Source organism: Labeo rohita, chromosome 8 (assembly GCF_022985175.1).
Source record: "Labeo rohita strain BAU-BD-2019 chromosome 8, IGBB_LRoh.1.0, whole genome shotgun sequence".
NCBI classification, from domain to species: domain Eukaryota; kingdom Metazoa; phylum Chordata; class Actinopteri; order Cypriniformes; family Cyprinidae; genus Labeo; species Labeo rohita.
In genome coordinates this window covers 8,465,894-8,610,072 of record NC_066876.1, presented here as the reverse complement: position 1 = coordinate 8,610,072, position 144,179 = coordinate 8,465,894, and the positions used below count along the sequence as shown (strand labels likewise).

At 35.4% G+C, this 144,179-nt stretch overlaps 6 protein-coding genes and 1 long non-coding RNA gene across 15 annotated transcripts in view; 1 reads left to right on the top strand and 6 right to left on the bottom strand.

Annotated features, from left to right (window-relative positions):
- sorbs3 (sorbin and SH3 domain containing 3) overlaps positions 1-33,591 on the bottom strand; it is a 78,937-nt gene extending 45,346 nt beyond the window's left edge. For 2 of the 6 annotated variants that reach the window (XM_051117079.1, XM_051117080.1), the window contains exon 1: positions 27,364-27,505. The gene's annotated coding sequence lies outside the window, so the exon portion shown is untranslated. Of the gene's footprint in view, positions 1-4,606; positions 4,627-18,786; positions 19,208-27,363; positions 27,506-33,461 lie in introns of those variants that run through there. The other 4 variants (XM_051117074.1, XM_051117073.1, XM_051117075.1 and 1 more) reach the window with 4 other exon arrangements.
- A 2,076-nt stretch (positions 33,592-35,667) lies between these two features.
- Positions 35,668-39,363, bottom strand: LOC127169593 (E3 ubiquitin-protein ligase NEURL3). Its single transcript, XM_051117088.1, has 4 exons — positions 39,195-39,363; positions 37,738-38,238; positions 36,338-36,481; positions 35,668-36,252 (listed from the first exon to the last, which is right to left on the bottom strand). Exons 1-4 carry the CDS (start codon positions 39,211-39,213, stop codon positions 36,074-36,076), a joined length of 843 nt encoding a protein of 280 aa, XP_050973045.1. The 5' UTR covers positions 39,214-39,363; the 3' UTR covers positions 35,668-36,073.
- Positions 39,364-45,619: 6,256 nt separating this feature from the next.
- On the bottom strand, positions 45,620-46,101 carry LOC127169596 (uncharacterized). Its single transcript, XR_007828258.1, has 3 exons — positions 45,960-46,101; positions 45,827-45,874; positions 45,620-45,712 (listed from the first exon to the last, which is right to left on the bottom strand). It is a non-coding gene; the product is annotated as an uncharacterized LOC127169596 (long non-coding RNA).
- A 1,917-nt stretch (positions 46,102-48,018) lies between these two features.
- On the bottom strand, positions 48,019-53,580 carry LOC127169586 (uncharacterized). Its single transcript, XM_051117072.1, has 11 exons — positions 53,196-53,580; positions 52,614-53,111; positions 52,398-52,526; positions 52,161-52,283; positions 51,800-52,038; positions 50,976-51,119; positions 49,771-49,985; positions 49,394-49,661; positions 49,149-49,309; positions 48,806-49,044; positions 48,019-48,722 (listed from the first exon to the last, which is right to left on the bottom strand). Exons 1-11 carry the CDS (start codon positions 53,197-53,199, stop codon positions 48,457-48,459), a joined length of 2,286 nt encoding a protein of 761 aa, XP_050973029.1. The 5' UTR covers positions 53,200-53,580; the 3' UTR covers positions 48,019-48,456.
- An 8,945-nt stretch (positions 53,581-62,525) lies between these two features.
- nkx6.3 (NK6 homeobox 3) lies at positions 62,526-65,539 on the top strand. Its single transcript, XM_051117089.1, has 3 exons — positions 62,526-62,940; positions 64,602-64,771; positions 65,309-65,539. The coding sequence occupies exons 1-3, from the start codon at positions 62,526-62,528 to the stop codon at positions 65,537-65,539; spliced, it is 816 nt and encodes a 271-aa protein (XP_050973046.1).
- Positions 65,540-69,385: 3,846 nt separating this feature from the next.
- On the bottom strand, positions 69,386-106,764 carry inpp5l (inositol polyphosphate-5-phosphatase L). 2 transcript variants are annotated; one of them, XM_051117085.1, is made up of 16 exons: positions 106,281-106,764; positions 94,666-94,707; positions 89,009-89,109; positions 88,194-88,281; positions 83,802-83,865; positions 81,353-81,456; positions 81,125-81,177; positions 80,681-80,800; positions 77,461-77,545; positions 77,273-77,368; positions 76,514-76,588; positions 76,366-76,439; positions 75,997-76,108; positions 75,807-75,872; positions 75,641-75,707; positions 69,386-71,999 (listed from the first exon to the last, which is right to left on the bottom strand). In XM_051117085.1, exons 1-15 carry the CDS (start codon positions 106,338-106,340, stop codon positions 75,666-75,668), a joined length of 1,182 nt encoding a protein of 393 aa, XP_050973042.1. In that variant the 5' UTR covers positions 106,341-106,764; the 3' UTR covers positions 69,386-71,999; positions 75,641-75,665. The 2 variants fall into 2 exon arrangements, with proteins under 2 accessions (XP_050973042.1, XP_050973041.1); XM_051117084.1 differs by having other exon boundaries at positions 75,807-75,875; positions 106,281-106,755.
- Positions 106,765-111,584: 4,820 nt separating this feature from the next.
- On the bottom strand, positions 111,585-143,744 carry LOC127169588 (glycerol-3-phosphate acyltransferase 4). 3 transcript variants are annotated; one of them, XM_051117082.1, is made up of 14 exons: positions 143,580-143,744; positions 141,238-141,732; positions 134,135-134,207; positions 132,571-132,904; positions 131,396-131,470; positions 131,183-131,272; positions 127,869-127,962; positions 127,659-127,774; positions 127,451-127,506; positions 125,615-125,700; positions 123,271-123,399; positions 119,572-119,651; positions 117,878-118,005; positions 111,585-112,262 (listed from the first exon to the last, which is right to left on the bottom strand). In XM_051117082.1, the coding sequence occupies exons 2-13, from the start codon at positions 141,403-141,405 to the stop codon at positions 117,897-117,899; spliced, it is 1,410 nt and encodes a 469-aa protein (XP_050973039.1). In that variant the 5' UTR covers positions 141,406-141,732; positions 143,580-143,744; the 3' UTR covers positions 111,585-112,262; positions 117,878-117,896. The 3 variants fall into 3 exon arrangements, with proteins under 3 accessions (XP_050973039.1, XP_050973040.1, XP_050973038.1); XM_051117083.1 differs by lacking the exon at positions 111,585-112,262 and having other exon boundaries at positions 112,314-118,005; positions 143,514-143,739; XM_051117081.1 differs by lacking the exons at positions 111,585-112,262; positions 143,580-143,744 and adding an exon at positions 143,370-143,573 and having other exon boundaries at positions 112,314-118,005.
- Between the last annotated feature and the right edge of the window lie 435 nt (positions 143,745-144,179).

The window sequence follows — 144,179 nt, the reverse complement described above, 5'->3', positions numbered from 1 at the left end:
TATAATTTAACATTTCAAGTTGAATAAACTTTTTCTGAGTTGACTGAACGTAAAATTAAGGCAGCCAGGTTACAAATTATTTTAAGTTGACTCAACAAATAGTTTTTTACAGTGTACAAATCTGTATGACCTAACTCGTGCAAATTCGTCTGAAGGACCACACCTAAGCCTATGCCTCACACAAATCTTACAAAATCGTACGAGTAAGGTTGTAAGAATTTGTACAAATTAGTGACCTCGTAAAATACGTACAAATTGGTCATGAGATAGCATTGTATTTTCAGGATTTTCTGATAAATACAATGTTCAAAAGAAAACTATAAAAAACAATTTGTTGAGTCAACTTAAAATAATTTGTAACCTGGCTGCTTTAAAATGAGGTTCGGTCAACTCAAAAAAAGTTTATTCAACTTGAAATGTTAAATTATACTAAGTGACAACATAGATATTTGAGTTGAATCAACTTAAAATTTTAAGGCAGCTGGGTTACTTACCCATCTGTTAAGTTTAGCAAACACAAATATCTAAGTTGTTACTTAGTACAACTTAACATTTCAAGTTGACTAAACTTATTTTAGTTAACTGAACTTAACATTTTAAGGCTGCAGAGTAACAAATTATTTTAAGCTGACTCAACAAATTGTGTTTTTTATTTTTTACAGTAAACAGCATTTGAAATAGAAATCTTTTTAACGTTACAAATGCATTTACTGTCAATTTAATTAATTCTTGCTGAATAAAGTATTGATTACTTTCAAAACAATAAATAAATACACTAACAGTCAAAAGTTTTTGAACATTAAGATTTTTTTTATACCAAAGTACACCAAAAACAGTAAAATTTAGATTTTTTTTTACTTTTTAAAATAACCGTTTTCTATTTGAATATATTTTAAAATGTAATTTATTCCTGTGATCAGAGCTAAATTTTCAGTCTTCAGTGTTACATGATTCTTCTATGATCCTAATCATAGAAATCATAGAAATTAATACTTTTATTCAGCAGGGATGATGATCAAAATTGACCAAAAATGATGATAAAGGCATTTATAATGGTACAAAAGATTTCTATTTCAGATAAATGCTGTTCATCTGAACTTTCTATTCATCCCAAAAAACCTAAAAAAAATATATATATACTAATAATAATAATAAATGTTTTTCAAACAGCAAATCAGAATATTAGAATGATTTCTGAAGGATCATGTGACACTGGAGTAATGATGCTAAAAATTCAGCTTTAAAATCACAGGAATAAATCATTTTAAAATATATAAAAATATATATATTTTTTTTTTTTTTTTTTTTTTGCAAATTTTTTGCTGTACTTTAGATCAAATAAATGCAGGGGTGGTGAGCAGAAAAGCCTTCTTTAAAAAACATTAAAAATCTTATTAGTGTAATTAGTGTAAATAAATACATAAATAAATAAACAAACTGACCCAAAGTTTTGAATTCTAGTGCATATTTAACCATTTTAAGACTATTGGGGCTCCCCTGCGGGGAAAGTTTTCACAGGTTGAGAAACACTGGTCTAGTTGTTTTTCAACCAAGAATGTGTCTAATGTAATTTCCGATTAGGTGAAGCCAAAACCCATCTAATTATACAGGGCTTCCTAAAGACTAATTAATCGACTAGCTGTTCAGTCAACCACTGAACAGTCAATTTTGAGACCATACCGTCTTAAAAGGTGTCATTCTGAAACAACTATCCTGAAACAGCAATTCTCTAAACCAAAACAGTTTATGCCCTGACGTGCAAGAGAAGAGATTGTAGACTGGACAACAATGCTGTTGGCTGCTTAGACCATTATTACCTAAATGAGCACTATGTGTGTGTGTGTGTGTGAGTGAGAGAGAGAGAGAGAGAGAGAGAGAGAACAGCACCCAAAAACATTCTCTCAGCAATTGGAAGAGGACTCCTGAAACACAACCTAATACGGTCACGTCTCCCTCAAATATCCTTTGGTGAAATATGCTCAGATTCCTTCTCAGAAAACGTAGAGCATTACTGCTGTTTGTTTTGAGCGCTCCAAGCAATTTTTGCAATTACAAAACTCAAACAAGCATCTGCGATGCATAAATGTTGCATTCTTCCGACAGCAGGCTAGCAGACCAGATTTGTCCATTGTTTTTATCTGGGACATACAGTACTGCGCATTAGATGCAAGTCCATATCTACTTAAATCACAGACTTTAGTGTCACATGGACTTTCAAAAATCAGTCTAATATGCTGATTTGCTGCTCAAAGTTCTATCAATGTGTATATTTGCATACAACACAGTTATGAAATGTATTCGCTTAAAGAGCCAGTATGAACTGATAAAGGAGGACGTATTGGGAAGATGTGGACGGGTGGGATGAGGAACATCCCTGCGGAGGACTCTGTAAACTTGGCAATGACATCAGACACGCTTCCCACAGCTCTAAGGTCACTGGCACAAGACGGGACGGCTGGCCTGTCCTGCAATATCTGAGAATGTCCATATTGTGCCATGTGTTTGTCACCTGCAGAGTATTATTGGGGATGGTCAGACAGAGTTTTGGCATTCAGAGTCTAAAAACCTTTATCCATTTAAGACAGATAAAACAGCCATAAATCAAACAGTTCAGAGCGGACCGCCATATCACAATACAGAGTAAAGTGGATCCTAGTACCACATAAACACCACTGCATCCTGACTTCCAGGAAAACTACATACCAGCCAATCATAATGAAGCAGTCTTTGAACAGTTTGTAAATGTCTATTTAAAAGGCATAGCTTACCCAAAAATGAAATTCTGCCATGATTTACTCACCCTGAAGTTGTTCCAAACTTTGTTTTTTGGAACACAAAAGATGTCTTTTTTTGTTCACCAAATTAAAGTCACCGGAGTTCAGTTGTGGTTTGGGCCCCATTCACTTTCATATAAACAAAAACATTCTTTGAAATATCTTCTTTTGTGTTCTGCATCAGAAAGAACAGATTTGGAACAACATGGGGGGACGTAAATATGTCTTTTGGGCTGCGATTACACATACAGTGTGATGCAAAAGTTTGAGAACCTCTTGCAGAATCTGTGAAAATGTGAATAATTTGAAAAAAATAAGAGAGATTGTACAAAATGCATGTCATTTTTTCACTGTCCTGAGTAAGATATTTTACAATAAAAAGATGTTTACATATAGTCCACAAGACAAAAACCAGACAAAAAAATAAGAGAGTTGAAAACAATTTAGTAAGTAATGTTAACATACTATTAAAAAAAAGATTCAAACATTCACTGATGCTCCAGAAAGAAAACTTGGGGGGTGAAAACTTTTTGAATTTGAAGATCAAGGTAAACTGTACTTAATTTGTCTTCCGGGAAACATGCAAGTATCTTCTGTTGTTTCCGAAGGGCAGTACTAAATGGGAAAAAAAATTATATTTCAACAAAATAAGTAAAATTTTGACATCCTGTTCAAAAGTTTTCACCCCACGGCTCTTAATGCATCATGTTTCCTTCTTGAGCATTAGGAAGCATTTGAACTTTTTAATAGTTATGTTTCAGTCCCTCAGTTGTCCTCAGTGCAAAAAGATGTATCTCAAAATATACAGTCACTGCTGGAAAGGGTTAGAATATGCAAAAGATGCTGGAAAACTGAGGAATCTACATGATATGGAGGATTTTTCGGAAGAACAGTGCTGAGTTTAACTGTTCAGAACAAACAAGGGACTCATGAACAACTATCACTAAACAAAAAAACAGCCATAGATTATCCAGGTAACCACACAGTATATAGAACCAAGGGTTCTCAAACTTTTGAAGGTGGTTATTTTAATAATTTCAGCCATTTTTTTGTCCTTTGGACTATATTTTCACAGATTCTGCAATGGCTTCCCAAACTTTCACATGCCACTGTATTCAGAACAAAACTCTGCTCTCAGGTTAAATGTTTGGCCTGCTTTGTTGTAAAAGTGCAATCTAAAATGTGAAAACACTGTTTCTCTGCTCTCATTCTAGCTCTTATCTGCGTTTCATCTCATTTTATAAGAACAGGCATGCAGGAAATCTGTAAGACGTAAATGAAAAATCATTAACATTTAATCAGGGTTCTGCTTTTTATGAGCCACTAAGAGTTCCGGCACCAACATAATTAAGCATTAAGGCCTTTAGCTTCAAGCAGAGAACACGAATACCATCTGTGAGGAGTAACCAGTTTGATTAGGACACAAACTCAGCTTAATGAATGTCTGGTAGACTGCAGGGGTCACTAAGTTAATTACTGCGGTCAAATCACTTGCACATGTTGATGATAAATGAAGCTGCAGTGATGCTCTGTGCAGGCTTGTGTTGCTTGAGTCTGATTTTTAATAAAACCCTATAAACCACAAACTTCATTGTGTAATTGCATTCTAACTGGTTTCATCAATAACAGGGTGTATTTAAACCCACAGTCTGCAATAGCTCTGAAGTACAATGTTATACTGATTAATATACATTGTGTAATACTAACAAAGAACTAATGTAGGTTCATACTGACCCCTGGCAAGCTCTGACACAAAAGTGTCCATTCATATCCTATTCAACATTTGACACACTTAAAAGATTAGTTCACTTCCAGAATAAAAATTTCCTCACCCCCATGTCATCCAAGATGTTCGTGTCTTTATTTTTTCAGTCGCAAAGAAATTAAGGTTCCTGAGGAAAACATTCCAGAATTTTTCTCCATAATGGACTTCAGTGGGGATCAACAGGTTGAAGGTCCAAACTGCAGTTTCAGTGCAGCTTCAAGATGAGCATCTGTGATTAAAAAGTATAGAAAGTAGTATTTTTCTTTGAAAAAAACTGATTGTTTCGCTAGATGAAACTCTTATTCCTTGGCTGGAATTGTGTAGAGCCCTTTGAAGCTCCAATGAAACTGCAGTTTGGATCTTTAACCCGTTGATCCCCCTTGAAGTCCACTATATGGAGAAAAATCCTGGAATGAAGGAAAAAAAAATTTCTTTTTGACTGAAGAAAGCAAGACATGAACATCTTAAAAGGAGAACTCCACTTCCAGAGCAACAATTTACAAATAATGAACTCACCCCCTTGTCATCCAAGAAGTTCAAGATGTCTTTCTGTCTTCAATCGTAAAGAAATTATGGCTTTTGAGGAAAGCATTTCGTGATTTTTCTCCATATAATAGACTGATATGGTGCCCCGATTTTAAACTTCCAAAATGTAGTTTAAATGCAGTTTCAAAGGGCTCTAAACGATCCCAGCCGAGAAAGAAGGGTCTTATCTAACGAAATATCAGTCTTTTTTTTTTTATAAAAATTTGTATACATTTTAAGTACAAAAGCTTGTGTAGCGCTAGCTCTGGGATGCACGTCCATAACACTACGAATCACGTCTAAGTTCATCGTCTGTGTACTCCGGCTCAAAAAGGTAGAATGTGTCAATTTGCGGAATTACATTTAAATTCGCTCACATTGCATCAGATTGCTTTACGCGCTGTTTTGTGCAGCGTGGAGACTTATAACCAATCAAACGCATTTCAAACGTAGAAATGCATTTGCTAATCAGAGGCACTTTGTCAGTGCTGAAAACGCACCAATCAAAGGCGCTTAGACTAGTCAGCACAGAAAACACCAAAGCTTTTTGTCTGTAAACAGTGTTGACTTACTTGCACTTTCTTAGTCTTTGCACGTTCACTTTGTAAACACTGGACGTAATTCAACAGTACGTAGCGTCATGGACGCGCATCCCAGAGCCTGTGCTACATAAGCTTTTGTGCTTAAAAAGTATATTTCTAAAAAAATGACCCATCGTTTTGCTAGATAAGACCCTTCTTTCTCGGCTGGGATCGTTTAGAGCACTTTGAAGCTGCATTAATCTACATTTTGGAAGTTCAAAATCAGGGCCCCAATGAAGTCCATTACATGGAGAAAAATCCTGAAATGCTTTCCTCAAAAAACACGATTTCTTTACGATCTTGTCATCCAAGATGTTCAAGACATGAATGATGATGACAAGGGCGTGAGTAAATTATTTGTAAATTGTTGTTCTGGAAGTGGACTTCTCCTTTAAATGACATAGGGGTGAGTAAATGATGAGGAAATGTTCTTTCTGGAAGTGAACTTCTCATTTAAAGAGCTTTTTCTACTTCACTAAACCCATAAAATTTAGTTTTGTTGGCATAAATGTGTACATTTAGGTTGATTTAGCCATAATAAGTAATATTTCTGACTTTAATAAAACTAGTTAACTCAGATGTTACCTTTTTTTATTTTTTCTAGCACACACTCCCAATGACATCATCACTGAAACGTTTCCTGTGTCACATCCACTGATGTTTCCATCCGCCTTTAGGTGGTTTTATTTTAGAGATAACAACCAAATCACAGTATTACGTCTTTTATAGCCTTTCTTTTATATTCTTTTTAAATAGCATTGAAAACTATCCACATGCTTAAACTCTGTGGGAATCCAAGACTATTAGTGAAGTGACATCATGTTTTCCACAGGAAACTTTATAGGAATAGTTCACACAAAAGTTATGTCATCGTTTATTTAGCCACATACCATTCCAAACCATATGATTTTCTTTTTCTGTGAAACACAAAAAGTGACTTTTTGACAAAACCTTGGTCACTTTTTTTCAACATAATAAAAGTGAATGAGAATGGGGCAGTCACGCTCCAAAATGATCATAAAATAATCTATAAAAGTAGTTGATATGGCTTATGCACTGCATATAAGGTTTACTGATGGAATATGATTCCACCACAAGCTCAAATTATTCTTCTGAGTTGGATCATTTCGAAGTTAACAGCTCACTAAGGGCAACATTTTCAATGCATGACACATAAAACTATAGTTTGACTTGAATTATATGGACCACATTTATGGTGCTTTTGAAAACGTAAAAACTTCAGTCCCCATTAATTGTAACTCAGGGTGGGAAATTAACAAGAGCTTGTGGCAAAAATGCTCCTGCACAATTAAACAATGTGTTACGGCTGTCCCAATTAAGATGAAATGTGAAAATGAATGAAGTGTGTCAATTCGCGGAATTCCATTTAGATTTGCTTGCATGGCATTAGATTGCTTTACACGCCGTTTTGTTCAACGTTGAGCCTTATAACCAATCAAAAGCGTTTCAAACTTAGAGGCGCTTAGATTAGTCAGCGCTGAAAACACACCAAAGCACAGAAAACACCAAAGCTGAGCGTGCACACTCGCATCCCAGCATGCAAATAGTCTATGAAGCTAGAATGTGACTTTCCCAAAACAAAACAGAACCATTTTATATTGTTTTCTATGATGATATTAGGGCTGGGCGAGAAGGAAAAAAAATTTAATCCCAATTTTTTCAAAACGTTTGACCTGATCTCTTTTTTTTTTTTTTTTATGATTTTTAACTAGTCAACTTGAAAATGTAACTACAACATGATTCAAGTAACTTTACTTTATTAACCCTCTAGTTAAAGAAAATTCTATTCCAAGTGCAACACACATGAACACTTGTATTATACATATTGCATGTTAAGAAACAATATGAGGAAAAAGTTTAAAAAAAAAAAACACTCAAAAGTCAAGGTAATTCAAATTCAAAATGTATAACACCAGTAGACTATTATGAACTATAAATGTTGTGTAAAAACTATGAACAGCAGTTTTCAGCCTGTTACTGTGATACAAACATGAAATATTAGACACACAGTAATTCTTCACAGGTTTTTATTCGATTGCACTGCTTTTCCATTGTTTTTTCTATGCAAACACGCATTTGACTGTTGCACTCACCCCTCTTGCAACGTTTCATGCATGAAACGGCTTTCAAAAAATGCGGCTCTCAAGTTAAAAGAAATTCACGCCCATCTTCTTGCATGTTTTTCCAATTCCACTGCCCACGTTGCATCTTGTCAAAACAAAAGCGCATTCTATGTGAATGGCGTCTAGTGATATGAGCGAATCACATGTGAGCGGTTAATCACATCCGCCAGCATGCGAGTGGATCATTCTTTTCTCTTTACTGTTATCACTGACATTGTCAAACTGTCTAATTCTAACATTTGGTAATATTTCTATTCAAAATATCACGATTCCTCGATTTCTAAAAAATAAAATCGTGTCAAAACATTAAATTCAAATTAAACCATAAAATTGGAAAAATCACCCACTCCTAGTCCATATAAAGCAATAATTTACAATTATGATTTTTGTCATAATATTGCAGTCCTATGAGCTCCTGTAGATACAATTTTAAACAGTCTATTATTACTGACAACAGTTTAAAATACTGATTAAAGCAACTGGTTAAATTTAAGTATTTGACTTCAAACACAACATATGGTTTTTATAATAATAGAGTGAATATAAAAAGTGCCCTCACAAATGTAAAAAGGTCAAAATATTGCGTTAGTGGAAAAGGTAATTTCTGACCCTGTTGTAACTACCTGTTAAAGTTCATTACCCTTTTGTGTCTGACAGAAGAAACCCATGTACTGCAGATTTGGAACAACATTAGGATAAGTAAATGATGACATTTCTGCTTGAACTAATTCCTTTAGGGCAACGTCACCAGTTACATAGTCCGAGTTTTGGCATGAATGATTGACTTGTGGAACATTAGTGAACGAGCTCCACCCGTCCACTCAGCAGATCCAGTGACTTCAGTAGGTAGGAGTGCACTACAATTCAAACAAAAATGAACAGCTCTTACATAATATTGTGTCACATGTCTTATGCTGGGTATGATAAGTTTTTACAGATGCTCTTTGGCCACAAGTTGGCCTAAGTGTTTAAATACACCAATTTAATCAGTTATAAAGACATGCGATTGAGAGCGTGAACTGGAAATATTGTAGGAGACACATCAGTCCTCAAAGACAATGACTGCTAACGCAAGGGTGCGTGTGGCAGCTGTGAAGTGACCGTTTGTTTTAGCATGACAGCTGTGAAGTGACAGCTTGTTTTAGCACACATGAACACGTACACATGATTGCATTTGATAAGAAAGACAATCGCTAATTTGTTTATAGTGACCAAGGCCTGCGTGCTTCAAGCTACTTGTTTCAAAACCAGAGAATACTTCAGTGATTTTAACTGTAGTGTGTTATTTGATGTTACGAGTTCATTAGCATGCTATTTAAATTATAAATGTGACCCTGGACCACAAAACCAGTCATAAGTAGCATGGGTATATTTGTAGCAATAGCCAACAATACGGGTCAAAATGATCACTTTTTTTTTTTATGCCAAAAATCATTAGGATATAAAGTAAAGATTGTGTCCCATGAAGATATTTTGTACATTTCCTACCGTAAATGTATCTATTTTTTTTGCACCCGCAGATTTCAGATTTTCAAATATTTGAAAAAAAATGTACCCTTATGACTGGTTTTGTGACCTTGAGTCACAAATTAACAAGCAATTAAGTATCTTACAACAGTACATATTGTTTGCACTATACGTATTTCTTTTTTTAAATATATTTTTAAAAAATCAGAAAAAAGATACTGGGAAAATACTGATGAAAAAAGATGATTTGCAGTGAAGCCTGTTGAACATGCATGCCACTAGCATTATTATCAGTGAAGGAGTGGAATGGTGATTCATTTGTCTTGTTGACAGCAGTTTAAATCGTGACATCATTGTCCAAAGATCAAAGGTCAAAAGAGGCACAGGTCAGTTTGAGGCTAAACGCTTCTGCTTTTCAGAATGAGTTTAACTACGCACAGAGCTTTTATCAATAGAACTGTACTGACAAGATTTCATTGTTCCCGTGTCAAAATCCAGAGACAAAAACTTGTCAAATTTGTCCGTTTGACCTTTATAACAATAGCAAGTTCATTCTTTGTTGTGAGAAAACCCTAAACTGAATCAAATGACGTACTCATGCATACAAAAAATGACTAAACATAGATTTGATCCATGATGTGACTATAAGATTTCTGAAATCATATTCTCTCTTTGGTCATATTTTCACCTTGGTGACTATAACTAAACATTGACCATTTTTTATTTTTCCACTGGGAGAGACACCAAAGTGAATATGCAGACATTTATAACTTCTTTAGGAATCTTTAAAAGTGTCTGTTTAATCATTAACAGGCTTGTTGAATAACCGTGAGTCATTAAAACCATTTGTAGACCTTTGCTAAGAATTGTGTCTCAGACTCAGGACATTTTTGACCATATTGGTGATTCTCAGCTGTCCAATGAGAGCGCTTGCACACTGTTCCCTAGCGGGTGATCAAATGAACTCTATCCTGCATCTCCATTCATTTTCACGAAAGCATTTGGAAAATGTCCTGAGCGTGGGCTGGTTTGTTTATTGCTCTGGAGCAGTTGACCATTCCATCATGTAGTTTATATAAATATATCAGCAGATACAGTAAATAGTATGCTTTCAAGACGAGTAATTAACTGTGCCTCTCTATTCAGGATATGTTTACACTAGATTCGCATCCATTATATAATTAGTATTTTGTACACACATTTAGTGGTCCCAAAAACTATTTGGACATCTAAGACAAACTTAAATATCAATCAGTGTCTTTGCATTATATAGGAGTCATTTGCAGATATGATATTTTATACACAATTAAATTAAATTCATACACTTTAGGACGTTTGGTAACGGATGTATTTCACTGAATTATGTATTTCATTCTGTAAGTCATAAATGCAAATTAGAATATTTTGTATTAATCCTCATACATAGTTGATCAGCAGTCCTCTCTATTGCCTGATATCATCTGAGTGAGTCACATGAATCTTTTGCCACTTTGTTTATCAAATGAATGTGGATGGCTAAGAGAGCTTTACTTTCTCTGTACTGTTAAAACATAGAGATGCTGTAAATGTGTGTGTGCGTGTCTACCTGGTATTTATCACGTTATGGGGACCAAATGTCCCCACAAGGATAGTAATATCAGTAAATTTTGACCTTTAGTGGACATTTTTTAGGTCCCCATGAGGAAACAGGCTTATAAATCATGCAGAATGAGTTTTTTTCCAGAAAGTAAAAGTGTGCACAGTCTCCTGTGAGGGCTAGGTTTAGGTGTAGGGTGATAGAAAATACGGTTAGTACAGTATAAAAACAATTATGCCTACGGAATGTCCCCATAAAACATGAAAACACAACGCGTGTGTGTGTGTGTGTTCGAGAGATAAAAGAGAGTAGATAGACAAAGCATAGTATGAGATAAGATTGAGCCAAAAGATCTGACATCATGTTGAGATCATATCACTTACTCCAGGGCCACACTGTATGATTTTTACAGTCCTTTTTTCCCCATGTTTTGCTTGTCTGACTGGGCGATATGATCCCAGTAAGTTCTTGGGTAAAAAACAAAGGCACACTGTGTGACATCAACCACCGTTTAGGTCAAAGTGTACACATCCCAATCAAGACTTTGGTCCCAAATGTCAGATTTTTCTAACCATGTATAGTTTGTATACTCAGCTTGCACTGATTAGTTTGTCTACAAGGTGGCAACACTGGCCTGGCCTGTTGTTTCACACTCAAAAAAGAAACATATGAGACAGAACAACACCTTCAATATACTACTGGAGACACAACAATAACAGAGGCCACATTGTGTGAGGAGGTTAAAAGAGACCTGCAATTTCAAACAAGTACAAAGATATTTCATCAGTCATAACGTCTGGAAATAGCACAGACACTGGACAAAAATGAATCCTTCTTGTACATGTCAAGTGTCTGTGTTTATGCACGCTATCAAATTTTATTTTGAATTGCTATGCGTTTATCTATATGCATTCACTGAAGAATAACAAAGACAAGAACATGGTCAGAAACAGAGAGAGAAAAGTAACACAAACATTAAAACAGAAAAGTATCATTGCTTGGCGACACATAATTGCAAAAATAATGGTTGTTTTCTAATAGGTTTCCTAAACGCTCACTCCTCCTGCCATTGGTTGAACAAACATGTAGCTACGCCCCTAATGCACTCCACTGGTTGAACTGTTGCTATGCCAGGCTGGTTGGATGCTCAAACAAATAATGTTTAGATGACACAAAAATGTCCAAACAAACAGTCTCTGCGGAAACAAACTGAGACATCCCACGCCACAGATGGATGGCAAACACCTGGACATCAAACACTGAGATGATATTGTGGGAAATATAGTTATTATAGTTGTCTCTGCATGTCATAATAGAATAAGAGAAAATATTTTTTTTCTTTGACTACAGAGAAAAAAGAAACCACCAAATTCAAATGTGTTCACAAATGCAATCAAATTAAAAGCTATACATTCAGCTATATACATTCGCTGGCATTTGCGTTAAAACTTTAGAAACACAGAGAGAAAGAAATTATGAAGACAAATAATTAAAGTAGAGAAGTTTCATTTTTGTGTGAAACCTAATTCCCCACTTTGACCAATTGTTTTCACATACGCTTTCAAATGAAAGACTGTTTGAAAGGCTATACATTCAGCAAAACGCATTTGCTGACGTTCATGTCAAAACTCAAGTAGTACTTTGGGCTTTACAAACAGAGAGAAAATTATAAAGACAAATAATTAAAGCGAAGGGGTGTCATTTTTGTGTAAAATAATTTCAAAAATAATGATTGTTTTCAAACAGGTTTCCTGAACACTCCCCCCTTCTGCCATTGGTTGAACAAACAGGTAGCCCCACCCCAAGCTCAATCCATTGGTCGAGCTGTTGCTGCGCAAGGCTGGTCAGATGCTCAAACAAACAGCAATAATTTCTGTGTGAAACAATTACAAAAATAATGACTGTTTTCAAACAGGTTTGCTAAACACTCTCCCCTTCTGCCATTGGGTGAACAAACAAGTAGGCCCGCCCCAAACTCACTCCATCGGTCAAGCTGTTGCTATGCCAGGCTGGTCGGATGCTCAAATAAACTGAATTTTTTTGAAAATACAGAAAAGTCGAAATAAACATTCTCTTCTGAAACAAACTAAGAGTACAAACACCTGATGGAGGACAAACACCTGGACATCAAACACTGAGGCGATATTGTGGGACGAATTCATAAGTTACACTTTTCAGGGGAATTATGCAACAAATAATGTTCTTATAAGTGTCTCTGCATATTATAATGGAATAAAAGAAGGTGTTTTATTAAAGAAAGTAAAATTATAAATAACAAAAGCTACAGAAAAAAGCAAACATCCAATAAGTCGTTCAAAATCCCCTTACATCGACCAGTTGTGTTCACATACGCTTTTAAATTAAAGGTATAGTTTAAAAGTTTATACATTCAGCTACACATTTGCTGGCATTCACGTCAGAACTAAAGTATGACTTACACTGTGGGCTTTAGCACAGAGAAAAAATTATGAAGACAAATAATTAAAGTGTAATTTCTGTGTGAAACATAATTACAAAAATAATGGTTGTTTTCAAACCCTTCTGCCATTGGGAGAACAAACAAGTAGCCCCGCCCCAAACTCACTCCATTGGTCGAGCTGTTGTTATGCCAGGCTGGTCGGACGCTCAAACAAACAGCAATATTTAGAAAATACAGATATATCCAAATAAGCAGTCTCTGCTAAAACAAACTCAGACAACCCACGTCACAGATGGAGACCAAACACCTGGACATCAAACACTGAGGCAATATTGTGAGAAAGATTTCATAAGTTACACTATTTGTTATATAATTCCCCTGAATAGTGTTCTTATAAGTGTCTCTGCATTTTACAGTGGAATAAAGAAAGTGTTTTATTAAATATTAAATAATATTAAAAATAACAAAAACTACAGAACAATGCAAACATCCAATAAGTCCTTCAAAATCCCCTACATCGACCAATTGCGTTCATAAATGCTGTTAAATTAAAAGTATAATTGGAAAGGCTATACATTCAGCTGTACATATTCGCTGCCATTTGCATCAAAACTGAAGCAGGACCTATACATTGGGCTTTAGAAACACAGAGAGAATACAAATAATTAAATTGGAAAAGTGTCATTTCTGTGTGAAACATAAATTACAAAAATAATGATCATTTTCAGACAGGTTTCCTAAACACTCCCCCCTTCTGCCACTGGTTGAACAAAAAGGTAGCCCTGCCCCAAACTCACTCCATTGGTTCAGCTGTTGCTATGCCAGACTGGTTGGATGCTCAAACAAACAGCAATGTTTAGAAAATACAGATATGTCCAAACAAACCATCCCTGCTGAAACAAACTGAGACAACCCACGCCACAGATGGAGGACAAACACCTGGACATCAAACACGGAGACGATATTGCGAGAAAGATTTCATAAGTTACACTTCTCAGGGGAATCACTCGACAAATGGCTTTTTAATGGTTGGTTCTGCATGTACGTAATAGTGCAATAAGAGAAAATATTTTAAAATTAAAAATAACAAAAACAGCAGAACAAATCAAAGTCCATTAAGTCCTTCAAAATCCCTCTCATCTGTTTCACTGCTTACTTCTCCCATCTCTCTCTTTTACAGGTCTGTTACACTCGACCTTTTGATAAATGCGAGAGGATGCCATACAAGGCCCTGCTGTGCGTCTGTTTACAATTTCCCGTTAATACATGATACACACATTAATCAGCAGCAGGTCCATCTGATCACCATGTATGGTCGTCCATCGCTCGACTCGGGGGGATGAATCTCACAAACAATTTGATAGCCATGAGCCAAAATGGACTCCTTCACATGGACCATCCAAAAATCAACAACACTCTACAAAGCGTGGAAGCCGTGAAATACTTGTATGAACCTGTTGAAGGTGATTCCAATCCGCAAGACGTCTCGATGTAAAGACAATTACCTTTTTTGTACCCTTATGTATATGCACTATAGATCAGAGCCTGGGAAATGCCCCATACCATGAGGGCCCCCATAACATGTCATGCTTATGTAATGGGTACTAAAGCACTCGTGCACACACACGTAGCATATGAGAATATTCTCAGAGAGATCAGTGTGTGCTGCTGAAGGCTTTCTGATGGACCTGACAGAAGAGCCTTTGGTCTGTCACACAGGGACTCACTCCATGCTTTTGTCACTGGAACACACACTATTGGAGCTGACACTGAAGTCTGCTCTCATTTGCCTTACAAAGGTGGGAAACACCCAGACAGACGTGTAAAAATGCAGTTCATAGTCAATGAGATTAAGCTGTCAGTCAATGACTCTGGGAAAACCTCTAACCCTAACTATAGCATAAACTATAGTTCAATCATGAAAACTATGTGGTAATGGATATGACAGTGTATTTCGTTATTGCTGTTGTTGTAGATTATTGCTACTGCTGCAAATCAACAGTAACTTGCTACTACTAATATATACGCCTATACTGCTGCACAAATAGCATATATAATAAGCCGTAGCAGATCTATACAGGTGGAGCTGGGGTGGTGGAGGGTGGTGAAATTCTCTAGTGAATGCTAACCATCAAATTTAAATGTAAAGCAGCAAGCTCACTGGCTGCGCATGCAACATGAACCAATCATCTTGTGCAAAGTATTTTAATGCTGTGAATATCATCAGTTTGCATTAAAGGATTAGTTCACTTCCAGAATAAAAAATTATTGATAATTTACTCACCACCATCTCATCCAAGATGTTCATGTCTTTAGTCAAAAAGAAATACAGGTTTTTGAGGAAAACATTCCAGGATTTTTCCCCATATGGACTTTAATGGGGATCAACGGTCCAAATTGCAGTTTCAATGAAACTTCAAAGGGCTCTACGATCCCAGCTGAGGAATAAGGGTCTTATCTAGTGAAACAATCTGTCATTTTCTAAAAAAAATAAAAATGTATATAGTTTTTAACAACAAATGCTTGTCACGCATCTTCTTCGGTGTACTTCAGTTCTAAAAGGTAGGGTAGGGTGAAAAACTCCATCTCATTCAAAATCGACTGATATCGTTGTTTTACCTTTTTGTAAAGGGCGTTTGACTTTCTTTGCATGCTTGCTTTGTAAATACTGGGTCAGTACTAGGGATGTCACAATACTTAACATAATATTGAACCGTTCTGTACGACATCCACGGTTCAATACGCACTTGTGAATTGCAGTTTTTCAGTTTTGCATTTAAATAACTTCCTTGTTTTATTTCTCTCGGAATTTGCTGTATATGTGCCCGCGATTTCACATGGCAACACACGCAGAGCATCTTCCATTCTAATGACATGCAATGATAAGCCTTTCTAAACCTGTTGTCCAACAAAAGAGTTATAAAAACAAAACTTATAAAAACCATTATAACTTGTTTTTAATTCACAGCATCAGTCGAGTGTCTGAAATAACTTCCTTATGTGACTGATGTGGATTCTTATCACAGAATGAGGCAGACAATAAATTGTATACTCATATTCTCTGTATGTCGATTAGCAATGTCTTATGAAAATACACGAGTGGCTTGAAGAACACAGATAAACTATATATTATTGCCGATGAGTGTTTACTGTCCTTACATTTCGTCATTCAAAACATTTAACGTTATATCTTGGTTTTAATCAGTTACAGCAATAGCCATGCCTTTATCCATATTAGAGAAGCTGGAATGGAACGTCATCAGCGCTACTTCTTGACGCATATGTGGATTTTCTGCATGAGGGCGCCCTCTGGCATCCAGTATGAATGAAAAAATTAAGCAGACATATACTAAACCACACTTTTTCCAGTGTACAGAGGTTTACGTGAGTATTTTGTTAATTTGTTGCAAAAAAAAAAAAAACACTGAAGTGGCAAGATTTCAGAACCAAACCGAACCAAAAACCATGGTTAAAACCCGAGGTACGTATTGAACCATGGACTAACTCTATTGTTGCATCCCATTAAGTACTTCCGCCTACGTCACATGCGTGATTACGTAATGCATGATGTTAAGCTAGTGCAAGATGTGCATTTGTGGTTAAAAAGTATATTGTTTTTTTTGTTTTTTTTTTAAATGACAGATCGTGTCGCTATATAAGACCCTCAACTCGTTGGCCACCACTGAAGTCCACTATATGGAAAAAAAAATCCTGGAATGTTTTCCTCAAAAACCTTAATTTCTTTTAGACTGAAGAAAGACAGACATTACAATCTTGGATGACATAGGGTTAGTAAATTATCAGGAAATTTTTATTCTGGAAGTGAACTAATCCTTCAACGATCTATCATTCTCCACTATCTAGAGTTTCATGACAGAACTTGGCATGAATATGCGAGCAGTCTGACATCTTTCATACATATTCATTTTCAGTCTTAATATTAGCTTGATATCTTGATATCATATCATATTGCGTATGTGACCCTGGACCACAAAAGCAGTCATAACGGTCATTTTTTTAAAAAATTGAGATCTATACATTATCTAAACTCTGAATGAATAAGCTTTTCATTGATGTATGGTTTGTTAGGATAGGACAATATTTGAAAATCTGGAATCTGAGGGTGCAAAAAAAAAAAATAAATAAATAAATAATTAAAATATTGAGAAAATTACCTTTAAAGTTCTTAGCAATGAATAACACTAATCAAAAAATATGTTTTTATATATTTACAGTAGGAAATTTAAAAAATATCTTCATGGAACATGATCTTTACTTAATATCCTAATGATTTTTGGCATAAAAGAAAAATCTATAATTTTGACCCATACAATGTATTGTTCGTCACATATATACAAATATATTCAGGGTCACATATATCTAAGGGATACAAAGTATGTTGGCACCACAAAAATCTCAGTTGTGTAATATTTTTTTAAGTTATCATATATCATATAGCCAATATTCCATATTGTGACATGTAGCAGATTATCGGAAAAAAACAAAAAAAAAAAAAAAAAAAAAAAGGGTGTCGACTCGGTTCTATGCATCGGATGTTAATTAAATGGAGATCTGAATGCGGGCGATTGTAAGAAAAGGGAAGTCTGTTGTTACACCGGAAGATCTGGTTATGACCTTTAAAATTATAAATGTTATTAAACACCCACTAATGAACCTGTCACAATAAGATGCATTTAGAAAACATAGTGAATTTCCATTTCATGTTGCTTTAGGGTTATTATTATTATTATTTTTTAACACAAATAATTAATACATAAAAACACTATTAAATGTAATTTTGAGAAGATCTAAGAATGATAATCCCATTTTTAGACTTTTATTATAAAAATACAATGCCTAAATTAATTTAATACTTATTTTTCCTTAGCTTAAACAAAATAATCTAGCAATTTCAGCCAGTTTTATTGATGTATCCCTAGTCAACATCACTTAAAATGAATGATGACTTCTTTAAATCATAGTTTTAATTACATAAACCACTTTTTTAATTTTGTACATTTAAAAAGTACAATTAAAACATTAAATCATGATATCAAAGAGTTCAAATATTTGTTTTTGTCCTGTGGATCTTAAATCACAAAGGAACACCCTCTGTACAGAACCAAATGATTTTGAGGTCAAACTATAACAATCAAATGTCAAACAAATCACACCACTCTAAAAAGGCAAATTCAGTACAGGCAAAACAACATTAACTGTCTCAATGAAGTCCAGCCACTCAAAATCAAATTACTTTAAACACACATACAACCATGAAGGCAGAACAGCATATGGGACTCCAGACTTTGGCTTGTCTGCAGCATTTATGCTCTTTCCTGCTGCTTTGAAAACTTCCCAAATCCCACCAAAGACCCTTAATCCTTCAAAGAGAGTTAAGAATCAACTTCAGACGTAATGCGGACTACCGCGTCAACACAACCCCGCCAAACAGAATAACTGCATGAATAAATGAGTCGCTTTACGTGATCATTTGACTGTTTTACAGGCTGTCAGATGGAAGAGAAATCAACTCACCGGCTCGTGTGGGTGTGCAAGTGTGTGACAGCGCAGCCACGCACAGATTTCCCAGGATGCCACACACAATTCCCAAAGTGCTGCTTGGTCTGCTTTGTGTAAAATAACCTTTCAGGTCCAACCTGCTCTTTCTGTACTTTTCTTCTCTCTCTGTGTCTGCTTTCAGTCAGTTCTTTCCTCTCTCACTGGTTTTTTTCTCCAGTCTACTTCACCTCTGTTAAGTCCCTCTCACATACTGACACATATATGCACTCTCACTTACTCTCTCACTCGCTCTACCACTACAGGACTTCCTGGTTGACAAGGGTTGCTATGGTGACGTACAGACTGTGTGCAGAGGCCCGGCTCACTTTTGGCTGCCTTCACTAAAGAGCGTTTGAATAGGCAGTCAGCCTTTTGTGGCCATAAGGTGATATTTCACAGCACGGGGTTAAAGACTGGCGAATTCAAAGACTAAACCATATCCACCTCCTGACGTTCCTCCTCTCATTTCACTCTGTCCTCCCTGCGCTCCCGCCCCGCTGTTTTTTGACGAGCCACTGCTTATGCGTGTCTGGCCATACATGGCCAACTAGAGGAAGACAGCAGTGACTCAGTGAGAATGTGACTTTAGACTTGAGAAATTCTTTGATAACAGATCACTGACAAATAAACTAAGGCGGAGGACTTGAACTGAGAAACATGGCCTATTCTGAGATCTGTCATGAAAGTGTAAGATTTAGAGCAAGGGTCTCAAACTACTGGCCCTTGAGATTTCACAAAGCCCCTTAAGTGTTTATCCTTAAAGGGACAGAACACCCAAAAATTTAAATTCAGATATCACAGGTGAATTGTGTCCCTGGACCACAAATATATATTTGTAGCAATAGCCAAAAATTCATTGTATGGGTCAAATTGAATGATTTTTCTCTTTCATGCCAAAAATCATTAGGATATTAAGTAAAGATCATGTTCCATAAAGATATTTTGTAGATTTCCTACCATAAATATTAAAGCAGATTTTCTCAATATTTCCAATATTGGAAGGCTTATTTATTCAGCTTCCTGATGATGTATAAATCTTAATTTAAAAAAAATAAATAAAATAAAAAATTACCCTTATGACTGGTTTTGTGGTCTAGGGACACAATTTTGTAGACAACCTATGTAAAAGAGTGACTAAGTAAAGTAAAAAATAAATAAATAAATAAATAAACAGATAAAATAAATCAATAATACAAAAAAATACCATAAAGCTTAAACTTTGTGATTTTAGGGTATATTCATATATAATATACACTACTGTTCAAAAGTTTAGGGTAAGATTTTTATGTTTTTGAAGTAAGTCACCAAGATGCTCACCAAGGCTGCATTTATTTGATCAAAAATACAGTAAAAACAGTAATATTGTGAAATAATATTACAATTTAAAATAACTGTTTTCTATTTGAATATATATTAAAATTAAATATATTTCTGTGATGCAAAGCTGAATTTTCAGCATCATTCCTTCAGTCTCCAGTGTCACATGATCCTTCAGAAATCATTCTAATATGCCGATTTGCTGCTAAAAAAACAATTATTTATAGTAGTAGCAGTAGTAGTAGTAGTATTTTAAATGTTGAAAACAAATGAGGTGCTTAATATTTTTGTGAAAACCATGTTACACTTCTTTCAGAATTCTTCGGTGAATTAAAAGTTTGTGACTTTTTTTTTAATCTCAATTCTGTCTTTTTTCTAAGAATTGCATGATATAAACAAAGTCAGAATTGCGAGAAAAACTCACAAATGTATTTTTCCCCCTCAAATTTTTGTATATTTCTCACAATTCTGACTTTTTCAGTGAATTGTGAGTTATGCAGTCTAATTTTAAAGGGAAAAAATGACTGATGTTCTCAGAATTGCAAGTTTATGTCTCAAAATTCTGATAATAAATCACAATTGCCTCTCAATTTCGCAATTCTGAAAAAAAAAAAAAGACAGAAAGTTTATATCTTGCAATTCTGACTTTATAGCTCACAATTTTATATTTACTTTATATTTCACAAGTCTGAGAAAATAAAAATGTCAGAATTGTGAGATAAAAAGTTAATTGTTATTAAAAATAACTTATTAATTGGATTATTATAATTATAAATTAAACAAATTGATTATAAATTACATATGAATATACTTTGCGAATAAGTTAGCTGTGATAAAGGCTATATACAAATCTGTATAATACAAAACACAATATAACAGCAATAAAATCATTAAGAACATATAAAATTATGTTGTTGACCATGACCTAAATTTTACAGCCATTAACCTTTTTGATTTATAATTTACTCAGATGTTGCATCCAGTGTCTTCTCAAGAACTGTGCTACAGGATACTGACAATTACAGATCATCACTGTACAGTACAAAGTACTGATGCTCTGATTTATTAGACTTAAGATGTGCAAGCCAGGATTTGGCATGAACAACAAGACAATAAAACAATTTGGCATTCATTTTGAGCTGACATTGATACACATGATTTATGATTCAATTTTGTTGCAGTTTATGAGTATCAGGAATACATATTTTTTCTATTTATTTGTATAGATTTTTATCATATTTAATCATTTATGCATTCATAACTAGTTTATGCTTTAATCTATAATCATACTGGAGCAACTTGACGTTTAAAGAGCACAACAGTGATTATTTTTCAATCCACCATTGTGCGGTTTAAACCTATAGTACATCCAGGTCTTTAACCACCAGGCCACACCACCATCATAAAAGCAACAAAATGCTAATAACTTTATCGGGTACAACCGCCCGAGTGTGTATGAATTTTAAAGAGTGAATTCTAATTACCTGAACTCTTTTATGCATACGTGCCGTTTTCCAGAAGTGTCTATTTTCCACTGGATCTTGGAGAGCCAGTTTCGTTCTTAATAATTCAGTGGTTTGGCTCAGTAGGGCAAACCAGTCTTAAACGGTATAGTCTTACAGTGTGTGTGTGAGAGTGTACGATGAGGCATTTTTGCCAAACACCAACCAGACTATTTCAAAACAGAGGAGGAGTGAAGAAAACACATTCACAACTGACAGTTTAAACAGCAGAAAGCATGAGGTGAGACCAGACGAGGACAAGTCTTGTGCTGCTATGAAAATGAAGTGTGTAAGATTGAGAAAAGAGAAATAAATCATTGAGAGTGAGTGATGAACTAGGAGAAGAGGCATGCACGTCTCTGTTATTAATGGACGGTCTCCAGCAGAGAGCAGATATTTGTGTCTGCCAGTATGATGATTAGTGGACTGGAAGAACCTTCTTTAAACATTATGCCACTTTCTTTATTATTTCAGTCCTTCTCTTTTTATTCTGTTAAGACAAGGTTCAGTTCTGTTGTAAAGATACAGATAAACCAAAAACAGAGTGAGGAAGCACATAAAATGCACAGATTTCTTTAAACCAGGGGTCTTTACTGCCAGTTTTGTGCTCTTTAACACATTTTTGTGAAAACGCTTCAATACTGCATTAACTTCAACTTAAGCTATGAAGCTAAAATTCTGATTTAAATGTATTAAGTAAAATTTAATTTGTGTTACAATAAAGTTCATGGCTTTGTACATCAGTAATGATTATATAAACACCTTAGCAATGTTAAACCAAACACTACTAATCAAAAGTTCTGGGGTCTGTTTTCAACATTGATAATCAGAAATGTTTCTTAAGCAGTGATTGAGCATATCAGAATGATTTCTGAAAGATCATGTGACACTGAAGACTGTAGTAATGATGCTAAGAATTCAGCTTTGCATCACAGGAATAAATTACATTTTAAAATATATTCAGATAGAAAACAGCTATTTTAAATTGTAAAAATATTTTACAATATTACAGTAATTACTGCATTTCTAAGCAACCAAATTAGGTTCTTGGCATGAAAAACATTGTAAAGCCCTGCTTTAAATCCATCGCTCTAATGAAAACAGTTTGAAATAGCTGTGATTTGTCAAAGTAATTATACAGTAAATTATCACGTAAACATGTTGCTCCAGTCCTGACAAAATGTAACCAGCGGCTCAAGGGATACTGTGAATGACAGCTAACCACTCCTGAATAACAGCATGACTGGCATGACTCAGTGTTGCGTAAGAGGAAACTAGGTTCACCACAGTGGTAAATATTTACTCTTGACAAGACACAGACCACACTGCTATATATCTAAAATATATAACACTCAATAAAAATGGATTTTATATCCAGAGTTTGTGACCTCAACATTTGAATGTTCTGGAACACAGCTACTGTGAATAAAAAATGTGCAAGATACAATACACAAGAGCAAGAATTTCAACCTGTATATCTTTTAGATTCAGGCAGCAAACAGTCAAACAAACAGTCGACAATGAAACAACAACATTGCGCGCATCCGATTCTAGTTACCCCTTCATTTCTATGGGGAAAACAATGAGAAATCTGAAAAATGTTGTCTGACATGACATCTTACAAGGTTGTGCCTCAGAATCCCAATTCTGGTCCTTTCCAATCCCATTACTCTCTTTCCCACTTCAAAATCTGTCTATAATAAAGACAAAAATGCAAGTAAAAAAGCAAAAATGCAGTAAAACATTTGGCACTATCAGAGGTTGCGTTAACCGAAAATTGCCCAGAATTTTTTTTATCAGTGACAGAAAAATCTGAAGGCCGTCCATCATTTTGGCAGATTACACTGAGGGGGATCTATTGTAAAATTGTAGCTGTAATTCCCACTCCTGTCCAGTTGGTGGTGAGTGCACTCCGGTCTGGCAGCAGAGCAGGGATACAGAACAAAAACGAATCTGTCATGAATGTTTTCCTATGGGTTTCATTACGCACAGACGAGTATCCAGAAGCCACAACAATCTATCAGGCCACATTCAAGAGTGCCAAAATGGTGTTATTGCTTGAATTTTCTAATGAAACTAAACAAAAGTAACACAAAGCCTAGCCTATTGCTATATATTGGAAAGAAAGACGCACTATGTACTATCCATTCTTCAACTCAAAACAGCATAAACCAAAAGATTGACTGGGATTTATGAATTGACATTGGTTCATTAAAATGAGAATCTATTAAAATCTAGAAATCGTTTTTGTTTTTTTGTTTTTTACCCAGCCCTAGCGTATTTTGTTGTTTTTAAAACACTGCACTGTCGTCCTGTAGGTTCATGATTAAAAATGAAAATGTGAACAAAAATAAAAGCAATTAAATACATTATTATAATTAAACATGAAAATTAAAATGACGGGTATGACGGACAATGTTAAAGTCTAGCGCAACCTCTGATACATATATATTAGCACTTCCAATAAACCAAAATAAAATGCATTTTTTAGCAGATTAATTATAAACGGTAATTATATCATGAATTATGTTCATAAAACACCACAGTCATCTCTGGCAAAGTTAAAATGCTGCATTTTTGTTCAGTGTTGTTTTGATATTATTTATGTACTATTATAGTATTAAATAATATTTTAATTTTGCTTGTGTTTTTATGTTTCTAGTTTTCATTTAAATTTTATGTAAATATTACTATTTTTATTTTAAAATGATTTGGCATTTATTTTTGTAAATCTTTTTACACTCTAAAATGTAATGTAAATGTAAAAAAATCTATAAAAAATAGGGCACAATGTACTGTATGAATGTGAAGAATTTTTCCATATTTACTTTTGTTAATTATTTTTGGGAGAGTTGATGGAAATGTCTGTAAAACTATATTATATTATATTATATTATATTATATTATATTATATTATATTATATATATACACACACACACACACAGGTGCATCTCAAATTAGAATGTCATGGAAAGTTCATTTATTTCAGTAATTCAACTCAAATACTTGTATATTAAATAAATTCAGTGCACACAGACTGAAGTAGTTTAAGTCTTTGGTTCTTTTAATTGTGATGTTTTGTTAAATGTGAGCCAAAATCAGTTCACCATCTCAACAAATTGTAGATGTAAAGGTTTCCTGAGCCTTCAGAATGGTCTCTCAGTTTGGTTCACTAGGCTACACAATCATGGGGAAGACTGCTGATCTGACAGTTGTCCAGAAGACAATCATTGACACCCTTCACAAGGAGGGTAAGCCTCAAACATTCATTGCCAAAGAAGCTGGCTGTTCACAGAGTGCTGTATCCAAGCATGTTACCAGAAAGTTGAGTGGAAGGAAAAAGTGTGGAAGAAAAACATTCACAACCAACCGAGAGAACCGCAGCCTTAAGAGGCTTGTCAAGCAAAATCGATTCAAGAATTTGGGTGAACTTCACAAGGAATGGACTGAGGCTGAGGTCAAGGCATCAAGAGCCACCACACACAGACGTGTCAAGGAATTTGGTTACAGTTGTCATAGTCCTCTTGTTAAGTCACTCCTGAACCACAGACAATGTCAGAGGCGTCTTACTTGGTCTAAGGAGAAATGGACTGTTGCCCAGTGGTCCAAAGTCCTCTTTTCAGACGAGAACAAGTTTTGTATTTCATTTGGAAACCAAGGTCCTAGAGTCTGGAGGAAGGGTGGAGAAGCTCATAGCCCAAGTTGCTTGAAGTCCAGTTTAAAGTTTCCACAGTCGTGATGATTTGGGGTGCAATGTCATCTGCTGGTGTTGGTTTCTTGAAAACCAAAATCACTGCACCCATTTACCAAGAAATATTAGAGCACTTCATGCTTCCTTCTGCTGACCAGCTTTGTAAAGATGCCAATTTCATTTTCCAGCAGGATTTGGCACCTGCCCACACTGCCAAAAGCACCAAAGTTGGTTAAATGACCATGGTGTTGGTGTGCTTGACTGGTCAGCAAACTTACCAGACCTGAACCCCATAGAGAATCTATGGGGTATTGTCAAGAGGAAAATGAGAAACAAGAGACCAAAAAATGCAGATGAGCTGAAGGCCACTGTTAAAGAAACCCGGGCGTCCATATCACCTCAGCAGTGCCACAGACTGATCACCTCCATGCCACGCCGAATTGAGGCAGTAATTAAAGCAAAAGGAGCCCCTACCAAGTATTGAGTACATATATAGTAAATTAACATACTTTCCAGAAGGCCAACAATTCACTAAAAATGTTTTTTTATTGGTCTTATGAAGTATTCTAATTGGTTGAGATGAATTAATTAATTAAGTTAAAAGAATCAAAGACTTCAACTACTTCAGTCTGTGTGCATTGAATTTATTTAATACACAAGTTTCACAGTTTAAATTACTGAAATAAACTTGAACTTGAACTTTTCCACAATATTCTAATTGATTGAGATGCACACACACACACACACATACATATATATATGTATGAAGAGTTCAGATGCAAAACCAGCTAAATCCATCTGACGTCTTTCTTTAAAAAATACATTTTTATCAGGCTCAGATGTATAGGTTTCTATGCAAGTACTGGTACTTCTGATTGGGCTGAGGCTGGTATTTTAGCGAGTTTGAAGAAAAAGTATTTGATAGATGTATAATATGTGTCGAGAGCATTCACTCAGCATCATTATCTCATTTTTTAGACCGGCCAAACCGGCTTTTAGCTGGTTTTGTGTCTGAACTCATATATATATATATATATGTGTGTGTGTGTGTGTGTGTGTGTGTGTGTGTTTTGGTATACATTTTAAATTTTATCTTTTTATTTATAAGTCAGTTCAGCTTCTGACATGCCTATGTAAAGATGTGTGCATTCTACCTACCAGTCGCTGACTATCTTGAATTGTTAAAAAAAAAATAATAATAATAATAATAATAATAAAGCTTTAAATAAATAAATAAATAAATATCCCACACAAACAATAAAATTTAAAAATTAAAAAAAATATATATATATTTCTTGTTATTTTTCCTAAAATAAATTCGTAGATTTTTCCCCTATTACTAGCTGACTGCATCTACTGTATGAATAAATGACTGTTGTCAACGTGCTACATGGGAAACTGTTTGACAGGAATCTAAGCAGATCAGGCTCGGCAGCTACTATTGGTGCAACGTTTCAAACCACAACCTTTGACAGCAAATGATAACATTACAACTGGAAAAGCACTGCATGTTTACTTCAGTTACTCTGAATGAAAAAGGTGAGCAAACACCAGATTTTGTATTAAACAGCATTATTACTTTCAGTTTCAAACAGCAATATATTTATTACATGGGTGAAAATGCAAAGACGAACAGAACCAGAGCCCTACTGGACACATAAATAAATCCCAGTTCTCATTGTATTCACACTGTCACTGATTGTGAAAGTGGATCTGATTTTGGTCCACTTCAGCATCAGTCTAAGATGTCTTAAAGGTTACCAACAACAACATCTGACAAAAAAAGTGAAAATACCAGCTACTGCACACAAAGTACCTTCCTTTTTTACTTCACACCCTGAAAGTAAACAAACAAATCCTCACAGTCTAAGCCCCAGCATGCATCTCCACAAATGTTATAGCAAGATAGAAAATGTGATGTTTAACTTTCAAAATCACCTTCAAAAACCAACAAGAAAAAGTCCAGCAGTGAAGAACAGAAGCATACAGTTGAGTAAAAGACAGTCATGAAGTTTGAAGAGAACTGCAAGACGGGTATTTACCGTGAGGAGACGTTTCCCTGGAATGAGCAGCACAGAATAAAGCAGAGAGAGGGAAAGGATTACAGCCAGTTCTGTTTTTGCTGGGAGGGCGTTTGCAATTTACTGTGATTCTGTGACTCAGCCTTTGTGCGTATGTGTGTGTGTGTTACTCTGGCTGTGTGTAATACGCCATTCTGTGCAAGCCAAGATCATACATGAAACTCTCTGCGCCTAACGAGTCCAAAGCTCTGTAATAGTTTCCATCCCATACTCACACACACACACATGCACAGCTGGAAATAATAGACAGTCACATGCAGGCTGAGGAGAAACACCCTCTTGTGTGTTAAAATCAAAAGAACAAATGAGTGCATTCCCTTCCCACACACACAGACGGACTGTTTGATCTGTAAATACATTAGTTCATTGTTCATTGAAGGTTAGATGCTCTCTTTAAGTCTCTCTGACATACTATGATGGCCTACAAGCAAACAAGACTTGCAACCAGAGCTTCCTTCAGTCTAGTCATACTGTCACATGTCAGTTGAATTGGAGATATGCCCTCTTCTGGAGCATCTGATGTCAATCAATCATCCCTGTGTCCTTCTAGTTTAGCCACACAGCACACATTCTGACTATACTTCCATAGGCAATGAGGTTTAGAGGCCATTGAAGTCCATTAAATTAGAGGATACTCAAACTGCTGGGCTGACCGGCTGAGATGAGGCACTCAAACATAAATCTAAAAAGGACACTTCAAATTACTAAGGTTGCAAAAAAAGAGAATATTTTGACATCCGCCTGTTTTCCTTTAAGTGGTGATGTTTGACTTTAAACTACATTAAACAATCAATCAAAGTAAATGTAGCCTACACCTGTGTGAAATTACGCTGTATTTACATCGAACCAGCTGTTTGGAAAACAGATGGATGGATGATTCAGCTGCAGGCGCCATCTTTAGGCAAAATGCGGGAATTCAGTCTAGCCTTTGAGTCTATATGGGCCATTCCACAGAATTGGTTCAAAGTCCGAGTTGGAAACGTCTTGAAAAAAAATTGTCTTTTTCCACAATTTTTGTATGTATGCCCATTTTAAAATATATCCAAGGTATACATTTCTAGTAATTGTGCAGTTAATTCTCATATTGTGTTTTGGAATATTTGTCCTCTCCCCAAATCGGTCACTACCAAAACACAGTAATATATATAAGAAGAGTTATATTGACCTATTAAGATTTTGCTTACATTTAAATTTTAATTTATTTTTTTCTATTTTATTAAAATGTTTTCAGAGGCAACTCAATAACATTTACATTTTTAACAATATTTCAAGTGTGATTTGTGAGATGTGTCACGTTCGGTGTACGGAAAAAGTGAGGTCAGGGTCCAAAATGCAGGGAAGGGAATTTAATATAACAAAACACAAAAGAACGTAAACCAAAAGGCCAACACGGCACAACAAAACTGGAAACAAGGATCAAAACCAAACCGAACCGAAAAACACACGAAGACAATAGACAATGCAGACCTGAACAGGAGTGAGAAGTGAGAGTTCTTATACAATAGTCCAGAGTGTGAACAGCTGTGAGCGTAATCAGTGCAAATGACAAGACAGACGTGAACAATCAGGGGAGTGCAGTGCAAGGGGAACAGCGACCTCGAGAGGCTGAGGGAAGACCCACAGCCCCGATCATGACAGTACCCCCTCCCTACGGAACGGCTTCCAGACGTTCCCAAAGTCTGGAGGGAGGAGGTACGGAGGAAGGCAACTCAGGGGGAGGGACGGCGGGCCAGGCCCGTGCAGCGCAGTCACCGCCGCGTCAGGAACAGAGAGAGCGGTCACCGCCGCGTCCGGAACAGAAGGCACGGTGAGGGCCGCGTCTGGAACAGAGAGCGCGGTCACCGCCGCGTCCGGAACAGAGAGAGCGGTCGCCGCCGCGTCCGGAACAGAAGGCACGGTGAGGGCCGCGTCCGGAACAGAGAGCGCGGTCGCCGCCGCGTCCGGAACAGAGAGCGCGGTCACCGCCGCGTCCGGAACAGAAGGCACGGTGAGGGCCACGTCAGGAACAGCGAGCGCAGCCGCCTCCGCATCAGGAACGGAGATAGCGGTCGCCGCCGCATCCGGAACGGAGATAGCGGTCGCCGCCGCGTCCGGAACGGAGATAGCGGTCGCCGCCGCGTCCGGAACGGAGAGAGCGGTCGCCGCCGCGTCCGGAACAGAGAGCGCGGTCGCCGCCGCGTCCAGAACAGAGAGAGCGGTCACCGCCGCGTCCGGAACAGAGAGAGCGGTCACCGCCGCGTCTGGAACAGAGAGAGCGGTCGCCGCCGCGTCCGGAACAGAGAGCGCGGTCACCGCCGCGTCCGGAACAGAAGGCACGGTGAGGGCCACGTCAGGAACAGCGAGCGCAGCCGCCTCCGCATCAGGAACGGAGATAGCGGTCGCCGCCGCATCCGGAACGGAGATAGCGGTCGCCGCCGCGTCCGGAACGGAGATAGCGGTCGCCGCCGCGTCCGGAACGGGAGATAGCGGTCGCCGCCGCGTCCGGAACGGGAGAGAGCGGTCGCCGCCGCCGCGTCCGGAACGGAGAGAGCGCGGTCGCCGCCGCGTCCGGAACAGAGAGAGCGGTCACCGCCGCGTCCGGAACAGAGAGAGCGGTCACCGCCGCGTCTGGAACAGAGAGCGCGGTCGCCGCCGCGTCCAGAACAGAGAGCGCGCGGTCGCCGCCGCGTCCGGAACAGAGAGAGCGCGGTCGCCGCCGCGTCCGGAACAGAGAGAGCGCGGTCACCGCCGCGTCCGGAACAGAGAGAGCGGTCGCCGCCGCGTCCGGAACAGAGAGAGCGGTCACCGCCGCGTCAGGAACAGAGATAGCGGTCGCCGCCGCGTCAGGAACAGAGATAGCGGTCGCCGCCGCGTCTGGAACAGAGAGAGCGGTCGCCGCCGCGTCAGGAACAGAGATAGCGGTCGCCGCCGCGTCTGGAACAGAGAGAGCGGTCGCCGCCGCCTGCCCGAGGAAGAGCGTCTCCGCCCCCGCCAGAAAGCAGGGCCGCATCTGCGCAACCTCGGCCCTACAGGCGTCCATCCCCGCCAGACAGGCGTAGATGAGCTCGAAACGGGCGGCCGACGCCGCCTCAAAGGACATTCCCGCCGTGTCGGGAAAAGAGCGGGTGGTCGCCGCCCCCCAAACGCGCGTCCGCCGTCGCCAAACGGGGAAGCTTCGCCTCCCCGAAAAAAATCCTCCCCGCTGGACCCATCTTGGAGGTCTGCATTCTGTCACGTTCGGTGTACGGAAAAAATGAGGTCAGGGTCCAAAATGCAGGGAAGGGAATTTAATATAACAAAACACAAAAGAACGTAAACCAAAAGGCCAACACGGCACAACAAAACTGGAAACAAGGATCAAAACCAAACCGAACCGAAAAACACACGAAGACAATAGACAATGCAGACCTGAACAGGAGTGAGAAGTGAGAGTTCTTATACAATAGTCCAGAGTGTGAACAGCTGTGAGCGTAATCAGTGCAAATGACAAGACAGACGTGAACAATCAGGGGAGTGCAGTGCAAGGGGAACAGCGACCTCGAGAGGCTGAGGGAAGACCCACAGCCCCGATCATGACAATTTGTTGTATTTTGAATCCAGTTTTTCTTTGTAATAGGCAAAACGATCATACTGATTTCAAACTTAAGGATTCATTCGTTTGAATTTATGTTTTTGACAAAACATCCCATGTTTTGGTAGTGACCGCACATTTCAGTAGTGACAGTAATGTTTTGGTAGCGACCACATCACAGAATTTTAACTCACTAACACGTACTAAAAATTAGCATAATTGTACTAAAATTTAGTCTATTTGCCCCAAATAAAGGATTATATGTTCCCTTTTGACACTATACCGAAACAATGATGACATGTTTCCATCATGACTATTACGGTAGTGAGAATTTTATGGAATAACACCCAAAAAAAAACAATGATGTCACTACCAACACTTTACAAAATGTTTTGGTAGTGACAATTTTCAGTCTCAGCCAATGGACTTAAAACATACGGTAGTGACATGAAAATGTAGGACACATTTTTTTTTTTTTTTTTTTTTTTTTACAAAGCGTTTCACAATTTACAAAGAAAATATAAAATAAATATGTTTTTTTTTGTTTGTTTGTTTGTTTTTTTAACTTCGCTTTTGTTTTTTGTTTTCAAATCAAAAGATATTTAAAAAACAACAACAATGGAGTAAAATGCAAAAAGTGCATATGTTAAAATTCAGGGGTTAGGGTTTGGGACAGCCACCTCCCAACTGCAAGTACCTAATAACAGATGTTTTTATATATATTAAGCTTACTGATATTTTAAAGGGGTCATCGGATGCCCATTTTCCACAAGTTCATATGATTTTTTAGGGTCTTAATGAAAAGTCTCTAATATACTTTGATTAAAAATTCTCAATGGTTTTGTAAAACAACACTCTTTTTACCTTGTCAAAATGAGCTCTGCAAAAATCATCTCATTCTAAGGTGTTGTTCCTTTAAATGCAAATGAGCTCTGCTCACCCCGCCCCTCTCTTCTCGCTGTGGAATGACAATCTTGTTTACTTTAGCCACGTTTAGCCATATTGTTGTGCGTTTTAATACATAAAAAGGATCTTAGAAGACATCTAAGAATTGAATACTTAAATGCTTTTTAAATGTGTTTTTTGGTTGTGGGTCAGCAGTTCTGTACCAGTTACCAGTTGTAGAATGGCCCATATAGGTTGTACATTCATTTTTGTGATGCATTATGGGATTTAATAAGTGCACTCGATAACATAACGAATGGATGTCCCCTCAAATAGTGCCCTTTTTAAGGGTATAGAGGGCAATTTCAGACACAGCCAATATCTCCAGACTGACTAGAAACTTCCAGACAAGTGCTTCTGAGCTAATTGAAGCTAAATTTTGGAGGAAATTGGCCTTCCAGGAGCAGGATTGGACACACCTGGTGTTTACTGTTTAGACCAACACTGATATACAGAAGCAATCTAAGTTATTAGCATATGGTGATGTTAAAACAAGCCTTTTGAAAAAGACAAGGACAGAGCTGAGGTTAACTGTAAAATTAAGGTTAAAATGCAAAAACTTCTTCAAGTAATTTTCACACCAAGTGATCCATTAGATCAGGGGTGCTCAACCCTGGTCCTGGAGATTGACTTTCCTGCAGAGTTCAGCTCCAACCCTGACCAAACACACCTGAACCAGCGAATTAGGATCTGAGGAAGCACTTGATAATTACAGACAGGTGTGTTTGATTAGGGTTGGAACTAAACTCTGCAGGAAGGTCAATCTCCAGGAACAGGGTTGGGCACCCTATATTATTATAGCATGTACTACACACTTCTAAAGAAACCTTTATCACAGTTTTATTCCAGGTAAAGGTGGTTTGACATAGATGATACTATTCATCCATATTTACCTACACCACCTACGTTTCCTCTTATCTCGCATTGAGTGGTTAGATGGGTTACAAAAAACTGTCATTCAAATAAATGAAGAGCCATTCCAAATAGGGAATTACTACATTGCCATTTAAAAGTTTGTAATTAGCATCTTACATTCATTTATTTTTACTTTTTACAAAGCAGTTACATGATCCTTAAAAAAAATGAAAATGAAAAATGAAATGTGGAAATCTCAAAACAATTTTTTTTTTCAGGTGATGAAGTTTTGACTTGCATTTCCTAAAGGTCAGATTTAGTTTTTTTGAAAATGACCAAACAATAATCTTTTCATCTGTTCTTTTGAAAGATGAAGACTGTCTATACACGACTGACGCAAACTCAATCTAACCAGCGTATAGACGACTCAGATGCACAAGATGATGATCGGGGTCTTTACTTTGAGGACCAGACTCCTGACAGGTGCTGGAAGCTTCACTGAACAATACAAACCAAACACCAGCTTCATTTGCAACAGTGAAGAAAAGACTCTCAGTCAGATGCTACTCAATTTTATGCATGCATGTTGAATGAAACTATCAATTTCTATCAAAGAAACAAACATGTCTTTGTGATTCCAAACTTTTGAAAGGTATAAACTATTGTAAGACATACAACCATATAAAAGTAGTGACCCAAGGACACTTACCGTGCTGCACGTCTGCTATTAAAGAGGATGTTTGATTTCTTCATCAAACTGAGCAGCAATCCTCAGCTCACTATGTGTGTTATTCTCGCTCCCTTTACTGAGGCTCTCTGCTTCTCCCTCACTTCTTTTCACCCACCTCAGACTCTATCCTGCTATCCAAAATAAATATTTAACAGTCAGACAACGTGATCAACAACCAAAGGTCATGTCCCACTCACTCTGCCTCTCTCCTCCCCCTATTTTTATGATTTTCCCACCCTTACAACTTAGTTTCTGGGGTTTAACTGCTACTATGATTTAATGCTGATGCCCGACTCAGTGGGCTTGTTGTCCACTGCAAATACAAGAAATTAAAACACTAAAGATCTGCATTAGGCTTAGAATAAGTCAGTATTTCACATCATCTAATCACTGCACTGACAGACTTTTGAGCATTTAATATTTAATCATTTAACCTGTTCCAAGCTGAACTCAACAAAATGAATCAAGGTGTAGTTTATTATTAAACAATCTGCATTAATTTGATTGAACATATTTTATAAACGCATTTATTCAAATACCTAGAATCAGGAAAAATCTGTTTTGTTTGTTAAAATGTTTGGTTTAACAAATAGATTGCATGATAAATATACAATCCTGGTTTTGTGCATTTAAAAAGGACAAATATGCATCATTGTTTATTAGTTTAGGCTAAAGCTGTGTAATCCAAATTAATGGAAAGTTTATTTGCAATTAAAATACATAAACATTTAAAAGGCATAAACATTTGTTGAAAACTACTTATAAGCTCTAATGTAGACTTTTTTTTTTTTTCAGTTAAACATATGTAGTTCACTGTTGTCTGAGTGTTTTCATGACGCCTCATCAATCTGCCATAACAATGCCACTGAACCAAACTGAACTTGCATATTTTGAGATTATTGCTGCTGAAAATGGTCAATTATTATCATGGTTTGGGCTGTACTAATCAGTCGGACCAGGAAAAAATTTGGAGAACTATAGACTGCCAAAAGTTATAACAAATCAATGAGTAAAGTGCAAAAGACTGTCTGGGGAACAAAAGCTGTTTGTGGTTGGCCAAACTGAACCAGGATTTCCAGGGCAAGAATCTTGGCAACATCTGTGATTTTTCTTATAATTTCCGGTTGAGTAGGTGAAATATTAGACTAATATTTTAATTAATACTGCTTGTACGTATCTTTACCACTGACTAACTTTAATGTTAGTTAAAATATTGCACCCTTTCCTGATTACTAAGTCCTTCTCTATATGATTTAGCAGCTTCCACACGTTTTTTTTTCCGTGGTTTAGACAGCATAAATTAGCAAAACAACATATTCAGTCATACATTAATTGTGCAATCCATGCTGTTGTTTACATCTGAGTATGGCCATAATGGCAGCGCATCCGGATAACTGAACAAATCATGGCCTAAGTGCAAACTCTCTATTAAATTCACTTGTAACAATGCAGCTAAAGGAAAAATATAATACTGCAATTTTAGTTTGGAGGGCTGATTTAAGAGGATTTTCAACTAGATGTTTGAAATTAATATACAAAATCACTGTTACAGAAACATACATTTGTAAAATGTTGTCTTTTCACTCAAAAAACGGTGCTATTTTGACCATTTCACAAAAGTAGATAATATAAACATCATCCTGAAATACATAATTTCTATGTTTCCCTGAAACCATAAGTAAACTAAGGTATTAACAACAATCAGTCAACAACTACGCAAACAAAGTAAACCAAATATAGCACTTTCACTTATTAGTGCACACTGCATTTCTCACGCCCAAATCCGTGATTCCTCTTCTCCACCCTTCCTGACTATTTTCACCTAACCTTACTATTTTAAAGAAAGAAGCTCACTCACTTTTAAAATTAGACATTCTCTATATTACACATTAACACATTAAGGTCATAAAACTATTTAGATTAGAATAACTATTAATGATGTGTAATCAACCTTTCGTAAACCTTTCTTCTGGGTTATGGGAGTTTATTTTCCTATACAATACTGACACCTGGTGGAAATGTGCAGTAGTACAAAACCTTAACCTTTGGCAACTAATAAATGAGCATAAAAACAGTCAAACTGTTTATATAAAATGTATTTAATACAAAATGTAAAAAAATATTTATATACATACATATTTACATTATATAAATATACATTTAAAAATATACAATTAATATCACTCAGAATAGAAATATATCAACCATCTGTGTAAAAACACCATCTGCGCAATGCAGTGATACAGTTGTATGTTACAGCAGCACTTATGAAATTAAAATACATTCAATATTAAGGGTGTAGAATTTAGTAGGGAAGCTAGGGACATCCCTACCAATATCCAGCAATTACTAAATTGTCCCTAGCAATCATTCTGATCAAACAATTAAACATATACATATGCATACATATGTTGTTGTAATTTCAGACACATTTGAAATAGGTCATACAGAACCACTGATATTACCTGAGAAGCTGAAATGAATATGCTTGAAAACTGTGCACTTTATATCTCCAACGTCAGAAACAAACCAACGGCCCTGTTTGATATAAATTCAACAAACAATAGACACTACATGAACTGGGATGCAAACTAGTGGTGATATGGATGGAAGGAACCCAAGGGCTGACGACACAGAGGACAGGTCCCAAACGTCATGTGAACCCTCATGGCGCAAGGAGTACACACACATTTATGACCGCAGCTCAGACGACTGTTTGGCACATTACTGAAACACACTACACACTCCTCAATGTCTGAAGCTTTGTGATCTATAGGAAGAAAAGGGAAGAGATTAGATGGTGAAATTATGTATTAGACCAGAAAATAGCTGCCTTGCACTTGTCTGATTCTTACCTGTGTTGTCAAGGTGATTGTTCATTAGGTTTCTCTCTTCCAGCATGCTCGTTTGTTTCTGTCTTTCCTGCATTTCTTTATTTTCAGTGTGTTTGATAGCAGGACACGACCGACTGGTGAAGATCCAACGCTTCATTTTGGTACCTATAACACAAATACACAGACCACAGAGACTGTTAGCCAAATACAACAAAAAAAAATAACAAAGCTTATATTTATGGTGCTTGTTTGTATATTAGGCCAGGGGGTTGCAAACTTGGGGCCGCAGGGAACGTATAAACAAAAAAAAAAAGAAAAAAAAAAAAAAAAAAATATATATATATATATATATATATATATATATATATATATATATATATATGTGACCCTGGACCACAAAACCAGTCATAAGTGTCAATTTTTCGAAATTGAGCTTTATACATCATCTAAAAGCTGACTAATTAAGCTTTCCATTAATATATGGTTTGTTAGGATAGAACAATATTTGGCCAAGATAAAACTATTTCAGTATATGGAATCTGAGGGTGCAGAAAAATCAAAATATTGAGAAAATCGCCTTTAAAGTTGTCCAAATTAAGTTCTGCGCAATGCATATTACTAATCAAAAATTAAGTTTCGATACATTTACAGTAGGAAATATCACAAAATATCTTCATGAAACTTGATCTTTACCTAATTTCCTAATGATTTTTGGCATAAAAGAAAAAGAAAAATGTATAATTTTGACCCATACAATGTATTTTTGGCTATTGCTACAAATATACCCAGACGACTTAAGACTGGTTTTGTGGTCCAGGGTCGTATATATATATATATATATATATATATATATATATTATAATTTTGTATATTGTATATTTATGGACAAAAAAATTATATATATTGATATATAAATATTATTAATATTAATATTTTTTAACAAAATATGTATTATTTTAGAATGACATTCACAAGAATTGATATTATTATATTTTAGAATATTAGCTGTTAATGATTACTGATAACTTTATCTTTATTTCTTTTAATTCAATACTATTATTATCATATTATGCTATAAAAATGTTCATATAAAATATGATGTCAATTTAATAAAAAGTACAATTTTCTAGATAACATTTTAACAAATTTGTACAATGACAATATAAAAAAATATTCGGAAATTAATTTGAATTAATCCTGAATAAATTAGTTGTCTATAATGTTCGATTAATATTTTTTGCACACTGCATAGATGGGTTTTTCATGCATATTATGCATTTATATTTTAGGAAAGAATTTGAAAAAAAACCCATCATACTTAAAAATCTCGCACTAGCTGTATTTTTTTTTTTTTTTTTTTTTTTTTTTTTTTTTTCATCAAACTGCAGTCAGAACACAAAACGACCGATCAGAAGCCTTACCGAGCATTGTGACTGCAGTGGTCTGTCCATAGACGTCAATCAGCGCCCAGACGGTCCACTTGGGGTTCAGCGTGGTCGGTTCCGTGTATGTTGTGCCATCAGAACTTCGTATCGTCAGACTGCCATTCTTCTGCAACCAGAACTCAATCTCTGAGCCAGGGCGACAGATGTGCTCAGGTACTACTACTGCCGCGTACAGTGGAGAGTTTGTCAAATCTGGGATGGCCAAAGGGGGTAAAGTCGTCTGATCAGGTGAAACATGAGCAAATCCGAGCCGCAGCGCTCCGTGCCAAACTCCATCACTGCGCTCGACCCGCAGTCGCACCTTCTCCTCCGTCTTCACCGGTCGCCCGCTAAACGTCAGCCCGTGGCAGAATGACGACTCGTCCCTGGTCACCCGACGATCGCCGTCACTCAGCGTTATCAGACGACCCTTCACTTCTGAGTGGAAAGACATCGCTTTCAGGCTCCAGGGCGTGTGACACACGCACTTTACATTGTCTGGAGAAGAAATAAAGACAAGTCTGGCATTACAGATTCATCCAAGCGACGTGTCTCTCTCTGCTTTCCTTTTTCATTCATCTGTCTCTTTTGCAACTTTTGTTTACACGGGACTTTCCATTGCGTCTGATTCGCGAATCATTCTTTTGAGTTGAATCAATCAGTTAAGAAACGCAGTTCAAACGACTCAAGAATCGAACTAAATGATTCTAATCGTCTCGAGTCAATCCTCAGTGAACTGAGAAACAAATACGACGTATTTAAAATATATTTACGACGTGACCATTTTATCAACACACATAGGAAACAAAGCTGCATTTAACCTCAGCTAAAAGTTAAAAATTCGTTTAGTAGCCTAGTGTTTAATGTAAATGCAAACTACATTCAGGTTCTGACACAAAAGTCAAAATTCTGTCATGTCACGAACCATTGACAAAAACTGAACTAGTACACATGAAATGACAATAAACACCCTTACTAATAAAAAGTTCAAACGTCATAACAGTATATTTAATTTTATAAACTAAGCCGATTCTTTGAATCAGACTGTTCGAACGAACCGATTCGTGGAACTTTGTCATTACTGCTGTTCAACTCACTAGATTTATAGCCAGTAGAGGCCGCTGCACACTGTCAAAATCACTATGTTTCTTAAAGTTTGCGTGTGCATCACATCACACATAGGTTAACCACATGGTATATATATATATATATATATATATAATTACATATTCTAAACACATATAAAATGTTATCTAACTATTAAGTGACGATTAAATGGTATGCATTACTGTAAATGCATTGGTTGGTTAACGTTGTTTAAAACATTAAATTAATGTACAACTTGCAATTTAATTGCTTAAATACCAACATAATTCTGTTTAAACTTAGCCTTACATTTTCTTTTTCATTGCGAGATTTTGTGTAAAAGTTATAGTTTGCTTCTTTCAACTTACCTTTCTTTTTCTCTGTCATTCTGTTTCCTTATCCAGGTCTTAGTATTATCTTCAGTACTTCTGTTGCTGTATCTCAGTGGATGGTGAATCTGTTGCTTTATAAATGCACGTGTTTTGGTTTATAGCTAAACATTTCTCCTCATAGGATGAGAATAGAGGAGGGATTATTTGGGGGCGGAACCTGGAAAGTTACCTTGTGGATGACTCCGTTTCCTTTGCAGTACAATTGACAGCAGCGGAGAGTTACTACGTATTAAGTCATGCATGTTGTAATCTCTAGTAGTTTTTGTCGTATTTTTACTCAGTTACAGCTTGATAGGAAATGTATATTCAATAAAGTGATATTTACCTTGATTTGTTTTCTCCACCCATCTTTCATTGAAATGTTTCATTCATTTTCTATTCAGTATTATAATACGGTTTATGTCTTTGTTCAGTTAGTTTTAATGTAATCTCTTCGTTTCTGTTCATCTGTTCGTTTTAATGAATGTTCGTTTAAATAAATGCTGTGAGACGAAGAACATTTTGTAATGACTGCATGAACTGTTCTGTACCCTATCGTTAATTTAGTCAAAAAGTATATAAAAATGTACGACGGATGAAAGAGAGATTGATACATCAAAGCATCAAAAGTGCTTCGCATTTACTATTTGCTACCAAATTTCCCATTATCAGTATGTTGCTGACTGTTGTGCACAAGTGTACTTTCACTTTTCCTCCTTTTTTTTTTTTTTAATTTTCTTGTTTTTGTTTTTGCTTGACCCTTGTCCTACATCTTTGCCATTTAAGAAACCACCGTGATTTCTTTACTGTCATTGCAGAAATGCTGTCATTTATTAAAATTTAGGGAAACTCAGACAACATATTTGAAGAGCAATGTGTACATTTTTAAATTCAGTGTCAGTGTACTTCTGTACATGCAGCACAGATTTCAATCTGTCCAGCCATCAAGCTGTTTTCTAAATATAGGCATATTTGCTAGATCAAGGGTACTTTGGTTTGCGTTTATTCTGTTTAGTGTGTTTAATGCTCTTCACTGTTTGGCTAAGCAGTTTACATATTCAGAAAACATATTATTTCTCTTTCAGTTAGAGTGTTTCTGTCAAGGTTGCTATTAAACGATATAATATGCTTATTCAGTCAGTCATTCACTTGTTATGACAGCTTACAGCCATCTGTTATGTAATTATTTCATAGGGTGAATCTAGAGGTGGGTACATAGCATTGCACATATAAAATCTGTGCAGTCAATACCACAAATAGTGACTGTATATGCAAAAAAAAGAAACATGTTTAATATAAAGCATGAATAACTGTCTTGTTTTATACAACGGATTAAAGTGCATGGTGCATTATCGTATATTCAGCAGGTAACTTTAGCAGGTAACATAAAAACTAGTCAAAAAAGAAACAAAAACATGGTGTTGAGAATTAGGGCTCATAACATGCATGAGTGTTTAGTATATAATGTAATAATAAACTGTGATTTTGTATAGTATGCTATTTTTCATATATTTAATGCCTTTCTACTTTAAGGTTTTAAGCTCCTTCTCAGATGTTTGCCATTTTTTACTCTTGCCAAATCAACTTTACCAGAAAACATGAGTCAATTTCCTCAGGCAGGCGCTTTTAAACCGCCACGCGTTAATTAAATGCTCAAAACTATGTAGAAATACAGTTCTAATGAACATTCCAGCTACACCCTTTTCTAACAGGTGCACAAAGCCAAGCGTACTTTCACGCACAATGAAAATATGAAACAAACACCACCCACCGAATCTAAAAGAAACATGATTCATCTGGCCAGGTAACCTTCTTCCACATCTCTCTGGCCAAGTTCTGATGCTCAAGTGCCTATTGTAGACGTTTTTTTTAGTGGTGAACAGGGGTCATCACGCAGAAAACTACGAGCATAATGTTTTTAGCTATTTGAGCTACAATAACTCTTCTGTGCGATTGAAGCAGACAGGTTAGTTCACCCAGAAATGAAAATTCTGTCATTCATTACTCATCGTCATGTCGTTCCAAACCCGTTAGACCTTCATTCATTTTCTGAACACAAATGAAGATATTTTTGATGAAATCCAAGAGCTTTCTGACCCTGCACAGACGGCAATGCAACTGACACGTTCAAGGCCCAGAAAGGTAGTAAGGACATTGATAAAATAGTCCATGTGACAGTAGTTCAACATTAATTTTATAAAGCTACGAATTTTCTGAAGCTTTCCCTCTTTTGTTTTTTTTCTTCTACATTAGAATGGCAACACTTTGCATGCGCTGTGGTACTAACATGAATGAGCAATGAAGACTGAATAAAGTGGTTATTTTTGTTTTCTTTTCATACAAAACATATTCTTAATGCTTCATAAAATGAAGGTTGAACCTTGTCACGTGGATTATTTTAACAACGTCTTTACTACCTTTCTGGGCCTTAAACGTGTCAGTTGTGTTGCTGTCTATGCAGGGTCAGAAAGCTGTTGGATTTAATCAAAAATATCTTCATTTGTGTTTCGAGGACGGATGAAGGTCTTGATAATGGTTTACCAGTTGGGCTTCTGGTAGCAGGTTTGGTAGATACTAACCACTGTAAACACCCTACAAGAGCTGGTTTCTTTGGGAAGCTCTAAACATGGCCAAAAATATCAGCACCCTTGCAATTCTGTCTGAAAATTGTTGCAGTTGCAAATGATTTGGTACTCACGTGTTTATTTATTTTATTTTATTTTTTTGTTTCCATTGGAACAACACAAAAAAACAGAGAAGAAAAGACAAATCTGATACAATTCCACACAGAATCCAAAAAATGCACTAGACAAAATTATTATTACTCTTCTTTTGCAAACTGCTCCAGGTCATTCAGATTTGAAGATCTTCTCCCAACTGCTGTTTTGAGGTCTCTCCACAGGTGTTCTATGGGATTCAGATCTGGACTCATTCCTGGCAATTTCAGCACTTTGTTTGTAACCATTTCTGAGTGCATTTGAAGTGTGTTTCGGCTCATTGTCCTGCTGGAAGACCCATGACCTCTAGTGGAGACGCAGCTTTCTGACACTGGCCACTACGTTCTTTGGTAATCATCAGATTTCATGATACCGTTTCATGATTTCATCCAGTGCCAGAAGCAGCAAAGCAACCCCAAAACATCTTTGAACCTCAACCATGTTTGACTGTAGGGACTGTGTTCTTTTCTTTAAAGGCCTCATTTCTTTTTCTGTAAACAGTGCCATGATGTCCTTTACCAAAAAGCTCTACTTTTGTCTCATCTGTCCACAGTACGTTCTCCCAGAAGGATTGTGGTTTTGTCACGAACACCAGTCCTGCTTTTTTATGCCTTTGTGTCAGCAGTGGTGTTCTTCTGGGTCTCCTACCATAGCGTCCACTTTCTTTCAGACGGATAATGCGAGCTGACGCTGTTGTACCCTGTGTCTGCAGATGAGCTTGAATTTGTTTAGAAGTTAATCTGGGTTCTTTATCCACCAATCAAACAATCCTTAATTGTAATATTTCATTAATTTTGCTTCTGTCCACGTCCAAGGAGGTTAGCTACAGTGCCATGAGCTGTAAACCTCTTGATGATATTGCACACAGTGGACACAGGAACATTAAGATCTCTGGAGGTGGACTTGTAGCCTTGCGATTGTCCATGTTTTTCCACAATTTTTTCTCTCAAATCCACAGACAACTCTTTACACCTCTTTCTTTTTTTCCATACTCAATGTGACACACAACGGTTGAGTGTGGAGTGTTTCTCCATTTTAACTGGTTGCAAGTGTGATTACTATATTGCCCACACCTGTTACTTGCCACAGATGTGTCTAAATACAAATTACAGGAGCATCACATGCTTGAAAAGCAATTATTTCTTACAATACAATAATTTTGTCCAGTCCATTTTTGAGTTCTGTGTGAAATTTTATCAAGTTTGACTTTTCTTCTCTGTTTTTTTGTGTTGTTGCAGTGCAAACACAAACAATAAGCACGTGAATACCAAAACATTTGCAATTAGAACAATTTTCTGACAGAACTGCAAGAGTGCCAATATTTTTGGCCATGACTATTTGGCCAAACAGATAAGTAACTACAAAGACCAAGGGATGAAAATGAGTCATTTTGGCTAAATCTGATATGTTTTACATGTTATTATGTATTATTAATGTGTATTGTCTCTCATTAAATAAATACATTTCTGATTTAGCTCATTGTGAACTTAACTGACAGCTTACTAATCAAGTGCAGTTACTGCAGATAAAGGACACGCCTGTCAATAAAGTTACTGTGGAGGTGTGAGTCAACAGAATACATGCTTACTAATTTATCATTATAATGCAATAATGTTTTCATTTTCACTTCCTATAAGATGTGAATGATGTTGTGAAAGGGAGCTATTAAAATTTATTGATACTGCCCATAAAAGATACAGGCTTTCCTGTAAAGCTTATCATAGATAAGGTTCATAAATGAAGAGCACAAAGTAAATAAACAAAAATAATACTAACAAAAGCTCAGAGCAAAAACATGAGTTGAATATTCTGCAGCTGGATAAGACATTGTTTAATTTACAAACTAATTGTCATATATTGTCAGAATATGATTATTGAATATTGAAATATCAACATGACTAAACATTCTTAAACAGTCTCGAACTGGGGGTCAGAGATCAGTTATAAATGCTTTGGTTTAATATATGTTGCCAGGAAGTAAATCTAATTGTTTTATTTCCATTAACACTTTTTGTAGATAAGGTCTGCTAGGAAGCCAACATCCTTCCAGAGACATTGTTTTTTCCTATTACACATGTTTCTTTCCTGTCATGGCATTAAAAGTTCAGCCTGGAATACTACAAGAAACAGGTGAACACAACAAATCTTTCTTGCTCACATGATCATCCTGAATGCTATAAAAGCCTTCAATGCTCGTAGATGTGTAATAGCCATAAAAAAATTGATAAAAGATATTTATATATATTTGCATGTCCATGTTGTTTGTTGTTCGACAAAATCAGTACACTACCTAATATAAACATATTTAAAATATAGTAATTTGTTTTATCTATAACCCTTTTTATTAAGCATATATAATTGCAATAGTTTGAATAGTTTCAAACTTTTTTGAACTTTTGTGCTAAGTATGTCCACAATTAAACATGACTGTATGGATTTCAAGTGAACAGATTCGGAAATTACTCATCTGTAACATTCTGGGAATTTCACAGGATATAATTACAAAATAGGTTATAGATGGATCTTTCATCCTGTTATTTAGTACTGACCTGAATAAGATATTTAAAATATGTTTACATATAGTCCACAAGAGAAAATAATAACTTAATTTATAAAAATGACCCTGTTTAAAACACTTAACTTGATTCATAATACTGTGTTGTTACCTGAATGATCCACAGCTGTTTTTTTGATAGTTGTTCATTCAGAAAAATCCCTCAGGTCCCACAAATTCTTTGGTTTTCCAGCATTTTTGTGTATTTGAACCCTTTCCAACAATGACTGTATGATTTTGAGATTCATCTTTTCACACTGAGGACAACTGAGGGACTCATATACGACTATTACAGAAGGTTCAAACGCTCACTGATGCTCCAGAAGGAAATAACATGCATTAAGAGCCGGGGTGAAAGCTTTTGAACAGAATGAAGATGTGTACATTTTTCTTATTTTGCAGAAATATCATATTTTTGCATTTAGTACTGCCCTTCAGAGGCTACAGAAGATACTTATATGTTTCCTAGAAGACAAAATAAACCTTTATCTTCTAATTAAAAATTTTTAGAGTTGTTTTTCCTTCTGGAGCATCAATGGGCATTTGAACCTTCTGTAATAGTTGCATATGAGTCCCTCAGTTGTCCTCAGTGTGAAAAAATGGATCTCAGAATCATAGGGTTCAAATACACAAAAATGCTAAAAACAAACAAACAAACAAACAAACAAAGAATTTGTGGGACCTGAAGGATTTTTCTGAAGAACTGTTCAGGACAAACAAGGGACTCATGAACAACCATCACTAAACACACAAACACAGCTGTGGATGATTCAGGTAACAACACAGTATTAAGAACAAGGGGGTGTAAACTTTTAAACCGGGTCATTTGTATAAGTCTCTTGTGGACTATATGTAAACATCTTTCATGTGAAATATATTATTCAGGTCAGTACTAAATAAACAATAACATGAATTTTGTATTATCCCTCTTATTTAACATATAACAATTTTAATGATTCTGAAAGAGGGATGTAAACATTTGACCTCAACTATACACTAAAAAAACCATTTCTGGGTTGTTTTGACCCAGCATGTTGGGTTTTATACATTGACCCATTTGCTGGGTTGTTTTGTAATGTAGTTGCCCCCAATGTCGCCCATGTACATACATATACATAGGACAAGAACAGTTCAAATACAATAATTTTTTATTCAAGTCAGTCTTTTACAATCATAAAATCTTCAAAAACATTCAGTAAAGGTTTTAGGGCCTGACAGAAACAGCAAGAGCAGCCAATGGAAATCTGTGGAAAGAAAACTACTATCAGTAGGCTGTTCCAGTTCATTAAATGACTTATATTCATGACTTATTTTACTGTATATTCATTTTTAAAAAATTACACCAAAAACACCTTTACCTCATGACATTTAGGTTTCAACCCATCAAACCCACAGCGCGACCACAGCTGCAACAATGACGCACCAGATCAATGACACATGTTTTCCTCTTTGCACAGTAATAATTTGATAGGAATACAATGTAATACATACCTTAATTTCGTTCAGGATGTTTCCTGCCAGTCAAGTCTTCTCTCAGGGCAGAACACAAAATCCACTGATAAATGTATCCAGTTTTGACCGGTTTGGCACAGACTACCCAACACTGGGTTACACTGACTCAGCGCTAGATAGGTATGTGAGGGGGTTAATAATTTGTATTAAAAAGTAAGAATAACTAGCAGCTGAGCTACAAAAAAATTACCCAGCACCCGTGTAAAAAAATATTAAAGATAACCCAATAAAATGATGCAACAAGCTGGACCCAGCATTTGGGTAAAAAAAAAAAAAAAAAAAAGAAAGAAAAGAGAAGCATTTTTTAAAGTGCAGAAAAACTACCCAGCACCTGGGTAATTTTATTTTACAAATAACCCAATAAAACGACCCAACAGGCTGAACCCAGCATTTCTGTGTTAAAAATAAATAACCCAGCATTTTCTAGAGTGTACATCCCCAAATATTATGGATTCTAAATTTGCTTTTGGGAAAAGGAAATGTAATTCTCTTTCAAAATGTGTTTAGTATGGTAAATCTTTACTTCTTATGTTATGCTTTTTTGTTTGTTTGTTTTTTTATGTTTATCCTATATATTTATATGTGACCCTCGACAACAAAACTAGCACGAAAGTAGCACGAGTGTATTTGTAGCAATAGCCAACAATACATTGTATGGGTCAAAATTATTGATTTTTCTTTTATGCCAAAAATCATTAGGATATTAAGTAAAGATCCTGTTTCTTTAAGATATTTTGTAAATTTCCTACCATAAATATATCAAAACTTAATTTTTATTAATTCTTAATATCCATTGCTAAGAACTTCATTTGGACAACTTTAAAGGCGATTTTCTCAATATTTTTTATTTTTTTATTTTATTTTTTTGCACACTCAGATTCCAGATTTTCAAATAGTTGTATGTCGGCCAAATATATCCTTACAAACCATACGTCAATGGAAAGCTTATTTATTCAGATTTCATATTATTATCTGAATTTCATATTATCTACTTTTAAAAAACTGACCCTTATGACTGGTTTTGTGGTCCAGGGTCACTTTTTATTTTTTATTTGAATGAATCGCTGTCAAAAAAGTCCGTGACAAACGAGGTAACCATCCTATTTACATTTCTGTGGATTTACAATGGAAGTTTACAACGAGATGTCCTCTCTCTTTAGACATTTCGAAGAAATCATGTGAGAGTTTATCTAATATATTAGGTTACCTTATCACGTGAAACCGTTTGAAAGAGCGGAAAAGGCCTTCAGTGAGTCACTCGTTTGCAATCCAGTAATTTTCCTAAGGCATGAGCTACAGTTGTAGGGCTGCCGTTACTGAAGCGGCTGTGAATGGCATTGGACACGAGAAACCAACCTCCGCGCCTCTACCATTGGATAACGGTTATCTTGGATCACGTGTTCCACGTAAACCAATGACATTACAGCCTTGAGTGTCAATCGCGGTTTGCGGATACCAAAGAAATGAATAGTGCTGAAATTCTATCCATATAAAAATTGTGCGACTTGTATGACAAAACGGGTTGTAACCTCCACATATAGGTCACTTGAAAAAAACACTTTTTAATGGAAAACACGTTGCAGATTAGTGGACAATAAAGCCGTTTCCTCACAAAAGTACTTTATTGTGCCCAGTGAAGCCTCTCCTCATTTGACATGGTAAACAACAAAGCGAAACTAAACTGATATGGTAGATCGTGTTACTGCGTAGGTTTGTAAAGTAAAACTAGTTAACTAAATTATGATTCATAGATAGTATTCTCGTAAATCTGAAAACAGTCGTAAATGTAACACGTGACTAGTATGCAGGAGCTAAAAAAAAATTATCAGGAACATAAAACGTATATTAATAAGGAAGGACATAAAGAAAAACGTGTTTTGATGTTGGGTGTTTTGCACTTTGAAGGAAGATTGTTTTGTTTTGTTTTACTTTACTATTTTATAGACCTATGATTATTTTATTATACCTATTTTTACATTGTATGAAGTCATTGTTGATTTGCCAAACCAGAGAAACACTCAGTTTGTTTCCTTCAGTTTATTCGAGGCAGACTGACAGTTGTATGAAAATAATAATTTTTACAAATATAAAAAATGCATGGGGCATACAATGCAAAACATCTTTATGTCAAAAATACACAGAATATACAAATAACTAAGTGCATAAGTGCTTTCTTCTTAAGTAGTGAAATAAATAATGAAATATATGAAGAGTTCAGATGCAAAACCAGCTAAAAGCCATCTCGGTCAAAAATGAGATAATGATACTGAGTGAATGCTCCTGACACGTAGTATACTTCCATCAAATACTTTTATTTTAAACTCGCTAAATTCCAGCCTTAGCCTATTCAGAAGTACCAGTACTTACATAGAAACCTATACAAAATAGCCAGAAAGAAATCCGAATTTTAAAGAAAATCGTCAGATGGATTTAGAGACTTTTGCATCTGAACATTATAATAAAGAATTATACACGTTTACGTTCTTCCAAAAACATCTGAGTCTCTGATTGCTCTTAGGAGCATCCTGTAAAGTTCCACTTCGTCTTTTACAACCCTCGGGAGGAACAATCCCATCATGCACGTGTTGGCATATGGTAGACGGCTTCCACGCTGCTCCGGCTGGTAGAAGTCAATGCTGGGCTTCGGGGAAAACCCAAGCGGTGGGACTTCATCTGCTCCAGTTACGAAAGCCAAAATCTCCTCAAAATGCAACTCATCTTGTGAAGCTTTCGGTTTTTTATCTGTTGAGGGAACATGACATTCTTAAAAATTGCCAATTACAAGCATAATTATTTACAGTTCATTTACTAACTAGGAAACTCACCTTCAATCATTTTAAGCACCAGTTCCCAATAGTGTATAGTCTCCTCCTCATCTTCCCTCTTCTTGGTCCCTAATTTACTCCAGTGGATTTGGAAGAGGTCTCTGAATGTGCTTCTGGAAAGGGGCTCGTGCATGTTGGTAAAGATGGGAAGAAACTCAACCCAGTGAGTTCTTACCATTTCCCAGAATTGTCCATAAGCATTCAGTCCCTTTGTGAACTGATGGATCATATTTGACGTTCTGTGGAAATTAACACAGGCTGTTAAATGTCCATTCTTATACTTAAAACAACACATTGCCAAATATTAAATAATGCACAGATTTTTGCACATTTTCAGTTATACCTAAGATATATGTAGTGTCGAACTGCATAGGAGTAAATCTTCGGTACATCTCGGATAGAAATTTCACGTCTGTATATTCCAGGGAAACCACATTCACAGATCCAATCTCCTTGCTCTGTCTGCAGCCTCTGGAGATCTGCTGTCGTCTTGCATGATGAAATCTAAAAGCAAGATAACGTGATTAGAGATCTTGCAGGTAAACAAAGAGCAAAGATGAATGGATTGAGGAAGACTTGAATAAGAACCTTTTGCAGTTTGTCCTGAATGTCAGCATCTGTTATTAGGCTCCAGTCAAAGTCTACCAGTTGACATTCCTGTGTGCACATCAGCTGGTACAGGCATGGGTCAAGAGATTTGAGTCCTGGTCCGCCATGAGCCACAGACCATGCAATCAGCTTCCCCGCCAGCTCATACTTGTGTTGCTCCAAGGCCATCTGGTCATAGGTGAAGAACAAGTGTCCAGGCTGCCCCTCAAAGATGCCCAGGGAGCTCTGTACCTCCATCATCAGGATTCTGAGGCAGGGGTAAAGGAGAAACATTTCTATTGCATGGTCTCATGGTTTGAGAATTGGTCTTTTACTTCTTGTGAAAGAGTATGTATTGTTTTTCGTAGGAGGAATACCTGAAAAACTCTCTCCGTGGACCTCCACAGTCAATTGCTTCCTCACCAACAAATGTGACAAAAGGGATTTTGGTCCAAGAGAAATTAGAGTTGGAAACAGAATCTTTAGCATTCTGCAGCACCTTGTTACGAGAAGCCAATACTGAAACGTGCTCGCTGCCACTGAGATGCATGTGCTGAAACTCTCTGAGCAAAGAACTGCAGTCCATGTCCTCCTGTTGAAGAGATGTAAATAATACTTTATGCTGGCTTTCTTCAATGTCAATACTATCCACCAGTTTAAAGGCTTAGTTTATTCACCCATATCATCCAAGATGCTCATGTCTTTCTTTCTTCAGTCGAAATTAAGGTTTTAAAGGAAAACATTCCAGGATTATTCTCCATATAGTGGACTTCATTGGGGATCAAAATTGCAGCTTCAAAGGGCACTACACGTTCCTAGCCGAGGAATAAGGGTCTTATTTAGCAAACAATTTGTAAATTTCTTTTAAAAATAAAATAAAATGTCTATACTTTTTAACCACAAATGCTCATCTTGCACTAGCTATGCGTCCACAACTTCAAGCATTATGTAATCATGTTGGAAAGGGCACGCATGATGTCACGCATGAGCGAACGTGCAAAGAAAGTCAAATACCCTTTACAAAAAAAGGTAAAACAACAATGTCGGACGACTTTGAAGTTGGAGGAGAAAATGAGATTAAGTTTTTGAACTGAAGTACACAGACAAAGAACTAACTATGCGTGACCTTTTCAACATAATTACATAATGCGTCATTCATACACATCGCAGAGCTAGTGCAAGATGATCATTTGTGGTTAAAAAGTATACAAATTAAAAATTTTATTAGAAAATGGCCAATCATTTTGCTAGATAAGACTCTTATTCCTCGGCTGGGATTGTGTAGAGCCTTTTGAAGCTGCACTGAAACTGCAATTTCGACCGTCAACTTGCTGATCCCCATTAAAGTCCACTATATGGAGAAAAATCCTGAAATGTTCTCCTCAAAAACCTTAATTTCTTTTCGACTGAAGACAGAAGGACATGAACATCTTGACGGACAACATGCGGGTCAGAAAATTATTAGGGAATTTTAATTTAGGAGTGAAATAATCCTTTAAGTTTTATGCAAATTTGTGTGTATTTCTTACATGTAATAAGCATGTCAAATAATATGTAAGATAATCATAATAAATATTATTACCACTGAAGAGTTTCGACTTGAATCTGAAAGAAAACTGCTGGATGAAGTCAGCCGGTGCCTCTGTTGTGCAGGAACAGGTGGAGGAGAACATGGTGGTGAGAAAGTATTTGCATTCATGACTGATGATAGTGTGTGTGTGGCAATCTGTCAAAAAAAGCACAATTTAATTGTTTGGTACTGTCAAGTGAATGTCAACTAGCAGGTTGAGTTGCAAAAAGAGCTTTCAAAGAACAGCAGTGCTTAAAGTGATAGTTCACCCAAAAATTAATTAACCCGCCATTAATTACTCACCATCATATCGTTCCAAATTCATAAGACCTTTGTTCATCTTCAGAACACAAATTAAAATATTTTCAATGAAATCCGAGAGCTTTCTGATCCTGCATAGACAGCAACACAACTGACACGTTCAAGGCCCAGAAATGTAGTAAGGACATCTTTCAAATTGCTGAATAAAGTCATTATTATTGTTTCCTTTGCACATAAAGAGTATTCTCATAGCGTTAAAGAATTACAGTTGAACCACTGATGTCACAAGGACTATTTTAATGATGTCCTTACTACTTTTCTGGGCCTTGAACGTGTTAGTTGTGTCGCTGTCTGTGCAGGGTCAGAAAGCTCTTGGATTTCATCAAAAATATCTTTGTGTTCCGAAGATGAACGAAGGTACTTACGGGTTTGGAACGACACAAGGGTGAGAAATTAATAACAGAATTTTCATTTTTGGGTGAACTATCCCTTTCAACATTCATCTTAGTTTTTTGCACTTCCACAGTATTTTAGAACTGATTAAATTAATAAATACATGAGATTTCCTACTATACCTCGTTTAGAACAATGTCTGTCTGAGGAACTATATAAAGAATGTTGCCAGCCAGCTCCTTTTTTATTTTCTTCAGAGTGTCTGAATGTAATCTCAAAAATCGTCCATATTTATCAGCCTTTGCATAATGGAAACCAATCAAGGCCAGGTCGACCAATGGATATCTGGAGCAAATGAAGCGATTCAGCTCTCGCAAAGTCCAGTGTACATCTACCCCTCTTGAATCCTGAGCAGGTGCGCCTAGAAAGCAAACACGGAAAACATAAGATTCTTAATCTGTCAAATAGTGTTAATGGTAACATAAGTTATGCGTATTAATGCTGACTGATGTATTTTAAGATAAAAGGAGCCAGATAATGTACCTAAACCAGCTCTTGTGAGTTCTGAACATTCTCTAGGGCTTGGGATGGTAGTCTGGTTAGCGTACTGTACAAGAAAGAGACTCGGTTTCCAGTAAGATGATGTTTTCTGGAAAATTCTGGTATCTAGATATAAAGGAATCGAGGTCAGTGTTATCAGTACACCGGGTACTAAAACTACAAAAATGAAAGTTGTTTAATGGGTGATTCATTTTCAGTGCCTTATGAAAACATCATCACCTGTTTTATGGTCATAGCTATTCTCTTCTTCTGATGTTTGTCGCTCAACTGCTCTTGCTACCCAGTTGGTGGCAGATGTACCGTCTGCAGGACAAACCGGGCATGATGATCGACTGCCCCTCCTTGATTCTACATTGAACATTTTTTACAAAAGATTATATTTATTTAAGCAGATTCAAGTAATTCTGACAACTTAAGTCATTTTCTCACACTTACTCAGTAGGCGGACGGCGCTTGTGCTTCCGTACAGATCAATGAAAACCCACAGTGGATTATTCAGGTTCAGTCCTTCTGCTTTGAGGTAATATTTCTCCCCACCTATCTTTTGAACAATCACCATGCCTGCATAGTTTATCCAGAACTGAAGCTCTGCACCACACCTACACACGTCCTCAGGCACAGGCACAACACAGTATCCTCGTGTGTCCCTGAGGTCTGGTATTGAGGCAGGTGGTAAACTGTTTCTCTGAGGGCAGATGTTGGTGAAACCCACACGAAGAGCTCCATCCCACAACGAGTTGTGGTCCTCGATACGTATACACAGCTTTTCATCAACCTTCACAGTGCGGCTGAGAAATGCCAAACCGTTCATATAGGACGAGGTGTCTCTGGACGCTAGTTGTCCTCCTTGACTCAGAGTCACGTTTTTTCCTGTCAGGTCCATGTTGAAAATCATCGGACCCAGACATCGACTGCCACACATGCGATCGTGCTCTAAGATAGTATAAAGAAATCTTAAAGTGATGCTGTCAAACCAATGAACCTATAGTATATAGAGACACTTTGTGTTATACTCACTCATTGTTGGTTTGTCTTTGCCTCATTAAATAGTCCAGATGCTCGAGATGGTAGACGCAAATAAAACCAAACTGTGGCTCCTGCTTTTAACGTCCAAGAAGTTGCGAGTGCCGCAGAGCACAAAAGCTTGTTTGACTAGTTTCCCCTGGCTGTATAAAGTTAAGCGAAGAAAAATGGGACGAGCTTATGCGCAGGTGGAGCAGAGAGAGGGAAACTACTGGCTGACTGATGTTTCTGGTTTTTCCACACAATGAATTAAATTACAAGAGTTTAATGGTAAGCCAATCTTATTTCAAATGCTGTATGTCATTGTACTCTAGTTTCTTTTTTATAGAAATGTGTTACCTGAGTAATTAGGTGAAGTATGAGAATCTCATAAAACGTATTGACATCATCACATCTTACTCCCATTTTACTCCCAAATTAAATATGTACATTAATCTAACATGTTAACTTTAATTATAAATTGTATATTTAAATCTCAAACACAAATTTTTTGCATGTTTATGTGCCCGATAACCAATATCCATAACCGATATTTATTTACTGTTATAAAGTAAATAAATGACTAAGGAGTTCCACTATTTGAAAGATTAAGAATCTTATGTTTTCCGTGTTTGCTTTCTAGGCGCACCTGCTCAGGATTCAAGAGGGGTAGATGTACACTGGACTTTGCGAGAGCTGAATCGCTTCATTTGCTCCAGATATCCATTGGTCGACCTGGCCTTGATTGGTTTCCATTATGCAAAGGCTGATAAATATGGACGATTTTTGAGATTACATTCAGACACTCTGAAGAAAATAAAAAAGGAGCTGGCTGGCAACATTCTTTATATAGTTCCTCAGACAGACATTGTTCTAAACGAGGTATAGTAGGAAATCTCATTTATTTATTAATTTAATCAGTTCTTAAATACTGTGGAAGTGCAAAAAACTAAGATGAATGTTGAAAGGGATAGTTCACCCAAAAATGAAAATTCTGTTATTAATTTCTCACCCTTGTGTCGTTCCAAACCCGTAAGTACCTTCGTTCATCTTCGGAACACAAAGATATTTTTGATGAAATCCAAGAGCTTTCTGACCCTGCACAGACAGCGACACAACTAACACGTTCAAGGCCCAGAAAAGTAGTAAGGACATCATTAAAATAGTCCTTGTGACATCAGTGGTTCAACTGTAATTCTTTAACGCTATGAGAATACTCTTTATGTGCAAAGGAAACAATAATAATGACTTTATTCAGCAATTTGAAAGATGTCCTTACTACATTTCTGGGCCTTGAACGTGTCAGTTGTGTTGCTGTCTATGCAGGATCAGAAAGCTCTCGGATAAGATTTTTGACGAAAATGTTTCAGGATTTTTCTCATGTAGTGGACTTCAGTGGTGGACAATGGGTTGAAGGTCCAAATAGCAGTATGAACGCAGCTCTACACGATCCCAGCCAAGGAAGAAGGGTCTTATCTAGCGAAATGATCGGACATTTTCTAAAAAAAAAAAAGTAAAAACCATAGACTTTTTAACTACAAATGTTTTCCTTAAAAACCATTTCTTTTTAACTGAAAAAAGAAAGACATGAACATCTTGGATGACATTGGGGTGAGTAAATTGTCGGGAAATTTTAACTCTGGAGTGAACAACTCCTTTAACACAATAATAAAAACTCTCAGAATAAATATGACAAATAAATGATGTGAACTCATCCTTTAAATGCTTTACTCATGAATGTTATTGTCTAAAGATAATGAAAGAAAAGAAGTCAAGTTCTATAGAGATGTCACGTGAGATCAGCTGGACTCACTCTACTTTTGGTTTCGTTATGATCCTTGCCAAATACCTGTATGTACAGAAAAGGAAACTGGGATGGGCTCTGGATCTCAGGAGTTTATGAAATGACAACCTGCTCGTTCTAGGTTTGTTATGATTTCAGAGAAATGTACTGCAGCAAAATGGAAATTCGACAATATTCTACAATACAATCATAGGTCATTGTCGCAGCATTCAGTTTTGACAGGAGATCTTATATCTCAGCATTAAATCTGTTTGCTTGCTTGAAACTCTTAAACATCATAAGAATAATACAATGTTTGAGCTGTTTGTTTTCTTAAAAAACAGTCATGGCACTATTCAGTACATGCCATGTCTCACCATTATTGCAGAGTTATTCTTTCTGAAAGTTTTTTTTTTGCTCAATTTAGAAACTTGTTTGCCTCTTGTTCAGACACAACACAAATGATCTCACTGGTTAATCAAAAGCTGACTATCTTTGCTGTTCTCAAGCACATGTCTGAAAGTAGAACATTTTCCAAACAACTCAACTCTTTTACACTTTTGCTCAATATGTGAAAGTTTAAACTGTATCGTAAACAAACATCATATTGTTTTATTAACTTATGCAGTTGAAATAAGTTTTACTGCTATAAGAAATACATTTACCAATAAATGACTGTGTTAATTATATTGTTGTGTTATAGACATACATTTCATCATCCCTGAGGTTATGAATTGTTGCATTTTTGTCTTAACATTCAACTTGAAACAAGGTGCTTTCCAGCCACAGGCAGATATGGAGGTTTCTTCTAAAAGGGTGGGGATTTTAACATTTGCTTGTGCATGTCTTTGTGCATGTCTGTCTTCATTTCACAGACAAATACAAAGTTGAATCAGACGTTGATCTTAGTTGTTTCAGCTCCCATTTAAAGTATAAGTATAAATGTAGCATTTAAATTTACTTTTTAAATTTGTATTTATTATTCATAAATAATTTATTTATGAGTATGTGAGCAAGCATTTGTTATAAAAGGCAGCCTTTTCAACAAGTAAGTAGATGCATGCAACATCACCAGAATGTAAAATATGTAATGATGTACTCTGAATAATTCTCTTTTTAGCTCCAAAGGAGAAACATTTCTTTTGACGAAGGAGAAACACCAGTCCCCAGGTTTAAGCCGTTTCATCAAGTGAATCAATATGAACATAAAAGCCTGGCTTCTCATCCAGCCATGTTCCTAAATTTTTATAAGCTGTTACTCTTTCTATAGGCAGACCAGGAATTTTGTTTTGTTTGCATTTAAAGCCTATTTAAATTTTAATAACGTAAAACTGAAAGGTATAAAAACTATTACAGTGTATTTTAAGGGAACTTCAGGTATTAAGACTTGTATGCTTGCATAATATAACATAAATTATGTCTCTTACTGAAATATGTAGTAGGAAACCCCTGAAAGATTTGCATTGTATATACATATTTTGGACTATGGGGGGCGCCATTATTTTGGTGACGTCAAATGGTTGCACTCTATGAGCTACTGGCGCTACCTATTGCTATTTGCTATTTTTACTGCAACACGACTCAAAAAATAAAATACTGATATGATGACCACAGCTGAAAGAGCTTATAGGTAGTGTTGGACATAAGTGTAGGCTTAAACCAAATGCCATACTTATGCCAAATGCATTTCTTATAGCAGTAAAACTTATTTCAACTGCATGTTAATAAAACAATATGATGTTTGTTTACGATACAGTTTAAACTTTCACATATTGAGCAAAAGTGTAAAAGAGTTGAGTTGTTTGGAAAATGTTCTACTTTCAGACATGTGCTTGAGAACAGCAAAGATAGTCAGCTTTTGATTAACCAGTGAGATCATTTGTGTTGTGTCTGAACAAGAGGCAAACAAGTTTCTAAATCGAGCAAAAAAAAAACTTTCAGAAAGAATAACTCTGCAATAATGGTGAGACATGGCATGTACTGAATAGTGCCATGACTGGTTTTTAAGAAAACAAACAGCTCAAACATTGTATTATTCTTATGATGTTTAAGAGTTTCAAGCAAGCAAACAGATTTAATGCTGAGATATAAGATCTCCTGTCAAAACTGAATGCTGCGACAATGACCTATGATTGTATTGTAGAATACTGCAGAATTTCCATTTTGCTGCAGTACATTTCTCTGAAATCATAACAAACCTAGAACGAGCAGGTTGTCATTTCAAAAACTCCTGAGATCCAGAGCCCATCCCAGTTTCCTTTTCTGTACATACAGGTATTTGGCAAGGATCATAACGAAACCAAAAGTAGAGTGAGTCCAGCTGATCCCACGTGACATCTCTATAGAACTTGACTTGTTTTCTTTCATTATCTTTAGACAATAACATTCATGAGTAAAGCATTTAAAGGATGAGTTCACATCATTTATTTGTCATATTTATTCTGAGAGTTTTTATTATTGTGTTAAAGGAGTTGTTCACTCCAGAGTTAAAATTTCCTGACAATTTACTCACCCCAATGTCATCCAAGATGTTCATGTCTTTCTTTTTTCAGTTGAAAAGAAATGGTTTTTAAGGAAAACATTTGTGGTTAAAAAGACTATGGTTTTTACTTATCAGAATAAATATGAAAAACGAACAAAAGCTAATAAAACCTCAAGTGAAAAAATGAAACCGAAATTAATCAGAAACTATGTTCTGAAGCATAGCTTTTGTAGAATGTTTTCATTGTTGTCGCATCATCTTATCTTTCATCATTGTGCGAAACAATGCAATGTTTCAAAAGGACAGATGAAACATGCAGAAAACAAACAAGTAAACAAAGATGAAACACGTCTGACATGAAGAAGCAGATCTACCTGTGAGGTTTAATGTACACTGCCCTCCAAAAGTTTGGAAACGCCCTAAAAAAGTGGGGTTTTGGACAATACTGGCATGAATCCTTTTTAATTTGTGATAATTTTGCACTGATAAGGGACAACACAAACTACGAAAACATATTTTATTACATAAACAGTTTATACATAGAAAAAACGTAAATTTTCAATTAATCAAAATATCCACCACTAGCAGCTATTACAGCTCTGCATAATCTGGGCCTAAATTCAGCTATGAAGCTATGAAGGTGTGGTGACTCAAAAATCTTTTTAAACCAGTTTAAACCAGTAACCAGGCATCACAGCTGGCAAAGGGGCATGTCTGACTTTGACATGTATATATTGCCATTATTATGTAATCAAAATGAAAGTCATTATTGCTGGTCTTCAATGATAATGTCAAGTTACTTTAATGTGTTTGCACCAAAAAATGAAAACGATTTATGCTGATATTGTCCAAAACCACACTTTGCCAGGGGTGTTTCCAAACTTTTGGAGGGCAGTGTATAAATAACTGCTGTGGACTATAGATTACAGATGTGAACACAAGTTCACTGCCCTTACCTGATTTGTATTTTAACATTTGTATTTTGTATCTGTCCTTAATTACTCACCCTCATGTCGTTCCAAACCTGTAAGACCTTTGTTCATCTTCAGAACACAAAGCCGAGGAAGAAGGGTCTTATTTAGCAAGTAAGTAAATTATTTTCATAAAAATAATACAATTTATATACTTTTTAATCTCAAATGCTCATCTTGTCTTACTCTGCCTGAACTGTTTTTTCCGGTTCGTGACAGTTAGGGTATGTCGAAAAAATCCCATCTCATGTTCTCCCTCAGCTTTTAAATCCTGTTATATATTGCTGTTCTACTTTTTTGTTAAGGGTGTTTGATCTTCTTTGCATGTTTTTGAAGTTGAGGGAGAAAATATGATTGGAGTTTTTCGACATACCCTAACTGTCTTGAGTCAGAATACACAGTTCAGGGAGAGCAAGACAAGACCAGCATTTGATATTAAAGATTATTTAAATAGTTTGTTCGATCGTTTCGTTAGACCCTTCCTCCTTGGCTGGGATTGTTTACAACCACATTTGGGATCGTTTGAAGCCGCATTTAAACTGCATTTTGGAAGTTCAAACTCAGGGCACCATATCCGTTTATTATATGAAGAAAAATCGTGAAATGTTTTCCTCAAATAACATAATTTCTTTACGACTGAAGAAAGAAAGACATGAACATCTTGGATGACAAGGGGGTGAGTACATTATCTGTCAGTTATTGTTCTGGAAGTGGACTTCTCCTTTAACTTGTGTTCTGAAAATAAACAAAGGAACGACGTGAGGGTGAGTAACTAATGACAGAATTGTAATTTTTGGGTGAACTATCCCTTTAAAACACTTTTTCACAAAACTGCATTACAATGTAAAATAACCAGGTGCCACCAGAATATTGCCATTTTTGCAGAAAGCTTTATCACTGCATATTTTATTGTGCAGTATGCAGTGATCAGCTGTCAGATTACACAGAAATTATGACTGCAGTAATCGGCAGAAAACAGAAACTGAATTCTTGCCTTGCCTTCTACACCTCCACCAAAGGGTGTCAAAAGAGTGTAATTAACAGCTACATGTAACACATTTAATTCCTTTCTTCTGAATAATGGAAGTTTTCACACTCAATCTGTGAAAATCCATGTTCTCCTGGAACATTTCTTCTGTCATTCAGTTTCTTCTGTCATTCAGTCTAATGAAGAACTTGCAACACTTTTATGCAAATGTTTGGCAGTGTTTTTGCGGTAGCAAAAAAATCTAGAACCTTCCAAAACCAGAAACTATAAAAAGCCCAGATGATCAGATAGTGCTTACATGAAGAAGCATGCTGATCAGATGAAACAAGACACTGTGTCACATGTAAACAAGAATTTAATTGTTTGAACAAAGTCCCTTTTCTCCGAAGTTAATACAATACTACAAAATATTATCATATAAAGCCTCAAAGTGAACGAAGAGTCTGGTTTCAGTTGATTGGATTACATCTCTTTCTAGTAAATGTCTTAATACAAAGACAAGTTCAAGTTGAGACAAGTTCAGCAGCCTGATTTGCCTGCTGATGACAGATTGGCAGTTGTTTTTAAGCATTGACAATGATAGAGTCATCTTGTGTATGGCATTTGCCAGTGATGAATCAGTACAGCAAGACATGAAATAAAAGCACTTATTGGCTATACTGGCATTACTTTACACCTGCAATGGTTTATTTATTCTACACTTTCATTACTTATGCTTGGTCCTCTTGTCTTCATGCACTGACTGAGGGATTGTCAACAGGTTTGTGATAGAGAGATTGTTGATCTCTGTCATCATGATGATCATCTATCGCCCTCTACAGAGGAAACCAGGTTAAAGCAGGCCAAAGCCTGCTCAGATAGGGAATTTTGTCATTTAAACTCTTAAAAATAAAGGGTCCGTAAGGGCGTTTTTGCAGTGATGCCACAGAAGAATCATTTTGGGTTCCCCAAGAAACCTTTCAGTGAATAGTTTAAAAAAAAAATCTAAAGTTTTCCACTATAACGAACCTTTTCTGCATTTGAAAGGTTCCATGGATGTTCAGGGTTCTTCATGAAACCACTGACGCCAATTGTGAACCTTTATTTTTAAGAGTGTAATGCCAATTTCCTTTATAAAACCTAAAATTCGCTGGAAGAGGTTTCCCATTTTTTATGGAATATCAGTGCAATATAGCAAGATTTCCCCAACTTGGACTTGTGAGGGAACTGCAAGGGATTTGTGAGCTGATGAAAAGCTAATTAATTAAATTATTAAAATGTAAAATTAAAATCATTTAAAAAAAAAATGTAAATAAAATGCTTACCAAAAAAACACAATCAGGTCCATATATATTTGGAGACATGCGCAATTTTTTATTATATTACCTGCTGACCAAAACATATTCAAGTTACATTTTACATAGATTATATGTATTTGTCCAATTGCATTTGAGCTTCTGAAAATGAAAGGAATGTGTATAAAAATGGTTGTAATTCCTATGCATTTCATGTTATATTTTTGTTCAACTTAAAGCTTAAAGTCTGCACTTCAATTTCATGTTGATTGAAAATTGTGTATTTAAATATATATGGACCTGACTGTACATATTTGTTCTCCTGCAAGTGCAAGATTATTAATAATTAAATTATAATTAATTATTCATTGTTATATTGATATAAAATCTCAGTGGAGTGTGTCAAATATTTTACGTCAATGGGATTTGGCTAAATAAAGAAACCATCAAATAAGGTGACCAAACTTTGAGTATAAAAGACTGGGGTGTTTGTTTGTTTGCTTTTGTTCTTTTTTGTATTATTATATTATATTATATTATATTGTATCATATATATATATTTTTATTTCAATTATTATAATTATTATAATTATTCAATTATTAATTAATTAATTTTAAATAAGTTAATATTATACAAATATAGAAGTTTAATTCAGATATTTAAATACATTTTATATAAATTATAAATTTAGATACATTTTAATTTTATATAAATTAACTTTATATATTTTATATAAACATTTTTTATACCTCATAGACACCTATGGTGAATGCCTGTGTCAAGAAATTTAAGAATTTATGCATGAACCTAGACATAATCAATAGCTCTGTACAAACTGTAATTGTAAAACCCATCTTGTGCTGACAGAATATCAAACAGTCTAAGACCAGAAAGTCAAGGACAATATCTAAGGTCAGACAGAATAACTTTTGCTCTCAGAAAATGATCCTTTACATTTATTACATGACATATTATATCCTGCTGTCATTATTTTGTGCACTTTTAAAAGTACATATGTAATAAATAGCCTCAACCACCTCTACTATTGAAATTAAATTGACCATATGATCTTTTTCCAGACCTCTGTTGACATTTTTGAGGAATTATGCATAAAAAAAAGAGGGAGATTTTGCACTTGTTCTTCTGGTTTTAGTAAATGGTCAAGAAAAAAATCTGTCAGATATGGTCACCAAAGTTGATAATGAAGGAAAGACGGCGTAAATACATTCCCAGTGACCATACAAGATGACAAAAATCCCATTTCCTTATGTGACGCTTGCTAGCTGCTCCTCCACAGCCAAGGCAGACGCCCCATTAAAAAGCAACTTATTCTCACCCAGACTTTTTAAAAAACTATTAATCTGTCGGCAACCAATCAAAGGCTGTCCTGCTGCAAACAGACCAATGAGGAGACCGGGCACGTTGAGCGCTCAACCAATCAAGGCAGGCCATTCTAATTCTGTCCATCATTATGAAGAAAGTGCCACAGCGGTCTAAGGTGCATCTTATTTATGACCTGCAACCAGAGAGCCAGTGGTGGGACATTTGTCTGTGAAAGTGAGACCGGCGCTTGGTGTTCACTTTGGAGATCTAGCATCCATTATGGACTAGTTAAAGAGTTGAGAAGAGGAAGTAAAAACACAGACTCTTACCTTATCGTTGAGACATTTCGGGGGTGATGTGAGGACCACACTGAGGCCTGGAAATACTGCAGATTATCCAACAGAAAGTTGTCAGGTTGTGTTGAACTCGGAGTGGACTCTTTGGAGTACTTGATGTCAGGACTTTGGTCTTGAATCACCGTCGTCGCCATCTTTGGAAGCAGAAGAATTGCACAGTGGTGTCCATGGAGTCCAATATTTCAGGGTCCTTCCTCTTCAACAACAGCTTGAACCAATTCCCTTCAGACCTCAAGGCCCCGGTGTGCCAGTACTCCATTCCCAACTCTTTCTACAAGCTTGGTCCCGCCAACATCAACTCTCAGCTCCAGGCTGGCACTCCGCATGGCATCAGCGACATCCTGAGTCGATCCATGGTGGGCGGCCCGGGAACCCCTGCGCTGCTGTCCGGGTACCCCTCCATGGGTGGCTTTGGGACAGCCGTGCCCAGTCCGGGGGTGTATTATAACCGGGATTACGCTCCATCAGGACTGAGCAGCTTCCCTAAACCCGGTGTCGAATGTTCAGGTATGAAGGGTAAAAGCAGCTGCTGGGTGGATGGAGGGTACGAGTGGAGAGGAGCCAGACAGCAGTGTCCCAACAGTAAGTCTGTGCAATATGTGTGTTTGATTTGAAGCACTACGTGTGATGCGATACCAACATGTTGACATTCACCATACTAATTTAGTACATTTATGTACTATCAGTGAGAATGTAAAACAGAAAAAAAAAGTTTTCCAATTACAATTGTATTTATTATTATTATTATTAAGATTTTATTATCATTATTAAGATAATATTAAGAAAATTGACTATATGTGATGTACAGTTAAATGAAGGTTTACTATTTTCAGTAAACAATATATAATTTCAGCATTTAATGAAACATAATAATTTAATAAAAAAAAACTCTTCATCCTAATAAACAGTTGAAGCTTTAGTGGAAATGTTAAAACAGTAAATACAAATAAATAATAAAAAAATATAGTGGAGAAAATATTTTAAAAAATTAAGATTTAACAAATCAGTGTGATATTATGTGATATTATTTGATGCAAATTAAATTTAAATGAATGCTTGTGGAGAATATTTCTAATTAATTTTTTTACAGTAAACCAAAAAAAATTAAATATATTAAAATAACATTCATAACATAATAAAATTAAGGAATTTGACATTTTCTATCAAAATCTGTTGACTACTTAAATTTGTGGATACTTAAGTAACCCCTGATGTTTATTTTATTTTTATTAAAAAATGTTTCTAAATTAAAATGTAGGCCTAAATGTCAATGTAAATGCTAATTAAAATATTATTTTACTCATTTGTTTCCAATTTACCAATTTATTTTAACATCTGATGCTTTAAAGTTATAAGGTGAGATAAAACAAAGACTCCAGAAGCAAAAATCTCTAAGTCCTTTGATATTTTGTCTTTTAAATAAGCATTTTTATCAGTTATGTTTCTTCAGTAATTTCACTTTGAAAAGGTTATTAGTCATTTATTGAATGTTTTTGTCAAATGTTATTTTCATAGGAGCCTGACTAAAATGTAAAAAATAAAATTTAATTTAAAAGATAAACCTCAGAGGACTTTTTAGAGGTTTTTGCATCTCAAGCCATTGTTTTATCTCACCTTATAACTTCAAAGAATCAGTCATGAGGGTTTAAAACAAAAAAAAAAGAGGTTTATACATCAACTGAAAGCTGAATAAATAAGCTTATGGTTTAGTAGGATAGGACAATATTTGGCCGAGATACAACTATTTGAAAATGTGTAATCTGAGGGTGCAAAAAATATTAAAATATTAAGAAAATCGCCTTTAAATTGTCCAAATGAAGTTCTGAGCAATGCATATTACTAATCAAAAATTAAGTGTTGATGTATTTACAGTAGTAAACATACAAAATATTTTCACTAAACATGATCTACTTAATACGCTGAAGATTTTCGGCAAAAATCTTTGGGATCATTTTGACCCATACAATGCATTGTTGGCTATTGCTACAAATATAGCCATGCAACTTGCGACTGGTTTTGTGGTCAAGAGTCACAAATGTTAAAAGTGATGAATCATAAATTGGTAAATTGGAAACAAATAAATAAATTAAATGAATAAATTAAAATAAAGTAATTAAATTAACATTTACACTGACATTTAGGCCTATACTACACAAACGTAAAGTTTTTTTCACCTTAAGTCCTCAAATGTCTCTGAAGATGGAGGTGTAGTTGTGATACACAGTCTTGTGTTTTCTCTGTAGATGGCGGGCATCACACTGAAACTGTGGGGAAAAAAAAGCACACAAGACCCACGTTCAGTGGGCACCAGATCTTCGCTCTGGAGAAAACCTTCGAGCAGACCAAGTACCTGGCAGGACCAGAAAGAGCCAGACTAGCGTATTCACTAGGCATGACTGAGTCACAAGTTAAAGTAAGATAATATACTAATAATTTGAAGTGTTTTAAACTATTTACACTTCTCATAGCCTAATTTTGCATTTGTGCATTTTTCAGTAGTGAATCTTGTAAAACAATTGAACAATCACAAAAAATTCTAATGGTTTCCACTACAAATACCATTACAAACTATCAACTTTTAACTTTTAAAGCCATTAAAAAATGGTTTTCTGTAGTGTGTTTTGGGACATATTCCATTAGGATTGATTGTTTCAACAAGCCACCAATAGAAGCTGACCAATTACCAGCAGACACCAACAGGGCCCATTACAGTTTCCATTAAAACCAATACAAGTCCCAATATAACAAGTAAAACCATTACAAATTTTGTTTTTTTCAGCAGGGTGGTTTGGAATTAAAGTTGCTAAAGTTGTTGGTAAGCGAAACATAAATAGGTTCTGTTTAATAACATTTACAAACTTTAAGTGCGATAACATGTTATTTTAATCACCTGTAATGTGTTTTAACAGCACCTCCGTGTTTCTGACGCTATTTTTATGATTCCTCTCAGGTATGGTTCCAGAACCGGCGCACAAAATGGCGGAAGAAGAGCGCGACGGAGCCCAGCTCCACACAGGCCTCGCGGGGGGAGAGCGGAGGTGACGGATCAGAAAACGAGGTGGAGGACGAGGAGTACAACAAACCGCTGGATCCCGACACGGACGACGAGAAGATCCGACAGCTGCTGCGCAAACACCGCAGAGCTTTCTCAGTACTGCGCCTGGGACCGCATCACATCTGAAGCGAAATCACGTTCAATACACACTAATTCAGACCATACACGATATAGACAAGAGGTCTCAAATTATACAAATACACAATATATAACCGTTCTCGGTAACACTTTCTATTAAGTACATTGAACGTTTTCACCATTTTTTGTCAAAGAAAAAAAATATACAGAAACTGTAATGTTATCAAAACCCTAAAAAGCCCATTTGGTTTTCACTAGTACAAATGTAAACAGTAAAAAAAAAAAAATGATGCATTTCAAAAAATGGCAAAGTAAAAGGTAACAGACTACAAAATGTTTGGGGCAGTGGATATTAATACATTTATGCAAATAATAAATTCTAAGCTATAATTTTTTTGTTATAAATTGCCCCTAAAAGAAAAGAGAAAACATTCTATAAATTACACTCATTTTAATACCTTTTAGCCTAATATTGAACTATTGGTGATGGTTCATTTGGAAAAGTATTATAACATTTAATAAATTACTCTTTATTTACTAACTATGTGTTACAAATATATGAATAAACCTTTATTATTTATTACAGTGAAACCGGTGACATTTACAATTGACAGTTGTAGGAGTAGTATGTTTTCAATTAAGAAAACATTTGTTGCATTATTTGAAAGCTTCATAGAAAGTGTTACCCATTTAGTACTCTTTAAAATTATTTTAAGGTAAAATGCATTATGAAACTGCAGGAATAACAAACGGATACAGTACATGCAAGCAGATATGTAAATTAATACTGAACAAACTGCATTATCACTTATTATGTAAATTTTATGTCACTGTAGATGTACATTCGTCCTTCTTCTTTTATTCCAAAGTTTTCTATGATGATGAAAAGAATTGTGATTATGTCAGTCCTTAAAATGGCACAATTCGTCCAGCAATATCAGAGTTCAAAGACGGGCATGTCATTTGTCATTTACAAGCATTTCATGTTGTGCAAGTAAAGCTTAACTAACCTGCAACTCTCTCAGTTCATAAATCGAGTAGGCGTTCGGTATCAGATCGGGTTTAGTGATAAAACAGCATGTTTTTAATTATGCCGTGCAAGCACTGCAAAGAGATACTATTATTTATTGATTTTTAAAAACTCTCAATGACAGGGTAGATTAATGTTCCACCAATAATTAAACATCTGAAAGGCATATAATCTAATGTATATGATCTGTAAATGAATTATGATGAAAATGCACAATAAATCTCTGTTTTGAACGTTGAGTGTGTCCTGTTATGTTAAAAATCTCTTTTCAACAACAAAAAGCTAAGTTGTAATGAAAAACATTTTTAATAGATGTTCGCTAGATTATTAACACTCTGAAACAAATTAAAATTTAAGACTATGAAGTCACATTTTAAGTTAATGCTTAACCTGTTGAAAATGATGTTTGAACTGATAATTCTACAGCAAATCAGCAGGTGCTCCATAAAAAGTGGTCATTGTCAGTTTGATGAATATCATTTGACTAATGGCTCCTTTGAGATCGGATGTCTACAGGCTGACATTAGTCAGATCTCAGATCCTTTCATCTAAATCAGAGAGCAGATGGTGGGAGGGAGTGTGTGTTTAGCATCTGTTTGTTATGGACACTGCATTGGATCTTAACTGCACACCTCAATTAAATAGACTCATAATGATAATGACTTTGGATTGATCAATTAATGTGAACTGAGTCAATGTAAAACAATTGACCAAACAGTCATCAATGGATCTTCTCAGTGATGCTAATTTTAACATCTGTTGCAATGTTTAAAATATCAAGTGATACTCAATATATCAGGATTCAGTGGTGAAATTAATACTTTAATTCAGAAAGGATGCATTCAATTGATCAGATGTGTCAGTAAAGACATTTATAATGTTAAAACAATTTCTATTTCAAATAAATGCTGTACTTTTTGCTCATTAAAGAATCATGAAACAATAATACATTTGTTATGCTGAAGACTGGAGTAATGATGCTGAAAATTCAGCTTTGAGTCACAAGAATAAATTACATTTTAAAATATATTAAAATAGAAAACAGTTATTTTAAACTGTAATAATATTTACAATTTTTTACTGCTTTATACAGTACTGTTGCTTAAATAAATATAGCACTTAAAGGAGAAGTCCACTTCCAAAACATATAGGCCACGTTCACACAGCAGCAGAATATGGCTGTCAATATCGTATTTGAGTCCTTAATACGGTTACGTTCACACACAGTACGGTTATTTACGGGTGTGACAACTGAATTCTATAACCAAACTCACACCCGTACATTTTCAGGACTCACAATCGCATTCTTGGAACACTCGCGCTGTGTGAACGGAACAGGACCGGACAACTACATTGTAAAAAACAATTTGTTAAGTGAACTTAAAATAATTTGTAACCTGGCTGCCTTAAAATTGTAAGTATGTTAAATTATACTAAGTGACAACTTAGATATTTGAGTTGAATCAACTTAAAATTTTAAGGCAGCTGGGTTACTTACCCATCTGTTAAGTTTAGCAAACACAAATATCTAAGTTGTTACTTAGTACAACTTAACATTTCAAGTTGACTAAACTTATTTTAGTTGACTGAACTCAAAATTTTAAGGCAGCAGGGTAACAAATTATTTTAAGCTGACTCAACAAATTGTGTTTTTGATTTTTTACAGTGTAGTTGTCTGTTGCGTCATACAGTGCAAGAGAGCCGCTCTGCCACACAAATGCGCGTCTACCGTTTGTTGTGTGCTTTTTATGTGTGGTTTCGTTATCTTACAGTGATGGAGAAATGAGCTGCATGTCATCTGAAAGTTTTATATCCAGTCTCCACCGGAGCCGTTCCCTCCTGTCAGTTTTGCTTTTTCGCGCAGCTCAAATGTTCAGCTCAAATGTTGATTTGATGGATGAACTCGCACTTTTTCTCTTCAGTCGTAAAGAAATGATGTTTTTTTAAGGAAAACATTTCAGCATTTTTCTCCATATAATGGACTGCTATGGTGCCCCAATTTTGAACTTCCAAAATGCAGTTTAAATGTAGCTTCAAACGATCCCAGATGTGGTTGTAAACAATCCCAGTCGAGGAAGAAGGGTCTTATCTAGCGAAACAATTGGTTATTTTGATTTAAAAAATACAAGTTAAATACTTTTTAATCTCAAATGCTCGTCGTGCTTTTCTCTCCCTGAACTCTGTGTATTCTGGCTCAAGACAGTTAGGGTATGTCAAAAAACTCCCTCACCTTCAAAAATCCTTTTAAAATCATCCTACATCACTGCAGAAGTACCGGCCCAGTCTTTGCAAATTAAACATGCAAAGAAGATCAAACACCCTTAACAAAAAAACTGTCATGAACCGGAACAAAAACAGTCCAGGCAGAGTAAGACAAGACGAGCGTTTGACATTAAAAAGTATATAAATTGTATTATTTTTATTAAAATAACCGATCATTAGGCTAGATAAGACCCTTCTTCCTTGGCTGGGATCGTTTACAACCGCATTTGGGATTGTTTGAAGCCGATTATCAGTCCATTATATGGAAAAAACATAATTTCTTTACAACTGAAGAAAGAAAGACATGAACATCTTAGATGACAAGGGGGTGAGTAAATTATATGCAAATCTTTGTTTTGGAAGTGGACTTCTCCTTTAATTCAAAAATATTTTAAAAATCTTACCAACCCCAAACTTGTTGAACAGTAGTGTATGTGTACATATATTCATAATTTTGTTTATGGTCTATATTGCAATTAATAGACTTAATAAATTAAGAGACTTAATAATTTCAATATTTTTGAATTATTAGTAGATGTTACTATTTGTGAACATGCTATTAATGTATCTGTTATCTGTTAACAAACAACACATCTTCTCAGTTGATGAATATACACATTTTATTAGGAAATGAGACGTAACATATTTAAGAAAAACATTCATAGGTGCTGCAGAAGGTATAGTACAGTAAGGGGGTCTTTCTTTAGACCGTTTCAGGCCAGTCCAACATTCAACAGCACATGAGGTACAGCTAAAGTAAATGCACTGCAACTGCATTCTATCTTACTGCATTTTACTGCATCTGTTACAACAAATCTACAAACACAAGGTTTGTCACAAGTCACAAAATGGAAAAAAAGGTGAGAAAATCAATAATATTTGGCACAGTATCAAACATTGTGTGTCAATCGCTTAAGATAATCAAGAGCCTTTTTCGGGCTACAGCAATTTTTAGGTAAATATGACTGTGTTAAAATTTCTGCTTGTGTTGAAGCCTATGAACAACGTATAATTTCAAATGGCAGAGGTTCTGATCTTATCAACAAGTTCGGCCCAGCAGTCACCATTCATCTTAAACTTTTCACCACTATCTATCTTCCAGATAGACACTATAGATTAATATATAACGTACTTTTCAACAGTTCTCGGCAGATCCCATTACAAGTCTAATTTTGTAATTTAAAAAAGTGAGAGAAAGTAGAAATAACTTAAAAAATGTTAACATAAAATATGCAACGTGACTAATTTCACAATTTCTATGGGAAAAAAAAAACCCCCAAAAAATAACTTTTTTACTATAGTCTACGAATGCTCACATCACTGCAAAGTAAAATAACTCCCCGAAATGAGTGCAAACATGAATGGCTACATACACGTTAACTTAGCATGCTAATAACAGTGCACATAAATCTCTAAAGACTGTAGTGTTTGTGTTTATCTGTAAAATGCTAAATGACATCGATGCCGTTCCCGGAGCGACTCCGTGGCCTCCTATTGAACCACGGTTTGAAGCTATGCCCTCGAGAACAGTAAATTATGTTGAGCATACCATGAATCAACTACAACAAGTCCATTATTGACAAGTGGGCCGTAACATTTAACCCTCGTGCGTAAATTATGCATGGGGGTGTTCAGATTATATTGACTGAATCAATAAATTCACATTGGGTGAGAAATCACGGCTCTGTCATATCTGGATATAATGGCGTGTAGAGATTGTTTGCAAATGGTTTGATCTGGATTTGAAATGAGGAACATGTTGCTGAGGGATATTTTACTATAAAAGTGTGTCAACTTCTGATTCTTAAAGGGACAGTTCATCAAAAAAGAAAATTATGTTCTCATCATCATGTTGTTCCAAACCTGTATGAGCTTTTTAATCTGTTGAACACAAAAGAAGATATTTTGAAGCCAAACAGTTGACGGTAGCCATTGACTTCCACAGTATAATGGCTAGTCAATGGCTACCGTCAACTCTTTTGTTTAAAATATCTCTTTTTTTGTGTCCAACGAGGTCATACAGGTTTTGAGGATGAGTAAATGATTTAAAATGGTTAATTTTTGGATAAACTATCCCTTTTGATAACATTTCTGCACATCTGTGACTCCTCAAGAATTTAAAAGAACAAACAAGATGATTCAGTAGCAGTTAAAAAGTGCTACGTATTTACAATTTAAAGTAATTCCATAAAGCATTGAATAAAGCAATTTACAACCAGCATATTACCACACAAAATATAAAAATTGGTCATTATGACTAGCTTTAAACGGATTTAACGCTGGACCAACACCATACTATACAGAGCTGTTAAACTTAATTAAACCACACTAGATACCCAAAATTCGGGTGAATGAAACAACAAACAGATCTTGGAGCGCTATGCTTCACATTAGCATTCGCATTGCACTAGTGCTCTAATTAAAAGTCTGGGGGGCTTCCAGGCCAGAGCACTCTGGGTGGGATTTCCATAATTCACAAGTGCTAATGGCTTTATAACTTGTCCCTTGCCGTCCTGTACATATTCTATCGATCCGAGAGTCTGACTAACAACCCCGCAGAGACAATGACTAAAGCTGACAGCCGTAAGTGCTGAGGCCAGTGTAAATGCAAAAACGTGCGCTTATGAATCCATGCTCACGCATGCAGAAAGTATAAGAACTGAAAAGCAACTATAGCTGAACAGTGTTTAACCAGAACGATCCCTACACCCTATGAATTGACTGCAATGCAAAGCGATTCCGGATTGAAACGGCAACCAAAGCTTGTGCGTCGCAGCAGCTTGCGTTTGGATATGCTTAGCATACTTGTACTAGTATTCACATCCTTACAATGAGTACTGTTAAAGCAAACCAACGGAGTTGTAATTTTAAAGCTTTGCCATAGTTATTCGCACAAGTTTACATATTCTATGCAAAGTGTAAACTCTAAAGTCAGGAGTTGAGAGCTTTGAGAATTGCCTCCGTGTTCTTCCTCTTGGTCTTTCTCGATTGTGTCCTATTTTCTCACAAAGTCATGCTGAACGTACTTGAAGTCTTTGTTAAATGTATATTGGAAAACCAGAGAACACAGCTTTCAGAAATGAACAGTTCCTGTGTTTTGTGCCCATGTGAGTTTAGCAGGAGGTTTCGGGGGTCCCATGCAGTGGTCAGAGCCCTGGCATGATCGGTAGAGATGTTCACAGAATAACCTCTAGGTACACGTCAACACAGGAAGCCCTGATGAAGAGAGAAAGACTGTTTAGAATTGTATGTGTGTATATATATATATATATATTATCAGTAAGATTTTTTTACGTTTTTGAAAGAAATTTCTTGTACTCATCGAATTTATTGGATTAAAATTTAGAAAAAAAAAAAAAGAAATATTATAAAATATTATTGCAATTTAAAATATAGTTTTGTCACAATATGGTGTTGAATGAACACGCACAAAGACAAAGATAAAGGTTAAGTAAGGGATAATCAACGGTTTGCCATACATTAAAGGAGAAGTCCACTTCCAGAACAACAATTTATAAATAATTTACTCACCCCCTTGTCATCCAAGATGTTCATATCTTTCTGTCTTCAGTCGTAAAGAAATTATGTTTTTTAAATTATGTTGATATGGTGCCCCGATTTTGAACTTCCAAAATGCAGTTTAAATGCAGCTTCAAACTGATCGTTACGCTAAATAAGACCCTTCTTTCTCGGCTGGGATCGTTTACAATTGCATTTGGGATTGTTTGAAGCTGCATTTAAACTGCATTTTGTAAGTTCAAAAACGGGGCACCATTTCAGTCCATTATATGGAGAAAAATACAGAAATGTTTTCCTCAAAAAACAATTTCTTTAAGACTGAAGAAAGAAAAACATGAACATCTTGGATGACAAGGGGGTGAGTACATTATCTGTATATGCAAGACATGGAGGCTAGAATGACCTACATTAAAGTGCATTTAAAATCCTTTAATGCACGGCAAGCCGTTGATTATCCCTCTTATTCCATGGTCATTTGCCAAGTTATAGACAAGTTAAAAGTAGTATTGCTCTTTGCAGCGCAATATTTGCAAACAAGGAATTTATTCAAAAACAGCGGTTTTACCACCTCGTTACTGAGGAATATAACGTAGCGATCTAGTATCTGGGCTATTTTATTAATAAGTAACGGGGGGAAGCGCAAACAACAAGTTTACGTATGTGCGCAGCGCAATCCGATCTACGACCTCTCTCTCTCTCTCTCTCTCACTCTCTGTGTGTGTGGGTGTGTGCGTTTGCGTGCATCAGTTAAAGCAGCGCATTAATATAGAACGGTGAATAAACTGACTTGGAACTACCTGTTCATTAAACGGTTTTACTGCATACCTGCCTGCCAATCAGAATCCTGTATGCAGACATTCCATGGAATAAGAGTTTTTAATAGATCCACACAAGGGAAGGATGGACACACACGTAACATTGACGTATAAGACCCGACAAACTAAAACTGAACAGACAGAAACTCAAACACAAAGGCAAATAAGGGACTAATGATAAGACACACCTGAACCAAATTACATAATCAGACATGAGGGAAAATTAGGTCAAGGAACACATGAGGAAAGAAAAACTAAACATCCAAGTGGTTGTGAAAAGTTTCTATTTTAATATACTTTAAAATAATAATAAATAATTTATTTATGTTATGCAAAGCTGAATTTTCAGCATCTTTACTTCAGTCTTAAGTGTCCCTATAAGCAGTCCTATTTCTGGGCCTTGAACTTGTCAGTTGCGTTGCTGTCTATGCAGGGTCAGAAGGCTCACATCAAAATATGTTTTACAGCACGACAAATGTTTTACAGGTTTGGAATGATATGAAGGTGAGTAATTAATGACAGAATTTTCATTTTTGGGTGAACGCTCTCTTTAAGAAAGCAAATAAAGTTTTTGATTTTAGCTGACTGAAATGTTTTACAATGTATTGTATATTGTATGGTCTTATGCGTTTCATCTTATTACCAAAAAAATCTTAGACCCCAGTTCTCTCATTTAACTACCTAGGAATACTAACGTCCATAATTTAAGCCTATTTGAACACCAGCAGCAGACTAAATGACAGACCAGCGGCAGTAGTAAAACCATCTAAACCCTAGACAAGCGTAACCTATAGAACACACATAAAACTGGCAGCAAAACAAAATCATTGCCCTAAAAATGCCAATAGGGGACAACGATGCAGGATAGATCTGTGTTCTGTGTATCTGTAATTAATGTACACGGCTGCTTTTACGGAATTGCTTGCGTAGGCTTAAGAGACAGAGAATCCAACAGACATAGATCAGGAGACGAGCGCCGGGACCTGTCTTCAATCACGCAGCACTGAGGTGTTTCATCTCAGCTCAGCGTCACCGCAAATGAGGGCCGAGGGGCTGCTAACGGCTCCTCGGGGAAGATCAGAACAATAGCCCTTGAGCCGACTGACGGCCATCCTGGGACGACATCCAGAAATGGGTGATGTGTACTTGGGTAGTTGACAAATAACGTAGCACGGGTATATTTGTAGCAATAGCCAAAAATACATTGTACAAGTCAAAATTATCAATTTTATGCCAAAAATCACTAGGATATTAAATAAATCCATGTTCCATGAAGATATTGTGTAAATTTCCTACCGTAAATATATAAAAACTTAATTTTTGATTAGTAATATGCATTGCTAAAAACTTAATTTAGACAACTTTAAAGGTGTTTTTCTTAATATTTTGGTTTTTTTTTTGCAGTCATATATATATATAGCTGTAATGGCTTTTGTCTTCTGTGGTAAAAATAATAACCATTTTAATCAATGTTGCCAAGTCTGTGGTTTTCCCCCGTAATTGGGCTACTTTACCACTGTTGCTATGGGTTGTTTTCCATGTCCGCGGGTTGAAGTGCACCCAATAACATGATATTTAGCCCCTGGAATGCGAATTTTATCAGAGGAACCCTGCCAATAAACATGTATTTTACCCCCCCGAACACAATTTTCACTGGGGAACCCCCCCCTCGAACCGCAATTGGCCTGGTTTTGTTGTAAAAATCTGGCAACCCTGATTTTAATCACCTTTTTGGCTTTGATTTCCAACAGCATGATGAATACATGTGTAAAAGTACAAATATTCCATGTTCACTCTGTGAATATTAAAACATAACATTACATGAATTACCTAAAAAATTATAATTATTATTGTTAAAACAGTTGTGCTGCTTAATATTTATGTGAAAGCAGTAATACATTTTCAGGATTATTTAATTAATAAAAAGCTTAAAAGAACAGCATTTATTTGAAACTGAAATCTTGATAAATGTAAATGTAATAAATGTCTTTTCTTCAATTTAATGCACCCTTGTTAAATAAAAATATTAATTTAATTTAAAAAAATCTTGCTGACCCCAAATGGCTAATATTACTAATATCACTGGTTAACATTTCCGATATCTATGATATATTTTGGCTTTTTAGAAGCTGAGAATAATCAATGCTTTGATTTTTATGTCTGTAATATGTTGCACTAATAAATATTTTCTACTACATTATAACAAGACTGCATAATAATTTAAAAATGTAAATTTGAATAACAAATTTAGATCCTTAATATAACAAGTTCATTCTACTGGTGGTAATTTATTTTTTAAGGATTTTTTTTTTTTCATTTTTGAGGTAATTCATGTATGCATATATAAAAATAGAATTGAGTTAAAGGTCAATATTGTTTTTGTTGTATTTTTTGCTCATTAAAACTATATTTGTCCATACTGACTAAATATATTAAACAAAACACAATCTGACAGATTTTATGCCTATAAGAAACATCCAAAAACAAACAAACAAACAAAAAAACAGCAATCGAATGCCTCACCCTTTGACTCTCCCAGTATTGTGTGTCAATGTGTAATTGTCTTCATTGGAAAAAACAGGAAAACCGGCTAGACAGAAAACATAAAATTAAACATTAACATAATTTAACAAGATTCATTAATTGTCATTTATTTATTCATTTTAATAAAGATGGGATGTTTGATCACCTTGTGGTCTCCCATGCAGATATTGGAGCCCAGTGTGTTATAAACAACACCACTCTCACCCTCCTCCTGCTGCAGACAACAAACAATACATCAACTGGTTATTCATTTAACCACTTGGTTCAGTATATGTAGTTATGGTGTAATAAAACCTAATTAAGCTCACAGTAACAGTAATAACATGTAAACCCACCCGGTGGATGATGTCTGTCGCGCTGTGGGACATTAAGATGCGGTCACACCATGCCGGGCATCGTGTGTTCATGTACTGTGTAGGTTTAGTGTAGTCTTCACTGTATGGATAACTGAGAAAAAGAAACAAGATACACTGTTCTGAACTGGACTGTCACCTTTGGTTAATTTAATTGCTGTATAAAAGTAAAAAATAATAGCGTTTCTGTAAAAAAAAAAAAACAATTGGGAAACAATCGTGAGGTGTCCATAAGAATTTGAATGGACCATGAAAAATAAAATACATCTAATATTTAGAATATTATGCGCTAATGAATTTTATGCACTTTACATTGTCAAGTGTTTAACAAGATTTGATAAATCTGCTCACCTGGGAGGAAAGTGTATCTCCTCCTCTGTGATGACGTCGTGGAATGCCGAGATCTCCTTATCGTACTTCAGCAGCTGAAAGACGGAAAAATACATGAGCACAGACTCGATTATAATCAATTTCTCATTTTTTAAAACAAAGTTCTGACCTCTTTTCCGTTGTTTTCTCTGAACACGGCCTGGTGCAAGTAAGCAAATAACTTGGTCTCTATATGAAGGAGGACCTAGAGATGGATTGATTAGAAAAAAAGACAAAGAAAGAATGAGGTAAGGAAGACAAAGCAAAAGAACAAAACAAGAGTGAAGAAAAAATAAACACAGGAAAGACAAAGAGTAAAGAGGTGCAAAGAGAAGGACAAAGGTTAATGCAGGGCATATCAAAACTAGCAAAGAACGGAGAGTAACTCCAACTTTGCTGGCACGAAAATGAAGCACACGTCTGCAGGAGCGATCTAAATGCAAGCTCGCATTTTCTGGACTGGCAAGAAGTCAATATCAACTCTCCAAAAACCATAAATCTGGCTGGACAGTGTACTGGATATGTCTGAGCGCACACAAAAAGAAAATATTAATCATCTCCTGGACGCAAAGTCAGAGCCTTTAACATCTATGTTTACAAAGTCGTAGTAAAGCAAGTGTGATGGTAAATTTGCTAAAGGCTCTGTCAGAACAAAATCATAAAACATAAAAAAAATTAAAAATAAGCCTGTCAGTTTAGTTCTGTCATTTGTTTTTAAATAGTAATAAAATAATATATATATATATATATATATGTCTTTGAAAGAAGTCTCTCTGCGGATAATTTAATTAATCATCATTTATCAATTACTTGATAAATCCACAGAAATGCATTTTTTATGCATTGAGTACATATAATGACATATAATATAATGAGATGAAATAATCACCTTGTGGTCATTGTCTTTCTCCTCACAAATGATTTTTTCTACCTCGTTGCTACTGTCTTTTTTTACCGTCTGGATATCAGCCGACATGGAGAGGTTCTGCACACAAACAAGCACACATATGAATCGTTATATCATTTATGTGTGTATGTGTGCAGTGGTTTTATATAACATATATCAGTCAGATCTACCTGTACTAGACTGAGTGTATCAAGGCGGAAATTGAAATCCCCAAACAGGAAGAAGGGAAGAGGACTGTAGCTGCTATCTGATATCCTGAAAGACAAAGCAAGAGTTAGAGCTCAACAAACCACATTACACTCAATCTCATTTCTGCAATTAACGGTGATACATTTCTGTGTGGATATTGAGAATATTGAGCTGGAAATCATGTTGGCCAAGACTCAATTCTATTCAGACTTGATGAGTAAACTATGATATTATACCATAATATTATTTTTCTCCGGCATTGTGGTTTGTAGATGCAGATGTGTTTGTTTTTTCATCAGAACAGATTTGGAGAAATTACTTTTTGAATTTACATCACTTGCTCACCAATGGATCCTTTGCAGTGAATGGGTGCCGTCAGAATGAGAGTCCAAACAGCTGATTAAAACATCACAATAATCTACAAGTAACCTACACAACACCAGTCCATCATTTAACATCTTGTGAAGAAAAAAGCTGCATGTCTGTAAGAAACAAATCCATCATTAAGACGTTTTTAACTTCAAACCATTGCTTCCGGCTAAATTTGAGTCCTCTATGTGTTGGGAAGGTTACTTTGGAAATGTAATAAGTAGTGTAACTTTTCAACTACTTTGTTAAAGTAATGTAACTTACATTTGATTAATTTATTGATTACTTTTCTATATTTCTAATATTTTCAACTGTTAATCATTTTGAAACATTTAAACCAGGCAGTTAACCTGACAGGAGACCTCAACACTGATTACTGTCAGACTTTCAAAATCATTTAGCACTTGAATTAAGATTAGAATGAGTAAGGGATAATATACATCTTTATTTTGCAATAACAACTTCCACCAAGAAAAACTATCACGCGTATAGCGCCGACTAAAAATGTCCGGATGAGTTTGTGTTATTAGCTTTTACCAGTTATTATTGGGGAATAACATACCTTGGAATGTCACGACTGGCCAATCAGAATCAAGTGTTCCACAGAGACGTGTAATAATTTAATTTAAAGCACAGTCACCACAAATTCAGACTTAACACCTCTTATTTACTTTGAGATCATTCTGAGCTTAAATACAGATTTAAAATCATAACAAGAAATAGTTTAATAGCTATGATACTGGTTTTGAAATCAAATGTTTGCATAGCTATTGCAGGAAACACTGGCATCTACAGTAACAACGCCTTGGAAAAACAGTGAATCTTAAAAAATAAAGTAAATACATAAATCCAAATAGGAAATAAAACAGTTATCGAATAAGTATGTGTCCTATTCTGTTTCCTAAACTCCTGAAACATTGGTGTCTCATTTTAGAGCAGCCAATGTAATTTATGAAAGAACGTAAATTAAATCTGTATGTGTGTGGGTGTGGGTGTGTAAAAAAAATGTAACCACCTTTGTAATCATTAATATTTTCAAAAGTAACTAAATTAATTACACATTTTTCTCAGTAACTGTAACTAATTACAATTACATTTATTTTGTAATTAAATTATGTAATTCTGTTACATGTAATTAGTTACTCCCCAACACTATCTGTTTATAATTATAATTAATTGCTTTCTTCTGTGAAAAGTCATCTTGTCTGAACCAGAAGAGAAATATGCACAGATTAAGCACCGTTTACAAGCAGAAAATCCAAAACAGTTCTAAACAAATATGTTTGTGGATTTTGATGTGAGAGGACAATAGGTGATGGACTTTTTTACTGGAGACTCATATTGTGCCGGAAGTGACAGTTTAGAGTTAAAACGGCTTAACTGTGGATTTTTTTTCTTACAAACATGCAGTTTTTCTACTATATAAGATATGAATTGATGGACTGGAGTGGTGTGGATTACTTGTGGATTATTGTGATGTTTTTATCAGCTGTTTTTAAATTCTTCTTCCTCTAGTGGTAGTTGATGGTCAGTTAGCCTGGATATTTTAATTAGATTTATCAGTATTAAATTATTGTTTACATTTATTTATATATATGCCTAATTTAAATCGTCAAATGTCTGCGAGTCTATGCTACAAACATAATAAAAAAATAAATAAATACTGAACTGAACTGAACTGAACTGAACATTCTGACGGCACCCACTCACTGCAGAGGATCCATTGGTGATGTAATGCTAAATTTCTCCAAATCTGTTCTGATGAAGAAACAAGCTCATCTACTGTACATCTTGAAATATATTTATTATTATTAGAGTTTTGTGCATTAACAAATGTAGGGACATACACTACCAGTCAAAAGTTTTTGAACATATGATTTTTAATGTTTTTTTAAAATAAGTCTCTTCTGCTCACCAAGCCTGCATTTATTTGATCCAAAGTACAGCAAAAACAGTACAATTCTGAAATATTTTTACGATTTAAAATATCTCTATTTGACATATCTCTCTATTTGAATATATTATAAATGTAATTTATTTCTGTGATTTCAAAGTCGAATATTTAATATCATTACCCCAGTCACATGATCCTTCAGAAAACATTCGAATATTCTGATTTGCTGCTCAAAAACATTTGTTGTCGTTATTATTATTATGTTGAAAACAGCTGAGTAGAATTTTACAGACTTCTTCAATAAATAGAAATTCGAAAGAACAGCATTTATTTGAAATAGAAATTTTGTAACATTACAAATGTCTTCATCATCAATTTAAAGCATCCTTGCTAAATAAAAGTATTAATTTCTATAAAAAACTGACTCCAAGCTTTTGAATGGTATGATGCTTATTATTGGATCTTTCTATTCATCAAAGAATATTGAAAAAATGTACCAAACTGTTTTAAATATTGATAACAATAATAAAAAAGTTTCTTGAACAGCAAATCAGCATATTAGAATGATTTCTGAAGGATCATGTGACACTGAAGCCTGGAGTAATGATGCTAAAAATTCAGCTTTGATCACAGGAATAAATTACATTTTAAAATACATCTAATATAATAAAAAAAGTTATTTTAACTAGTAAAATATTTCAAATTGTACTGTTTTTGCTGTACTTTTGTTCAAATAAATGCAGACCTGGTGAGCAGAAGAGACTTCTATTAAAAACATTAAAAATCATACTGTTCAAAAACTTTTGACTGGTAGTGTAGCATGCACTAATGCATGTTATTTCATTCTACTTTCATGCATTGATTGTCATTTTTATTACTTGAATTCATTTACACAAACTCGTGTGAGTAACTCAAGTGAATAATTCAGTAGCACAAACCTGTTGATGACGTATCTGAGTGCTTTCTTGCGGTTTGCGGAATACACTGACGGACTAGAGTTGCAGGCTATGAGGTTGGAGGCGTCGTGAAACAGGTGAACGTTCACCAGGTCTAAACCCCTGTACGCACACACACAAATAAACACAAGACGTTATTAAACTGGGGGAGGCGGCTCTATCAATCCTGTCAGTCTATGTGACTGATGTGAGACATTAGCTGATAGGATGGAGTTCACAAGCTTCATTCATTTATCACTCAGTCTTCAGGTTCCTCCACTGCTCTATTGTGCCGCTGCCACGTGTCTGCTATTAATGCACTTCTGATGACACACTGTTCCACTAACACACAGCTAACACAACATGATTGCTTCATTCAGAGGCCAAAAAACACAAAGAAAATTATGAGGGGCATCCCGAAAGATGAAGAAGTGAGTGTAAACGTACTGGTTGTGAATGAGCCATCGTGTCCTCATGTAGCCTTTTCTCGACCACTTGAACTGTAATTAATGCACAGACATATGCATATTAAAATTAAGGATGCATTCATATCATTTTTGTTTGTTTCAAGGTTTATGCAACAAATGCTGTATGATTTGCACATTTAAGCAATATAAGTAAAATGGAGTGAATAGAAATTCACTAATAAATAAACGCCACTACACACACACTTACATCAGGCCAAAAGTTCTTAGGGAATTTCTCTTTTTCCATGGTAGTCACCCCCTCCAGCGAGCCCACGTACTTGTTATGGCCTGAGATGGCTTTAAACTCCTTCACTACAAGGAGGAGGAATAAACAAACAAGACATATTGTAAGAAAAGCATGCAAATGTAAAATCAATATACTAATGTTGGAGTTGTAGGCTGTGAGCGCAGGATCTATGAGACATTGGTTTGATAGGGGAGCAAATTCATTGGTCCACTGATCTTAATGGCTCTTCTATTAGTCCTCTTCTTGAGAGCTTATTCATGAGATGCTGTGACTAGAACAGATGAAGGCTAGCGGAAAAAAAGCTTATGAGGTTAAATCCTGTTCTGTCAGAGACTCTAACCAAATGAGTCGAAAGAGAACATTCATTTGTGTTGTGTTGGGTGGAAATTTATCTCTCTGCTAATGGCAGCGAATGTGTTGTTTTTCAACCCGTGAGATTATGTGTGAATTTCACTTAAATTAATAACTTCATTACAACTGTTTTTTATTTTAAAAAATGAGAAATGTACAGATTTTGTACAAAAAAATTATACGCACACACACACACATATATATATACAAGATTTTTAATGTTTTTTTTTAAAGAAGTCTATTCTGCACACCAAGCCTGCATTTATTTGATCCAAAGAACAGCAGAAAGTTACATTTTTAAATATTTTTACTATTTAAAATAACTGTTTTCTATTTGAATATCTTTTAAAATGTCATTTATTCCTGTGATTTCAAAGCTAAATTTTTAGAATCATTACTCCAATCACATGATCCTTCAGAAATCATTGTAATTTTATGATTTGCTGTTCAAGAAACATTTATTATTACTATTATTATTATTATTACTATTACTATTATTATTATTATTATTATTATTATCAATATTTAAAACAGTTAAGTACTTTTTTCCAGGATTCATTGAAGAATAGAAAGATCCAAAGATCAGCATTTATCTGAAATGAAAAGCTTTTGTAACATTATATTATTATTATTTTTAGAAAGAAATTATAGAAATTAATACTTTTATTTAGCAAGTATGCTTTAAATTGATCAAAAGTGATGGTAAAGATATTCTATTTGAGATAAAAAAAAAAATCTGCTCAGGTGTTTTCAACATAATAATAATAATAAATGTTTTGTTGAGCAGCAAATCAGAATATTAGAATGATTTCTGAAGGATCATGTGACTGGAGTAATGATGCTAAAAAATCAGCTTTGAAATCACACGAATTACATTTTAACATATATTCAAAATAAAAATAGTAAAAATATTTCTAAATGCTACTGTTTTTTCTGTACTTTGGATCAAATAAATGCAGGCTTGGTGAACAGAAGACACTTAAAAAACATTAAAAATCTTACTGTTCAAAAACTTTTGACTGGTAGTGTATATAATTATAATTACATATTATAATTGTATATATAACTTGCACAGAAATATAATTCACATGTTAAATTCTTGGACTATTTAACCTACTTCAAAACATAATTCCCAAGATATAAATGACCGACTGTTTTTATTCGTTTCATCAAACAAACATTTTTTTAACATTTACATAAATAATAATACTGTAATATATAACAGTAAATAATTTTGAGACCCAGTACTGTTTCTCAAATTCTATGAATTCACCAAAATTTCACACTTTTGAATTCTAATTACTGTAAAGCATCCAATGTTTTTACTTGACATTAATAATTCATGTCATTTTCTGTTAAGTAATACCATGTTTTTATAAGTATAAATTAAAGGCAGTACTAAAGGACTTTAATCATGTATTGCTACTTTACAATTTATCATTTTCCTTTTAAAAAACTAAAATTAATATTTTTGGGATGTGCTTAATTGTCAAGGGAAAAAAAAAAAAAAAATATATATATATATATATATATATATATATAGAGTTCAGATGCAAAAGCCTCTAAATCCATCTGATGTATTTCTTTAAAACTAGCATTTCTTTCTGGCTACTTTGTATAGGTTTCTATGTAAGTATATATTTTTGTATGATTTATATATTTTATATAATATTATTACAATGCAAAAATATGAATGGTCCTAAAAACAGGTTTGTTTTTTTTTTAAATAAAAAATAACCTGCCTGTCTATTTACATCAGCCAGTGTTCAAATACTTCTACTACTCACAACGATTGACCACCTGACCTCTCTATAACTAATTTATTCTAAATATTTTTGAACTATTTCATGTCCATTTATTTATTTATTTGCTAAATAGCCAAGTAATAGGATGCAGGATGATGAACATTCAGCTAGTCATTTTGTGAAATAAACCACAAAAAGGGTGATCAGGATTCCAGTACGAGACTAATTTTGCAATATGATCTGGACTTGTTCTTGACAGTGTTAATAAAAATCAAGCATGCTTCTTTGCTTATATTTAGTGTATAAAAACGTACCATTGAAGTCATACTGTTGGATATTTTTCAGTGACTTGTGGATGAAATACATGCTTCCCAGAGCCTAAAATGAAAGAAACCAGTCAGTCAAACCAACAATCATACATGATTTCATGTGATCTTCTGACTAAATTTCTAATAATGCTCTGATTTGATACTGGTCTAATGACCTGACAGCTTAAAGTCATGCATAAGCAGGGGTCAACGGAGATCTCTTATATCTAAAGAGCTGCTTTGATTTCGGTTGATTTTGATGATGTGCACACATCATAATCTTTAAACCCTGACTTTCAAAACACTCAATATTTTTCTAAACCATCCTATCATAGACTTGCCCATACTTTTGGTACCCAAACAACACCCAGATATGCCTGTGAGAAACTCACAAACCTCACACACGCTTCCCGCGTCTTTTCTGACAGCACGCTGAATGGTTTTAATGTACTAGCTGCTTGCTCCAGTGAGCGCACATCAATCCAGCCCCGCAGAGATCAATACGGACAGAAAATTAAAACAATCACACAGGGATTAAACACAGAGCCCTGCTGTTGGTCCAACACAAGCCCCATGCATGGCAGAGAAAAATGACCAGCCGTTGAGGGATGTTTTGACATGAAACACGCCACACCACAAACACACACACACAGAGTCATGTTTTCTTCAAAATATCCATCCCAGGAGAAAGATATAAATCTTGTGAGAAAAAATATGCTTTTTTAATATGACAGTGCTTTCTAGATGACCAGTCTTGAGAGACTGGACATTACGGCAAGCACACGCGCTACCCAAGTGCCACGGCTCTGGTGGGGAAAAGAAATTATTGGGGAGAAAGGCAGGGAATGGGATCAGGAAATGACTAGATTCTTCTTATTCTTTTAAATAAAGGGGTCAAAGTTTGTCTGGTTAGCATTTTATATTATGATACACTACCAGTCAAAAGTTTTTGGACAGTAAGACTTCTAATGTTTTTTAAACAAGTCTGCATTTATTTGATCCAAAATACAGTGAAAACAGTAAAATTTTGAAGTATTTTTATTTAAAATAACCATTTGCTATTTGAATATATTTTAAAATGTAATTTATTCCTGTGATTTTAAAGCTGAATTTTTAGCATCATTACTCCAGTCACATCCTTCAGAAATCACTCTAATATTCTGATTTGCTGCTCAGAAAACATTTATTATCATTATGTCAGGCATTTTCAGGTTTCACTGATGAACAGTAAGTTCAGAAGAACAGCGTTTATCTAAGATAGGAATATTTTGTAACATTATAAATCATATCATCACTTTGAATCAATTTAAAGCAGCCTTGCTAAGTATTATTTTCTATAATTTAGAAAAATATACTGACTTCAAGTTTTTGAATGGTATAGTGTATAATGTTACAAATGCTTTTTATTTCAGATAAATGCTGATCTTTAGATCTTTCTATTCATCAAAGAATCCAGAAACAAAATGTATACTCAACTGTTTTAAATACTGATAATAATAATGATAATAATAATAATAATAATAATAAATGCTTCTTGAACAGAAAATCAGCATATTAGAATGATTTCTGAAGGATCATGTGACACTGAAAACTGGAGTAATGATGCTGAAAATTTAGCTTTGATCACAGGCATAATTTACATTTTAAAATATAATCAAATAGAAAATAGTTTTTTTTAAATGGTAAAAAAATAATAATAATAATAAATCACAATATTACTGCTTTTGCTGTATTTTGGATCAAATAAAACTGGTAGTGTATACGATTTGTTTTAATAATTAATATATTATACATATTTTGAATCATTTAAAAATAATTTAATATTTTAATTATATTACAATAGATGTTTTGCCAGTGACACTTTTAGTTTAGTTTTAAAAACATAAAATGGACTATCAACAATATTTATATACTACCATTCAAAAGTAAAGTTTTTAACTTTAAGTTTTACAGTTTTGTTGTTGTTGCTGTTGTTTTTATTAATACTTTTATTCAGCAAGGATGCATTAAATCAATCAAAAGTGACAGGAAATATATTTATAATTTTTGTCAAAGATTTCTATTTCAAATAAATGCTGTTCTTTTTAACAGTTTTCAACAATATTAATAAAAAAAATGCTTATTTAGCAGCAAATCAGCATATTAGAATGATTTCTGAAGGATCATGTGGCACAGAAGACTGGAGGAATGATCCTGAAAATTCAGCTTTGCATCACAGGAATAAACTACACTGTAAAAAACAATCTGTTAAGTCAACTTAAAATAATTTGTTACCCCGCTGCCTTAAATTTTTGAGTTCAGTCAACTCAAAAAAAAAAATAATAGAAATATTAAGTTGTACTATTCAACTTAAAATTTTAAGGCAGCTGGGTAATAAGCCCAGCTTTTAAGTTTAACAAACCAAATTTTTAGTTTAGTCGACTCAAATATCCAAGTTTTCACCTAGTACAACTTAATATTTCAGGTTGACCGAAACTTATTTAAGTTGAGCAGGGTAACAAATGATTTTAAGTTCAAATTGTGTTTTATTGTTTTTTACAGTGTACATTTTTTAAACATTAAAATATCGCACCAACCCCAAACTTAGAACAGTAGTGTATATTTTTGTTAGCCTAAAAGTGAACATGACAGACTTCAAATGACATCTTCCACATCTTTTGAGGCTAAACAACTAAAACCCAATATATTGTATTTCGGTAAAGTACCATTAAATACTCTTGACAAAGATCTCCGTATTTGAAATACTACTGGGGCATTGGAAAAACTAGTTTCTTTGATAATCAAAACAAATAACTGTGATGGCATAAAATAAATTTAGCAACTTTTTACAATGAAGGTTCTCATTGCAGTGCATGAACTCACTCACACACTCTCTAACACACACACACACACACACACAGCCATCGGCTGTGTTAACACCCGCCTTCATTCTCATTTGTCTCACATCATCTGTATTGATTTGCAATTAGTTTTCTGAGGGTTGTGAATCATCGCTTGACTGGGAAGAGAGTGTGCGTGCAAATGCAGAGAGCGTCTGGCACACTCATCGTACAAATGGTGTTTAGATAAAAAAATCACTTTTAAGTCAATACATTTTTATTAAACGCTGCACTGGCCTGATTGATGAAGATAGGTGTAAAGCTGCGAGTGTGCTGATCTCTATTTTAGTGTGTGTGTGTGGAGGGGGGGCATGTTGAAACAGGCTCATGTGACGACCCAAATCTGGTTTGACAAAGACTATTTTTGTGTGGCATTTCAAAATGTGTGCGTACATTTATAATTTGGTAACCAAAACTGAAGTAGGTTTGACAAAGGGTACACCACGTACAGAAAAACTCACTAACCCTCCTGCATCAACAAAACAAATACACACTCGCTCACTCACACACAGTTTATTTATCATGTTCAGATGAGAAGGGCCTAATCAATAGTTTTAATCTGGAGTTAAACGTATTGACTCGGTCCGCTGCCTGGCCACTCCCGCACATTAACCCAGTCCATCAAGGTACAGACCTAACACTTAGCGTACAAACACACACACAGCACCTCTCACCTGGGTGGGCTGAGGGTTAATATCCTGCCAAACACCAGCAACTTCTTTCTTTTTACAGATTTTACTAAGTTACTTTGAGTAATGAAGGGGATGCCCCAGGGCTCTGTCTTTGGTCCGTCACTGTTGTTAGACAGCAGCTGACTAATAACTGATTTAATCAAGTGGTCTTGTATTTCTGTTTAAAAATGATATGTCTTACATTTTTAGTAAGTTTTTCTTTTTTTCATTTGCATGTTTGCATTAGATTCTGAATCCATATTTTCAATACGGTCTTTTACAGACCTTTTGGACCGCAGTGTATGTTTTATTTTGCATTACTTAATATTTAAAGATCTACTGTAGCACTTTGACCAGTTCAAATCAACTGAAAGGTGGTGAAATTATGAGTTTGATTTGTTTATGAGTTTGATTTGACTAACAGCTCACTGTGGGGAACAATTATAAGTTTTAAAACAAACATAAATGCAGTCTGTTACTCACACAAAACTATTGCATGGCTTCAGAAGACTTGCAATATAATGCACAACTTGTATAAAAGTACTGTCCTGTCCTCGTTCAATTTTGTAAAAAAAAATGCAGATTTTATTTTAGGTGGATGGACTATCCCTATAAATATGAAGCACTGTTGTGATTATAGATAAGAATAACACTGTAATAACAGGAAGGTGAGTGAGGCGAGTATTGGCAGAACTGGTTATATAGCTCCATCTAGTGGACATACATACAAACCACAGCTCTGCGGGTGCATGAGTCAACGCAGTAAGAGACTGCATGGTGGTTAGATGTATTTCCTTTGAACTAAGTGAAATCATCTTGTCAGATACTGCAACAGTCGTATCACTTACCGTGAAACTGTCAACAGCCTTGAAATGACTGTCTACATAGACACAGACTCTGTCGAAGTCAGCCATCTCAGAGCTGGACTCAATGGTCCTGTAAGAAATGATCAAAACAATACAATTCTTGCATATATGTGTCCCTGGACCACAAAACCAGTCTTAAAGTATGTCTGTAGCAATAGCCAAAAACACACTGTATGGGTCTAAATTACCAATTTTTTAATGCGACAAATCATTAAGATATTAAGTAAAGAACATGTTCCATGAAGATATTTAGTAAATTTCCTACTGTAAATATATCAAAGCTTAATTTTTGATTAGTAATATGCATTGCTAAGAACTTCATCTGGACAACTTCAAAGGCGAATTTCTCAATATTTAGATTTTTTTGCACCCCCAGATTCCAGATTTTCAAATAGTTGTATCTTGGCCAAATATTGTCCTATCCTAGCAAACCATACATCAATGGAAAGCATTTTTATTCAGTTTCAGATGATGTTTAAATGCCTTAAAACCCTTATGACTAGTTTTGTGGTCCAGGGTCACAAATATCAAAAGAGAACATGTTAACATTCTGTTTAATACATTCCATAAAAAACAGTGAACATATTGTGTTATTTGGACATTTTTGGACATGTAACATTACAGTACCATGCTATTCTTTGAAATACTTCACAGTACTGTGTAAACACAGCGGTATACAAACACTGTAATCAGTGGTTTGCTACTATCTTATACAGACACTATAAAGTACCATGACACTGCTGCTGTACTTTTAATAAGGTTACTAGTTTGTAGTTCAGAATTTGCCATATTCTCACCAGAAAAAGTTCTCTGCATGGCCCATGTTCACCATATAGTCCTTTCCACCAACTTCCTGAAAGTGCAGGGCAACGAAGCGTGGCTTGTACATGTGCACCGTCTAAGGAGATACGATATACATAAGAATTCAATTCATTATTCACTTGTGAGTAATCAATCGTTGCACCTCTAAATTAAAAGGGCAGTTTACCCAAAAATGAAGATTCTGTCATTAATTACTCACCCTCATGTCGTTCCAAACCTGTAAGACATTTTTGATGAAATCCCAGAGCTTTCTGACCCTGCAAAGACAGCAACACAACTACCACGTTCAAGGCCCAGAATGGTAAGGACATCATTAAAATATTCTGTGTGACATCAGTGGTTCAACCATATTGTTATGAAGCTACTTTTTGTTACTTTTCAGAACAAAGTGGTCAAAATTATACCTTTTGGGGTACAACAGCTTGTCACTGGAGCAGTACCCTTAAAATCTTTGTAACTGTTTTACCCCTAATAGGTACAGATTAATAGCTTAGAGTAGTAATACCTACCCATAAGTATTAATATGTACCTATTAGGGGTTTAAAAAACAAAAGGTACAAAGATGTCCTTTACAAAGATGTACTGCTCCAGTGACAAGCTGTTGTGGCTCAAAACGTACAATTCTGGCATTTTTTTTCCTGTGTTGAAGACGGACACAGAAAAGAAGAAATTGCTGAATAAAGTCGTTATTTTTGTTTTCTTCTTAAAATTAATGTTGAACCACTGACTATTTTAACAATGTCCTTACTACCTTTCTGCGTCTTGAACATGTCAGTTGCATTGCCGTCTATACAGGGTCAGAAAGTGTTCTGAAGATGAACAAAGGTCTTACGGGTTTGGAACAACATGAGGGTGAGAAATTAGCCTTTTTCACACATCCGTGTTTCTGGCTTCCCGATTGGCGCTTACATGGTAAAAGTTGACAGCGGCTGAACTTAACAAGAATAAGTTTGGGAATCAAAGTCTATTTTTACAAATTAGATACTATGAAAACGCTCAAAACTTTTTGCGTCAGCTTCAGGTCATCACAAATACTATGCTTGTTTAATTCTGAATGTTGGCACCTATAATTCAGTTAGTTTTGGTTTTTGCCGTTCTGTCTGTTTGGTGCTAGCTGTGCATTATGACTCTCCACCTGAACATTTTTCACGATTATTATTATTAATAAAGTAATATTGTATTTTCTACTTGCTCTCCTTTGCATTATTAACATGATGGCGTAAATGTACGTTGTATAATGTGCCCTGGAAAATACATATTAAAATAATATAAAACATAGACCAATTCAGTGTTTGCAAACAGTGATGACATTTTTTTGTGGATGCAGTTTATCTGGTTGCAGAAAATTACAGTTTTCAAGTAGCAGTCTATGGAGCCATACAATAAAAGAATAAAAAAGATACATTTGATTTTATATTTCAAAATTCTGAATTTATTCTCACAATTCTGAGATTATATCTCACAATTCTGATAAGAAAAAACAACTCGTCATTCTCTCTTTTCCCCTCAGCTCTGGCTTTTCTCCTCTGAGAATTGACAAACTCACTATTGTTGAGTTAAATCGTTATAAAAAGTTGTAAAGTCCGAACTAGCAGATATAAACTTGCATTTGCTAGAAAAACTCAGAATTGTGAGATAAAATAAATAAATGTCAGCCGCCTCCGCCCTTTAAGGTCAATTAATAAACTTTATTTTGTATATAGCGCCAGATCACAACAGACGTCATTTAAGGTTACCTGTCCGATAGAACAGGTCTATACCTTGTTCTTTTATTAAAAAAACAAAATAGCCTTATGTTATTTATCTTATTTACACAAAGGCATGTCATTTCTGTCTCTAACGTTAAGTGGTCACGTGTCTACAATTTCTCCTCCGCTAAAACGCGGACGGTATGGTGGAGTTCATTCATAACGGAAGTTACTCTATAGCGCGGGATGCCACAGAATTCGTCAATTTTTGGTTTTAATAAATCAACAGTAGGTCTCTCACTTAATTCAAATCCCGATATGGACTAGTGTCTGTGAATATTAAAATGGAACAAGACGGTTTAAATATGAATCCTCCATGTTCCGCTTGGCTATGTATGAATGAATGGCAGGGACACGGTTTTGTTTACTACACAAATACTGAAGCACACGTGACGCTCGCGGTTATTTTCGGCCTCTGCGTCTCATCATTATATGACGATATAAACACATAAACTTAATCTCCAGAACTGCTGTGAGAGTCACTTCATGTAAAAAAGAAAATTAGCATCATATCATAGTGTATACACATAAAAACTAACCAGCAACCTGTCAAAATAAAAGTACGGTTTAACATGTAACAGAAATGTATTAGTCTTGTACTACTTTTGTACAGTATCATGTAGGTGTTTAAATATTCCTATTTCTGGCAAATTTAATTAAACAATTAAATGCAGAAATTATAATAATAACAGAAAAACTGGCAACAAATAAAAAGGTTTAATTTTAATTTCATTAAAAATAAATAAATATTTAATGCCTGTATTTGATTTTCAGAAAAATCAAAACACACAAGAATTTCTGAAAAAAAAAAAGAAAGAAAAAGATTGTAGGGCGCTATTGTTCAAAATGGTGAAATTGAGATTTTGTTTTTCACTGAAATAAATGTTTTCATTATTACACAGAGAGTAATGTACCGAAAAAAGTACCTTACCATTGGTAATCCCCCTGCGTTTAACTTCAAATGGTGTCTTTGATGACAGTTTTCTCTAAAATTATTTGCATTCTGATTCTGGCATCACAAGGGACAAAAATTGTTTTTCTCTTATTCCATGGATTTTACCCGTTTCACTCTACTTGTTATCAGTGTTTTTCTGCCACCACTATGTGCACGCAGCTGCAAGTGACGTAACTTTGACGTCTCCTCCAAACTGGTCTATTAAACGAGATGAGTAAGATTAATGGCTTTATTCCTATTAGATCTGGATTACGTTGTTTTATTGAGTTTATGCTTTCACCGGACTCGGAGTTGATTAATTTATTTATGGAAAAATGTGTATCTGTATATAAATGCTGTCATAATTTATCATGATGTAGTGATTTGAGGGAGATTACTGAGTAAATTAAGAAAATACGCTCAAATGTACCAGACATGGAGAAGAGTGTGGTTATATAAATCACAAACAAGTAAAATATTATTTCTTTATTTATTATATAATAACAACTTGGAAAACAGACAAATAAGAAGCATTACTTGAGAAAAGGGCATACTGATATAACAGACGCAGTCCTGTAGCAGAACTTTACCCTGCACTGACGCTTTTTAAGAACAAGGCTAATCAATAACAGAATTTTCATTTTTGGGTGAACTATCTCTTATTAATGGGATCATTTCATGAGAATCATAGAAAACACTGATTTTAAATAAAAAACATACTGTAAATAACAAAAATAATAATTTATTAAAAACTGAGCAATAAAACAAGCTTCTTCGTCTATTTTTGACGTTTTCATGAATGAATCAAAAAGTGATCTTCCTACATTTACAATTATGTCAGTGATGCCTATTCTGTCTTCAGAAACTTGACTAGAGAAGGAAGCAGGATAGATAATATCACTTGTAACCACAGGTCTTACTATTAAAGTATTGTGGGTATAAAGTCAACACAGTGTTGTTCATGTCAGTTTGATTTCTTAACAGTTTGCACCACTTCACCATGGATTATTTTTGTCACATCTTATTTTAAAGATGGAGCAGCACATAAACAAAAAACCCACAAGCAAAAAATCATAAGCACAGACATCTTAAAGACACAGCACCAAAAAACATTTTGTTCTAAAGCTGCAGTCACAATAGTGGTATTTTAGCTAAATATCGCAGACAAAAATTGTCAATTCATTGTCATTTATAAACCAAGCAGCTTTCTGTTGATCAGTGCGGCAAATTCACTTGAACAACTTAAAGGAGAAGTCCACTTCCAGAACAACAATTTACAGATAATGTACTCACCCCCTTGTCATCCAAGATGTTCATGTCTTTCTTCAGTCGTAAAGAAATTATGTTTTTTTGAGGAAAACATTTCAGGATTTTTCTCCATATAATGGACTGCTATGGTGCCCCAAGTTTGAACTTCCAAAATGCAGTTTAAATGCGGTTGTAAATGATCCCAGCCGAAGAAGAAGGGTCTTATTTAGCAAAACGATTGGTTATTTTCATTAAAAAAAATACGATTTAAACTTTTTATTCTCAAACGCTCATCTTGTCTTGCTCTCCCTGAACTCTGTGTATTCTGGTTCAAGACAGTTAGGGTATGTCGAAAAACTCCAATCATATTTTCTCCCTCAACTTCAAAAACCATTTCAAAATCATCCTACATCACTGCAGAAGTACTGACCCAGTCTTTGCAAAGTGAACATGCAAAGAAGATCAAACACCCTTAACAAAAAAGGTAAAACAGTGATATAGGACGATTTTGAAGTTCAGGGAGAACATGAGATGGGAGTTTTTTGACATACCCTAACAGAATACACAGGCAGAATACACAGAGTTTACGTTTGAAGCCGCATTTAAACTGCATTTTGTAAGTTCAAAATCGGGGCACCATATCAGTCCATTATATGGAGAAAAATGCTGAAACGTTTTTTTTTTCCGACTGAAGAAAGAAAGACACGAACATCTTGGATGACAAGGGGGTGAATACATTATCTGTAAATTGTTGTTCTGGAAGTGGACTTCTCCTTTAAACTCCTTTAAATCCACTCATCCATGAATTCCTATTGAAATTGCTGTTTTTTTTAACCCTGAAATTTTGGGTTTGCAAAAAGGTCTAAAACTGTTGATTCATTCGGACAGTTCACTCATGAAGCAAATCGTTTGCAGCGGTTTTTCACACCAAAATAGAAACAGGAGATTTTATAAGACAAAAACCAAAAAGAGTGCTGGATGAGGTGGATATGTACTGACAATCTATTATAGAAAACAAAACTCTTATCATGTTTTCTATTTTGTTTTCAATTTATTCTATTGACAAAGTAATTCTTTATTGCATGTGCAGCTTGTGAATGACTCTAAAGATGATTTATATCTATTCATATTCAAAACAGTATTAAAATAAAGTGTATGAAAACATGGGCATACTTTTATTTGTTGAGGGGCCCGTGACTTAATACTGATGAAAGACTATAAACGTTTTATTTTACTTCATTTGACATTTTATTTTAACACTGTCATGCCCATTTAGAGCCAGTTGGATTTCAAATACGATTAACTCAGATGCCAATTAAATGTAAAAGGGGCAACAGTGATTGTGTACACATTACATCTAGCAGGAAAGTCATCAAATCTGTGATTCAACTTCCTTGTGTGCACAACATGACATCAGCAGATAACATAGCATGATTTTATGGTGCACAAAAGACAAGTTGTATAAACGAGACAAACACCTTTAGGTTTACAGTGTCCCATTTAGCAGAGTAAAGTTCACTCTGCGAAGGTGTGCGTGTTTGTTTGCGTTGAGGTTTGAACAGATGGAGAGCTTTGACAATGTCTGTATGGCTATAACAACATGTTTAAAAAACAGATTGTGTTTAGCTTTACTACGGTACATTGAGCATCATCAAATGTGTGTGTGTTTGAATGAAGGACACGTAAACGGCATCAAACTCACCGTGAAGAACTCTCGCAGCCAGTCTCCTTCAATCTCACCCACCTGAGGACAACAACCAGATTTCCCCGTTAGGCCACTTTTATAATAATAACAACATGGTCAGATTAACCTCCGCTGTGAGCTTTAAACTGCAGTGCGGATTAGATTTACTGGATAAAGGATTTCCGCTGCACATTCAGTAACTGAGACACTGCATTCAATTGTGACATTACAGGCAATTTGGCCACTGAAGATCTTTATTAAACCATTTACAGGTATCATGATTTAATAATAACAACAAGTGCTTCCATCACGATTACTTCCATCTCAAATGGATATACATAATATAACGTACACAGTGTCATAATACTTTTATAGCACAGATTGTACATTAGAGGTGTGTTTTGCACTTTGCACATTTAGTTTGTATTTCATAGTTCAAACTTATATGATAATAAAACAATTAAGCAGGCGTGTATATGATGTTTATCAAGAAGAGTCGGTGAAAGTTCAGTACATTCTTTCTACTTTTATCCTATTGCCAACCTACACAAGAAAAAACTGATCTACACAATGCAGTATCAAATTCAATATACAAAGGTGATTGTATATGCAGTCCACATATGCTGCCAACAGAACAGACGTCTAACTACATCCTAAAATTCAATAAATGAGGCTATTGTGTGTATGAAAAGATTCATAAAGAAAGAAAGAAAAAAAATCGACATAAAAACTGAATGAATAGTATATGAAAAAGTGAAAGCAAAAACCATGTAAAGCACAAGTGTGTGCATGTGTGTGGTGGAAAGCAATTATGTGCATTATGTGCACTGGCTTTGAGAAGCAGGTTTTAAACACAGTCATATCCTTGTCTCATCTGATACTTTAGATATTGTTTAAAAGTAAAACAAAACATAAATATGGAAGCCTGTTTCTGCCAATGAATAAAAATAAAACAAGGTAATTGGGACTTTTGTATCTCACAATCCAGACTTTTTTTCTCGCAATTTCATATATGACTTTATTTCTCAGAATTGTGAGTTTAAAATCACAATTCTAACTTTTTTTTTCCACCACAATTGCGAGTTTATATCTCTCAATCCTGTTTCTCCCTTTTTTTTCCCTCAGAACTGTTTATCTTACAATTCTTAGAAAAGAAGTCAGCATTGCGAGAAAAGGTCTGAATTGTGAAAAAGATAAACTTGCAATTGCAAAAAAAAAAGAAATCAGAATTTCAAACTTATATCTCACAATTCTGACTTTATAACTCATAAATGCGAGTTTATATCACACAATTCTGAGAAAAAAAAGTCTGAACTGTGAGAGAAAACGTCAAATTGCGAGATATAAACTTGCAATTGCGAGAAAAAAGTCACATTTTCGAATTTATATCTCGCATTTCTGACTTCTTAACTTGTAAATGCAAGTTTATATCACACAATTCTAAGAAAAGAAGTCTGAATTGTTAGATGTAAACTCTAACAGATGTTAGATCTAAACTCTATGGTGCCAGATGTAAAAAAGAATTGTGAGAAAAAGCGTCAAATTGTGAGATATAAACTTGCAATTGCGAGAAAAAAGTCAGAGTTTATAATTTATATATTGCAATTCTGACTTTATAACTTGTAAATGCAAGTTTATATCATACAATTCTCAGAAAAAAATCTGAATCGTGAGAAAAAAATCAAATTTGCAATTGCGACAGAAAATTTATATCTCACAATTATGACTTTATAACTTGTAGATGCAAGTTTAAGTGGGAAAAAAGTTAAATTGCGAGATATAAACTTGCATTTCACACACAATTTTATATCACACAATTCTAAGAAAAAAAAAAGAATTGCAAGAAAAAATCTGAACTGTGAGGAAAAAAAGCCAAATTGCGAGATATAAACTTGCAATTGCAAAAAAAGGCAGAATTTTCAGTTTATATCTCACAATTCTAACTTTATAACTTGGAAATGCAACTTTATATCAGACAATTCTAAAAGAATTGCAAGAAAAAAGTGTGAATTTTGAGAAAAAAAAATTGTGAGATATAAACGTTGCAATTGTGAAAAGTCAGACTTTCGAGGTTGTATCTCGCAATTCTGACTTTAATAACTCAAGTTTAATAAATGCAAGTTTACATCACACATTTCTGGGAAAAAAAGCCTGAATTGCAAGATGTAAATTTGCAATTGCAAGAAAAAAACTCAGGATTGTAAGACAAAAGGTCACAATGACCTTGTTTTGTTTTTTTAATTCAGTGGCGGAAATGGGCTTTCATTTATTAATCTAAAACATAACCCTAAAACTATTAAACCTAAACATGAAGAGGGCTCACTGAAATGTATAGGGGGAAAACTCTATTTTTTAAAGAAGTATCATACTATATTTCAATTTTAAGATGATAACTAAGCATGTAATTAAAGTGGAAGAGATTTATAGGCTGATATTTATTAGCATATTAACCTGGCTGAGATGCTCAAACAAAGAGATCAATGATTTAATTGAGCCAGAGTGTTACACTATTCACTGAAATCAACCTACAAATGGTTTCGGGTTAGGAGAAAGTATTTTAACATAAAAAAAACTTTATGTTAAAAAACACACTTCAGCTTTACACTAACAATAATTATTTGCGCTTTTAATCATTTAATTTTATTCATCCAAACTATGGTCTATTTCAAAATAAGTACTAGATAATGTCTTTCAATTAGTCAAATAGTCAAATAGTCAAGAGTCTGATTATGCAAGACTAGTTTAAGGGAGTCTTCAGTAAATTAGAGCAGTGCATCTTTGTATATTTGCATCTGAAGATCTGTGTCCTGCCACTGTAGGTCATGCATAGCTGAAATGCCTGCAATTTGAGTGAACAGGCAAAGGAATTAAGATTGACCTGACAAAGCCAGCAAGCATGTAGTTCTAGAATGTGATATGGGTTCAGGATAAAGCTTAGATATTCCAGTTATGAGGGTGGAAAATGAGAACTGTGTTCCATGACATATTTCAAATGTGTGATATCTTTTACAGGTATTTCCAGGCCTTTGTGAAAAAGGTGTACACCTTAGAATACTTTTTGAAAGAACATTTAATATGGAAATAATATACTTTAAAATAATATACTCAAGTGCAAACTGAGAGCACTGACAGAATAAAGATTTCCTGATAATTTACTCACCCCCATGTCAACCAAGATGTTCATGTCTTTCTTTCTTCAGTCAAAAAGAAATTAAGGTTTCTGAGGAAAACATTCCAGGATCTTTCTCCATACAGTGGACTTCAAGGGTGGCCAACCCGTTGAAGTTCCAAATTGCAGCTTCAAAGGGCTCTACACAATCCCAGCTAAGAAATAAGGGTCTTATCTAGTGAAACAATCGGCCATTTTCAAAAAAAAAAAAAAAAAAGTTATATACTTTTAAACCACAAATGCTCATCTTCCACTAGCTCTGCAATGCGCATGCGTCTTCACGCATTACGTAATTACGTTGGAAAGGTCACACACAGTTTGTTTTTTGTCTGTGCACTTCGGTTCAAAAAGGTAGGCTAGGGCGAAAAACTCCATCTCGTTTTCTCCTCCAACTTTAAAATCGTCCAACATCATTGTTTTACCTTTTTTTGTAAAGGTCATTTGACTTTCTTTGCACGTTTGCTTTGTAAACACTGGGTTGGTACTTCTGTCACTAATTAAAGCATGAAGTCAGGTTAGTGCAAGACAAGAATTTGAGGTTAAAAAGTATATAAACTGTAATTTGTTTTAGTAAATGACTAATCGTTTTGCTAAATAAGACCTTATTCCTTGGCTGGGATCATATAGAGCCCTTTTAAGTTGCATTGAAACTGCAATTTGGACCTTCAACCCATTGGCCACCATTGAAGTCCACTATATGGAGAAAAATCCTGTTTTTTTTTTTTTCAGAAACCTTCATTTCTTTTCGTCTGAAGAAAGAAAGACATGAACATCTTGGATGACAAAGGGATGAGTAATTTATCAGAAAATTTATCACCAATCCTTTAACTTCATGGTAATTGCAAATAAATCAAAATGTATTAATCACATCTTTATATGTAATTATATTGTATTTGACATATGGTACTGCCAAATTCTAACAAGCAGGATATTTTAATGCGATTTCTACTGAAACTTGTCATGTATTAAAGTATATTTGTAATTAAACACACTTGTAATTCAGTACATTTAAAATAAATTAACTTTTAATGTAATATTGAATAACAAACTACAGTTAAAATAATAATGCATTATTAGCCAACATATCAAAATAAGTGCACTTCATTAAAGCATTAGCAAGCATTACTAAAACAATGATTCAAAATGTTTTATTTTAGGATAATTCCATGCAAATGTCAACCTTGCCATGAAAAAAGAAAGTTTTTACCAAGGGTTTTTACTATACTAATAGCACAGATGTCAACTTTTGATGGTTCAAAAACCCATGTGAGGTCTCTCTTAAAGTTCTGAAACCTTGTTTTATTTTTAGTGCATGATTTTCTGGTAAGTGCTATTTCCAGGCTTGTTACATCCGTAACAGTACATATTCCTCACATCAAAATTAAAATAAAGTACCAACTATATGTTCTGTGAAGAGCCATCGCTTCTCTATTTGTTGGGTATTAATGTGTCAGGTTTGTGCATTTTAATTCACAGAAATCCTACAAAGTATGTCGTCTCTCAAAAACGGTGTTCTATTTTTGTCACATCCATAACGCATGATGATTTCCCTTTTTTAACATAGAAAACTCATGCATAGACTGATTTTTCTGATGTTTAGACTCCATCAGCAAGGGTTTATTAAAATATAAACAGATGATTCTATATATTGGTAACACATATACCTTGATCTTTTTTTTTCTTTTTTGTGCAGATTTTTAGGGAAAAAAATGAAACTGTACAACATGTGAATTACTTGACTTTTTTACTACATTCATTTTTGGTAGTATCATGAAATTAGCCAAAATATGTGATAAAAACATAAGCAAAAGAGCAGCCCAATTTGTTGTGTACCTGCAGATTCATAAATAATGAAGGTCATAAATAATGAAGATGAACTATTCAGAGGATAAGTATGCATAGCATGCAAAATAAAGAGTTAAAAAAATTCAGCCACAGAATGACTAAATGTTACACAACATATTCAAAGATATCTTTATCCACTTCCTAATAACGCTGGTTGCTACAAAACAGACTGGTTTTATCAGTGTCTTAGTTGTGTTCCCCTGTGGTCTGCAACACTTTAAACCACAAGTGTGAAATTTACTTCACTCCTCTAGTCAACTCATCGCAGAGCAGTGAGGTAAGGACAGGACCTCGATTAAGAACTGTGATAGAGAGCCGACCACTGCTGAAACATACATATTGCATGGTTTCTTTTGTTTTGGCATCTCTTTTATGCAGTGATCACTCAAAAGAGCGCAAACACTGACTACTCCCTTCTAGAGCTCGTCAAGCATGCAGTGAAACCAGGTCAAGAGAGTTCGACTGCACGGCAGGTGAAATAATCGCAGGATCACACTGACTCGTAGTGAAATTGACAGGGCCTAGAATAGAATTGCATCTGATGCAGTTTACACTGTTACTTTGATCTTCTAAAGACCTTTTATGGACTGTCGCTCACATGCCTTCTTTCTTTGTGTTTTTAGTTCCACTGAATTTGAAGGGTGGGGAGGCCAATGGAAACTTCCTTCATCTCATCTCTCAAGAGGATTTCCCAAATTTGCAATGCATCATTTCCTGTTGCCAGCTCCAGCCCGTGCTATCACTCGACTTAAAATAGCACAGAAGAACTAAGTTCATTGACTTAGCGCGCTTTTAGATGGCAGGTAAACACTGCAACGTCTTACAGGGGACACGGTCGGAGGGACAAGATATTTTTAACCTGCAGCTCTGATGAAGTGCTGATAAAGAGTTCATCAGATACGCTTGCACCTGAGCATTCAGTTATTCCGTCACAAACTGTATGATTTGATCTAAGATGCATGCAAGTCAAAAACATGCATGCGATGTATTTGCTGAAACACTCGTTGCATTATAAGAACGTGCTGACAGAAGAGTTTTTAGCCTTAAACATACTTCACGCAAGAATGCGAGAACAGAACTGCTGCAATTCAAGACAGTTGTCATTAACGTATTGGCTTGATACTCGTTTGGCAAGATTCCCATGATCTACCACGACAGAACAAGAAAACAAGATTTTAGAATTTATGCACTTTATGTGACCTAGGAATTGCAGTCATACATTATCTAGAACACATATGATAACCTGATAACTTGACTTAACTAACATAGTTATGAGATCTAATATGCATTGGATCAACCAACACGCTATTTTTGTGTGAATAATAAAATAAAAGATCAAGTGATGTTTGTATATGAACAATTAATTACTCTGGACAGACAAAATCACACTTATTTTTAATAAAATAAAGGGTTTTGTTTTGTGGCATTATAATTTTACTGTAACGCACAAAGAAATTATGATTTATTATTTAAATATTTTGAATACTAAACTACTAGTCAAAAGTTTTTGAACAGTAATATTTTTAATGTTTTTAAAGCGGTGCTATTACGCTTTTTTGAATTTTAGTCAGTGTGTGGTTGGTATGTTTGGGCTTAAAAAAGATCTACGAAGTTACAAATCTCAAAGTCCACTCCAAAAAGGAGATATTTCGTTTGTAAAAAATCCCTTTTCAAGAACTACAATGAACAGCTCCTTTGGACTACAGCGTTTGTTTTCCGCATGCAATGATGTCACAACGCGGTCCATTAGAAAATCATTAAATTAAATCCCGCCCACGGAAATTCGAATTGTTGGAGGGAGGGTAGGGAGGAGGTGGGGGATTAGTCTAACTTTAGCGATGCAGTGCGGAGTACCTTACACTGCTCCGGGGGTTTAATAAAGGCCTCCTGTATCAAATCGATGCATTTTTGTAAAAAAAAATATCCATATTTAAAACATAAGAATCTAGCTTGTGCTAACAGTTGTACATGGAACCTGCTTCTTTGACAAGGGGTGTGGCAGTACTGAAACACCATCTAAGCTGTTCGCTAATCACAACGCACTGGGATAGTTAACCAGTCATAACACATTTTCATTTTTTCAGAAGACGGGCCTTCATTTAACCCGGAACTAATCAAGCCTTGTGTGCCAGGCTGGGAAAAATGTATTGTACCAATGTAAATTATGTTAAAAATAATAAGTTTTTCGAACCACCAAGCATGAAAGCATGTTCTAGTACACCCCCCCAAAACAAAATCAAGACTTTGTAAAAGAGCATAATAGGACCCCTTTAAAGAAGTCTCTTCTACTTACCAAGCCAGCATTTATTTGATCCAAAGTACAGCAAAGACAGTAAATTGTGAAATATTTTTACCATTTAAAATAACTGTTTTCTATTTGAATTTATTTTAAAATGTAATTTATTCCTGTTTTCAAAACTGCATTTTCAGCATCATTACTCCAGTCTTCAGAGTCACATGATCCTTCAGAAATCATTGTAATATGCTGATTTGCTGTTCAAGAATGTACAGAGTATCTATTTTTTTACCTATTGTGACAGGACAGTTTAGAATTGACAGGCAGTGAAGTGGGAGAGAGAGGGGGAGTGGGATCGGGAAAGGAGCGCAATGGCACTGTATGTCGGCGCGCTGCCCACAAGGCTATTGGCGGCGACACATTTTTTCAAAGCTTTTGTAAAATTATTCACTATACCATTCAACATATATGGGGGGGGTCAAATGTGATGATAAAGACATTTATAATGTTACAAAAGATTTCTATTTCAGATAAATGCTGTTCTTCAGAACTTTCTATTTGTCAAAGAAACCTGAAAAAAATACTCAGCAGTTTTCAACATAATAATAATAATAATAATAATAATAAGTAAGGTTTTTTTGAGCAGCAAATCAGCATATTAGAATGATTTCTGAAGTATCATGTGACTGGAGTAATGATGCTAAAATTTAAAATGTATTCAAATAGAAAGCAGTTATTTTAAATAGTAAAAATATTTCAAAATTGTACTGTTTTTGCTGTACTTCGGATCAAATAAATGCAGGCTTGGTGAGCAAAAGAGACTTTTTTAAAACATTAAAATCTTACTGTTCAAAATCACATTGTAAAATGCAAATTTAAGTATACATCGTGACAATATTTGCTGCACAAATATACGCTGAAAGCAAATATATATGCAAAATATATATGCTATATTTTTGTAAAATATATTTATTATGGCTTTGAGTCTCAATGGATTGTAGAAATCATTAGCATCATTGGTTTCTAGTCACTACGCTTTTAGGAAAATGCATTCCAGCACATTTCAACATTTTCTGCGAGATTCATCACAAGTGTTATCACCTCAATAAACATGATAAATCATAGTTGATAAATCATAGTGGACAGGAAAAATTTTAACCATTTTTGGAAGTCTGCTACAACATTTATACTGACCTATTCGAAAAAGAAGAAGCGAGGAAGGGTTGAAGTCCTTTGGGAAAAGATATTCATCTGTTTACAGTCACAATGGACTGTGACATGTGCTTTTTCTCAGCCAAACATGGCCGGAGGAAACTGGGTACGGGGCCAAATTTCCACTTGTAGCTTCAGTTATGCACAATGAAGCCAATGCTCTAACAAATACGACTAAAACACAACTACGGAAAATGCACAGTATGTGGGACTCAACAGCAAGATTTTATCTATATTTTTATTTTAGGAATAATGTGAGTGGTCAAAAAAAAAATGTTGTACAAGACTGCCTTGAATTCAGGCAATGCCTGTGCACTCCTTCAGTGCAAATGTGTAGTATTTTTTCCTGTTTTATCATCTAGAAATTTGATCGTTTAGAAATGTAGCACAATGATTTGGCATGGTGTCAAACATGATTAAGCGCAAACATTGGACAAACTACTTTTGATGATGAAACTCAACTAAAAGTTCTATCCAATGTGAAAGTCTCAAACTGTTGCATGACATAAAAAATAAATAACAATCAGTCTACTATCTATGGTTCTCCCCGTATATCACAGTCACCTGATCCTAGCATTAAACTTACAGCCTCTATTACCATTGTTTATACACCAAAAAATTCACTTTTGGACATTTTTCATGTTTTAAAGCTATCATGGTTGCCTAAAAGTCATCTGAGCAAGTAGTAATTCAACAGAGACTAGCATCAACTACCGCTGACTAATTTCATTAGAATCAGACTAGTCACTATTGGAATATGAACTCTAATGAAACTAGTCAGCGTTAGTTGATACTAGTCTCTATAGAATTTACTACTAAATCATTACCTACATACTACTAGAATAAAACTAGTACATATTTAAAATAAGTAGTGAAACAGAAGATACCAGATCTAGCAGTTTCAAAGAATGTATAAACAGCTTGCTATAAACTTGTAACCTGTATTGTTTTTAGTGTTTAGTGTTTTAGTGGGAAACTTTTATTATTTTTAATTGCTTTAATTTTTTTAAGTTTTAGTAATTTTGTTGGGGTTTTTTGGGGGGTTTTGTTGGTCATTTTTATAGTACAATACCAGTCAAAAGTTTTTAAACAGTAAGATTTTTATGTTTTTTAAAGACGTCTCTTTTGCTCACCAAGCCTGCATTTATTTGATCCAAAATACAGCAAAAACAGTAAAATTTTACTATTTAAAATAACTTTTCTATTTGAATATATTTAAGTTTTTAAATCTATTCCTGTGATTTCAAAGCTGAATTTTTAGTATTATTACTCCAGTCACATGATCCTTCAGAAATCATTCTAGTATTCTGATTTGCTGTTTAAAATAATAATAATAAATGTTTTATTTTATATGTTGAAAACAGCTGAGTAGAATTTTTTCAGGTTTCTTTGAAGAAGAACAGTTTTTATCTGAAATATAAATATTTTGTAACATTGTAAATGTCTTTATCCTCACTTTTGATCAATTTAAAGAATAAAAGTATTAAAATAAATAAATAAAAAGATAAAAAATTATACTGACTCCAAGCTTTTGAACGGTATGTTACAAAAGCGTTTTATTTCAGATAAATGCAGATCTTTCTGTTCATCAAAGCATCCTGAAAAAAATATACTTAACTGTTTTAAATACTGATAATAACAACAATAATAAATGTTTCTTGAACAGCAAATCAGCATATTACAATGATTTCTGAAGGATCATGTGACACTGGAAACTGAAGTAATGATGCTGAAAATGTAAGTTTGATCACAGAAATAAATTACATGTTAAAATATAATCAAATATTAAACTGTTATTTGAAATCATAAAAATATTTCAAGATTTTACTGTTTTTGCTGTATTTTTCACATTAAAAATCTTACTGTTCAAAAACTTTTGACTGGTAGTGTATATATGTATGTCTACTTAATTTTTATTTAAGGTTTAGTTTTAGTTATTTTAGTTTGAATTTTAACTAAATGAAAACGAGAAAGGCTGCATTGCCAACAAGTTTAAAAAATTATATTATTTTATATATATTTTAGCTAAGCAAAAATGTTTTTGGTGGCTTTTTATTAGTTTTAGCAACTACAAAAACCCTGCTGACATTACTATTACTATTCACAAGCACAAGTGTATTTTTTTTCTCGAAAGTATGGACTAACATTCTTCTTCTAGATGTTCATAACGAAAACATTTTTGATGGTTTTAGTTTCAGTAACTTAAAACCCCGCTGCCAACATTAGGCTACTGCTCACAAGAACGTTTTATTTTTCTCTTCTAGACTAACATTATCTTGTCTTATTTTAGACGTCCATAACTACACGACAGAGTGTTTATCAGTACCCTATATAGTGCTGCAGCAGCTCAGCTCCCCGGTTTCGCGGTAGCGCTTTGAAAAATCTCACAACTGACTGTCAGTTTCCTGTTTTATTTGAATACACACACAAACCGGTGGCGCGGTGTGTGATAGGTCGTTAGACGTGTGGGGAGGTGCTGTCAGAGAGCAGACCGTGAATGGGAGAGGATATCACTCTAGACTGGGGACTCGAGTGCGAGAAAGGCCCAGTGGAGCGAAGAGAACCTTAAGTGTGTTTCACTGCAGCACCTACAGCATGGAGGAACGTCCAGCTCTACCGCCGATTAAATGAGAAGCGTCGGGGACGCTGACGCAGGACGCGTTCTTGCGTTCGAAAACAGCGAGACGCGGCGTAACGGAGACGCGTTTTAAAAGTTGAACTTCTTTTAACTTCATACTGCGTTTTAAAAAAAGAGACGCTTAAGCTGGAAAATCAAAGGCGAGTTATGTTAGTCCAGCTCGTGTTTATAACAAAATAATATTAATAATAAATAAAAAAGCGCAGAATGACGCATGAAGGCGTCCCTTGTGAACGGCATCTTAGATTATAACAGCGGTTGAGTTATAAAACAACACTGAAATGTGCAGTGCAGTAATCAAACGCGCTTTTTTAAAAACGTCAAAAGGTTGTTTTGGCCTACCTATATATTCACACAACGACTATTTTTTAAGAATAGAACGTTACCCAAGAAATACAGGTAGCGTTCAGCTGCAGGTTATCTAGCCAGCTGCGTTCAGTTGCAAAAGAAGCAGTTGTGAAATAACGAAAGCCTGCGCAGCACTGCGCATATTCCGGATGGAAAATAATAAGGGATTTAAAGAGGTGACTTACATTGTCAAAGAGGGATCCAACGTTTGCAGTGACTAGTAAGACGTCCGTGTACATCTCCATGATAAGAAGCGAGCTGGAGAAAAGTCTAATCTGAGGAAGGAAATCCCACTCGCAGCTCTTTGGTGGAAGAATAACAAACGGCTTACAGATAAGATGAGAAAAGTCTAGCTATCTCGCCCTGAAGACAGAGCCCACGAGAGCGACGCTCGCATCTCCAGTCCTGCTGTCATGAGGAAACCTTCACGTTCACGGCGCTTCGCTTCTTCAGTGGCTCGGCGGTGAACACGGAGGGATTTCTCCTCCTGTCCGCATGGTAATTGGACTAGGTTTCTAAGCTGAATTAAGCCAGCGTCGTAGCATCTGTAGCGTCGAGGTTCCTGCCGTGCCAGACTAAAGCAAACTAGTTGCGCTGTCAATGTTATGTTGCACGTCAAGCTCCGCCCTGCACATGTAGTACTGTGAGCTACTGTACAAACGCAAAGCGTCAAAGTTTCCGTGTGTCACTCAGACTGAAGCGACGCAAATGCATCTAGGCCTTTTGTACTTACTGAGCTTGTGTCAGCTTACATACTGTATCTACACACACAAGTACATACACTGTTTTTATCTCTGCCTTTAAAACGCTGAATCAACCAGAATCTTATTTTTTTTAATAACATATATATTTTTTTTTATTTAACCCTTTAACTGTCATTTTTTAAAATAGGCATGAAAGTGCACTATCCAAACTTAAATTGTTGTAATTCATGAACACGTTGGAATACAGATCTAAGGTTGGTCTCTTTTTAAAGAAAACCAGTCAGCAGATTATGGCAGATTTTTTTCAAAATAATACATTATTAATAAATTATAGAAGTTTAAATTTACTAATAACAATAATTACATAATAACTAATAATTACATAACAGGTTTCAAATTGAAGCCTTATGTCTAAATACGTTTTGTTCCAAATTTGAAGTTGATGTGAAAAAAATTGAGGTTCCTGTGAAAGTTTGTTTAGAGCGTTATACCACAAACTTTATAGAAATGCATTTTTCTGTCACAAAAGTCTAAATTTCTCTGTCAATTTTTAGCATTTCCATGGTAACACGATGTCCGATTTCAAAATGGTTTTCATAGGATGATTTTTGGGCTTCTAAGCTTTCAAATGATATATAATTTATGATGATTACTAAAATATTTGATAAAGAAAAAGGACAACGAAAAAAGAGCGCCAAGCGTCCGGTGGGACGGTGACAGTTAAAGGGTTAATATTCTCTTAAAGGGATAGTTCACCCAAAAATTTAAAATTCTGTCATTTATTACCCTCATTTCGTTCCAAACCCGTAAGACCGTCGTTCATCTTCAGAACACAAATTAAGATATTTTATGAAATCCAAGCTTTCTGATCCTGCTTAGACAGCAATGCAACTGACATGTTCAAGGCCCAGAAAGGTAGTAAGGACATTGATAAAATAGTCCAGAGGTCCCCAACCACCCAGGTAACCCACTACCGGGCCATGGCAGAATTTCTACCGGGTCGCGAGAACGTTCTTGGTGACATTTGTATAGATATGATGCTCTGTTATTTATTGTGGGTAATTGATTGTTCTAATTATTCTGTACTTTCGTTGTATGCAATTGATATGGAGTCGCAATTTGACGATTTCATGTTAAATTAGTAATTAAAAGATTGCTCTGATCTGTCATATAGCCTATTAGGGCTTAAACAGATCGCAGTTGATCCGTGATACGTACAGACCAGATCCAGACAAACAAAACAGAACTCAATTCGTTACTTACACGCTGTTCTGGCACACACCCAAAGCACGCACAAGCATAGAGACGTGTTTCAGACAGCGCGGCATACCGACTTGATTCCTCTATCACGTCTCCCTGTGTTTAATATACACAGCTATGCTTGGGGGTTAAATCGCAATATTGGAAATATTTCTGTTTTAAACCATCAAGGCGAGCCAATGGATATCATACAAGCAACGTGCAAACTTTGCGCAATAGTTATGCCGGTGAAGGTCTTAAATTCAGTTAATTCACTATACAGAAAGTGAAAGTAAAAAACTGGCGAAGATTTCTAATGCTGCATTAACGGCACATATTCTCTCAGAGACGACAAGAGACTAATCTACTTCAACATATGCTGATAATGGTGTATCACTGTCTAAAATTAGTGCCCCTCCCCATCCCCCCTGGTCCGCGAGAATATTTTGAAACCATAACCGATCCGTGGAGTAAAAAAGGTTGGAGACGCCTAAAATAGTCCATGTAACATCAGTGGTTTGACCATAATGTTATGAAGCTACAAGAATATTTTTATGTGCAAAGAAAGCAAAAATAACTACTTTATTCAACTATTTCTTCTCTTCCGCGTAGGGATGCGCAGTAAAACAGTACTGGAAAAATACCGGCATATATTATTTCAAACGGTTCGATACTATCATTTGTGTGCGTCCTAATTTGCTGCGAGATGAAACTCCATCAATGTGCTCGAAAGTAGTAAATAAAGACAACAGTGCAATATGGTATTATTTTGTATACAAAACAGATGATAAAGTTGAACAACCTGAACTTACTGCACCTGTATTCACAGGAGGCAACACATCAAATCTTGCCAAGCATTTGTCAACTTACTCATCCTGATCTTTAACACAAACTTAGAGATTGACAGGTGAGTGCATCATTCATCATTCATAAATTCAGTTTTAATTAACTTCAGTTCACAACTGATCACCGCACATACCTAAGATGTGATACAGAGTAAACACGAAAGCTCAGATGTGTGTGACACGCTAAACCAGTTTAGCTTTGGTTACATGATATTTGCACTTTCATTTCAAACAATCAAATATTAAACTGAATATGAATGAAGAGTTTTGCTATATTAATTTTAGTATTAATAATATGAATGGAACGTCTTTGCTGCATCTCTGACCGCTAATATGAAGCAGCCAAGAGAGCACAAAAGAGATTTATATTTAATGCTTTTTCTTTCTCTGAGTCTGAAATCTGAAAGCAATCAGACAGAGACAGAGATAATAACGTGATTTTGAATACTCTGACTGATAGAATAAGACTTTACAGTAAAGCAACCTTTGTTAAAATTCATTAGGTAAGCTGACCTAACAGTATTACAGCACTTATTAATCTAGGTCAAGAATTTGTTATAAATGATAAATGAACTAATACATGTTTAGTATATGTTAACATTACTTACTAAGTTGTTTTCAGTTCACTTATCTTTTGAGGCTGGTTATTTGTTACCTACACTGTAAAATTTTAAAATCAAAAAATTTTAAGTTCAACTCAAAAAAGTTTAGTCAACTTGAAATGTTAAGTTGTACTAAGTGACAACTTAGATATTTGAGTTCATTCAACTTAAAATTTTAAGGTAGCTGGGTAACAAGCCCAGCTTTTAAGTAACAAACCAAATAGTTTCACTTAGTACAACTTAAAAATTTCAAGTTGACTAAACTTATTTAAGTTGACTAAACTTAAAATTTTAAGGCTGCAGGGTAATAAATTATTTTAAGTTGACTCAACAAATTGTTTTTTTTTTGTTGTTGTTGTTGTTGTTGTTTTTTATAGTGTATGGTATCAATACCGAGGTATCACCTTCTGGCATTGTACCGAATCAAAAATTATGGTACCGAACCATCTCTACTTCCACGTCAGTCTCCGCCGTGCGTTCACAAGAGTACCACAATGCATGCTATTTTATAATCTCTTGAAAAGTTTACACTAGTGCATTTTCATTGTAAAACGCATAACTTTTGCTACAGTTACATCTCTCGTTTACACTACTCTGGCGTTTTTAACCCTTGAAAACAGAGACTTTCGAAAATGCTGAAGACCCCGTTTTAGTTTGAAAACTTAAGCGTTTTAGACCACGTTTACACTAGTGTGTATTTTTTATTTTTTATTATTTCGAATTTTTATCTTTCGAAAAAAACGACTGATCGTTTCGCTAGATAAGAGCCTTCTTCCTCGGCTGGGATCATTTAGAGCCCTTTGAATCTGCATTTCAACTACATTTTGAAAGTTGAAATTTGGGGCACCAATCAAGTCCATTACATGAAGAAAAATCCTGAAATGTTTTTTCTCAAAAACCATAATTTCTTCACGACTGAAGACAGAAAGACATGAACATCATGGATGGCAAGGGGGTGAGTAAATTAATTGTGAATTGTTGTTCTGGAACCTTAAAGAAAATATATGCAATTTATATGCAATTTTATATTATTTATTTGAAAGAATTATATATTATATAATAGTGTAGTAATCTAATTACACTGTAGAAGATGTAATTAGTACCTAGTAATTACTTACTTTTTTACAGTAATTTATCGAACACTGTTTGCTCAGTAACGTTAATTTTGATTTACAAAAGGTCAATGTGTATTCAAAAGACTGAGCCCAAGTCCACACAGAAAATCTGTTTTTGGAGTTTGGGGATTTCAAGTCTATAATTAGACAGCACTAAAAATATATATATTACATTTATTTCCTAAATATATACAAGTAAATTTGTGACATGGATCATGTGAACTCTTTTGTTCGAAAGGTCAGATTTCCTCCCATTCAAGCACAAGATGCTCTTTGGATTGTTCTCAAATCACGCTGGAAAACATTATTATTGGGTTTCACAAAAACACAAACTTTTACACATAACAAACCAAATATTCTTCAGTTCAACTTTTCAGTCAAATTGTTTATAATGTATTAATATTTTGTTACACAACATACTATTATTAACATATTTTGGGATGTATTCGTAAAGGTACACCAGAATTTAAACTACAATAATCTAATATAAAACACAAAGGATAAATATTAATTTCTGGTTACATTTTGTCAAACAACATTATATGCAGTATTCATAGTATTTACAGTAAGTTGTGTAATATTTATTGTATCATGGCATAAGGTATTTAAAAAAGGCACCACGGTTCTACTTTGTATATATAATATTCATATTTTATAATTGTATTGACTTAATGTTACACATTATCATGTCCTCTACAATGAATATATACGACAAACAAAAAAGAACCACTAGGCCTCAGGTTAGTATTCAGTACGTATTATTGTTTAATAACAATGCCATATGTAATATTAATGATATTTACAGTACACCATCTAATATTTATTGCACCACGGCATTAAAAAAATCCCGCCGGCAATATTCTATGAAACTAAAACAAACAAAAATAACGGATGAAAGTCATTTCTGTTCTGCTTCCGTGCTGTCGCAGTACCACAAATTAGATAAATGAACACATCAGCTGATAATCTAGTTAGTCTGATAGATTTAGAGCTGGTAAAGGTAAGGTAATTGCTCAGAAACCGAGGCACGTGTTCACATGCCCAGTCCGCTCTGGCAGACACTTAATTGGGGTCATTCTGAATGTTCCTCCAAAACTGATCTGGAGATCTGGAACTGACGCCAGAGTGATATTCACCAGATCCAAACACAATGACTGATTATGGCTATTATAAAGATCCTTAAATATCTAAATTGAATCCAACGGACACGTGGAAACAATGACCATGCAATTTGTACTCCTAGTGTACTCTGCGTGCTGTTTTTTGTTTTGTGGCCCATCCATTAGCTCTTTAGCAGGCTGAAGTCATTGTATCCCCTCTTGGTCTACAGGATGTTACCTAAGAGCTGGCACTTTTCAAGAGAAATGTCACCGAGAGGGAAAATCTCTGTTTCTCATGCCTGAGCCCAGCAGCGGCAGAATGAATGAATGTTTATAATTCATGTTAAGTGAAAGGACTCTGGCAGAACAACTTGTCCAGTTCTCAAGTCATACGTCACTGTTCTAATAACCAGTTTTCCATGGTTTTTTTTTCAGCCTGCTCCACCTTTATCAGAACCAGGACAAGCTTTTTGTGTGGGTGGGCTGCATCTTTCCTGTGCCTGATGAGTCGGCTACTGTGCCGTGACGGACTTCAGACAACGTGGTGAATGCATGGTGTATCCTTTGAGAAAAAAAGCAAACATAGCCATCATAAACTAGACACTGAGTGGATGAAGTGCTGAAGTTCTTTTATTTACATATATGACATATTTATACAGTTGTACATACTGTATCACATACTAATATATCAGTCAGTGACATATAGATGGATGTATTGGCAAGGTGCTGTTTCAGAGCATGGCAGCAGTCAAATCACCGGCGATGCTGTTATGACAGATAAACCCTTGTCCCATGCACACATACACCGTAGTGTTCCCCAAAGAACCTTTTAAAGAATAGTTCTTAAAAGAACTGTTCTTTTTAATGTGTAAAGAACACCTGAAAGATCTAAAGAACCTTTTTCCACCATAAAGAACCTTCTGTGGAATGGAAAGGTTGACTTTAAAGGTTAAAGGCTCTACATGGAACCACTGATTCCAATTCTTTATTTTTAGTGTAGGAAAGAAACCATAGCATAGACATGTTATGTATCCTCCTGAGAGTCAGCAAAAGAAGTTTTTTGTTTGTTTAAGATTTTGTAATGTTTTTAACTTTCCAATGACTTGAAATGAAAAACATGGGCGGGAATCATAATTTACTGCATGTCTTTTGTTGCGGACATCAGGACACAGTTAAACAAATGAAGGCAGGAAGCAAGTTTATATTAACAGATGTTTTGCAACTTGCAATACAAAGAAATTTAGCCAAATTTTGTCATATTTCATATGACTTTTTTATTTTTATTTTTATTTTTTTTTTTTTTTTACAAATTTACCACGTGAGAAGAAAATATCTATTTTTGACAACTTACAAATAAATTATATACACACACAATTTACACGTAATGCAAGGATATATAAAATGGATCTGAACGAATAGAAGACATTTAAAATGTTATAAAATATTTCCATTTTAAATAAATGCTGTTTTTTTTAAAAATATATCAGCATACTAGAATGACTTCTGAAGGATCGTGTGACACTGAAGACTGGAGTAATGATGCTGAAAATTCAGCTTTGCATCACAGGAATAAATTAATTAGATTTTTAAATATTTTTGAAAATAGAAAACTGGTATTTTTAAATTGTAATAATATTACTTTTTACTGTATTTTTGATTAAATAAATGTAGCTATAACGAGCATACACTGCTGTTCAAAAATTGGGGATCAGTAAGATTTTTAATGTTTTTTTTTTTTTTTTAAGTTTCTTATACTCATCAAGGCTGTATCTGTTTGATCAAAATTTTGTGAAATATTATTACAATTTAAAATAAAAGTTTTGTATTTTTTAATATACATTAAAATCTAATTTATTCCTGTAATCAAATTTATCATCAATGCTGGAAACAGTTGTGCTGCTTAATATTTTTGGGACCTGTCATACTTTTTTCAGGATACTTTGATTAATAAAAAGTCAAAAAGAACAGTGTTTATTTAAAATAGAAATTCTGTGTTACAATGTACACTACTATTCAAAAGTTTAGGGTGAGCAATTTTTTTCTTTTTTTAAAAAAAGAAATTAATACCTTTATTCAGCAAGGATGTGTTAAATGGATAAAAAGTAATAGTAAAGACTTACATTGTTAGAAAAGATTTCTATTTTAAATAAATGATGTTCTTTAGAACTTCTTATTCATCAAAGAATCAAAGAAAAAAAGTATCACAGATTCCAAAAAAATATTAAGCAGTACAACCGTTTCAAACACTGATAATAAATCAGCATATTAGAATGATTTCTGAAGGACCGTGTGACACTGAAGACTGGAGTAATGATGATGAAAATTCAGTGCTGCGTCATAGAAATAAATTATATTTTAAAGTATATTAAAATAGGAAACCAATATTAGAAATTGCAATAATATTTCACAATATTACTATTTTTTCTGTATTTTTGATCAAATAAGTACAGCCTTGATGAGCAGTCCATTAAAAAATTAAAAATCTTACTGATCCCAAACTTTTGAAGGGCAGTGTACTTTACGACAGTGGAAGTTACAACATAAAACAATACCACTGTACTACTGTAATACAGATTTTTTAAAAATAATTTATTTACTTTGCTGAAGTACATGTTTTTGTGATGTCAGACCTTTTTTAAAAACAATAAGAGGAAGTCGTCATGGCCAAACCGCTAAAGTTTTGTATCTCTGAAAAGCATAAGGCAGTTTTAAGAATAACTGCTGGATCGCAGGAGGATACTGAACTAATGAGGAACTGCAAAAACACTGAAAAAAAGAGGTGAATTAGTATTAGTCCTACATGATCAGTGACTCCCTCCAACTGAGCTGTTCTAGGATCTCCAGTTGAACTTCTCATAAAGCTGAGAACTACATCACACCTTAAATAAAGGTTTTAGCTGTATATGATACACTGTGATCGATCACGTTTATCTGACCTCTCTATGTTTCCACAGGGCCATTTAAATGCACTCAGTAACTCTACAGAGTCATTCCCACATATTGAGCCCAGCAGCTGAACTGATTCACATGCTGGTATGTATCCGTGCTATTTCAGATCACAGCTGAGCTGTACACTTTAATTATATTCAATCTGTTTATGACTGTTAAAGTCAGTTGAAGACTGACTTGTCTTTAAAGCTGTAATTAGTGAAGTACCACACCACTTGTGGCCAATTCAGTTTCATTTTTCACATAATCTCACTTTCTTGAGTGAAAAACCGTTGGGGGAACTATATCGTACAGTACACGCCTTCTTGAGAGCTGATAACCAGGCTCTGTGAGAAATGTTGCTTTTACACAAGACTAGTGAATGATGATGGTTGAATGAGAAAAACTAAAAATAACCATCTAAGTTGGTGCAAGATGGCTGCACACACCCATATAAGGGTTGATATTAAAAGCTTCACAGCTGGAGTGTCATTTGAGAATCAGGTTACAAAAAGCTAAACAAACAAAATCTTGTTTCGTCAGTGGTTGTAACCAAACATAGTCCTGAAATGAAAGACCACTGATACACATAGGCTACATCTGCAGTAGCAAACTTCCCATATAGTAGGCAAAAAAAAACAGTACGAGTAGTATGTACGAATTCACAGTATTCATAAAAAAAGTGGGTGAAAAGTGAATGACGCTACTACTATAAGACACAAGACAATTGCAACATGACGTATAGTACATCCAGACTTTTGTAGCAGTTGTGAAGTAATTATTCAAAAGTAAGAGAGTATGCGATTTCAGACGCAGCCTTTCTATTTACAGAGCACGTTGTGAAAATACTACTTTTTCATTCTGCTTTATTATGAGCCCTTTAGTGTTTTAGTTTTAGAGCTAGTTAGTTGCATACAGTGTTTCCCGCATGGGTACTCTGGACATTGTTGCACTAAAGCTTAATTTGCAACGACGTGACATTTTAAAGTTCAGTAAAGGCCTGTTTAAGACTAATGTCAAATCAATTAATCGCATCAAAAATAAAAGTTTGCATTTACATATGTGCGTGTGCTGTGTATATTCATATGTATATACAAATATACACACATACATGTATATATTTAAGAAATAAATGTAATATTTATTTTTAATGCTGTCAAACGATTAATCGTGATTAATCACATCCAAAATGAAAGTTGTTTATTTATCATTTATGTGTATACTGTGTATATTTATTATGTATATATAAATACACACATACATACAATACATAGTTTGAAAATATTTACATGTATATATTTATATTCATATAAATGATATTATATATATTTTAAAATATAAACATAACATATTTTGCCTAAAATATACATGCATGTGTGTATATTTATATATACGTAAAAATATACACACACATATATTACGTAAATGCAAACTTTTCATATTTTGGATGCGATTAATTACGATTAATCATTGACAGCACTAATATTTATGTTTATAATATAATATAAATCATATATGTGACCCTTTATAAATTTAAAAAATATTTACACGTATATATGCGTTCATATTTATATGTTATCCTGGACCACAAAAACCAGTCATAAGAGTAGATTTTTTATTTTTTTTTATTGAGATTTAATTGAATAAACTTAATTGAATAAGCTTTCCATTGATGTATGGTTTGTTATGATAGCACAATATTTGGTCGAGACACAACTATTTGAATATCTGGAATCTGAAGAAAAAAATCACCTTTAAAGTTGTCCAAATGAAGTTTTTTAGCAATGCATATTACTAAACAAAAATTAAGTTTTGATACATTTACAGTAGGAAATTTACAAAATATCTTCATGGAGGAAAAAAAAAATAAATAAATATAAAAAAAAAAAGAAATCAATAATACAATATAATGTATTTTTGGCTACTGCTACAAATATACCCATCCTACTTAAGACTGGTTTTGTGGTCCAGGATAACATATAAATATGAACACATACATGCGTGTAAATATTTCTTAAATATATAAATATACATTTGTGTATTTTACATATACACAGCACATATATTATGTAAACACAAACGTTTATTTTGGATGCCATTAATCAATTTGACAGCACTAGCCTGTGAATTTTCATGTTCATTCATCTTGTCTGCAGTTTTTATGCATTGGTCTGAATAGACAAAAATCGCACACACAAATAATCAGACATCTTATTCAATCAAATCTGATTACTCGCTCAAAATGAGCCCAGAACTGAAAACTGTGCAACAGAATTTTAGAGTTTTGTTGTGAAAAATGTATTTAATTAAAAAAATGTTACTGATGTGTTGAAAAAATGTGTTATTGTTTAACAAGTTTTATCTGAAAACAATCCTGTAGGAAACACTGGTTGCATATATACAGTACATGCTGCATAGTGTTGTTTAAACATCACAAACAATGGTTTTAATTTGAATGTGTGCAGTACCTGAACAACAGCTCATAGAGTTTTCAATTGGCCGTCACTTAGCCAATGTCATTAAGACTCTTATAATTTGACTTCCAGATATGAATGGAAATGGCAAGAGTTGTGGATCTTTCGCACAAGGATGAGAAAAAAAATAAAACAAACTCTACTCAAACCCTTCACACAGGTTTGATTGTTTATACAGAGGTATTTTGAAAAGTCAGTGCAGATTATCTGCAAAGGTCAGGATAACCTTGATGTCTTCAAAACAAATTGCAAGTTTTCCATGCATATTTCTGCTGTTTTCTCCTGTTAAAATCTAGGATTGAAGTGACTCACGCAGCAGAAGTATAGCAAAGAAATGGAAATGCTCTCGGACGCCTATGTGCAGCCTGATGAGGCGTTTCCTTCGACCATACATGGCCATCAAATTTAATAGTTTGCTGCATCCTAATGACACGTTAAGAGTAAATGATAATGAAAGAAAACAAAAACTAACCAAGTAATGAATATAAAAGGAGAGAGAAACCATTAAACTGTTGTATTGCGTCCTTACGACTCCTCATGAGTGACTCGGCCACTGCAGACTGAATCACGCTACATTGACTTCAGTCAAAGAAACATTATGCATCAAAACACATCTCATGGTGTTTTGATCACGATCTGACCTAACACTGGACACGCTCTGGTCCTCATAAACATGAACAATTAAACAAGGACGGTTCTTGTTATCTGATGTAAAACAAAACCATAACGTCGTTGTCCAGGTCTCTGAACCGTTTCTTGGCCTCCAGGTTCTCACCTGAATCATCTTCCTCTCCTCAAGAACGACTACGGTCCTCTTGCGTTCCAACCAAAATCTTGCTGTAGAGTTTTTGTTGCTCCTCTTTAAAAGTCTCTTTCACTTTCCCTCTTTTCAACCCACCGTCCCTGAAAAAAAAAAAAAAAACACATTTGTTTCAACTAAATTGTCATTTACCGAAAATAATAATAATTACCTAGTCTGGTTACCAGTTACCTAGAAGGGTTTGGGCTTTGTGAGCTGTCCAGGCTGGCAGATCAGCTCAAACCAAGCTCAAGACCAGACAATTTATGTTTAAACAAACAGTCAGTTATGTAACAGCTCATTTTAGTGTTTTTATTATTTTTCTTGGGCCTCAACAGATGTGTTTAACCTGTAAAAAAACTGCGCTTTAAGGCATTTTAGCACATATTTAAAAAGACATTACAGATTATTTAACAAGTCTGTAACCACCTAAGTCAATCAAAGAAATTCAGGTAATTTACTATAAAGAAGTTTTTTATTAATGTTTATGACTGTTATAGTGCCAGCTGTTTACCTCCATAAAACTTTGCATGCTTGTTTAGAGTCACCTGTCGCAAGTGCTCACACAGTTTTGTGAAGTTCTGAGTTTTCATTTAGGCTTTATAGGCTTTTCGGTATATTTGGACATGCCCCTTTTCTAAACGACCCCATTAAAGCTTCCCAAAGGGTAAATTTCAACATTTTTTGAAAATTATTGATCTACAAGGTCCAGAGAATTGTACTTCAGTGTTTTTTTTCCCCATGAAAAACCTGACTAGTTCACAAAAATAGTTTTTTTTACATCTTCTCAACCATTTGACAAATTTGACAGCAGTGGTTCTAGAGGCAAACTTGTTCAGAATGAGGAGGTCTATCATATGATATGAATATTGCGTGGATGTGAGAAAAAAAACAAAAAAAAAAACACGTGACGTACAATCATTTACGCCCTTGAAAATGGATATCGCTCCCCAGTGGCTGATTTCTCTCAAATTTCTCATGAGTCAATCAGGCCCACCAAATTTCATTCCGATTGACCTCCGCTGACCTTATCTAATAGGTACTCAAACTTCATGGGCCAATGGCAGCCATGTTTTTTGAGATCATCCTGCATTGGTTTGGTTCCGATCGGGCGAGAAACATAGGACTAGTTTGCAAAAGTAGGTTTTTCAAAAAATCCAAAATACCCAAAAATTTAACCAACAACACACAAGACACTTGAGCCTGTGACTAACAGTTTACAAGTTACGAGCAATTTCGTACTTTTGATCGCTGTAGTGCCCCCGTCAGGTTGACTGGGGCGAGCTTTGGTGACGTTGTTGGCAGCACAAGTACTACCATCCCTCCAAATTTCAAGTCTCTACAACTTACGGTTTGGTCTGCCTGATCAGTTTTACATGGAGATTGCCGATCCTTGGCCATTCTAACAATTACAATTGGGTTTAAGCGCTACACGTTCAAACCCCTAATTACAGTAAAAGACTGTAAAATTGCTATTTTTAATTGGTCAAAAGTAAATTCTCTTACTATATATGGTAATAAACTGTAATAATGTAACCAATGGGACATTTCATACAATATTCATATAAAATACAACCACCTACCCTACCTTTAAGATTCATCTTATTTTGTTAAATTATGTTTATTTACATTTTTTTTTTTTTTTTAGACAGACATGTCAACTGTCTTACCACAGAAGGTCCACCAGACCACCCTGTCTGGCAATGGCTGCTTTTACTCTGTTAGCAAACTGCACTGCATCTTCACCTTCCTGTAAGGAGACAAAAACAACCTTGACAAATCCTTTTAAAAAGTATTAAGTGTCTAAAATGTATTTTTATATTGGTTACAATTATTTACATACACAGTTAACCTCATGTTCATTTATAACTGCAGAAACAGCTATTATTTTTCTGAAAAGCAAAACAAACTATAAATACCCGGGACCCGTATGGGTTCGGGTCTATATTTTAAATGGTCAGCCAGGTCCAGGTCGGGTTCCAATCTATTACCTTGGGTCCCAGGTCTGTTTAACATTTGTGTGTAATACCCGAATTGATCGGAGAACACCGCACCCACCAATGATCAGTGTCGTTCAGCACATTGCATGTGTTTTGTAACTTGCGACTTGTAAAATTAGGATGAGAAAAGTGTGAGTGGGAAATAAGGTGGAAAAAAAAAACATGCGTGACGCAAAGTTAATGTTAGTACTGCAAGCGGATGGTATCAAGCAGTCTTTAAATTTCTCCTTTAAGCTTCGTAAGATTAACTAGGTGGAGCTTTAAGCAAATGGTTTGTATTGTTTTCTTTCACTGAAGAAGAGACGCACCTGTTATTGAACACGCACGATGGTGCAGTGCAGGGTATACGCAGGTATACGGCATACCCACTTCTAAATCCACTCTGATGTGCATCATTCAGTAGTGTCTTGCATTACCAAAATTATGACGGTCCACCACATGATATCAAATCCAGCCGCACGTGAATAAATGCAAATACTCCATAAAAGCAAGACCGTGGCGCCGGCTTCCTTTGAAATATGATTGCACCCACAGCCGCTTCGTCCTGCTTCGTGACAGAAATGCCACCTGCATGCGCAAGAGCATGTCAGGGGAGGTGCGCAGAGTGGGTAACATGATAATTAATTGTTGATTACTAATTTGAATCAGTTCATTATAACGAAAACAATACCTTAAATAAATTTAGAGTATACCCACTTCTCCAGACACCACTACACCACTGCGCACGCAGTAAAGTGAAACACACTTCTTGTTCTGTGTGTTTTTTGAAAAAAATAAAATAAAATAAAAATTGATCCGAGCTGGAATAATGAATAGATTAAGAAGGCTCTTTCATTTGGCAAGAGAGAGGAACAGCCTAACATGGACGGAAATGTTAGTGTCCAGGAGGATTGATCGCAGTCAGGACTACTAACAGTAGGTAAGCCAAAAAGTTTTCTTTGCAACCTGTTTATTGATTTGTTAATAGCAGTTTGCTGTGCAATATGTGCCGACCGGGTGCAGTCGTGTCTGTGTCTTCCGGATTCGGGTGCAATTTACGAATAACGGTCAGGTCCACGTCAGATCCGGGTAGTAAATTTAAGGCATTCAGGGTTTCTGCAGGTTTTATGAGAGTAAATTTAAGACTTTTTTAAGACCTTTTTAAGACCAATTAAAGAAAATTTAAGGAAAAACAAAATCGAAGAGAGAACAATACAGCAATATGTTCTCCAAGTATAATTCGAGTTTTACTTTAAAATGAGCAGCAATTCAGCGTCTAGCAATTGTTTGTTTTTAGTTCATTTAAGTTTTCCCTCTTTTCCTCCCTTTCATTCGGTAAAAGCGCTGTGCATATTTTACTTTCACTTGCGAATTAGCAGCAATTCCGCCTCAAGCAGTTGTTTGTTTCTTGTTTAAGTTTTCCCTCTTTTCTTCACTTTCCTTCAATTTTAAGTAGCTTGTAAAAGCGTTGTGCACATTTTTAGATCCCTGCATTTCAGCCCGACTGCCCTGACTTTTTATGCTACTTTCAGGAGAAGCCTAAAACTGACCTAGGGCCAGGTCTGTTTTAGGCTTCTCCTTATTTTCACATTTTATACATCCACCAATTATAGTGATGATATAGTGCTGGTGGAAACAACTCGAGACTTCACTTTCACTTTCGAGACCGGCTCGGAAGGCGTTTAGTGTCTCTGTTAGCAGTGCTTTATATAAAAGCACCGTTTGCAGTTCTGCATTCAAGCGCACGCAATAGGCTGAACCTTGCAGCAAAGCACCGGCAAAAGTTATTACCAAGAATGTGTCGGGGGTAAATACTAAGGCGATTTTTGAACTATTTATTAATAAACTAGTGTTTTCTGAGTCAGTGTCGCAGTTGCCGATCCTGACTCGCCATCTCCTCTTTGGACGCGCCTTTAGAGAGAAATGCATCTTTACAGATTAATTAGTGAAAGAGTTTTTGTTTTCGATTTGTTTTATTTCGTTAAAGTAGTACTTTAAAGCTTTCAATAGATATATTTATCATGTCTGTGAGGGATGTATTCGCTGAGTTTCGGTTCATTTTTGTGAAGCGCTCCTGTTGAGTCGACAGAAAGCGCATTACGTTTTTTTTTTTTATATAAAAGCACCGTTTACAACGTTTTAGTGATATAGTGAGTGCACACAAATAAAAGTACTCTTTACAGTTCCGAATAATGTATTACTCTTACATTTATAAGCAAAAATGACTGAAAAAAATGCAAGTGATCGCGCTGGCGCCGCATGTCCTGCAAAGCGCGCTTCAGCTTCCTCGGCACAAACGATTGGATATGCGCCCAATATAGCACAGATTTATCTAGGTTGAAACACTTAAACTAACATTGTTTTATACATGAACTGTTTTACATCTTTATAAATATGTTTTAAGGCAAGTCGTGATGATTTGAGAATCCGCCATGGTTTTGTCTTTTTAACCTCTCTCTTCTTGTCAGTCAGCTCGACAAACTCTCTTCACGTGATAAATGAAATCTGATCTGTGACTGTCCTTTGGCACGCTGCATTGAGAAGCCGCGTTCAGTTTTAATTGTATCATCTGTTCTCTAACTGAACTAAATTATTTTTATTACAATAACAAAAATCAAAACGACAAGTTTTTCTTCGGGTGACTGACAGACGAAGCAGCACATACCGCCATCTACTGCATATTGTTTCGTTAATATGGAGTGACCTAAGCCATGTAGCACAGAAGTTATGCTTTTGCTTCACTTTAAAATGAAATACATCAGGAAACAATCCCTCACGAAAATTAATGCCATGATCATGAACTTAAGACTTGCTGCTCTGATTTAAGACCTTTTCAAGGCCTTAATTCATGGAAAAGCGATTTAAGACTTTTTAAGACTTTTTTAAGACCCGCGGAAACCCTGGCATTTCTCGGGTCTGTACGGGTTCGGGTCCCACTTTCAAGTCAGGCTAAATACGAGTCCGGGTCGGTTCTGTGCAACAAATGTACATGGCGCTCTTCGGGTTCGGGTATGAATTTTTGGACCTGTGAGGACCTCTACTTCCAACAATATTCCAGTGATTTTCCAGAGAACTTTTGCAGCATTCAAGGTGGGGTGGATGACATTAGGAAAATGATTTACCTATGGTGACCATTTCAGGGGTTTTTTTGGGACGGGAGCCTTTACATGCGTTAAAAACAATGGTGTATTTGTTTATTTGCATGCCCACATGCAAACACAGATGTCCATTTCCAATCTGTGGTGGGTGGACAAAACTCCAAACCCACACGGGCTCATTTGTGCTTAATTTGTGTATTAAATGCACCCATGCAAAAATGGGATGGGCAGTGCAACTCATTCATACCACAGATTTTACTGCATTCACAGAGGATGTATGCGTGCACCTTACCTGGCGGCTCATCGGAGGCAGGTACCACACGCTGCAGACGATAGCCCAACTACTCATCATCCGGAGTAGGTAATTCACCATCCCAAACTTGCTGCTGTTCCAGAAAGCCTCCCCAAACCGAGGGTCATACTAAAAAAAACACAAATGCATGCAAATAAAATGCAGTGCAACCACCAGCACTATGCTGATGAAAAACAAAAAGACATTTTCTTACTCAAATATTCTTAAAACAAGAAAACAAGTTGTAGTAAAACCTGTTTTCAGATAATATTTCTTCAATTAAGTTTGTTTTGTTTAGAGGTTTAAAAGTTATATATAAAACGTAAAAATTTAAAACAAAACCTAAAATAAAAAAACACACATATATAGTCTTAATAAGTCGTAATGTCTTGCACAATTTTGCTTCTCAAGTAATCTTGTTTTAAGGATGTTAAGATGTTACTGCTGACAAATGCTGATTAGGACATCAACATCCTAATCATCAGCACTTCATCATTTTTCTTACCATACGAGCTGATAAAGAAAAAGAAGATGTACTGTAATGTTTGAAAACAGCTTCACAGCTCAGAACAAGAGTGAAATCATACAGCCTACCAGCTGCAGCGTAAAAAACAAAAGTGAAGTATTTATAGAGCATGACTGATAATTCAAAACAGTCGATAAGTTTGAAATTAATATGTCCAGTGTGTTTCAAGCGTAAAAGGTATGTGGATGGGCACTTATACAGAGGGTATTTGCACATGGAAATGATCAGTGAAAGAAAAGAGGACACTGTGGTATTGCTAGATTTTTACATTTTGAGAGACTTGATGCCAGGGTGTTGTGGGTGGTTTTAAACATGTTGCTATGCTGTTCTAAGATAGCTAGGTGCTTGCTTACTGGACCAAGTCAAAAAAGTCCACCCCCAAGTCCCTAGAGATGGCTAAGGTCTCTCCATCTATAGGATTTTTTGTTTTCGCCTGTATATCATCCACCAGCCATAACTCAGATCAACAAATAGCACACATAACTCAACATGTCTTCAGTTTTACAGTGGGGTTCAAAAGTCTTAGTGATTTTTTTTTATTTTTATGCATTTTTATGAGACCGGGCTCTCGAATCAGTACATTATAACGCAAACAATACCTTAAAAAGGAAAGGAAGCAGATTTTTGAGATCACATAATTTTAAACCGGTAAACTCCTGTTAAGTCCAAGGATCCAGTAAGTGAAAGCATTCAAACAGTAAGTTAAAAACAGCACTAATAATGCAGAGAATAGTGACTTATGCCCAGATGCCGGTAAATCATTCTTTTCAGGGTGTGTTTGGCTTAAAAGCAGGAATGTTTTATAATGAATGCTCGCTAAAGGTGTTTTATGCAGGGTTAGATAGTGATTCTGAATGGATCCATATAGTCGAGCGGTACAGTCAGGACTTGTGCTTATTTGTATTGAAAACGTTTATTTAATTATTGATTGATTGATTGAGGCACTATACATACATTGTAAAATATGAAAATTAAACTAGTACAGTCAGGACCAGAGGTTGCGCTAAACTTTAACAGGGTCGTAAAAATTCTGTCATATTTGTATTTAAAACGTTATTTAATGATTAATTGATTGACTGTGGCAATATACATTCCTTGTGAATTACACAAATTAAAATGTACTTATTTATTTATCTAATTTGGGGGGTACCAGCACTTCTTTTTTCACTTTAAGCACTGGCTACAACAATACTTTTTGTGCGCAAAGAAAACAAAATAACTTTATCGTCGGCTCATGCGTCGTGGTACTCATGAATGTGCGTCGAAGACTGACACAGAAAAGAAGAAATTGTTAAATAAAATAGTTGTTTTTGTTTTCTTTACGCACAAAAAATTATTCTCATATTCTCATGTGGACTATTGTTCTTACTACCTTTCTGGGCCTTGAACGTGTCAATTAAATTGCTGTTTATGCACGGTCAGAAAGCTCTTAGATTTCATCAAAAATATCATAATTTGTGTTCTGAAGATGAACGAATGTCTTGCGGGTTTGGAACAACATGAGGGTGAGTAATAAATGACAGAATTTTAATTTTTGTGTGAACCATCTCTTTAAAACAAAAGAGGACAAACCAAATACTATGACATTCATACTAATTATTTAATTCAACTTTTCACACAAATGCTGATAATGTAATTCGTAAAATAGCAGTATTTTCATTAATAGTCTCAGACTACATTGTGTATCATTTCGGTATCATTTATGATCATTGCATAAACATTACAAGACATGTTGTGCACCAGTATTGCATAATCATGTTCAAGGTTTGCTCATATCCCTAATACAGGGTATTAATTAGGGAAGTGAGATTTTCTGACCTTTATGGCGACTGGGTAGACGGTTGAGCCGATTTCAAAGCTTCCTTTCTTGAACATCATGACTGATGTGTTATTAATGCAGGTACCTGGAGACAATTTATACAATAAACACATGAAACATAGATAACACCATATTAACAACCAACATGTTATATATGTATATGAATTTGTAGAGAAACTTTAAAAAGTCTTTTACAGTAATTTGTTCAATCCAGGGTTCCCACACCTTGGTTAACTTCAAATTCAAGAACCTTTTAAGGACTTTCCAGGTCCAATACCCTCAAATTCAAAGACTTAATGTGGGGACACACTTCAAGCGAAAGCAAGGTTACATCGTGTTACCTTGTAAGATACGTTGTTACAGTTTTCTGGTGTTAAACACAACTAAGCAAAAAAAAACTTTTTTTGTGCATACATTTTAGGCCATATGACAGAGATCTGATATTCTATTTGTCGTATTTCTGTTTTGCATAAAACTGAAGAATATTCGGCTCTGCACCTGGCCAAGTGATGGTCCTTTTGGATCTCTGGCAAGCCATTCTTTGTAATCTTAATTATTCTAATTAAAAAGCCCCCAAAGTAGCGCAATGACCATATCCCATATCAAAACTCAAAATATTTCATTGCCATACCTAAAATGTATATTTTACAGTCACCTTTGTGCAGATTGATCATAAACACAGCTAAAAGGCTTCCTACCAGTGGCCATCACAAAACGTACAGTTCCATCACAGGCACAATGCAAAATGTTTCAATATAAGCATTTCAGTCAAATGTAATTTATGCAATATTTCAAACATTTAACCCACGGGAGAAAATCAACCCTTCACAACAGTGTAAAAATCGCGAAATTGAAAGTGAAAGTGAATAGTCGCTCAAAAGAGATTTGAATACTCCGCATAAGATAGTGGCTCCCTGATGCGCGAAAATTATATTCAATATTAGAATGATTGCGTGAACAGGCGGTAATGGCCCGAAATTCAGCGGGAGTGGGTTTATAAAACAGTCCCGCGTAGGGCTTTAATACAAAAACGCACACAATGAATGGCAACTGTAGAAAGCAAAAGCCGAATCCTGGACATTTTGGGCGATTTAGAAATCCCAGCCGGACACATCTGACCGGAGAGAATAATATGGCATTTTTTCCAGAAAACTTCTTGCACAAAATAAATTCAAGCCGTTTCAAGGACCTGTTTTTATGTATGTTTATTTTCAAAAACTTTCCAGGGCCTTGAATTTTTTTTTTTTTTTTCAGATTCACAAACTTTCAAGGATTTGAAGGACCTGTGGGAACCCTGTCAATCACAAACAAGCTAGACCCATCACATTCTTTCTCTACCTAAAAAAATAGTGTGATGAATTCACAATTTTCAACAGATACTGATTTTGAAGTATGAACATCCAGTATTTGTTTCCTGCTATCTAAAGTTATAATGCCTTTTAATTTACAAATACCTACTGTTCAAAAGTTTGGGGTCAGCAAGTTAAAATATATATATATATCTGTGACATGCAGCACAACTGCTCTCAACATTGATCATTATAAAGGATCATGTGACACTAAAAACTAGAGTAATGGCTGCTGAAAATTCAGCTTTGCATCACAAGAATTAATAACATTTTAAAATGTTTTAAAATAGAAAACTGTTATCGTAAATTGTAATTATATTTGACAATATAACTGATTCCACTGTATTTTTAATCAGATAAATTCAGCCTTGAAGAGACTTCTTTCAAAAACATTAAAAATCTTTTTAATGGTAGTGGATGTAGGAAAAAAACTTAGTAGTATCGCCTTCATATTAATAATAAATTCTGAAAGTGAGTTTAGCTCACCTTCTGGGAATATGAGGATGGGCAGTTTGCTTTTGTCTTTCACATGATCGCTCAACCTGAAATAAAACTTAATTAATGACAGTAATACAAATGATTCATATAAGTGTTATAAAAGCACAATTCAATGAGATATTTGAACTAATAATATGAAAATGAATATGTTGTTCAAAAGCCACAGAACAGGAGACAAGCTGTGATGTTGTGTCACCTTTTAGCCACTAGATGGCGATCTTTGACTTCTGAGCGCTCAAACCAAATGTGTGGACAAGCTTTCACCATAGATTTCTGAATGAGACCCATCAGACCCCCATGGATCTGTCCCACCTATAACACATACACATACAGTTAACCCTTTTAGTGCTTCTTTCTCACACACAACAAATACAGTTCCAGTCAAAACACACATACACACACTTACCATTGCATAGCATCCGTCACTGGCCAGTATAATGACGTCAATGGGTGATGTGTGGTTGGCGACACAGATGCCTCCATTCTTGGGTTTATTTTCACTGTCCCAGAGAAAGACAAATAGAGGAGATTGTGAGTAGAGAGTGTAAATAGTGGCAGAAGAAGCAAAGTAATGTGAGTTTATGGTAAACAGGCCAAACGTCATCTAATGAAAGTTTGTGCTGACATACAACAGTTCAGTAGAGTATTCTTCATGCGGTTATGTTGTCACTAAACCCTTAATGTCCCTGTGAAAGGAACTAGTTTGACTGGTCAAGGGAGAGGTCCTAAGAGAACGACTTTTCTTCTTTTCTTTATTCTTATCGTAGTTGTGAAAAAAGAGAAAATGAGATAGAAAGAGAATGCATAGGAGGACAGTGACCTGAAATACCACACATGATCACATCAGGGCGACGCAGGAATGACAAGCTGAGATAATGACAAAGAAGGCATTGGAGGAGTTCAAATTCAGCTGAAGGCTGGCCTGACATCGAAACACCAAGCCCCTGTTAACTTGCTGTAACCATTCGGGTGTTATGACGTCTGACCTCATTCTGTTTGTGTGTCAGATAACATCAGAATCTAAATGTTCCTGCACCATTGATACAGAACACGCTAGAGTTAATATTCTCAAACACCAGCTCTCATTCACTGTAACTGCATGGACAAGAGTGACTAGTACATTCTTCAAAATTTCTCCTGTGCCAAGGAACTTCGTCAGGTTTGAGGAGCTACTATGGAGAGAACTGTGAGAAAATGATTGTGAGCATGTGATTTTGAATGCACAATTTAAGCGTATCCGTGTATTTATTTGTGTAATTGTGACTGTGTGGCTGCCTGACTGAGAAGGTGTGTGTGATTGTGCGTGAATGTGACTGACTGATTGTTAGTGTCTGATTGTGGGAATGACTGTGAGCATGTGATTGTAAATGTGCATGTGTGCGATTCTGAACGTGTATGTGAGTGTTTCTGTGAGCTAGTAATTGTGAGAGCATGTATGTGATTGTGTGTGTGTGTGTGTGTGTACATGAGTGTTTGTATGATTGTGAGAATCTCATTGTGAGAGTGATGGTGAGCACATCATTGCAGGTGTGTGTGTGTGTGTGATTGTGAGCATCGGATTGTGTGAGTATGCTTGTGATGGTGCATGTATGTGAGTGTTTGTGAAAATGTGATTGTGAGCGTATGTGTGCCTTTTTGCGAGTGTATGATTGTGTGAATCTCATTGTGAGAGTGATGGTGAACACATCATTTTGAGTGTCTGTGTGTGTGATTGTGAACATCTAGGTTTGAGAATATGTGTGTAATTGTGAATGCAGCGAGCATGTGATTGTGAGCGTATATGTGTGTTTATGGGAGTGTTTGTGTGTGTTTATGGGAGTGATGGTGAGCACATCATTGTATGTGTGTGTGTGTGTGTGTGTGTGTGTGTGTGATTTTGAGCATCTAGTTGTGAGGGTATGCTTGTGATTATGCATGTGAGTGTTTGTGAGAATATGCGAGCATGTGATTGTGAAAATATGCACATGATTGGGTATGTGATTGTATTATTGTGAAAATCTCATTGTAAGAGTGATGGTGTGCATATCATTGTAAGTGTGTGTGTGTGTACACTTGTTTTTGCTACATTGTGGGGACCAAATGTCACCACAAGTATAGTAAAACCTGAAATTTTTGACATTGTAGGGACCGGACAAAATGTTAAAAAATGACTAAAAATAGTAAATGATGTTTATCTAAAATATGTAACAATGCAAATATGTTTTCTGTAAGGGGTAGGTTTAGGGTTAGGGTTAGGTGAGCTGATGGACAATATTTTTTTGTCAGTATAAAATCCATAGAAGTCTATGGAAAGTCCCCACAATTCACAAAAACAAACGTGTGTGTGTGTGTGTGTGTGTGATTGTGCGAATCTGATCGTGAGAGTATGCTTGTGATTGTGCATGTATGTGAGTGTTTGTGAGAGTATGTGTGCGTTTATGTGTGTTTGTATGATTTGAGAATCTCATTGTGAGAGTGATGGTGAGCACATCATTGTGAGCGTCTGTGTGTGTATGTGTGAGATTGTAAACATCCAATTGTGAGAAAATGTGTGTTATTGTGAATGTATGCGAGCATGTGATTGTGAGCCTGATTGTAATGGTATATGTGTGATAGTGTATGTGATTGTATGATTGTGAGAATCTCACTGTGAGAGTGATGATGTCCACATCATTGTCTATGTGTGTGATTATGAGCATCTACTTGTGAGTATGCTTATGATTGTGCATATATGTGTGTTTGTAAAAAATTGTGTGATTGTGAGGCTGATTGTGAGAGCATGTGTGTGTTTATGTGAGTGTATGATTGTGAGAATCTCATTGTGAGAGTGATGGTGAGCACATCATTGCGAGTGTCTATTTGTATGTGATTGTGAACATCTAGTTGTGAGAGTATGCTTGTGATTGTACATGTATGTGTGTGTTTGTGAGAATATGTGCGTGTAATTGAGAATGTATGTGAGCATGTGATTGTGAGCCTGATTGTGAGAGTATGTGTATGATTGTGTATTTGACTGTTTGTATGATGGTGAGAACCTCACTGTGAGAGTGATGGTGAGCACATTATTGTGAGTGTCTATGTGTGTGATTGTGAGCATCTGATTGAGATAGTAAGCTTGTGACTGCATATATGTGAGTGTTTGTGAGAATATGTGTGACTTTGAATGAATACAAGCATGTGATTGTGAGAGTATGCATAATTGTAAGAATCTTTTTGTGGGAGTGATGGTGAACAAATTTGGAGTGTGCATCTGATTGTGAAAGTATGCTTGTGATTGTGCATGTATGTGAGTGTTTGTGAGAACATGTGTGTGACTGTGAATGTATGCAAGCATGTAATTGTGTATGTGACTATGACTTTGAGAATTTCATTGTGAGAGTGATGGTGAGCACATCATTTTGACTGTCTATGTGTGTGATTGTGAGCGTATGCTTGTGATTGTGCATGTATGTGAGTGTTTGAGAATATGTGTGTGATCGTGAATGTATGCAAGAATGTGATTGTAAACATTTATGTGATTGTGAGCCTGATTGTGAGAGTATGTGGATGATTGTGTACGTGATAGTTTGTATGATCTTCTGGGTGTGAGCATCTGAAAGTAAGAGCTTATAGGCGTGTTCATGAATGTGCAATTTCAGATTGCACACTGACCCAAAATGCCAAGGCTCCAGATGGTTGGAGATTTCCAGATAGTATGTGAATGTTTTTCACACATCTGTGATGCTTAAAATATTTTCTTACCTGTGATGGTATGTGATGATAGCAGTCAGCGCTCTCACACAGATACGGTAACACATCAGGTGCACTTTCTCACTGAGAAAATTTTTCATGCTGCAAACACACGTTAACATCTGTTATTTGCCTTAAAGATATGTTGGTTCAGCACTAGTCTAAAAAAGAAAAACAAGTGACAAAAAAAAATCATATATATTTTTATCTAAGTAAGTTTCCTACCTTCCGTTGGGCAGAAAACCAATCATGGTAGTGAAGACAACCAAAAGGCTCACTCCTGTGATTGCTAATGTTAACCTGATAAACCGAAAACAAGACATTTCAGCTCAAACACTTTCAACTCTTTTTAACTTAAAAGTGCACAGCAAGTTTTGTTTGCATTTTTCTGAATTTGTGAAACCTATGAGGATGCAACCTACTCTATGTGAATTTTTTTAATATAGAGTATTCATATAAATGTATATTATTTTATTTAGTTTTTTTTCGTAGAACTTTTTTAAGCAATAAATGCACCTATAATATAAAAGTCACGTTTTTAACTTTTTAACCTGTGACTTTAATTGGAGATACAAGGAAAGAACAGGACATTAATGACATGAAATAGAGAGACTGTAATATGTCACAGGTCAAATATAAACCTACACAGCTATATGATTATAACAGTTCCAAGAACACACACACACTCCCCAACGCACCACAGCTCTGACCCAATGCATGCTGCTGAAAAATTTAAGCAATGACACTGAGCATTTAGGTTTCTGACCATGATTCAATTAATCCCACAATACCCAGGTGAGAACATCTGATTAAACAGAGCTCAGATACCAGGCGCTCTTCCTCATCTCAAATGTGCACACGGGACAGTGAGGAGTTTCTATTAAAGAATGTGGGTTAAGGCCACGGCCCTGACTGACATTAATCCTACACAAGCTCCATATGGCCCTGAGGGGCGGCAGAATTAGCCAGTATTTTAAGACGCTAAATTCAGACTTGTGTACCAGAATAGAGCAAGCGTCTTAGGGTGGACCAGTTAGAATGATGTCAAATTATAATGTCAGCCAATCACCAGCCATTATTTTATTACACTGTAAGTTACAAGAGCTGGTTCCTCTGTTCAGTTATATGACATAGGGGCGCCTATAAGTATTATAAGGGGAGAGTACTTAATGTACTGAAACCACAATGAACCATGTCTTTGCTGGATTGTTTTGTCACAGATATGTAAATGAGAGTAACGGTAGTTTCCTTCAGCTCCTTTCTTCATGAAGCAACTGTTTCTAATTTGAATACTCTGTGCAATGTCTCCCTCAAACAAAAACATCCCTTGGCGATACCAGAAGGTACGTTAAAGATTACCAGTGCACATGTTGGCAGTGGCCTCATTTTACTTAATTTACCTGAGGGGCAGCAGGAATCCATAACGGATGACAACACCGAGACCCCACAGCACTGTTAGTCTGGTGCTAATGTGATGGAAGTTATAGTTGCTCCTGGTCAGCAAGTTCCACGACTCAAGCTCCTCTGCTGAGAAACATTTGGTAACCTCATCGTCTACGATGCTTTCAATGCCACGGCGGCAAAAGTAAAAGGTGTCTGACATTTCAAATTCTGACGATGAAGGGGAGGGGCCTGTGGTGGTGGAGGCGGAGCCATTCAAATCCCGGCTGCTGCCGTTCCGCCGAATCCCTTTGAGCTCCTCTTCCAGCGATGTTGGTTCTTTAGCAATAATGCCTGAGATTAAATAAAACATACAAAATCAAAATCCAGGAATCCGGAAATTATATTTTTATTTGCAACTGAATTGACAGACAGATGCATGTGGGGCTGTCACGATTCCTCAATTCAATTCGACTACTTGATTTTAAAAAATCCTTGACTGCAATTTGCCCAAGTCGAGTAACTGACCAAAAAAAAAAAAAAAACAGAAGTGGTGTATTATACGGAGGAGAATCGATGAAAACGCATTATTAGCCTGTTTTCCAAGGCTGCATGATATTAAAATTAAAATAATTTTAATCCATTTAAAAATAATAAATGCAATGCAGATTTAATATATGCGCTTTAATTATTTACATGCTTGTACGTTGTGTACGTGCATGTCAGAGCGTCTCCGTTCACAATAAATGCTGCTCCACACAAACTGTTATCATTTACATGTGTGGAGCATCTCAAACTCCATCTCTGCATATTGTTGTGAGTTTGGGTTTAATATAATGTTCATCTGGGAACACAAAGTGCGCCATTTTATCAGATTTGTAAGGTAAATCACTAATAAACAATATCTTTCTAAACATGCTAACTGTTCATTGCAATTTCAGAATAAAAGTTTAAACCCTCTCTATGAGTTTACACATTTTAATTATTGAATATTATTAAATATTAAAGACTAAATATAAAAATTAAAGATTAAGTGGACATTTGAATTAAATGTTGTTTAGTCAATATTAAACAAGGATTAGATTGTGCTGTAAAGTGTAAAAACAATCGTCAGGCTTGGCACCCTCTGCAGGCATTTGTGATAATGCATAATGTACATTTCTTCTTTATGTATTTTAACAGTTTTGTTCAATAAAACTATATGAATACTTTATTTTGATATTTCATTTGCACTAGTTATTATTGCCTCATTGCTATTGTATATGATTTTAAAGAGCTATTGTTCATTAAGATCTGTTTTTACCACCAAAAAATGATTACTCAATCATCAGAATAATCAACCATTTACTCGATTAACAAAATAATCACTAATAACAGCTCTAGCTGCATGATCTTTCTGTTGACAGGTAAACTGACAAAAACACCACAGTACACATCTCATGAGATCAACTTGGCACTTGGGGCACACCAAAACAAGCAATGTCATTCAGATCAACAAGCAGATGAGCACACAGCAGAAGCGATAGATCATTTTCCCACAGGTGTAACAGCACACAGTGTTTACAAAGCTACGAACACACGTACCATTAAGACTGTAAGGCTTGTACAGAAGATGGTTCTTCTCTTTGGCTCCTCTTTCCATCCTCACTGTGGCCCACTAGAAAATAATAAAAACAAACTCAATTTAATGCAGTCTTACAACTGCAACATCATAGTTAGGGCCTGAGCACCTAATGGAATTGCTCAGATTCTCCTTCTCCAAAATGAATTGCATTTTTGAGGGCCTAAACATGCTCGAAAACTCATGAAACTTTGCACACACGGCCCAGAAGTGGTGAAATATTACATTTGATGTGGGTTTCAGGAGTGGGTGTGGCAAAATGGCTCGATAGCACCACCTATAAATTGTCAATGAAGTACCCCTCGAGCGATGTTTCACATACATGTACGAAATTCGGTAAACACATGTAACACACCAATACCTACAAAAAAGTCCTTCGGTACGAAGTCCCAACAACAAATTTGGTCAGTGTAATCTAAAGCCCTTTGTGATGTTAAATTGCTAAGATCTTGAGTTGTCATTGAAGGGCGTGTCTGTGGTGGCCTGACAAAAATGTTATGTTTTTCAGTGAAACAGGAAGTTGTTATAATTCAGGCATATAATATACGATCTACACCAAAATTCACGTTTGATAAGAGTCCTGTCCTAAGCACATGCCTATTACCATATTCAGTTATAGTCATAGCGCCACCTGCTGGAAACAGGAAGTGGCATGTTTTACGCTCTAACAAACTCCTCCTAGAGATTTAATGACATCAACATTATATTTGGTCAGTCTAATCGAAAGGCCTTTGCAAAGTTAAATTTCGAAGATCTTGAGTTTACGTTAAAGGGTGTGTCTGTTGCGGCCTGACAAAGTTTGATGTTTCGCCATGGGAATAGAAGGTGTTGTAACTCAGCCATACATTGTCTGATCTGCCCCAAACTTCACACATTCGATAAGAGTCCTGGCCTAAACACATCTAGAGGTCATTATTATGTTATAATCATAGCGCCACCCGCTGGCAACAGGAAATTACTTGTTTTACACTAACTTAAACATGCAATGTCTGATCTGCACCAAACTTCACAAGTTTGGTAAGAGTCCTGGCCTGAAAACATCTAAAGGCCAATATTTAGTTATAATCATAGCACCACCTGTTGGGAACAGGATATGTCATGCTTTGCACTAACTCAAACATACCATGTTTAATCTGCACCGAACTTCATGTTCTATAAAAGTGCAGGCCTGAACACATCTAAATGACAATATCCAGTTATAGTCATAGTGCCACTATAGCAACATAGTGACTTTGACATATTCCTTCTATATTTACCACTTTAAATGCATACTGTCCACCATTTCCCATTTTACTAAAACCACCAGGTGGTGGTGAGCCCGGGTCCGAGGGCCCTTTCAACGCTGCTTGCAGCTTTAATATTGTTTTACTATTGTAAGAATTATCTTAATTAAATTAATAAGATATTATTATTACATAAAAGTAATATCTAAATATTCATATGTATACAAATACTATTATAATCTTCTCAAATGAACATAAATTATAAATTCTGAAACTTTAACTAAACTCTTAAATACAGCAAAAATAAAACACTAACTAAACCACAGTGAAATGATTTCAGCCTCACCACCATTAAGCTTTCAACAACTTATTTAGTCTTTAAAAAAAAAGTCTGAGTGTGCAAGAGCACGATTAAAAACCCCATTCAAAAAACCCATTGACTTCAGCTGCAGTAACTCGTTTCCGGGTTTTTGGCCTACAAAAATATGCCATCCCTCCAGCGCTCTATTATATATCTAATGTACAGTCAGACAGTCATTATCGCAAAATAAAACTCATATACTTCCCCAATGGATTATATCATAATGGACCTTAAAATAAAACTGCTTGTTTTATGATTTGAAAACTCATTGCAGTGGACTGTAGCACAAACACACACACACACACACACACACACACATACATACATACTGAATGTTCCCTAAGGGAACAACAAGCACTTTATTGAAAAGCTGTGGGAGGAGGAATAATGTCAGTATGTTAATTCAGGCATGTGGAGCACACAATGCACACAATTGACTTACTGCACTAAGAATCAGAAAACACTGAAGGGCTGCTATTGATATCTTGCAAAATTAATACAGGATTTGCTTGAACTTCAATGCCTCAGTGTTAACCTATTAGTGTGTTTTATTTCGCTATTTGAAGCAGGGGTTCTTCTAATCTGTAATAAAAGTACTTTGAGGTTGAGGACAGAATATAGACCCTATATTGTTCCTGGAGCTCATGGTGCAGTAAAACTTTGCAACCCTAAATATGCAGCTCAAACTGCAGAGCAGTAGGTGCTACGCACATTCAGGAATACCACTTTTTAGCATTTTACTTACTTTTTTTTTTTAGGAACAACATTATCTATCGAACTTCCTCTTTATTGCTTCCTCATGACTAGGCTGCACAAGCTGAATGTTGTGTAACATCCAAACAACATGACGTTTAACTAGAACTTCTCCTATATTTCAAGAAAGTCTCCTGCTTGTTTTTGGAAATATACATGTTTCCAGAAGTTTCAAGCAGCAGGACGAGTGTCACACGCATGTCTGCTCTTGCAGTGGGAATGCACAACCAGTTACATAACAGCTTCAGTCGGACGTGAGGTAATGTAATGTTGAATTTAATCAGCCACAGCTGGAGAAGAGCAGCCCCTCAGCTCTTCCCTCCACCTCCACGCCTGTCTCTCAACTCCTTCTCTATGATTATAATATTGGGGGGAAACAGTGCTGGTAAAGGAAGCAAATGATGCATTTTCTAGAAACATTAACCAGATGTGATTAACGTCTTTCTCATCCAGATCTCATTTCTTTCACTTGGCCTGTGTTCATATCTAGATCCCAGTAGGCTCTGGACCAATTAAAAATGCAAACTGTGCACTCAACTCCCAACTCCATCTACATCTTATCAAACGGCCACAATAACGTAAGAGTATGAATATGTAAAAAATGTGCTCTGGATGCATATGAGAAGTTCACACTACCGAGTGCTCTCCATAAATTAAAAAGTACCATGTTAGTACCATAGTTTTTTGGACATGGTACTGTGATAATACTGTTCTACTGATCATAATTTTTTTTAACATGATAGTACCATGATAATAATTGATAAACCTTTGAGTGCATATACATTTTAAATATTTATTTACTTTATATTTTAATTCTAAAACACACTTAAAGCATTAGTTCACTTCCACAATTAAAATTTCCGAATAATTGACTAATCCCCATGTCATCCAAGATATTCATGTCTTTATTTCTTTCGTCGAAAAGAAAGGTTTTTGAGGAAAACATTCCAGACTTTTTCTCCATATTGTGGACTTCAATGTGTATTTGCAGTTCGAAGGTCCAAATTGAATTTTCAATGCGGCTTCAAAGAGCTCTGCCATCCCAGCCGAGGAATAAGTGTCTCATCTAGCAAAATGATCGTCAGTTTATGAAAAAGAATATTTTATATGTGTGTATATATATATATATATATATATATATATATATATATGTATATACATACCTATATATATATATATATATATATATACACACATATATATACATACATACATACATACAGGTGCATCTCAATAAATTTGAATGTCGTGGAAAAGTTAATTTATTTCAGTAATTCAACTCAAATTGTGAAACTCATGTATTGAATTCAGTGCACACAGACTGAAGTAGTTTAAGTCTTTGGTTCTTTTAATTGTGATGATTTTGGTTCACATTTAACAAAAACCCACCAACAAATTAGAATACTTCATAAGACCAATAAAAAAACATTTTTAGTGAATTGTTGGCCTTCTGGAAAGTATGTTAATTTACTATATATGTACTCAATACTTGGTAGGGGCTCCTTTTGCTTTAATTACTGCCTCAATTCGGCGTGGCATGGAGGTGATCAGTCTGTGGCACTGCTGAGGTGGTATGGACGCCCGGGTTTCTTTAACAGTAGCCTTCAGCTCATCTGCATTTTCCTCTTGACAACACCCCATAGATTTTCTATGGGGTTCAGATCTGGTGAGTTTGCTGGCCAGTCAAGCACACCAACACCATGGTCATTTAACCAACTTTTGGTGCTTTTGGCAGTGTGGGCAGGTGCCAAATCCTGCTGGAAAATGAAATCAGCATCTTTAAAAAGCTGGTCAGCAGAAGGAAGCATGAAGTGCTCTAAAATTCCTCGGTAAACTGGTGAAGTGACTTTGGTTTTCAAAAAACACAGTGGCCCAACACCAGCAGATGACATTGCACCACAAATCATCACAGACTATGGAAACTTTAAACTGGACTTCAAGCAACTTGGGCTATGAGCTTCTCCACCCTTCCTCCAGACTCTAGGACCTTGGTTTCCAAATGAAATACAAAACTTGCTCTCATCTGAAAAGAGGACTTTGGACCACTGGGCAACACTCCATTTCTTCTCCTTAGCCCAGGTAAGACGCCTCTGATGTTGTCTGGGGTTCAGGAGTGGCTTAACAAGAGGAATGCAACAAATGTAGCCAAATTCCTTGACACGTCTGTGTGTGGTGGCTCTTGATGCCTTGACCTCAGCCTCAGTCCATTCCTTGTGAAGTTCACCCAAATTCTTGAATCGATTTTGCTTGACAAGCCTCTTAAGGCTGTGGTTCTCTCGGTTGGTTGTGAATGTTTTTCTTCCACACTTTTTTCTTCCACTCAACTTTCTGTTAACATGCTTGGATGCAACACTCTGTGAACAGCCAGCTTCTTTGGCAATGAATGTTTGTGGCTTACCCTCCGTGTGAAGGGTGTCAGTGATTGTCTTCTGGACAACTGTCAGATCAACAGTCTTCCCCATGATTGTGTAGCCTAGCGAACCAAACTGAGAGACCATTTTGAAGGCTCAGAAAACCTTTGCAGGTGTTTTGAGTTGATTAGCTGATTGGCATGTCACCATATTCTAATTTGTTGAGATTGGTGGGAATTGGTGGGTTTTTGTTAAATGTGAGCCAAAATCATCACAATTAAAAGAACCAAAGACTTAAACTACTTCAGTCTGTGTGCACTGAATTTATTTAATAAACGAATTTCACAATTTGAGTTGATTTACTGAAATAAATCAACTTTTCCACAACATTCTAATTTATTGAGATGCACCTGTATATACATATATATATATATATATATATATATATATATATGCCACGCTCCCTCAAAACTTGCAACATCTGTGTGCTGTGTGATAAAACTGCACATTTTAGAGTGGCCTTTTATTGTGGCCAGCCTAAGGCACACCTGTGCAATAATCATGCTGTCTAATCAGCATCTTGATATGCCACACCTGTGAGGTGGATGGATTATCTCGGCAAAGGAGAAGTGCTCACTAACACAGATTTAGACAGATCTGTGAACATTATTTGAGAAAAATAGGCCTTTTGTGTACATAAAAAAAAGTCTTAGATCTTTGAAAAATGGGGGCAAATTAAAGTGTTGTGTTTATAATTTTGGTCAGCATATGTAAAATTAAAAAAATACATCAAATCACCATTATACCCAGTAAATAGCAGCAGATGAACACTTATAGGCTTATTAGTCATTCATTTCTACTTTTTGCTTTATATTTTGAAATTATAAAATCATTATTAAAAAATACCAAATCATCAAGATATCTGATTCTGTCAGTTTTACACTTTTTTGTGTATGAACTGAGAAAAGTCACAAAATGCCCTGAAAAACACAAACTTTTCATCAATTTGCAACTAAATCACACATAACCACTGAAGTTGTCTGTCAGTTCTGTATATCCCCTTTTTCAAATCGAGCCATTCTCAGACGCCTGTTGTTGTGGCGTCACACCCACAGAAGCCGCTCCCACAATAGTTCATTGACGTGAGCATTTTACCTCAGATCAGCTGTAACAGTCCGACCTCTTTGTTTCGATGCCGAGCAGGGATGTAAGTTGGACAAGAATATCTCAGATTGAATGACTGAGGTGTTGTGTTGCTGGATGTAATAATGAACATAGTGGTCGTCATTTACTCCCAACATCTGAGCTGCTGAAGATGCAGTGGATTACGTTTGTTTGTGAAGGGAATGCACCTCCCGATCTACATATATCCGTCTATGTTCGCGCAATCATTCATGATCCAGCTTCACTTACAGCAGAAGTGAGTATAAGGGTTTTTTTATGAATCTTTGCGATCGCCTTTCCTAATAATGTGCTAGTTAGCAAGTTTAGAGGCTAAACGCTAAATGCAGAGCAGTAAAGGCTCGTCACTCCACAGAGAGAAGAGAGAGGCGGGGCGAGCAGAGCTCATTAACATTTAAAGCAGCCTTGACCAGAATGAGATGATTTTTGCAGAGCTGATTTTGGCAAGGTAAAAAGTGTGTTGTTTCACACAACCATCGAGAATTTTTAACCAAAGTATATTATGTGCAGTGTCCTTGAGTATTATGAAAGGCGCTTATAAATAAAATGTATTATTATTATAGACTTTTCATTAAGATCCTAAAGAAACTTGTAGAAAATGGGCATCCGATGACCCCTTTGAAAAAAAAAAAAAAGTACATTTTTATTATTATTATTTTTTTTTTTTAGAAAATGACCGATCATTTAAGATAAGACCCTTATTCTTAAACTGGGATTGTGTAGAGCCCTTTAACACTGCATTGAAACTGCAACTGAAACTCCCTATTGAAGTCCACCATACGGAGAAAAATCCTGGAGTGTTTTCCTCAAAAAACTTAATTTCTTTTCAACTGAAGAAAGAAAGGCATGAACATCTTGGATGACAAGGGGTTGAGTAAATTATCAGGAAACTCTTATTCTGGAAGTGAACTAATCCTAAAGTTTATTTTTTAAAATGCTAACAATCAAATAATAATGTTAAATGTAATATTTTGCGAATATATCAATGTTTCCTACTGTAGTACATTACATGTTGCGATGCCTAAATGATTTATAGTATTTAAAACAACTGATTTAATTTGATTGAATGATTGGTTATTCATCTCTATCAACTCCCTACAATCCAGTAAACAAATGCCTGGCCACAAATAAATGAGAGTCAACAACAGAAATTTTCCTAACCATCCTGAAAGAGAACAAGATGACCTCACACTCACCTCAAACACCTTGAGCAGCGTCTTCATGTAGAGGTTACGGATACCGAACGACAGACCGAAAATGGCAGGAACGATGATGAAGACCAAGAGCAGTGTGAACCAGACAGTGAAAGAGATGCCCAACAGCATACACAGCAAATTATTGAATGGAGACATAAAAGGCCCCATCTTTACAAAATGAAAAAGTGCTCTGTTTTTAGAAAGAAAATAAATAAATTAGAAAAGGAAGGTGGACACCCCAAAAGGCAGCTTTCTCAGGCACTTTTAGGGTCAAAGTCTCCAAAACACAAGGTGGTACGAGTCCATAAAGATGACAAGTGACATCATAAAGTCTTTCATTCCCACTGCTGCACGACTGGATGAAGCAAACACATCATTCTGCGTGCAGCCCTGCCCAGGGGCGATTTACTTTGCTTTTAATGATGCATATTCTTCAACACTGGCAATTCAGATGCCTGTAGGCTCACATAAGTTGGCAGGTCTTCACTCAGAACTCTGAAATGAGAGAATGTGAAGAAAACACAAACAGGTAAAGGATTACAATTCACTCAAGTACAGGCTTATTCAAATCAAACCGATAGTGACTGAACACACCAAAGTAAACGCAACAGGTTGATAACAAAGCCAAACAAAGTGGCCTGGAGTTACACTCAAACAAGGACACATTTGAGTCACAGAGCTCCCATGAGTACAGTGGTGGGAGACAGACTTATGTAACGGAGAAGAGAAGAGAAGAGAAGAGAAGAGAAAGAGAAGAGAGAAGAGAAGAGAAGAGAAGAGAAAGACTAATGCAACTCAGTCTGAATTTTACTCAAAGTACCCAACCAAAAGTATACACACAATACAATTTTTTTGTTAACTAAAACAAAACTATTTCAGTAATTGAAATAAAGCTAAAATAACAGAAAACATGAACACTAGACTTTTTTGTGAACCTAAAAAGCTTGAAATTCAAGACGTTGCCTTGGCAAATAACTGAAATAAATTAAGCTTAAGTAATAAAGTTAACAAAGCAAAAATAAAATTATTTGAAGCTATATATAAATAAAAAGCGACATAAAAGCTATAAATAAAAGCTATATATAAATAATATTTAAATATAAATAAGTAATATATAAATATTTAAATATAAATAATATATACAAATAAAAAGCTATAAATAATAAAAACTACAAAATTAAATATTATAAATAATATAAAATAATAAAAATGAAAGCACAACTAATTACTACAACCCAATATACTCAATATTCAAATTAAAATAAAATCTGAAAATATAAAAGCTTAATCCTCAATATTAATAAAAAATATAAAGGTACTGTACATAAACAATACTAAAATGTGACCCTGGACCACAAAACCAGAGTAGTCATAAGTAGCACAGGTATATTTGTAGTAATAGCCTTTTATGCCAGAAATGATTAGGAAATTAAGCAAAGATCATGTTCCATGAAGATATTTTGTAAATTTCCTACCGTAAATATATCAAAACGTAATTTTTGATTAGTAATATGCATTGCTAAGAACTTCATTTGGACAACTTTAAAGGCGATTTTCTCAATATTTTGATTCCATATTTTCAAATAGTTTTATCTCTGCCAAATATTGTCCTAACAAACCATACCTCAATGGAAAGCTTATTTATTCAGCATTCGGGTGATGTATAAATTGTGGTCCAGGGTCACAAATAACACTGTCTGAAACTGACTAAAGAAATAAGAGGTACAATCAAGATTTTCACTTCAGTAAATTTGAAGCATTATGCAAACAACTAAATTATTATTAATTTTTAAGTCCTGACCTTAGCAGTGATCTTTAAAAAATCCAGGTACATTATTGTCATAATTTAGCTAAGAATAATTCGGAATTTAATGGTTTAAAATTATTTGCTTTATGTTAAAAGAAAGTGAACGACAATTATATTTCACATTAAAAAGCAGTTCACTGACTGTTTTAAATAAAAAAAAATACATAAGTACAATTAATTCGAGGTTTAAATAACATTAAACAGGGTAAAACTTTCCTTAGAAAGGTAGTTGATTAGCTATAAGTTTCAATAGGACTTGAGTACAATTATTCAAAATACTTGAACCGTAATAGTAATAATAAAGTACAATTCCTCAAGTACTTACACTTCAGGTTATTGTATCGCTCTTCGGGGAAAAAAAAATAATCCACTACATGACTTTATAAGTAGGTAATCTCTGCCAGCTAAAGCTTTTTAGCTGAAAGCTGGTTGATAACGGACTGAGCAGCGGATCGGCTGAATGTCTTACCGATCATTTTACAGACACGCCGCTCACCCGAGCATCACGTGAGCTGGTATCTATAGAAGCACTTACTCGGCGATTTATGGAGCTGCTTCGTTTTCAGGCAGAAGGCGCGGCTTCCTCATCGTGCTCACCCGACACCGGCAGAACAGACTGTCACGGAAAGGATGCGAGACCGAAGATCCGCATGTCGTGAGTGACGTACAAACTGACGCGTGTCTCTGACCACACCACGGGAGTTTTCGTATGAGGCAGACGGATGTCTTCCTTCAGGGGGCGCATAGAGGCTCAGAAAACACAATCCTCCACTGCGACACATTCAAACCTCAAAGCGTTTTTTGTCTCCATGGAGTAATTTGTATTTTAAAACGAATCATGATTTATATTCTGAAATTGGAAGAATTCGCTCTAGAAATGGTTAAAATATATTTTATAAAGTAGCTAGTAAGCACAAACGAATGTGATTCGTTGATCCTCAGAAGCGCTGAGAAAAGTAACAGGTTTTATGTGACCACGCCATCGACGTTCTCCTTCCGGCTTCCGCTACAGGTTGAATAATAATTCATATTTTTACAACAAAACTGAGAAGCTCAAATAGCATTTCATTTAACAACAACAACAAAACAGTTAAAAAATTAAATATGAGAATTATTATATATCTGACCAATTAGA

Bases quoted from the DNA above. Each gene is read 5' to 3' on its own strand.
- inpp5l (XM_051117084.1), bottom strand. From the start codon at position 106,340: ATGGAGATGTACACGGACGTCTTACTAGTCACTGCAAACGTTGGATCC. The intron at 89,110-94,665 runs GTGAGTTTGATG...GTATCTCCTTAG, and splicing joins GGCTGCGAGAGTTCTTCACG to ACGGTGCACATGTACAAGCC. The intron at 80,801-81,124 runs GTACGTTTACAC...GTGTGCGTACAG, and splicing joins CGATGGCTCATTCACAACCA to GGGTTTAGACCTGGTGAACG.
- LOC127169593 (XM_051117088.1), bottom strand. The intron at 36,482-37,737 runs GTAAGGCTTCTG...TTTGTGTTATAG, and splicing joins CACTGCAGTCACAATGCTCG to GTACCAAAATGAAGCGTTGG. The intron at 36,253-36,337 runs GTAAGAATCAGA...TTCTTCCTATAG, and splicing joins CAATCACCTTGACAACACAG to ATCACAAAGCTTCAGACATT.
- LOC127169586 (XM_051117072.1), bottom strand. The intron at 52,527-52,613 runs GTAAGTGTGAGA...TGTTCAATGTAG, and splicing joins AAGCGCCGTCCGCCTACTGA to AATCAAGGAGGGGCAGTCGA. The intron at 49,662-49,770 runs GTATTCCTCCTA...CCCCTGCCTCAG, and splicing joins CCACGGAGAGAGTTTTTCAG to AATCCTGATGATGGAGGTAC.
- LOC127169588 (XM_051117082.1), bottom strand. From the start codon at position 141,405: ATGGGGCCTTTTATGTCTCCATTCAATAATTTGCTGTGTATGCTGTTG. The intron at 127,507-127,658 runs GTGACACAACAT...GTTTTATTTCAG, and splicing joins CGCCATCTAGTGGCTAAAAG to GTTGAGCGATCATGTGAAAG. The intron at 119,652-123,270 runs GTAAGGTGCACG...GTCTCCTTACAG, and splicing joins TGCCTCCGATGAGCCGCCAG to GAAGGTGAAGATGCAGTGCA.
- nkx6.3 (XM_051117089.1), top strand. From the start codon at position 62,526: ATGGAGTCCAATATTTCAGGGTCCTTCCTCTTCAACAACAGCTTGAAC. The intron at 62,941-64,601 runs GTAAGTCTGTGC...TTTTCTCTGTAG, and splicing joins CAGACAGCAGTGTCCCAACA to ATGGCGGGCATCACACTGAA. The intron at 64,772-65,308 runs GTAAGATAATAT...GATTCCTCTCAG, and splicing joins TGACTGAGTCACAAGTTAAA to GTATGGTTCCAGAACCGGCG.